At 43.0% G+C, this 144,179-nt stretch overlaps 2 protein-coding genes across 2 annotated transcripts; one reads left to right on the forward strand and one right to left on the reverse strand.

The window, feature by feature from the left end:
* Positions 1 to 4,337: 4,337 nt before the first annotated feature.
* LOC113935727 (protein S100-A10-like) lies at positions 4,338 to 4,765 on the reverse strand. Its single transcript, XM_035725002.1, has one exon. The coding sequence runs from the start codon at positions 4,738 to 4,740 to the stop codon at positions 4,447 to 4,449; it is 294 nt and encodes a 97-aa protein (XP_035580895.1). The 5' UTR covers positions 4,741 to 4,765; the 3' UTR covers positions 4,338 to 4,446.
* Positions 4,766 to 26,672: 21,907 nt separating this feature from the next.
* On the forward strand, positions 26,673 to 104,277 carry ADAMTS18 (ADAM metallopeptidase with thrombospondin type 1 motif 18). Its single transcript, XM_027617410.2, has 22 exons — positions 26,673 to 26,789; positions 27,605 to 27,716; positions 28,538 to 28,810; positions 31,038 to 31,231; positions 31,504 to 31,587; positions 33,388 to 33,547; positions 34,864 to 34,969; positions 37,471 to 37,608; positions 40,254 to 40,407; positions 47,593 to 47,688; positions 51,993 to 52,141; positions 58,265 to 58,437; positions 62,176 to 62,306; positions 63,081 to 63,204; positions 63,945 to 64,189; positions 83,731 to 83,872; positions 86,469 to 86,595; positions 89,674 to 89,878; positions 92,644 to 92,829; positions 94,213 to 94,425; positions 96,569 to 96,716; positions 102,438 to 104,277. The coding sequence occupies exons 1-22, from the start codon at positions 26,673 to 26,675 to the stop codon at positions 102,551 to 102,553; spliced, it is 3,393 nt and encodes a 1,130-aa protein (XP_027473211.1). The 3' UTR covers positions 102,554 to 104,277.
* Positions 104,278 to 144,179: the final 39,902 nt, after the last annotated feature.

A 144,179-nucleotide genomic window follows, 5' to 3' on the forward strand; every position in this document is an offset into this window, starting at 1 on the left:
TCGTTGGGTTTCTCTGTTTTACACTCTCAAAGCACTGTGTCTCTTCCTTGCTGATTACATCTCTCCTTTGGTAATTGCACACTTAATTGTGTGATTGTGTGGTCATTGTTTATCTCTTCCACTAGACCTCAAGAACTGTGAGGTCTGATTTTGCTCGCAATACCGGACCTACAAGTACGCCTCCATCTCTATTTTGAATGGAATGAATGACTCTTTCCCTCCTGCTGAGACATGAAGAGCATTTACACGTTGTTCTGACACTGACACAGCAACAGGCTGTATTCCACTCAGGGGGACCTGGATAACCAGAAACAAGGGGACTCTTGACTTCTAACCATATCGGTCCCTAATACCTCCCAAAGTCCCCTATTTCCCAGCCTTCTCAGTCACACCACAGTGTGAGGTAGTGGGTCGAAAGCACGGACTCTGAGCGTAGACAAGAATCTTAAGTTCAAATCCTGGCTCTGCCATTTGATAGCATTGTGGCAATGGGGAAATCACTTAAACCTTCATTTCTAAATGGGGATAAAATACTCCTTACATCCAGGTATCACTAAATGGATTAAGTGAAGGGACTCAAGGAAAACTTTCTCAATAAATGCTTGCCATGATTATTGACAGTCATGTCACATCTTAGCCCAGCAACTTCGTTTATTAGCACGCCTCTTCATGGCACCAGCACCTTCTTGATGACAAATTAGTGTGCTTTCCTCTTACCATCTCCGTGATCTCAGGCAAGTTACTTAGCCTCTTGGTGCATCAGTTGTGTTCACTATAAAGTTGACGTTATTACCACCTATCTCATAGTCCCGTTGAAAATAAAATGGGGCTAATGCACATAGAGAGGTTTAAGCAGTGCTTGGCACAGGAGAAGCGGTTCACATAGTAGCTTTGTTATAATTTATAAATTTATAGTAATGATGATGCTAAAAATAATAATTATTACTAATGTATCACCATGTGATTGTGGCCCAGTGATTGCTTCACGTGTACTTGCTAAAGATTCTATTTTTGTGACATCCTGGGACATTTCCCATGAAAAAGCCAAATGAAGAGGTAAAGAATTCAGGGCTTGGTCTTGAGCCAGGCATCTCTTAAAACTGCAGAAAGTTAGTTAGAATAATTTTATAAGACTAAGAACTGGAAGCTCAAACCTTGGTTTTTTGGGGGGCCAACAGTGCTAATCCAGCCTGACTTTCTTTGTTTTGTAAAAATGCATTTTCTATTGTTAGTCTTGAGACTGATTATCCATTTTGGTCAAATGCAGGTTCGTATTTCAAGGGGGTAAGAAGGCACATAAACATTCTCTTAAAGATGATTTTTAAAGTTGTTTACATCCTGCTTAAATCTGGGACTTAAAATGTACTCTCCGAGTTTAAAGGCCCAGTAGTAATTCAGCCAGCACTCAAAAGTGGGCTCCATTCTCGCTCCCCATGCTCCAGTGCTCCTGGACACACAACGGGGATCCGAGGGAACCTGGAAGGGCACCCTCTGTGTTAGTCCCTGTGTTTAGAAAGGTGTCCCCAAAATTGTCAGGATAAGGAAAACTGCTGGTGCTTTCCCTCCAGGAAGAGGGCAAGAGTGATCAGACGTGGGGAACTGGGCATCTCTCAGTGGAATAGCCCTTTCTTTGGGTGGGAAGAAAACAGGGGGCCATATTTTGTGCTGTAACAGGAAATTTAGGAAACTGAGTATCTCATTATATAACTGAAGTTCTTCTATGCCTGTGTTTTGTTTTTTTTTTTTTCTTTCAATTATTCTAGAAGGAGGCTGGGCTTGTGAGTTCTCGTGTCTGATGAGGACAATGTGCACAGTGATTAAAGCTCTGGAACAAGACCAGAGCCACTGTTTGATGGCAATTTTCTTGAACGCTCTGTGCCTCAATTTCCATACCTCTAAGGCAGGGTCAGTAATATCATGGACTTCAAAGGACTGAAGAATGAATTCAAGTAAAGCTCTGGATGTGGCATCTGGTACATAGGAAACATGTTTGCTGTTATTATCAAGGGTTATTGGGCCTTGGCTCTGTCTTTATTTGGTTTTTCCCAAAGCAGAAACCGAGACAAGGATTTAGGTGCAGGTGGTTTATTTGGGAGGTGATCCCAGGAAGCAGAAGTGAGAGAAGAGAGAGAATGTGATAAGGAAAAACAACAGTATCGGGGTGCTTTCTAGAAGATTCATCTGGGAGCACAGTGAGCTCAGTTCTGCCAAGATCTCTCAAGAACCATAGGAATACCTTCTGTAACTCCCCCTGAAGAGTGACTTTCATGGAGTCCCATCCTCCATTAGTTGAGAGTTGCCCCGGGGGTCTTCACTCACTCCATCCTCAGTGCTAGAGGCTGAGCGGGCTCTGATGTAGAAGAAGGGCACAGGGCAGGTAGGCAAAGACAGTGCTGACTTGAGGTGGGGTGTGGCCAGCTGGATACAAGTCTGAGCCCACCTTGAACTGCTCATTGCAGTTGGGGCTGAAATTAGAGGGGGTTGTAAGGGAGGACTCCTAGGAGGACCTGAATCAGAGGGTCGGAAGTTCCATTTTAAACTTTATCAGCTTATTGGAGAGATCTGTGGGCATCGCTTCACTCTAACCAGTGCCACCAGCTACTTCTTGCTAATAGAAAGTCTTTTTGCTTATTTTAAAGACAGATGAGCTGGTCACGTGTTCATATGAGCCACTCTCTTCTTCGAGACAGATGCACGTGGGCTTCTAGATTGTAGATGGCGAGGTTATCTGTAATTTCTATAAGTGACAGTATTACTCAGGCTGATTACAGTTATAATTAGTGGTGGTGGTCATTAAGTCATGGTTACACACTGAATAGTGATTATGGTCATGTATTAGGTAAGAAGTGCTTGGTATAACCGAGGCACTACACTTTGGGCCTGACAGCATCATCTCACTTTCAGCCCCAGATGGCTCTAGGAGTGTATGGTACCATCTCCACCATTTCATGGTTGAAGCAGCAGCAGGTCAGAGAGATTAAGCAGCTTCCCAGCATCCGAACACCAGCAAGGGGTAGAGTATCTTACTGAGAATTAGAGGAAACAACAGACATCACTTAGTTTTATCTTCCTTTGGGAAAGAAAACGCATAAAGACTTAAGACCCCTCTGGCTTCCCTGAAGCTCTCATTTCAAGAGCAAAAAGCTTGACTCTCCTGATTTAAGTGGAACAGGAAAGCTGGCTTGGGCTCTGCTGGATTCAGGTGCTAAATGAGGTCCCCAGGACCTGGCCTCTCTCCGTTTCTTGGGTGTCTCCGTTTTCCCAAGTGGCAGCAAGGATGGCCACAAGCAGGTGCTACTCCTCCCCCAGTTTAATGATCTCATACTAAAGCCAGACTCGTTCACATGAGATCCCGCCAAGGGCGCAGGGCTGGCTCTCATCGTTGGGATGGAAATGGCCTTATTGCTAAACCCAAGCAGAGTGGCGGCCCCCAGAGCTTGTGGCAGGTCCAGGTGACACGGGACCCGCATGGAACAAAAATGAGGTAGAAGGTGCTTTCCCAGTGAGAGTGGTGGCTTCTAGCCCAGGAGAGCTGCTGGCCAGGTCAGGATGCTGGGGTCATGGCATCTCTGTTTCCATATACGTACGTAAACAGAGAGGCTCTTTTTATACACTCAGCATCTTCCTGCAGCAATCATCCTATGACTTTTTTCCTCATCAGACCCAAACTTCTAGATAGAGATTTTCAATTCTCCCTCTCTTTGGGTCTCGATCCGTCACTTCTTGGCCCTTTTCCACCTGTTTTCCACCTAGAACAGGAGTTCTGAGCCATGGATGATTTTGTCCCCCAGGGGACGTTTGGCACTGTCTGGAGACATTTTTGGTTGTCCCGGTGTCGAGGAGGAGGGGGATGCTGCTGGCATGGAGCCGGCTGAGGGCACAGGGGCTACTAAAGTCCTACAATGCCCAGGACACACCCCAGCACAGACTTGCCCAGAGTGTCAAAAGTGCAGAGGCTGGGAAACCAAGCTTAGATAAATGCCTTAAAATGGTTGCGACCAAAGTTAGTTCTCACATCCTCCTTGTTCCTGAAACTGGTCCATGGCTCTCCGCCCTTAGATTATCTGACCTTTTAAACATATTGGACAATCTTCATGACGGACCTCCATTTCCTTGGAATATGTGATATGCCGCCCATGGTTTCCTGCTAATCTTTTCACTGCTTCTTCCCTGTTCTTACCATTATTGTTCTTTTTTTTGTTTTGTTTTTTTGGAAGAAGGAATTTGTTTATTTAGGGTAAGAGGGTGCAAGCAATATAAAAATCAAAAGCTTATCTGACTTTTCTTTCTCTGCTTCTCAGATGGGGGTTGGATTTTATTTGTTCATTTTCTGAGGGTCCCGATCTGCTCATGGAATCCTTTATACAGGGGGAAGCTGTGGGACAGATTCCTAGAGACCCTTCGGGAGAACTCTCCTTGGGCGGGCGGGAGTGTTGCTCATGTTGCCTACTTCTTTCCCTTCTGCTTCATGTGTATTACAAAATAGTCATTGCATGCGATGGTGAGCCCAGCAATTAGCAAGAAGAAGCTCTGGAAGCCCACTTTGCCGTCTCGGCACTGGTCCAGGTCCTTCATTATTTTGTCCATGGCCAGAGGGTCTTTTTGATTTTCCGAAAATCCAGGGAACTCCTTTTCCATGAGTACTCTCAGGTCCTCCTTTGTTAAGGAGCCTTTATCCCCAGCAAACTTGTGAAATGTGAACATCATGGTTTCCATGGCATGTTCCATTTGAGATGGCATTTTGGTGAGGTCTGTTGAAACCTTGGCCCGAGGCGCGGCTGGGACGATTGGCTGGCTGGGACGCACGGCCAGTGACCACCATTATTGTTCTTTATACCTGGTGTCCCAAATGCAAATGCTAGCACTGGGCAGGATATGCAAATAAGTAACACAGTCTTGATGCGTGATGCACTTGGAGGGCATGGAAGAGCGTGCAGCAAACCGGGCTGCCCAGCAGCTTCTCTCAGTTCTCTAGACAAGCCACGCATCGTGGATGTGAAATCTTCCCATGTGTAATGTAGGCAACTTACTCAACTCTTTTGTAAGATGCTCCGTGTAGACAAAGCACATCTCTGTATTATCAATATGTGGCCACCTCTACGTTAAATACCAGCATTTCCTGGGGATTTTTTTATTTTGGGGAAAATTGGAAAAATGAGGATCCTGCCCATTTCTCTTTCTCCACCTGGAGAGACATAAATGCACAGTTCCTCCTTTCCACGTGGTTGATTTTTCTTTTTTTCGCTGTCTAAAACAGATTCTGAAACTCTTTCTTTCTTCTTTATTCCACTTGTGGAATTAACAGTATCAGAGTTGGAAGAACAGGAGTGTCTTAAACTGCCATGCAGTTTGGCACCTGTTTAGAGGACAAAGCCGGGATCTCTGCAAACACTAATGTTTTTGGAATTCACCTCATGTGTGACTTTGGTTTACGGAATAAGCCAGTCCCCGTTCTGTACACGCTTTCTTGAAATCCAGATTTCCCCCGTGTGCCGGAATTGAGAACTTCTTTGCAGGTTTTCTCGTGACCAGTTGTCTTACCTTCCACATTTGTTTTTTCATTAAGATTTTTACCTTCGAATATTTCCTGCGGTTTGGTTGAAAATGGTTTTTCGACTTTGTGGTTCTGATAACAACTTCCTTCAAAAATTATACTAATCATATGAAACTGGTATGTAACCCATATGGCGTCTGGAAACAGTTATTTTTAAATGACTTTATGCTGAAGTGTAGTCATATTTTTGTAAAAAGGCTGCGATCTGTTTTTAATTTGCGGCAGTTTGAAACCATATTGATTTTTTTTTTTCTGCTGATATTTCAAATTTCCCTTTGTAGCAAACACAGTAAGTCGATTAACCTCTTGGCTTCCATCACTGTCGAGTGGCAATAGCTTTATTTACCCAGTTGGAATGTCCAGAGATTAAAAATCCCTTGAATTCTCTGTAAGACTTGGGTGGAATATGGTAGAGAGTTAGAGACCATCTTGGTCTAGGGTTCGGGCTTGGAACTCAGGTGGCTGGTAGAAATTCTAGTTTTCCCGTACCAGCTGGGTGGCCTTGGGCAAGTTGCTTAAATTTTCAGGGGCTTGGTTTCCTCATCTACAATATATTAATGGAATTTTTCTTACTCTAGAGTGCTATTAGGGTAGCTAAGCGGCCTGGCGCCCTGCCTGGTTTTATAGTGGGAAGTGCTTCCTGAGTATCAGACAGTACCACTACCAACCCTGGTGCTTGTAGTAACAGTACTGGTAGTGACAGTGGTAGTAATAATAACCGTAATCCTATATCATATTTTTCTAGAATGGGTCTAAAAATGCCGCAGGCTTTTCCAGATCCAGATCTCTCCAGACTCTCATTTGCCATCGTCCATTCCATCCTTTTGTTCTTTTTTTTAACTCCTACTCAATGCCAGGGCCTTTGGTAGGTGCTAGAGATGGAAGGATGGACTTTTTAAAAGGAATATTCCTGCCCTTGTGGAATTTATAGCTTATAACCCTGCTAGAATGGAGATATGTCCATTAACGAATCCTAGAGATACACAATTATGTTGGTAAGTGCTTCAAAAGACAAGCATGTGGTACAGTGAAGACCTGCCTGGTGGAGGGGAATTGAGAAGAGACAGCCCTAAAGAAAACAGTGATTAAGCTGAGAGGTAAGGGAAAAACATCTTAACTAGAAGGAGGGAATGGCTTGTGCACATCTTCTGTAGGAGGAGGAAGCATGGCTCACCTGAGGAGCCAATGAGGCCACGTGGCAGAGCCGCACTAGATGGGCAACTGGCCGAGCCCCTCCTTGGTGAGGCTGCGGAGGAGGCAAGGGCCAGACCCCATAGGCCTTATAGGGCTTTCAGAGAACTTTGGCTTCCCCCATAAACACTCTTTCTCCTCACCTTCTAATCTCATCTCAAATCACATTTACTAACTGATGATTGAGTTGAGAAGAAGACATAAGTATGGTTTCCAGCTTCCCCAAAGATAACTGTCAAAAGCCTTCCTCATGTCTCCTCTGGTGCTCTGGCTCACTCTGTACTTCCTCAGACCTACTTGGACCAGAAGATTGTCATGAAGCTCTACTGATGAGGGAAGATTATTCATATTCTCACTAGCCACAGGTAGATCGATACCAGCATTACCAGCTGTGCCTGCCACATAGTATGTGGTCAACAATTTGATTAAATGATTCACATCACTTTTGTTCAGTTTCCTACACAATGACTAGCCCATATGTGAGAGGGGCTTTTTGTGGTACTGAAGTTTCTATGAACATATGTAGTCAAGGGGGAACATATTTTTTCAGTAGCAGTATGAATTACATTTACATTTCTCAAAGTTGGGGCACCTCTGTCAAATCCACCAGGCCACCTTATCCCTTTGTGAGGCTCTTTGAAAACTCAGAAAGTGAGTTGTCCATTGATTTGAGATGAACCTGAGTCCCCCTTGCCTGCCCTCCACACAAGGAAAACAACAGCTTTTCCTTCTGTTCAGTTTGAAACCAAATACAGTTGTAGTACTTTTTGTTATTGTTTTTGGATATTATAATTCCCATTATTTTTAACCCCAGCAGATGAGAGGTTGTTCATAAAGCTCCTTACAGATATTAAAAGAGAGGTTGAGGGGGAAATTGGATGGCTCAGTCGATAAAGCATCTGACTCTTGATCTTAGCCCAGGTCTTGATCTCAAGGTCTTGAGTTCAAGTCCTGTGTTGGGCTCCATGCTGGGCATGGAGCTTACTTAAAAGACAAGGGATAGGGTGGGGGAGAGGAGATTGATAGAACTTTATTGTTGACTCCTCCTCTCACACTGGCTGTCGAAACTACATTGGGAACACCCAAATCATTGTTACCTGATATTGCCAGGTTCCCACTTGTTTGCAGCAAGCCTCTTCTATACTGATCTAAGACTGAGAAATCCTATAAGGTTGATTTCTACTCTTACCATATATCTCTTCCAAATGCATGTATACAGTGGCATTTAATTCTTGCTTGTAGGCAAATGGAAGATCCTATATGTACAAGTAGCCTGACATCTTTTAGACTTCAAGGGACAACAAAATATAAATGTATAAGATCAGGGACAATTTATTGGCTAAAGTTGATGGAAGGATGGTGGTATGGTGTGTCCAATAGAACTTTCTACACTGTCCAAGATGGTAGCTGCTAGCCACATGTGGTGGACGAGCACTTGAACTGTGTGGCTAGTGTGACTCAGGAGCTGCACTTTTAGTTTTATTTCCTTCTAATGAATTCAATTTAAATATAAGTAGCCACATGTGGCTAGTGGCTATTGTATTGGAATAGTATAAATTTGATGGGTTCAAGAGGTTATCTACAGGAAGTAAGCAAGGCTGAGTGATTCTTTGTCTTTGAGCCAGGCTCGATGTCTACCGAAAGGATCTGAGTAACTTCCTTAACTACCCACTCCCAATAACTAAAGCCTCCTAAGTCTACATTCTGAATTTTTAAATATGTGTTTCCTCCCTCTCTGCCATCGTTGCTGGGTTTCTGTTGCCATTTGGTCTTGCAGAAACCCAGGCAAAGCCTCTGCTGGATTTCTGAGTCTCGATTTCTTGTCTTCCTTTCAATCATCCACATTTCAGCCATACTAACTCTCCTCGGGATTAACATCCTTGATGACTCTCCAATTTTCACAGGATAAAGTTCAAAGTTGCCAGCTTTAATGAACATATGGCTTTTTGGGTTTCCTCTCAAGTTGTGAAATTCTGGCTGTTTCCCTGTCAGCTGTTTGTAAGTTTTACTAATAATGTGATTTTTATTCCTAATTACATACAGGTTACACATTATCTTTTTATATTTAGGGCTTTTGAAAAACTCTGCCTCTTTCCAACCCCCCGCCCCCCGCCCCCGCCACCGCCGGCCCCAGAGCACATACATGCCAGTGCACATAACAGTTCTATGCTTGGCAAGTCAAACAGCTGCCGGCAACTGAGCCTTTCGCCTTTGCTCCCTCACCTGGCTGCCCCTCCCCACCCCCACCCACCTTGCTAGCTCCCTCAGCTGGTTATTCTCCCTCCCCTGCCCGGCTTACCTGGCTGACACAAGCTAGCCTCATTAAAGACTAAGCTTTGATATCCCCTCTTTTAAGAAACCTTTCCAAGAATTTGTTAGGTGCCCCTTCAGGGATCTCCCCGGCTCCATGGGGGGAATAGGGAGCGGGGTGGAAGGAGGCTGTCTTGTGATGTCTCTTTAGCAGGTGGCCTCCTCGGGCAGAACCTGAGTGCCCTGAAGCAGGGGCCGGAATGGTCTCATTCTACATCTCTAGGGCCTAGGTCAGTGCTGAACCCCTTAGAGACAACAAATATTTGTTGAATGAATGAATCTAACAGTCATACATATGCTGTCATGTGGAGAATTTGCCAAACCCTCCCTCAACCCCCCCCCCCAAAAAAGTAACAAAATAAAGCCAAATTCCTCATCATAGGTTGTAATCGTATATACGTTTTGTGGAACTAGATAATGCAAAGTTTGGGATACTCTTGCTTTTATTCATTATTAAATCGTGTCCTAGGTTCTCCCACTACTGACTTCTTTACTTAATTGACTCCTGCCAACTTCATGAGTGGCGGCGGTCTCATCACAAAAGCGTCGCTGGGACATCATTCCTTCAGTCCACAGATAGTCATTCAGAATCTGTCAGGCATCAGACCCTACTCCTGGTGCCCGGAAGCTAGGAATAAAAGATGGGACAAGAACATACAAGGTCCTTTCTCTCGACGACCCCACATGCTAGTGGAAAAAGATAAACAAGCAGTCATTGGAGAAATATGATACTTTCAGGCAGTGAAGCAGCAAATGAAATAGGCCAGCCTGGCACTCACTATGGGTCAGACTCTCTTCTGAGTGGTTTACTTATATTAATGTCTTTAATGCTCACAGCAAGCCTAAAACCTTCATTTATCCTCCAGAAACTGAAGCCCAAATGGTCAGGTAACGCAGCCAAGGTCACAAGTCTTAGAACAAGTAGGGGAGCCAGAATTTGAATGCAAGCATTTGGTTCCAGTCTGTGGCATGACCGGAGTGTTGCCCAGAGTCATGACTTAAGGAGAAGTGTTTTGTTTTTTGTTTTTAAAGATTTTATTTATTTATTTGACAGAGAGAGACACAGTGAGAGAGGGAACACAAGCAGGGCTCCCCATCGAGCAGGGAGCCCAATGTGGGGCTTGATCCCAGGACCCCGGGATCATGACCTGAGCCAAAGGCAGATGCTTAACCTACTGAGCCACCCGGGCGCCCCAAGAGGGGTGTTTTTGATTATATGGTCAGGGAAGAGTTTTCTGAGAAGGTAAATCCAGCCTTACAGAGAGCTTGGGCTTTACCATGTTCCTACGGGAGAAAGTCAGAAACAGGTTTGGCAAGTTTAAAGAACAGGCAGGAAGGCCAGCCTGCTTAGGAAGTCTTAAAGGGTAGGGGTGGGGGTAGGGGTAATGGTGAGAGAGAAAGCCAGAGAGACTACAAGAGCAACCAGGCACTATCTTTCTCACACAAGCTGGGTAGATGGATCCATAGCACCCAAGTGAGGGCCGTAGTCATCAAGTACATCAACTACTAGTTAGAAAACATACAGTTTTACACATAGTCTTGGTCGTTGATGGATAAAAGTAAGATATTGGCTGTCATCTCAGTTCACGTTATCTTGGCTATGGTTGGAGAATCAAACGAAACCCTCTTCTTGTACGAAGTTAAAGAACTCAACATCTTGCTGATTTTCTCAGTATGACCATGGTAAACCACTGATATGCAGGGTGTAACCTCTGATTAAAGGAGAGATGTGACAGCAGAAACAATTCATTTTAAAATGCTTTATGTTGAAAGAATGGGTGGGTATATGGCACGAGCAACTGGGTTACGATGGAGCTTCCTTCGGCTATATGCTCTTGAATAGTGCGTTTTGTGATTGCTTCCACGAACTAGCTGTCCATTTGTATTAGTAATCTGGAAGCCTACACATACTTGGTTTATTGAAATACAACTTATCCTAGGAGAAGGGTGGCCCGAGCCATCTGACATTTTAAACAACTTTGTAAACTTATCTGTGACCCATGACAGACTAATATGTAACTATTGATATCAGATGGAAGTGACCCAGTGTTTGGCAAGAAAGCTACTTCTCATCTTCCTGCCACACTGTGCTTGTAACAGGAAGAGAACTTGCATGACAGTTGGATGAGCCAAGGAAATCTATGAGAGCACAAAGAAAAACTTGGAAACGGCTGCACACATTCAATTAATCCCTCCGTTATATGTTAACGAGTTAACGGCATATGTGTTTGTCTAACATCCTGCCTTATTTATGTCCTTCTGAAGCCCAGTCGGGATGGAGGGTATTAGTTTAATTTAATGCAAAAGGTCATTTGCTATTTTTGCCCTCTGGCTCCCCTCCTCCATCCCCAGCATCTGTTTGGAGTAGTAATCTGGATACTGCAGAAGGCAAGTTTGGTTCACAGAACAGAAATGTTTACCCATGGCAGGCTTCTGTAGTTTGTTTTTCTGCATGAAGGCACCAAGTATTTGCAAACTCCCAGACTTCACAAGGTAAATAAACTATGCTGCTTTTCCAACCTTCCAAGAAAGCTGTGTTTATCTACCTGCCTCATGCAGTGATCGCTCCGTGAGATCTTAGGGACTGTCTGTCACCAAGCAGTGTGCTGGGCCTGATATAATCCCAAGTGCCTGATATAATCCCAAGTGATATTATAAAAAAATAGAATTCTGTGTTATTCTCATTATACAGTTCAGGAAACTGAGGCTAAGGTAGGGAAGGTGCGTGGTGCAAAGTTGCAGAGATTTTAACGGGTGGACTCCAAACTTGAATCTAACCCCAAATTCCAGTTCTTTTCCCCTTTGCTCACTATAGACTCTCCATTCATAACCAGATCTTTTTCCCTAAATAATTACATCTGTGTGTGACACATATGTGGAGTTGGCATTGTGCTGGGTAATCTGGCAGATACAGAACAAGGAAAAATGCCTTGGATAATGAGACATAACTCTTACATAAGCAGTGCACCAAAGATAGGGCTGAATTAAGGCAGAGGTCTCTAAGCCAGACATCCACAGGCACCAGACTAGACGTGTAATGAGGGAGGTGGTTCGGTGGGGAAGGTTGGGGACTGTGAGAGCATATCCTGTATGCTTAGGGGACAGCCACTCCTTAGCTGCTGTCCAGTAGCTGTATAGACAAAATAGAATTTCTGACTTCTCTTGAAAAATTGGGTGAAATGACATTAACATGGAGTTGAAAAGCAAACCTACTGAGTAGGGCTTTCCATCAGCAAGAAGGTGGAGAAGTTTCCAGTGCTTGTCCCCTCGTAGAAGCATCAGTTTGAACAACTAGCCGTGCATGAAAATACCTTTACGACAGTGCAGCTAAATGAATTAAAGGCTTAAGCAAAAGACTGGAAACTGCAAAACTCTGTTAGAAAACAGAAATTCAACTGAGTACATTTTAAAGATCCTGTTGGCTTCGTTCCACGATTCGGGAATTAGGCAGCAACCCATCAAGTGGATAGAAAGGAGCTCCAAGAAGCCTATATAAAGTGAAAGGCTGTTATAGGCAGAAGGGAGCGGGATAAGAAAATTAAATTGGCAAAATGTGGAGTGGTTGTGGCGAGGTCACCGTCCTTTAGGGGAAAGCAAGGGTCTTTCAGGAAGATTATGTCCTTGGTACTGAGTAGGTAATTTCTGATTGACTGGTTTAAGATTCCCTTCCTGAAAGAGGCTGAAACTGTAATTAAGTATTACGTCTGACTTGGGGACATGGAGCTGAGCATAAGTGATACCATTTGGGGGCCTATTGTCTCTTTCTTAACTATTGGAAGAGAATATAGGGGAAATGCTTCTGGACATTGGTCTAGGCAATGAATCTTTGGATATGACCCCAAAAATGCAGACAGCAAAAGCAAAAATCAGCCAGTAGAATTGTGTCAAACTGAAAAGCTTCTGCACAACAAAGGAAACAATAAACAAAGTGTGGAGACAACTTATGGAGTGAAAAAAAAATTGCAAATTGTTTATCTGATGTCCAAAACATGTAAGGAATTCAGGCAACTCAATAGCAAGAGAACAAATATCCAGTTTTAAAAAATGGACCAAGGACCTGAATAGACCCTGCAGATGGCCAACAGGTAGATGAAAAAATATTCAACATCACTAATTATCAAGGAAATGCGAATCAAGACTATAATGAGATATCACCTCACATCTATTAGAATGGACATTATCAAAAAGACAGGATAACTGGTATTGGCAAAGACATGGAGAAAAGGGAACCCTCGTGCATGGTTGGTAGGAATGTATAGTCACTCTGGAAAACAGCATGGAGCTTTCTCAAACAGAAATAGAACTATCATATATATGATCGGGAATTTCCACTTCTGGATATATATCTAAAGGAAATGAAATTAGGATCTCGATGAGATATCGGCGCTCCCATGTTCATTGCAGCATTATTCACTATAGCCAAGATATGGGACCAACCTAAGTGCCCATCGGTGGAGGAGCAGATAAAATGTGGTATACATGCACAATAGAATATTATTCAGCCATAAAAAAGGAAGGAAATCCTGTCATTTGTAACAACATGGATGAACTGGGCGGACATCATGCTAAGGGAAATAAGCCAGGCAGAGGAAGACCAATACTGCATTTGTGTGGAATCAGAGAGTAGAATGGTGATTGCCAGGGACTGAGGGTGGGGGAAATGGAGGGATGTTGGTCAAAGGGTTCAAACTTTCAGTTATTCAAGATGAATAAGTTTCGGAGATCTAATGTATTACCTGGTGACTATAGTTGACAATACTGTGTTATATACTTGAAACTTGCTAGGAGAGTAGATCTTAGAGTTTTAAACGCATATACAAAATAGATGGTAACTTTGTGAGGGATGGATCTGTTAATTAGCTTGATTGTGGCACTCATTTCACAATGTGTGTGTCTGTTAAAATATCACATTGTACAGCTTAAATATATATAACTTTAATTTGTCAATTATACCTCAATAAAGCTGCAAAAAACCCCCCAAAAACCCTACCAAGAGCCAGGCTGGGTCTGTGGACTTCAATTTGTCGTCTCTGTTCTAGAAGATTGGTCTGCAAACCCTGGAAATCTGGACTCTGAAGGTCTGAGTTGGGAGTTACATCCTTAAGCTTAGTATTCAGCCAGGTTGAAGACAGGCTCTAATGCCCATAACTGGGCTCTTTTGTTGCTACATGTGTACCAGGCTCTCAAATAGGTTTGCTGCCTATACAGAGATTGTATTTTGCATCACAGTAAGTTACTTGCATGTCATCCCAGCTGATAAAAACAATAGAATTCCAGATGTGGAAAGGCCCTTAAATGATCAAGTCTAATCTCTTAAGTACATGAGAAAACTGAACACCAAGCAAAAATGATCAGCTTCTGATCAGTTGTGAGGCTTTGGGCAATGCCTTCGTTCTCCCTGGATCCCATGTTCTTTCTCTGTAAAATCAGGGGATAGAGTACACAATTCTTAACATCCCCAAATCCTATGATTATTTTCCTTGGTTTTACCTTAAGGCAGGGGGTGAGGAAGGACACGAGAAGATAAATAACTGGAGAAAATTAGGACCAGCCGTTTCCAACATGGTGTTCATCTCTGGCTCTTCCACACTACCCCTGGGAGAGCTTGGGAAGTCCAACCAGCCACCCCACCCCTCTGTGCAGCTACCCAATGAGTGGATGCCACGTGGCATACTTCATCACATCTCTGACAGCTGGTTACTGGCTTGGCTTCCAGCTCCAGCTGTCTTTGAAACAAATGAATGTTGTCAGTTCCAAGGGAGGCAGGGCAAGGTGGGGTGGAGAGCTTGACATAACCCATCACCGCTACAGAAACAAGTAAAAACATATGTCTTCCTGATGCCGTGCATTGGTGGGCAGCAGCCTCGGGAGCGGAGGAGCATCATTTATTCCACAAAAGCTATTTGCACTGTCTTGCAAATACGGCAGACACTCTTTGTACTGCTCCAGCTGAGTCACTGGGCCCGTGTTGATTGTTCCTTCTAGGAAAATCTCTACTTTCGGCAAACACGTATGAGACATCAGCCACCTACGTTCCCTACTCTCCAAACTCAGACACCAAATAAACTTGGGTGGTGAGAATTTAAATAGTGGGAGGGACCAATAACCTGTTGATTATTGATTTTCAGATAGCAAGTAGTTAAGAGTTTTGCTAGCAATACTTTTATGAAAATATTTATCTGGGTTGATTTGATACTGAGAGTTTAAATTTCAGTACTTGAATACCTATATCTGGAATGCTTAGGCTCTTTGAGATATCAATCTGAAGCAGTGATGGTATAATGAGGTGAGAAACTGGATGTTACCGAATGTGTAATGTCATCATTTTCGAGTCTAAATTTTTGGCATATTTCACCAAAATGGCAAGCATGCTGTATAGTGTGAAATTAGCATATCCTTGGGGCGCCTGGGTGGCTCAGTCAGTTAAGTGTCTGCCTTCTGCTCAGGGTATGATCCTGGGGTCCTGGGATTGAGCTCCGCATCCGGGTCCCTGTTCAGCAGGGAGTCTGCTTTTCCGTCTGCTCCTCCCCACACTCATGCTTGCTCGCTGTCTCTCTCTGAAATAAAAAAATAAAAATCTTTCAAAAATTAGCATATCCTTCACTGTTACGGGAGGCAGGGTCCCTACCACTTGGGTCCAGCCATTTTTCTATCATATAGATGGGTTCTTTGGGCACTCCCTTCAAAGCCCTCAGCCATTTCTCGCTGTACAAGAGCTTGATATCCTCAGAGGTGGTCTGCCTTTGCAGTCCCATGGAATTTTGTGTATTCCCTCATTCCTTCAGCATGATCTGAGTGTCATGCCAATGCCATCTGAGTGTCAAGAGCAGCGATTTTACATTACAAAAAAAAGTTGTCTAGCTTCCTTTGATAAGTGCTGTAGTAATGTGTAAGATGATAAGCCTGCAAGAGAAACACGTAAATCATAATGATGAATTGGCAGAGGAACATAATATATCTGATTCTTAGGTTATGTGTTTGTCTCTCAAAGGAGACACATCCTTAAGTGCAGGCATCAATATCTTGCCTATTTTTAGGTCTCTCTGTGTTCCAAGCATGTTGCCTTATTTCTGGTTCATTAATTCTACAAATATTTACAGAGCACCTTCCATGTGGCAGAGATGAGCAAGAAAACACAAGCCCCAGGCTTTATGGAGGTAATAGAAGCAACAGACTGTAAACACAAAAGCAAACAACTACAGGAGAGACCATCAAGTAATGATAAGGGCTATACAGAAAAATAAAGCTGACCAACATGGAGAATGACAATATTTGCTTTGTTTTACAGGGTGGTTTGAAGAGGTGGCCTTTGGGCAAAATGAAGTGAGGTATGTGGGAACAGAGCATTCTAGATGCAGGAAATAGTAGTCACAAAAGTCTAGGATGGGAGCTTGGCTGTCCTGTTGATGGAACAACAATGGAGCCAGTGTGCTTAGAGTTTAGCAACAAAGGGTTGAAGATGGTTAGAGAGGCTACCTGGGGCTGGATGTGGATGGGACTGGTCTGCAAAGTGGTTTGAAGTCCATATTTCTTGGTTTGGCACACATCTTGTAATAATAGAGTATGAATGTGACCTGTTTTAAGTGATGCTTTAGAAAAATAACTTTGGAGCGAGAGAGGGTAGGGCTTGCCAACAGGGAGACAAGATAGGAGGCCCCAGCTTTATTCTAGGCCTGCGGCAATACATGACCAAACTGGAATGAGAACAGAGGGCAGGACAGGGTTAGGAGCTCAAGAGATCAACTGTGTGTTGAAATTTGTCAACATTGTTAACCACATAATGCCACTTTCTGTAGGACATTGGTGGAGAAAGTGAGGTTGGGAGGTTGGAAGCCTAAGTTTGGATTCTGAAACTAACATTCAAAAACATTAAAAAACTTTGATGGGTATGTGTTTTGACCATTTCCTCTCAGACATTGAGCATGCCCCTCCCTCCAGAGGATGCTGACATGACATGTGAAGAAGGAAGACTGTTTATTAGCAGACACAGCACCAAACCCTGGAATGATCCCATGCGAAATTGGTGGAGAGTCTGGTTTCTATTAAATCCAGACCAGCTAGCTATCTCCACTTGGTCCCTCACAATTAACCAGCAGCCATTATGGCAGTCATGTGTTTTCCAAATGACATCCTTCCTTAAGTTTCCTTTGAAATGATCTGATTCTCAAGAAGAGGCTGGAGCAAAGAGGATCAAGGTTGTCAAATGGCTCCCTCCTTAGTCTTCCCTAGATGAGAAAGTCTTCATGACCAAACTGCTTGTAAGGGTCAGGCAGCTCTGACGTCTGTTCTTGTTGGTTGTCAAGGTCTCTTTTGCTTTCTGAGGAGCTGGGATGATGTGGTTTCTCTTCCTTCTTATTCTGTGTTTATCTCTCCCAAAGATGTGTGGAGTGCCCCTGGCATGCAGGACATGTCATGGTTGGTGCAAAGCAGGGTGTCCCAGCCCTGCCATGAAAGTTACCTGCAATACACTAGACAGATGGAAATCGGGGCATTGCAGAATGAAATCTGAACCAGATTAGTAATGTCCAGTAAGGCCACATTCCAAAGAGCAGTGGAGCCACTCACCTCCAGATCCTCCAAGGAGCTTTCTCAGTGACACTGGTGAACAGCCCCCCCCGCCCCCAACTCCTTTGGTGAGAAAATTGAGAGGGGAAGCCGAAAGGATGACTGATTTTAGTGCCACTTGACCCCAGCCTTCATTTCTGGAAATCTGAGTTTATGGGTATTCCTGCATGTTCTTTGGATCCATCTAAATGCCAGGAAAAGATCATTGCCAAGAGGTTAGGATCTACCTTACGCCAGCTCAGAAGTATTTAGTTCTTAAGAGTCCATTATTTGGGCTGCTACCCTACTCTCCCCAAAAGTCATATCCTCTCTGGAACCTCTCTTTTTTTCAACTTTATTGAGGTATAATAAATAAAATTGTAAGATGCTTAAAGCCTATAACATGATGATTTGATATACATACACAATCCCCCCCCATTGAGTTAGTTAACACATCAGTCAGCTCTCATATATATTAATTTGTTTATTTTTGTGAAAACATTTGAGTTCTACTCTTAGTAGATTTCAGTTAAACAATACAGTGTTTCTGGAACTTGTCCTGAATCCAAATAGCATGTGTGGATAAGAGCAAGCAAATGCTGTGTGGTCAGATAGCCCTGAGATACAGAGAGGTTAATAAAAGTACCCAGCAAATTAAGCTGTGTGAGAGGGGGGATTTTGCAGATAGAATGTCTTGTACAGTGTCTGGTACATAGAAAACAATGAACTCTTCCTCCAGGTAGGGCAATAAAAGATGGGGGAAAGGGGAAGAAGGAGGGAAATTCCCCAACCTCTACTGATCATGATTAACCACTTGGATTAATTAATAAGTGTTGAAACATAGATTATAAGACTGCTTATAAAAATTGTGTGCATTTATGAGCATTTGGACATTTAATTTTTTGAAATTAATACTAAATAAAATACAGACAGTAGGCCATGGTAAGCATATCAACCATTTTGATACTAATACATTGTTTCAAAAAAAAAAAAAAGCTTTTTGGAAGTCTGTGCCCTACTGAGAATGGGCGTAGGCATAAATTAGAACAGAATGGGCTTATACCTCCCAAACCAGTGTTGCACTGGCGACCACTGTACTCTGGTCTCATGAGATTTGGGCTGTTGAAGTCATTAAGTGTTTATTTCAACAGACATATTTTTAATTAGCCAAATAAATAAGTTTCATCAGTATGTTATTGATATCTTTGAAGAGCTGCTAGTATTGCATCGTCTATACCAGTACAGATGGTTATGCTTTAAGTACTCCGAGGAAAGAGTCAATTCATCTCTGTGTCAGTAGCTTAAACCATTGCACATGGTCAAAGCCATGTTAGTTAATGCTGTCTCGGAGCCAAATTTGGTTAGTGTAAGTGAAAGCAAAGGATAATTCATTTTCAGCCTACTGGAGTATTTGAAGAAGTAGCTCAATATCCCAGGCTAGGAAAGAGATAAAAGCCAGGCAATTTTAAGAACTTCTGCAGAAAGATTTTTTAGACCTTTCTTTCTAATCCATCCTTATCAGTATGACTCAGAAAGCTATAGAGACTGACAGTACATGGAGACTCTACCTGCCTAGTGGAGGTCAGGGGTCACTGGGAGAACTGGTCTTTGCCCAGTGATGCTCCTGTGTGTATCTCAGGCAGGGTGCTCGGTGAACATCTGGAGGGATCTGCCATATTCTCCAGAAAGTCAACTTCACTTTTTTTCTCCCAGCAGCAACCTCCCATTTATTCTCACGGCCAATCAGAGTGTCCTTTTCCCCACGCTGCTGGTTGGTTTTTTTTTTTTTTTTTTCAATAGAGGGCAGGTGGATAAGAGATCGGGTCTTCAGGATGGACCAAGGCTGGGCTTCACATTTAACCTGTGAACATGTGGATGAGAAGTTAATGGGTCCAAAAGGGTCATTGAAGAGGAGCAGTCTAGCAATTTCCTCTCTACCTGCCATCTGTCTTTCCCATTCCCATCAAAAGAAACCAACAAACAACTCAAAGTTAAAACCTGGAACCGTTGGGTTAAGCAGCTCTCCAAGGTAGAGAAATCCATGCTTTCTCCTGTATTTAAATATCTTCAGGTACCTTTGCAAGAATGTCATTAATATGTCTCTTTGCCAGTCTAAGCTTTGTGTCGTCCTTTCATTATTTTCTCAATAAACAGAATACTTATGCCACCTCCCAGAATTTCAGGTCCACCTGAAGGGGAAAATTATAATACCAACACACTAGCAGAAAATGACATGACTTCTCTGCTTTGTTCCCTCAAATAATCAAACGGAATAGTGATAATAATAAACATGTATATTTCTCTGTGCCAAGCGCTGTTCTTAACACTTCAGAAGCATTAACTCATCTAGGCCTCTAAAAATCCTCAAAGGGAAGTGATATTATTATTCCCATTTTACAAACCAGGGACTGGAGTATCTGAGCGGTTTGTAAACTTCTTCAGGAGTAAGGGAAAGGATGAAAGGGTCACTTAACCATCACAGAATTGAAAAAACTTTGTGGCTCTTGGCTTCATGGTCCCTTCTCTCTCTCTCTTTTTAAAGATTTTGGGCGCCTGGGTGGCTCAGATGGTTTAGCGTCTGTCTTCGGCTCAGGTCATGATCCCAAGGGTCCTGGGATCGAGTCCCGCATCGGGCTCCCTGCTCCTTGGGAGCCTGCTTCTCCCTCTGCCTCTCTCTCTCTCTCTCTCTCTCTGTCTCTCATGAATAAATAAATAAAATCTTTAAAAAAAATAGAGATTTTATTTATTTGACAGAGAGAGAGAGCACATGCACAAGGAGAGGGAGAAGCAGCGGGAAAGGGAGAAGCAGGCTTCCCACTCAGTAGGGAGCCCGATGGATGCAGGGCTTGATCCCGGGACCCTGGGATCATGACCCCTGGGGTCATGACCTGAGCCAAAGGCAGATCCGTAACTGACTGAGCCATCCAGGTGCCCCAATGGTCCCTTCTCTTGCCAGGCAGTTTGGGGATATTGATAGTATCTGATGAAATTTGCATTGAATGGGCTTTACAGTTTTTTGAAGGAAGATTACTGTGTATATGAATCTGGAAATCCTACATCTTCTCCTAAATCATATTTGTATTATGAGTCTAGTTGATGGTAATATTACTATCAACGAATGAATGGGAAATGCCAGTTTTGTGTTGACATGTACATTTTTGTTTTTTTCTCCCAAAGTGTAAGAGATTTTTTCCCCCTCTGACAGTAATAGGGAATCCTGAATATATATTTCTTTTTTCCAAAAGGCATGTCTACGTGTGAGGGCCTGTGCAAGTTGTCTTTTACCTCCCCCCCCATGTATAGATGCAGATGGGAGAAAATTCTATTTCGGTGTCTTAGAATTATATGCTTTGTAGAGAACTGAGGATGTTATTAGTGTCCGGATGCTCTCGGCATAATGTCAGATTTTGTCTCCTCAGCCTGATCTCCGGTCCAGATAGTTCTACTTGTTCTTATCTTGAACCTAGTAAATCTGTAATCTCAAGCCTCCAATTTCCTTTTGGAAAGTCGCTATGGCTCTATGTTTTATGTTAATATTTACTGAGCAGTTGACAGCTTACACGTTGCCTGATAAATACTCACTTATTTGATCAATAAGAAGCCCCATGGTGGGGATCCTCTTATTTCCATTTCACAGGTAGGGGAAAAAAAAAAACAACCAGGAGTTGAGAGTGCTTAAGCCCAGCTAGCAAGCAGTCGAGCTTCAAGTTTACCTCTAAACTGTTGGGTTGTTCCTAAAGATTTATTTATTTTAGAGAGAGAGCAGAGGGAGGGGCAGAGGGAGAGAGACAAGCAGACTCCACACTGAGCCCAGAGCCCAACACGGGACTCTATCCCACAACCCTGAGATAATGACCTGAGCGAAAATCAAGAGTTGGACACTCAACCTACTGAGCCACCCAGGCGCCCCCTGAACTGTTGTTTTTATGTTGAGCATTTCCTTTACTTTATTGTCTTTGTGCCATTCCATTTTATCTTAATTTTTATCACTTCTTCACGCAATTCTAAAACATCCTCATGCTGATGGTTTTCCTCTGTTAGAGACTTTCCTCAGCCTTTCTTAGTCCCTAGTCCTTCGCTTCTCTGATACTTCCTTTCTCCTCCTCCAGTCCCTGGACCATGGATTCCTGTCTCATACGGACTGCGTACACTTCCTTAAGCTTTTCGCTCACTCTAAACTGAGATTTCTTCTTTGGGGTATCCTCATACACGTTGGGCAACAAATCAGTTAGTTATTCTTTAGTGCTATTGTTTGGACAAAATAGGAGTTTCTTTTTTTTTTAAAAAAGAATGTGACATCTTGCCTAAAGTTGCAATTTTTTTTTGTCTTTATTTTTGGCAATGGGTAAAAGATTAAAAAGTGAAAAATCAATGGATTTTTGGTAAGCACAAATATATATCTTTGCCAGTATTTTCTCCAGCCAGCCTCATGGGGGGTATTTTGTTGTTCTATTAGCCTTTCTTAAAAAGAGGAATAGAAGATTGATACTGCCCCTGGGGGTTCTTTTTTTTTTTTTTTTTTATTGCTTCAAGACCTTTCTTTCTTTTTTTTTTTTAAAGGTTTTATTTATTTGATAGAGAGAGACACAGCGAGAGAGGGAACACAAGCAGAGGGAGTGGGAGAGGGAGAAGCAGGCTTCCCACCAGGCAGGAAGCCCGATGCGGGGCTTGATTCTAGAACCCTGGGATCATGACCTGAGCTGAAGGCAGACGCTTACGACTGAGCCACCCAGGCGCCCCCAAGACCTTTCTTTAAGATATATCATCTCACTTTTAGCAAACATCATTAACCCATTGAATCGGTTTTTGATTATTTAATGGGGATAAGTGTTGAGATACAGGTCGCTCAAGACAAGGACCTTGTCCTTCCTGGAATCTGCAGTCTCCCTTTTTCTGTTAAGTCTAAAGCCTTTAATAGAATTTAAAAATGACCTAAGGGGAGAGTGTTTTAAAGGGGAGTTTCCTGAAGTATGATTTATACCCTCCATGAGTCCTTGATGTATTATTTGACCATTGAAATCTGAAATAGGAAACAACGACTAACAGAGTATATCATCTTATAGTCTCTCCTTTCTAAAAGTATAAAGTGGTAAACAATGATCTGCATAGAATCTTGAGTCTTGGTCTGTATCCATTGCATCTTTAAGTTTAGCAGTTAAATTATGTGACTGGGTTTCTAGGTCTTTGAAACTGGAAAAGGTTGACACTTAATGTGGGAACAGTATTGAGTCCAGAAGCGGGGGCAGCCAGGCCTTTATCTCTGGCTCCCTGTCTCTTCTGAGGGAGAGGAGGCCTCTTGGGTGGGGGGTTGGGGACAGCTCTCAGTGTAACAAACCCACTCCCCAGGGACTTGAGGCCTTTCCTGTCCTTCCCTAGCGTAGGGGAAGCCTCAGCGCATCGTCAGACTCCATCCCCTTACTGGTAGGCCACTGGGTCTCTGTCCCCTCCTGTCCGCCCTCACCAACTACCCCCCCCCCCCCCACCATGAGCCAGGAAAGGGCTCTGGTCTCCTGGAAATGCCATCCTCAGGAAAGCCTCTCACGATCTCCCACTCTCCTCATGCTTGTTTTCTCTCATAGAGCACTTTTTTTTCTTCATACTTTGCCCAAAGGAATATTCCATACCCATTTGTGATCTTATTTAATCCCTGCCTCCCCCATTTAACTGGAGGCCACATGAGACCACCGCTCCATCTTGCTCACCACTGTTGGAGCCAGAACGTTGCGTGTGTTCAGTAACTCAAGATGCTTCACATATTCTCCAAATAAACAGATGGCTCTCTTTGGAGGTGCTGGGTTTGGATTTTTAAACTATAAAATGTATTTATTTGGTCAGACTCCAATGTTTTTTGTCAAACTCAACCCAAAAAAGAATGTTTCTTCCTTAATATCCGGCATTGTAAAATTCTTTTTTCATTTTGAAGAATTGTTCTAGATTTTTGTCCTTGTCACTCTGACCTGAAAAAGAGAGGGCCGTGTGGGGCCAGTGTGTTTGTCCCGGGGGATATAGGATGACAATTCTTTTTTTTTTCCATGCTTTCTCAACACAGCAGCTTTTGCTGTGCCTTTGAGTTGCTTAAGGTGCTCAAGAAAAGACAGGGAAAATAGAGAAAAAGTTTCCCAACCGGTTAGTCCAGTTTAGGCACTTAAGTGGCGTAAGCCTTTGATATTAGTTTAACCAAGTTAGGAAGTTAGTAAGGCAGGAGGGCTTTCATGGATGAATCACTGCTTCCCCCCCCCCCCCCCCTTTTAACTGTTCACTCTGTCTGCTGGGGACTGTTAATGGTGTCTTTTGTCTTCACGCTTGTGGAAGAGGTGGGGGCCCTGGGAGGCCAGGGTTCACATCAGCGGGACCCCATTCTACCTGTGCTTCCAACTGAGATTTCCTCACAGGGTGGTCGTGAGATTCAAATAAAGCACCCCCAGGAGTGCTCCAGGCTTCACAGCTGGACTTAGGAAAGAGTGCCTGGTTTTTTATGTATTTGAACTTGTTGCTTCCCACCTCTGGTCTCCTCCTCTGCTGTGGAGGGACGGGGTGCTGGCTAGCGTGTCCTCAGCAAGTCTGCGGTCAGAGATTCTTTCATTCCCTTATTCCACAAACATTTGTAGACTAATAAACAAATGTTGATTGGCTGATAACGTGTGACACAGAGCAGGGTTGCTGGTGAGGCTCTAGCTGTCACAGGGCATATGGTAGGGGGAGGGTGGCATTTTGTTTGTTTCTGTCACTGTAGATAGACATGAGCAAAGAAACGGTGGTGTCAGAGCATTTGGAAGGAGGGGAGAAACAGGGCCATGAGTGTAGTTTCTTTGAGAGGAAGGTGACAAAGCAGTGAGCAGCAGAAGCCAAGCAAGTCGATGGGAGCAGGAGACCAGAGGTCAAAGAAAAAGTGTGCAAGAGAGTGTGTGGGGGAGGAAAAATCATTTTCCCTCTACCCTACTAGGTTCTTGGCTCAGACCTCCCTGTAATAAAAGACAGATCAACGGGAGAAAACAAAGATGTTTATTAACATGTATACCTCCTGCATACATGGGAGGGACCCAGGAAAACTTAGGTATCTCCCCCAAAAGGCCCAAGACACCACCCTAAATACCATCTCCAGCTAAAGACAGAAGAAGATGTTGAAGAAGCAAGTTATGGGAACTTATCAGGCCAAGTGCAGTTAGCAAGGGTATGGTGGTTAGGCAGATTTAAGTCCACACCTTCTCCATTGAGAAGAGTTTCCAGACCTTTGGTCCTCTTCCTATTCCTGGTACCCAGAGGAAGATACTCTTATGTATGGAGATTTCCTTTATAAACATAAACGTCTCTTAGAGAAGGGTAACTTCCCTAGGTTTTCAGAGCTTCTCCTGTGTGGGCTGATTCTTTCCTTTTTTTTTTTTTTTTTTAAAGATTTTATTTTATTTTATTTTATTTGACAGAGAACGAGCACAAGCAGGGGGAGCGGCAGGCAGAGGGAGAGGGAGAGGGAGAAGCAAGGCTCCCCGCTGAGCAGGGAGCCCGATGTGAGACAGGGCTGGATCCCAGGACCCTGAGATCATGACTTAAGCCAAAGGCAGCAGCTCAATGGACTGAGCCACCCAGGCGCCCCTGTGTGGGCTGATTCTTAAAAATAACCAGCTCAAGATAATCCTTGTGCCAAAGAGGCATTTTTTGGGGTGGCAAATTCTGCTCCCCTGCAAGTAAGAGAACATAGCAGATTCAAGAGGTGAAATGCCCTGTAAGAATGGTGAGGAGGAAGGGAGAGGGGACAGATAAACTGCCCAGCTCCACACTCAGCAGGTTATGCAGGGGCCTGTGGGCCAGGAAAAGGGGTTTGGATTCGAGATCAGTACTGGAGTGCATGGGAAGAGTTGATTACCAAGGACAAGGACTCTGGCCGATGTGAGGACACCATATGAGAGGAGGCTTTGGGAGACTAAACAGAAAGTGTCCAAATGAGGGATGAAAACCTCTACCAGCATGGCCCTGGGCTGGGTGGGGAAGGGCGGGTTGCTCTGAGAGCCAGCCTGAAGAGATGATGGACAGGATTTCTAGACTGTGGGATTTTACTTGTCTGAATTTTTATCTTGCCAATCGATTTCTCTTCTTCCGGAATCTCCCCTGAGAACATGAATGTGAACAGTTCTTTTGACTTGCTGCGTGCGTCTGTTCTGTATGCCAACCCCTGGCACAGGGCTGCTCATTAGGTGCTCAGTGGGAGTTCGCCAAGCCAAGGAAAACATCTGTCTGTGTCCTAGTTCTAGATAATAGGTCAGTGCTTCAAGTCAATGAGACAGTCTTTCCGAAGGCAGCACCCTCCTGAAGGGGGAGGAAAATCAGGACTAAACCACATGTTCTGGGACTTCTTTTAAGAACGAGAAGCTGAATCCTATAACAGCGGGCCCAAATTTGGCCTGGGCACAGAGCCCGTATGCAGCAACCCCTCCAGCCCGCAGGCGGGGTTAAGTGCCGGCGCCTCTGTGTTCCCATAGTAACCTGCGCTCGCCCCGACACCCCCTTAGCATTTGGTAGCATCCTTGAATTTTTAGGTGTCTGGCTCCCCAGCAGAGCACCTGCTCTGTTTGTGTATCTCCTGCATAGTTGGGTGCCTCGCACTTCCCTGGCATTCAGTGACTGTTCATTCAATCAGCCGTCCTCCTTAGCCACCTAGGTTGCTGTAGTTGAGAGTGTATAAAGGGTTTCCTCAATGGTTATTCTGTCTCCCTTTGTAAGGTAGTCAGGGAGGGGAGGAGGGTCCCCATTTTGCTCACGAAGAAGGGAAGCCCTAGAAGACTGGCCCACGAAGCCCTTGGTGCATGGCGATAGTCACCAGAGCAGTTCAGAACTGAAGGTCTGATGCATGAGTCACAAGGACAGAGATCTGGTTTTTGATGGTGCGGGATTCTTCCTGGGAGTGAGGGAGTCTGTGTGTGTGTTTCGGATCCCCACGGGTTTCTGATGTTCGGCAAAGGTTAAGAGTGGCCGGCCTCTATCAGTGCTACTCAGATTTTCACAGACACACACATCACATGGGGATCTAAATAAAATGCAGACTCTGATGCTGTGGATTTGGGGTGAGACCTGCATCTGCATGTCTAACAAGCTCCTGGATGGGCTGAAGCTGCAGGGCCGGCAGACCACACTTGCTATCCCAGGGCCCGGATGTCCAGGACCTTCTGAACCAAATGCAAGAAGAGAAAGGGCGGAGGTGTGGAAGGGAAGACAGGGGTGTGTTGGCGGCTAAAATATCAGGTACAAAGATACACACTTTGTGCCGTAAACTTGGAAAGCGAAATTGTGATTGGATGGGCTTGCCGAGTCCCCTGTTATCGCTGGGGCACAGGGGTTCAAGAGCGCCTGGCTCTGGCAGTTCTGAAACAGACCAGGTCTGGCCACTTGCCGCTGACAGAATCCAAAGGGGACGAGTGGTGGGGAAACAAGAAAGGAATTTATTTCAGTGAGGCCAACACCAGGAAGACAGTGGACTCACATCTCAAAGGCTGTCTCCAAAGTGCTGAAAATACTTCCAGGTTTATGTCAGGAAAATGTGCAGCAAAGGTTAGTGGGTATGTGCAGGTGGGCAGTGAAGGTCACGTCTGTCCTTGTCTTGGGATCAGTCACATGGGGTCTTGCTGGCTCAGGGGAGTCACTCTTGCTTGAGGAGGTAGTTTCAGTTTCACCCATGGATGTGTTGCCCCCTGGGGCTTTTGCCTGAGTTAAGAGATAAGCCGGAAAGAACAATGGAATCAATTAGCGTGTACAGACTGAGGTCAAAGTGGAGGGGATAGAAGTCCCGGTTCATTCTTTCTTCGCCATTTAGCAGATGCTGTCGATAACACATGGAGATGACCATGACCACTCTCCCCACTCCGCCACCTATGCTAGTCCTGTTATTTAGCACCTGTGAAACCAGGATGGGATGTCATAGTTTTTCCTGCCCATGCTATGGGTCCCTTGGCGGCCGGGCCGCTATGAAGCAGCCCCCTCCGTCCTGTGTTTGCCGCTGTGTCCCCCTCGTCATAGATGCAGAGGCTCCAGGACGTCACGTGGCTCTGCCCTCAGGCACAAGAGTCCTTATGCATCAAGATTAGTAGTGCAGAGTCTGGAACTGTAGCTAAGGGCACCGCTTCTGAGGGTAGAGAGCTCTGGGTGCCCCAAACGCTGCCTCTTTGGCATAAGGATTATTTTCAGCTGATTGTTTTTAAGAAACAGCAGACATAAGAAAAGCTCTGAAAACCGAGTAGAAGTTACCATTTTACCTTCACAAGGGAAACCTCCATTTGTGGGGTGACTCCCTCTCTGTGCCAGGAATAGGAGGGTGACCAAATCTCTAGCAACTTGTTGGTGCAGAAAGCCAGGACTTAAATCTGCATATCAATCATAGCTCTTTTTTCTGTGCTTTTCCTGGTAACCTTGCATGACTGCCCGTCCTCCGCCCGCATCACCACCTCAACATCTTCTATCTTTCCCAGGAGACAGTATTTATAAGGTGGTGTCTTGGGCCCTTTGGGGGAGTTTCTCAGTCTTCCTGGGTGACTCCCATGTAGAAGGAAGGTATACATGTTATTAAGCCTCTGTTTTTCTCCTGTTAATCTTTTATTACAATGGGGGTCTGAGTCAAGAACCTAGAAGGGTAAAGGGAAAATTATTTTTTCCTTCCCTACGATGCCGGTGCTAGCTTTCCTACTTACTCTCTTAGCCTCAGTTTTGTCTTCTGTAAAATGGAGGTATTTTACAGTATTGTACTGTTTATGGTACATATGAAACATACAGTATTGTAACTGTTTATGGTACATATGAAATAGATAACGCATGTCAATTACTTAGCACGGTGCTAAGGAAGTAGCACACAGGAAGTAGCGATTAAACAGTTGTTGAAAATCACCACGTAAGAAGGGATTGCCTGGAACCATTAATGTTTTCTGTGTGTTTGGCTCTTTAGTCAGGTCTAATAAGGACACGAAAAAACGAATTCCTCATTTCACCATTACCTCAGCTGCTGGCCCAGGAACATAACTACAGCGCACCTGCCGGACACCATCCTCACGTACTGTACAAAAGGACGGCTGAGGAGAAGGTCCAGCATTGCCATGACTACCCGGGCTCCAGCAGGCATTATCCCGGTCACTCCCCAACTCACAGTCCCCATGCATCTCGGAGTCAAGAAAGAGAGCATCACCACCCAAGGTTGCAAAAGCAGCATTTTTGTGGACGACGCAAGAAATGTATGTAAGGAAACTTTTTCTTACTCTGTTCTTATGTGGGCCCTCGACAGGCTTTCTTGAGTGCAGTCAGGTGTGCTGACTCTGCAGGTTAAAATGGGGCTACCCTAAGCACCCCATGAAATTAGTCTTGGAGATGGACCAATATTCATCCCTGTCAGGCAAAAAGTCGGTGATCAGTTCTCAATTCTTCTAGGTTAAACTAGGAAAGATTTTGATATGCTTTTGTTTATTTTAGTCATGGGTCCCTATATTATCTTGGTTTCTGTGCTCCTGAGAAAGGAACCCCGTCTTCCAATAATGAAGGAAATCAGAGATGAATCCTCAGGGGTGGTTGGAATGTTTGTTCCCTTTGAGCTCTTGAAGGATAACTTCACGGGAAATGAGAATATTGGCACCTATGTGGAGGTGGCAGTGAGATACAGGTTTTTGACCCAGGCACACGGTTTGTGACCCAGGCACAACCTTCTGCCCTTTGTAGACCAGCGGCATCTAATGGAAATGCAATGTCAGCCCCACAAGTAGTTTTAAATGTTCCAGTGGCCACATTTAAAAAAAATAAATAAAGATAGGTGAATTAATTTTCATAATATATTTTATTTAACCCGATAAATTATAAAATATCATCTCAATTGATGCAATCAGTATACCAACTTATAAATCGGGTATTTTATATTAAGTTTTGGCAATCTAGTCATTGTTTGACACTTAGAGCACAATTCCAATGTAGACAACAAATTCTCATCAGAAATACTTAATCTGTATTTGGATTTCATAAAATTTAAGGTTAGAAGAGTAGATTTACATATGCATGCTATTCCAAACTTACTTGTTTTTCAATCACCATATCAAGGTTTGCTTTCTTAATTTAAATGGAAATTAATTAAAATTAAAATTAAAACTTCGGTTTCTCCAGTGGCACCAGACATATTCCAAAGGCTCAGTAGCCACGAATGGCAGGTGAGTGCCAAGTCGGACAGAGCAGCCAGATGGTGGTTCTACCCAAGAAGAAGGGGTACTGGTATCCCTGAGCTGTTGATTGGGAGCAATAATGAAATATCATGTTTCTACCATTTTAATTGGTCTTTGGGGCTTGGGGGTATTAACAGAAATATCCTCTTTAAGGACTATCAGTCTAGCACAGATTTATGATAATAGTGATATTAATAATAGTGATGCTGTCCATAGTGACAATGATATGTATTTGATAGATATATCAAAGCTGATCTTTAGAGCAGCCTTATGATTGGTATTATGGGTATTATGCTCTTTTCACTGATAAAGAAACTGAGACTCAGGGTCACTTATCAAAGCGGCCAACTTGAGGTTTTATATCTAACTCTACATAATTTGATCTTTTAATTTCACTCTGTGGAGAGTTATAATGACTTTACTGTTATGTCTGTACTAGTTTTTGAAGTATTGAGATAACTCTTAGTATTACATTTCCAAATGCCCTGTTCTCTCCCAGCAATCCTTGGACTTGTCCCTCCCCATTAACTGAAGGGATCATGCCTGGCCCAACATCCTGCCACTGCCAGGTGTCTTTCTCAAAGGCCATGGCCAATATCCACTCTGTTAAGGTAGTGCCTGCACCTTACCTCTTGTGAAATATTTAATATCATTTTAAATACCACCCCTGACTTATGCCATTTCCCCAAAAACTAACTCAGTATTGGGTCAAAGAGTCCTTATTGAGCACTTATTTAGTGTGATATTCAAGTTTGTGTTGATGAAACAGGGATGTTAGACATGGACAGTGTTTTGTAGGACATATATTTCTAAATTTTATTTAGAAAATAATATATGAAGTGTTATGAATTCAGATGCAAAGAATGTCTTTGCAGTGTTTAGAATAAAATAAAATAAGCATTTTCTGTTTTTAAAGACTATTCAGACAAAAATAATTTTTGTTGACCTGCTGTACTAACTAGATTTGTAGTGTGTGTGTGTGTGTGTGTGTGTGTGTGTGTGTGTGTGTGTGTGTGTGTGTTCCACTTGTTAGGGTATTTTTGAGTTATTGAGTCTATCCGTCTACCAACCTCTTTGAATGAATCTTTCTCTACCACAAACTAGGAGCAAAGCCCCAGGACAAGCACCGAAGTCATCATTTATCAGTACATCTGTCAAGTGTTGGTTACAGACTCTCTCCCTGCCCTGTTTAGATTTCTTTCGATCTCACTCAGATGTTCTCCACTGATAATCCCCTCCAAATGCTCTTATGTTCATTGTAGATGCCCCTAAGCCTCCCACGGAGGATACCTATCTCAGGTTTGATGAGTATGGGAGTGCAGGGCGACCCAGAAGATCAGCTGGAAAATCACAAAAGGGCCTAAATGTGGAAACCCTTGTGGTAGCAGACAAGAAAATGGTGGAAAAGCACGGCAAGGCAAATGTTACCACGTACATTCTCACGGTCATGAACATGGTAAGGGAGTTTGTTAGGACTCCAATACTCTGGATCTCCAGAACAGCCAAAAATCACAGAATATCCTTGTATGGATCGAATAGCAGCTATAGTCACATAATTTTTTTGGAAAAAAGTTGAGTTTTGAGGAAATTGCTTCATACGTTCATATACATATATTCAATTTTGTAAAATTGAAGCCTGCATACTTATAAATCTGCCTGATTAATACACAGAGTTTTGGAAATTTTTAGGTTTTGTTTATTTTCATTTGATTTCAATTGTTCCAACAGGTTTCTAGCCTATTTAAAGATGGGACCATTGGAAGTGACATAAACATTGTTGTGGTGAGCCTCATTCTTCTGGAACAAGAACCTGTAAGTGCCAAACTTCACTTATTTCTTAATACATTCTGCCATTCAGGGGGCGCTTGGGTTAAGCGTCTGCCTTCAGCTCAGGTCATGATCCCAGGGTCCTGGGATCGAGCCCCGCATCATGCTCCCTCCTTGGCGGGGGCCTGCTTCTCCCTCTCCTACTCCCCCTGCTTGTGTTCCCTCTCTCGCTGTGTCTCTCTCTGCCAAATAAATAAATAAAATCCTTAAAAAAATACGTTCTGCCATTCAGGATCTACTTATTGAATACCTACTGTGTACCGATCCATGAACTAGTCGTTAGAAATTCCAGCTTGAAAATAGGCTGACCCTATCCTCAAAGAAAGTACAACCTAAAGGGTTATATATTCAAATAACTAAAACATCACAAAATAATTATATATATATATATGTATACACATATATATAAAATACATGTATCTATACAATGGCATTGATATGATTAAATATGCATATATAGTAAAATATTACATTATATATAAAAATACAAATATTATGTAGGCTTTACAGGGAAGGGGCATTTGATAGTAGATTTAAGGGTCAGTTGGATTTTGCATGTTGGATATGCTGGGTAATTGCAGGTAGATTTAAAAAGATATTTTGAAAACATACTGAAAATAAGTCATCAGAAAATTCTTGTAGTAAACCTGCTGTCTCCCCAACACCATCTTAGGTACTACCAGGAATAAAATAAGGAATATTTAACTGCCCTTGAATTGATTACCTTGAGGTGCAGGACACAGGCATGGAGTAAATCATAAAACCAGAACATATAATAAAGTGTTGATTGCACGGTACTCACTGCTTGGTAGTGTTTTGATGCTGTTTGAAACTGTTTTTTTCTGAGGTGGAGATTACCAAGTTTTTTAAGTCCCCTGTGGCTTCTCCTCTTCATCCATTACCCCAGTAATTAACGTACAAAGCAAGGAGTCAGAGACAAGACAAAAATTAATCTCATCGTCCAGGTGTGTGCAGCTACAGAGGTTAACCTGTCAAATTGTTCTTGGAATTTTAGGAAGGTAGAAAGGAGGGTGTGTGTCATTGGGAGACACTTTTGTCTTTAACCTACCACTTATACTTTGCCCAAGGATATTGAAGCCAGAGGCATCCTAATTCACGGATAATTAAAGACCTACTCTAAAAACCCTCAACTTGACCCAAGTCAATAGTTTTAAGCAAAGATTTGGTAAATAATTATCTTAAAGCTAGGGCCTATCTTACCCCCTCAGAGTCTTATAATTATTTGTTTCTACATCCGTTCAGTGAGCTTTCTTTTTATTGCTTGATGGATGGGTGGATTTTAATCTGTGACGTGGCAAACCCTTTGCTGGAAAGTTTGACATAGGGGTAAATAAGTTGTGGTCACTACCTTCCTCGTGCTGTATTGAAGAAGGCATTGAACTTTATCACTATTAACTTATAATTAGGTTCTAAAAGCTTTAACAGTTTTATAAAGGTGGTACCAGCATGAGATGAACACAGATATTCCTAACTGATGTCAGGTTATTATTTTTGTTTTTTTAGAAATAGAACTAGTCATAAAGTATACTACTAAAACTCTGTAGTTGCTTTAAATATTGTGAGAATTTACCTGAAATAGTTTGAGGGTTTTTTGTTTTTGTTTTTGTTTTTTTTTATCGGTTGTCTCCAACCTTAGCTCAAGTGTTTTCCTCTACTGACCTTTCTCCCTAGAAACATGTTTCTGTGTTTGCTTGTACAAATGGAATAATTCAACGTTCTCACCTCTGACAGATTCACACTCTGATTTGTGTGGGTTTCCCATAGGGAGGATTATTGATCAACCATCATGCAGACCAGTCTCTGAATAGTTTTTGTCAGTGGCAGTCTGCCCTCATTGGAAAGAATGGCAAGAGGCATGACCACGCCATCCTACTCACGGGATTTGACATTTGTTCCTGGAAGAATGAACCATGTGACACTCTAGGTAAGGTATGAATGGGTGCTTCACTCACACCTGTGAAAACACAGTATGGAAACTGTCTACTGGGTGGGTGGTCCTAATGATCCTTAATAAGACCTAATATTTAAATTGTGGAGTAGTTATCTTCAGTGTACCCTGTGGTGAATGTTGTTCTATTTAACTCAAGTCAGGGTGGAATGGTGAGTTCATCTCCTTTATTCATTCTGTATTTTTCTTTATTAACTCTATTGATGATCATTAAGGTGAATTGTTTAACTAGACGAGTTATGATTTATTCCATAAGCACAACTGGGGCAACTGAAGAAAATTTGACTGATCTCCATGGTGCATCACTGTGCCCTTGGGTAGCATAGAAGTGCATCCTTTAGAAAGTTACTTGACCTTTAAAGGACTCAGCTGTTCTACATTTGCACGAGACCATGAGTAAGGACTAAATCTTCCACATCTATACTGTATTTTCTAGTATATTCCATTGCATACAGTAAGAAATCAACAATTTTTTTTGATGAATTAATGCTCCTCTAGCTCAGTGTTGATGGTGGTGGTGGTGCCAGTGATGATATATGCCTACACATTAAGTTTCTCAGATTGTCTCATGGACCACATAGCAGCAAAGTGGATGCAGGCCATCTGCAAGCGTGTATTTAATACTAACGGGGTACATACTCTTATTCTGCATAGGAGGACCCCAAACTGGGAAGAAAGACATTTAACGCTATAATGTGGTTCAAGATAGAATCAAACACTGGCTGGCAAGATTTTATAGCTGCTCTTAGAAGGAAGTAGTCTTTGAAAACAGAAGCATTTGTCACATTCTAGTGAATAGGAAACAATGCATTTAATCTGTTCACATTGTTCAGACCTTTTCATGTTGTCTGCTTCAGAAAAAGACCAGGATGTATGTTCTCTTAGAAAATATACCTTGAGCTTTAATGCTAATAGTGCTGTTAAGTGGACATTTTGCATTGGTTTAATTGAGATAAGGCATATAAATGTCCTGCAGCTTCCTGTTCTGTATGTAAAATGGAAAATATAACACTCATAGTGACTTTACAGGGTTGGGAGGAGGATCTGTTGATGGCAATATCTTTTAAAAGGCAAGAAAATGTTAAATTCTGCATTTATCTGGGCAGGACAGATAATCCTATACCTTTAGTGCTTCCCTGCAAAAAAATTAAGTACATGAATCAATTAAACTGAAATTAATTATGTTAACCAATGAAACTAAAACTGTGCAGAACATTTTGAATCCATAAGAAATGGTCAGGTATCTGTATGTGTGCCCCTTGGACTAACACTTGAAATTGCTCTCTCAATAGGGTTTGCCCCCATCAGTGGAATGTGCAGTAAGTACCGAAGTTGTACCATCAATGAGGACACGGGGCTTGGCCTGGCCTTCACCATCGCTCATGAGTCAGGGCACAAGTGAGTGAGCCCTGGATTCACCACTTTCTATGAAAACCAGTTGGGTGATTCATTGGCATCCCCCTAATGATAATTGTTGGTCTAGTCAGAATAGATAGGCTAAATCTTGGGTAAAGCTCAGAATCGTACCTGACAATAAGGAGAGCTCCCTCAATAAAGGCAAGTCATCGTGGATGTTGCTTTTTTTAAACAACAATGTTTTAGAGCTGCACAGAAATCCATTGTCGGTATAGATGGACTGCAAGTCATCTAACGGACCCCCTGGTCTTTCAGGAATGTCTTCCATGTTCTGCAGTGAAGATCGTTTTAGTTCATTATACCGAGAAAGTAATTGGATAGACGTGTAAATTCCCAGAATGTAATGGCATGTTAATTGTTCAAAGGCTTTTGGTGCACACGCTGGATATTCTTATAGTTGGTGTCATTGCGTGTACTTAGCATTCTCTTCCCTGGTGTTAGTAAATCTTTCTCTTGTGAGAATAGAGTTCGAAATGAGGAATGAGAAAACCTGAGAGTAATGAGCCGAATTTATAAGGCATGAAATCTGGTGCCAATGCAGTTCTGTAGAGGCTTTTCAAAAATCCCTTGAACAGTAGCATCCACATTGGAATCAGCACGCTGCTTAACAAAATGACTGTTTCAAAGCGAAAGCTCTTTGGATAGATGGGTTTAAGAGTGTTGGCGTGTGTGTCTCGTATTCAGCATTTATGTTGAATGCTCATTTTCAGAGCATCTGATTGATTTCTGACTTAAAAATAGAAGCAAAATCATCTCCACAACTATAATTTATATTTGAATATTTTGGTGCTAGTGTCTCTTATGAGCAGATTATCTTCAGGAAATTGGAATCTTGTGTATGTGCACAGCCACTTTCTTAGCAAGGTATGAATGAACCAATTTTATTGTGAACACTGGTACAAAAATGCGTGTTAGGCACAAGGCGCCTTTATACAGAGCAGGAAAGAAATATGAATGTCGAACAGATGCCTAAATGTGTTTTTGGTTTTTTTTTTAACCTATCACCTCCTGACCGTGAACTTCCTTATCACAGTTTCACAACTGGTGGGAAGAAAAAAAAAATGTGGTACTTGAAATAAAAGAATTTGACTATCCCATCATTTTAATTTAGCTTAGCTGTATTGACCAAAAGTTTCTTGTCCTTAAAATATACAGCAGACATACCATTCTTTGATTTTGTGGCCAAGACATAATAGAACAAAGCCCTTAGCATTTTTTAGAATTTTCTATATTAATTTTACAACACTACAGTTGACTGTTTTTTTCTTAAAAAAAAAAAAAGATTTATTATTTTAGAGAGGAGTGTGCAAACAAGGTGAAGGGGCAGAGGAGAGGGAGAGAGAGACTCTCAAGCAGACTCCACGCTGAGCGCAGAGCCCCACGTGGGGCTTGATCTTATGACCCTGAGATCATGACCTGAGCTGAAACCAAGAGTTGGACGCTCAACTGACTGAGCCACCTAGGCTCCCCTACAGTTGACTCTTAAACAACATTGGTTTGAACTATGTGCGTGCAGGTCCACTTAGATGTAGATTTTTTTTTTTTTTTTTTTTTTGGTAAATACTACTTTAAATGTATTTTCCTGGGACTCCTGAGCCTGACTTGGCTCAGATCATGATCCCGGGGTCCTGAGATTGAGCCTCACGTCGGGCTCCCTTCCTCGGTTAGGAGCCTGCTGCTTCTTCTCTCTCTGTTGCTCCCCCTACTTGTGCTCTCTCTCTCTGTCAAATAAATAAATAAAATCTTTTTAAAAAATCACAGATCTGTACCTCTGAAACAAATAATACAATATATGTTAAAAAGACGAAGAAGAAGATAGCAGGAGGGGAAGAATGAAGGGGGGGACATCGGAGGGGGAGACGAACCATGAGAGACTATGGACTCTGAGAAACAAACTGAGGGTTCTAGAGGGGAGGGGGGTGGGAGGATGGGTTAGCCTGGTGATGGGTATTAAAGAGGGCACGTTCTGCGTGGAGCACTGGGTGTTACGCACAAACAATGAATCATGGAACACTACATCAAAAACTAATGATGTATAGTGATTAACATAACAATAAAATTTTTTTTAAAAATTAAAAAAATGTATTTTCCTTATGATTTTCTTAATAACATTTTTTCTCTAGCTTACTTGATTGTAAGAATATAATAGTACATAATACATGTAACATGCAACACATGTATTAATTACCTTTAAGTTATTGGTAAGGCTTCCAGTCAACAGTAGGCTATTAGTAGTTAAGCTTTGGGAGAGATAAAAATTATACTTGAATTTTCAACCGCAGGTGGGGAGGGTCAGTGGCCTTAACCCGTATGGTGTTCAAAGGTCGATTGTATAGAGTAACTCATTTTTTTCTTTGTTTTTTCTTAGAATTGTGATAACTTTGTCTCTCACTTGGGTTCATTGATTTTCAATTTATCTTCTTCCTTTGATTATCATTTGGAAAACGGCTTCACAGAAAACTTTCTGTTTTCTTCTATTTCAGCTTCGGCATGATTCACGATGGGGAAGGCAATCCCTGCAGGAAGGCTGAAGGCAATATCATGTCTCCCACACTGACAGGAAACAATGGGGTGTTTTCCTGGTCTTCGTGTAGCCGGCAGTATCTCAAGAAATTCCTTAGGTAAGACAAAATAAAACGGGTATTCCCGGGGTGGTGACCTCAAACAGTGCTCAACAGCTTTTTAAAATAAATACTCAGTGGCTTGATAATGGTGATAGTGATAGTGATAGTGATAGTGATGATGGGGATGGTGCTGATGCTGGTGCTGATGATGATGATGGTGCTGGTGGTGAGGATGGTGCTGGTGATGATGGTGGTGCTGGTGATGATGATGATGGTGCTGGTGGTGAGGATGGTGAGGATGGTGCTGGTGATGATGGTGGTGGTGGTGATGATGATGATGATGGTGCCGGTGGTGAGGATGGTGAGGTTGGTCCTGGTGATGATGATGATGAAGATGGTGGTGGTGATGATGGTGGTGGTGGTGGTGGTGATGATGAGGATGGTGCTGGTGATGATGATGATGGTGCTGGCGTTGATGATGGTGCTGGTGATGATGGTGGTGGTGGTGGTGCTGGTGATGATGGTAATGGTAATGATATTGTCATCATTACCGCTATTGAAAAAATACATTGAAGGTCTAATACCCATGCTAAATGCTCTGCGAATGTTGCCTCATTCAGTCTTCATGGCAATCCTATTAGGATCCTTAGTCTCTGGTTGAGGAAACTGAGTCTTAGGAAGGTTAATTGTATTGCTTACTGTACTACAGCTGGTAATGTGTAGACATAAGACTCACACTTAGGTCGGATATGACTCCAAGATCTATGCTTATAACTCTCTCCCCTTTATGACCTCCAGAGGTTGCTAGATATACTTTTTACTGTGTTTAAGTATTTTAATCTGATCAATAAATTTGGTCATAAGAGTATTAAAAATGCTAAAGTGGTGTGCATGTTTTATAATGAATGGAATATTGTCTTGCTTACCTATTTTGTTTAAAATAGCCATGAGATCGTTTTATGGCCAGAAGACATCCAAAGGGGATGATAGCTATATAAAATCTGTTTGATAACTCAAAACTACATGTCATTAGTAAAATCGGAGTTAGGAAGGAAGCACTATGTGATTCATATTAAATGATGAACCCAAAGTTGGAACCCTTTGAAGTTTCCTCTAATTTAATTTTTTTAAATTTTTTTTAAAGATTTTATTTATTTATTTGCGAGAGGGAGAATGAGAGATAGAGAGCACGAGAGGGAAGAGGGTCAGAGGGAGAAGCAGACTCCCCGCTGAGCAGGGAGCCTGATGTGGGACTCGATCCCGGGACTCCAGGACCATGGCCTGAGCCGAAGGCAGTCGCTTAACTGACTGAGCCACCCAGGCGCCCTCCTCTAATTTTATTTAGCAACAATATATATTTGACCGTTGTAATTATAATAGCACTCTAGTTGTTATGATATATCTTATGCTATGTTGACTCATAAGAACACTCAAGTTCTAATCCCATTTCCCTTTGACCAAATGTTAGGGAAACTAACAAAATACCTTTGGGAATTGATAACATTGATACTTTTTTCTTAAACTGTACTATTGCCTACGATTTTCAAATGTTTATAGAATTAGTAATACACACAGGCAAAGCTGATTAAATTTAAGATGTTTAACCAAATAATACCCCAAAGAACAGTAAGAAATTGACAAACCTTTTGCTAATGATAAGTTTTATCAAATAGAAGATTGTCTTATTATAATTTTATTATTTGGGGCTTTGAAATTATTTTTTCTATCTCATGTGAGAATAGAATCAATAAATATTATAAATCAGGGTCAACTTAATACAGATTGAATTTCTGTCATTAATATGATACAGTTAAATGTTTTGGGATGATGACAACAACAGTTGACTTTGAATGCTTATTATGTTGGGTTGAGCATATTGCATTTTCTTGTTGCATCTGTTAAACTCTTAATGTAAGTCATTGTCAGTAATGAGGTATCTTAGAGTTGCTCTTGGTCTCATGGTTGATGCGGATTCCCATCTGTCTGCCTCCAAAATCATACTTAACCACCATGCTCTTTTGCCTCTCATTGATCTCATAGTTTAGCTATTTAATTTAAATGGAGAGAAGGTGCTATTTAACAATATCCACCATCCAGACTGATTTTTTTTTTTTTCTTAACACATCCCAGTTGAGCACACTTTGGGGAATTATTCTGTTTATTGCCCCAATGCGTCCTTTCTCCTAATACTTTCAAAAACCTAATTTATTTTTTGCTTGTAAAGATTATTTAAGGTAAAGTACATCTTTGACCACTGCCCCATTATTTATAAAAGGTGCAGCCTGACTTTCAACTCCATGAAGACCGGTACCAGCTCTGTCTAGTTTATTTTGTACCTGTAGCACTTAGCCTGGTGCTCAGCACACAGTAGGCACCCCAATAAAAATCTGTTGAATATGATTGTTGGGGAGAGTTTTCAAATATATTGACCTTTCCCATCTAGCTGGCCAAACCAAACCACTTGGAGAGCTATGACTTCCAGCGCCAGGTGAAATGTTCCGTAGCTGTGTAAATTCCATCTTCTTAGACAGGACAGGACTCACTCTCTGGAAAAAACAAATACCCATTTTAATGTTCAGTATTACCTATATCTTCCGCCATGCTATGCTTTTCTTCATGTGAGTGCATTCAGAGACGTATTGTTTCACGTGGAAAGATCACAGATAAACATAGGAATTAACAAGGCTGTGTTTTCGTGGCAGCACACCTCAGGCTGGCTGTCTGGTGGATGAGCCCAAGCAAACGGGACAGTATAAATATCCGGACAAACTACCAGGACAGATTTATGATGCTGACACACAGTGCAAGTGGCAGTTTGGAGCAAAAGCCAAGTTATGCAGCCTCGGTTTTGTGAAGGTATGTTTGCTTGTGATCTCAAACTTACATTAAGATTCTGCAATGTGTCTGTGTCCCTAACAGAAATCTAAACATTTGGTTTGCGAAGGCCAAGGGTTAGAGTCTGGGTTATCTCTAAAATGTCAGTTGTTTGGCATGATAATTAAGTGGCGATTTTACTGTCAGTGAATTATCCGGGCTTATCCCCCATAGACCATGCCTGGTTTAAATACCATCCAACTGCATCTGTGGGAGAAAATCCCTCCTGGGTAGATGAGGATTTCATCACAAGTAGCAAATCTGGGTAGAGTCACATTTACCTACTTCTCATCATTCTGATTATTATTCTTGTGTTCATATTCCCTTTCCACGTGATATGTTGAAAAAGCATCACCACCTCAAAATCTATACCTATGCCTTTATGGAATATGAAAACTGTTGGCAGCCAACTTTTTTGAGTGTCCAGTCTGCCCTTCAATATTATGAGAAACCTGATGGGAAAAGCAAAGGTCCAGGATGTAGAAATGGGAGAAACATTGAACCAGTTCGTCCAAAACTCCATCACTGACCATCTCAACATCAATACAAAGTGGAGTCGGTTTTAAGTTGTTCTTCCCTACTATCCAGAGAGAGAAAGGTGGAATTCCTAGGTATCTGGAAACTGGGAAATGACAGCGTTTTATAGCTCCTGTCTTCCTGTTCTTCCCCCTTTCTGGCCCTCCCCCTGTCGTTCCTCCTTCCGCTGCAGCCCCGTTGCGGATAACACTGCCCCTCCCACTGCCCCCAGCACTTGCCATGTGAGCCTCTGTTCCACAGAAGACATTTTTTTTTTAAATATTTTATTTATTTATTTGACAGAGAGAGGCACAGCGAGAGAGGGAACACAGGAGGGGGAGTGGGGGAGGGAGAAACAAGCTCTCCGAGGAGCAGGGAGCCCAGTGCAGAGCTTGACCCCAGGACTCTGGGATCAAGACCTGAGCTGAAGGCAGACGCCCAACGACTGAGCCACTTAGGGACCCCGGGGGGCATCTGGGTGGCTCAGTCCGTTAAGCGCCAGACATTTTTTTTTTTTTTTAGAAGGCATCTTCTTAGAGACTTATTTTACTTCTCCTCAGTCTTCAGAAAGAGCTTTTGAAAGGAGTATTATCATTTTTAACGTGGAGCTCAGAGATTGTATATTCCCTTTGCCCAAAGCCTCAAAACCTTTAAACCTGTCCATCACATTGATGTTAAGCTTTCTTTTCTCCAGTTAATAGGAGTGTTTCCTAAGCCTCAGTCACGAACATCAACATTCAGTCATTGATAATTACCTTCATTCTTTGTGCTGTATCTCTATATTGGTTTTTTTAAGATTATTTATTTATTTGAGAGAGAGAGCACGCCCGAGCGGGGAGGCAGAGGCAGAGGGAGAGGGAGAGGGAGAAGCAGGCTCCCCACTGAGCAGGGAGCCCAATGCAGGACTCGATCCCAGAACCCTGAGATCATGACCTGAGCTGAAGGCAGACGCTTAACCGACTGAGCCACCCAAGTGCCCTGTATCTCTGTATTGTTATTCATGTGTTGCTTTTCTAATAAATCAGCTCACTTAAAAATACATGAGTCCAGTCCTAATAACCACCAAATCACAGGTTTTGATATGGGATCACATATTTTTCTAATGCTCTTTAAATGTATGACTATTAGAAAAGTTTACCCACACACCATTCACAATTTTTTTGGTGTATTCTCCATGGTACATGGACCTTACTTTGGCAAATGCTGGTGTATCATGTATACATTAATAAGTGTACACCTGTTTCTAATTGCCTGTTGATGTGCTTGGCAGAAGTCAGTAGACGTTCGCTTTGCAGACAAAGTTTGCCTAACTCTGTCTCCTCTTCCCTTCATTCCTAAAGGTTTCACTAGCTTACGCAGTCACTAATCAAACATTTATTAAGTGCTTACTCTGTGGCAAATGCACAATTGGTAACAAGTTTGATTTTCTTTAGAAATATAAAGGAAGTTTTAAAAATTACTATGATGCCTTCAGGATCAGACATTCATCAAACGTGTACGGTGCCTGTTCCGTGTCCGACAGTGTGTAGGGCTCAAACAGCCACTCTTCGGTGACAGATATTTTTCTGGAACCATACCATATTTTCGAGAGACAGCACCTCAGTCTGATGGTCTTCCTTGGGGAGTGGAGCAAAGGGAAGTGGGAACTGCAGACTAGAAGACTGGCTAGAATGAGGGAGGCACAGGGATGGGAATCCCTGAGCGGTGGGGAGATTTGCTTAAGGAAGAGGTTTGAGATGACCATGAGGTAAGACAGGGAAGTTGATAGATCCCGAATGCAGAATGTTTCCCCCCACAGCTTAGGGGGCGGAAGATACCTGTTTTTAACCAACCATGGCATTACCGCTGAGAATCACAGATAGTTCTTGCCTGGCCCTACGGGGGAGGGGTTTCCTAAACAAGCAAACCTCCCATTTGCCCTGCTGGTCTGGACAGTGTAGACCTGTCTCTGGCAGCACAGGGAAAGGATGGTGTTTGTTTTCACAGTCTTCACTGTCCTGTCATTGCTTTCCCTTACAAACCTATTCTCCTCCACTGCCTACTTTTTTTGAACTTTATGCCTCCTGGAAAGGCAGTTTTTGCATAATAGTTAGAAGAGCAAAAAAAAAAAAAAAAAAGAAAAGAAAGAATTCTCAAGTGTCTTTGAAACCAGCGATGCAATTGATCATCAGCATCCCTGGAACTTGTTATAAATGCAAATGATCAGGGCTCATCCCACCCTAAAGAATAAGAAGATTTGGGGGTAGGACTTGGCAATGCTTGAACAGGGGCTCTAGGTGATATTTGGATGCATGCTCAGGGTTGGGAATTGTTGAATTAGGCTTCTTCAGTTTTACACGCATGCGTGTACACACACACACACACACACACACACCCCGTCTGACTTTTGGAGTTAGGTAGATCTGGGTTTAAAACCTTAATCCACCACGTCCTAGAACCCTGAGCAAATGGCTGAACCTCCCTCGGCTTTTGTGGCTTCCTCTAGCTGTAAGGTGAGGATATGGACAGTTCTTCCCTGGTAATTGTGAGGGTGCAGCTCCTGGGACGGCGGCACCCCTCAGTGAACACCCAGGCTTTCCTCTCTGCTCTCGCCCTCCTGTCTCCAGCAGCGTGGCCATCCAAGGCTCCTCTCTCCCCGTGGCTTCCTTGCCCAAGGCCCTGAGCTCGGGAAGACTCTGGTCAGTGTTTCCGAAGCCCCTTATTTTACTAAGTTAGCAGCAAGCAGCCCATACTCTGTTACCTCAGCAGCCGGCAGTTACTCTCAGGTAGCAGAAGCTCCGTAGATGTTCATTTACAGATGCACCAAGAGGGCTTGAAGCAGAATAGGAATTACGGGGAAGGCATTTGAATTCTAGTAAATATGTTCACGCCCATCACCTCAGAGAACACTTCCTTCAAAAGAAAAGGCACGTCAGAAATAGTAGGATGGGCATGTATTTCTTCTTTCAAGAATCTGACATTGCAATGCGTAAAGGACGTCAAAAAATACAAAGTTCTAGAAAATAAGTCAAGGACATGCAATGTACAGCATGGTGACTATAGTTAGTACTCTATTGCATCTTTGAAAGTTGCGGGGGGTAGATCTTAATAGTCCTCATCACAAGAAAAAAATTGTAACAGTGTATGGAGACAGATGTTAACTGGATTTATTGTGCTGATCTTTTGTAATATATACAAATATTGAATCATTATGTTGTATACCCAAAATTAATACAGTGTTACCTGTCAGTTCTATCTCGGTTTTAAATACTATTTAAAAAAAAAAAGAACTTGACATTGGGATAAAAGAAGGGGGAATAAGGAGAAACTTCCTAGTATCTAAATCTAAATGTAATCAGTAAATTGTACCTACTTTGCAATCTACTAAATATTCTACATCAGGTTTCAACTCTTACTAACTTCCCCCATGGATTTATGTTCCAACTGTGTTGATGTCCTTGTATTTTCTCATACCGTCCCTTCTTTCATGTCTACAAGCCTTTGTAGACATGCTTCCCACCCTAGAATGCTGCCTGGTCACGCATGTGACAAATACCTAATCATCTTTTACTGTTGTCGGAGATTCAGTGCAAGTGGTACCTCCTCATTTCCCCCAAGGAGATTTAAACATTCCTTTCACCCGGTCTCCATCTGCACCCTCTGTGGACCATCATAAACTTGTGGTACCGTATTATAACTGACCAGGTGTGCCTCTTGCCTCAGTGGATGGCAAATACATAGCGTGTACCTGCCGTGGTGGTAGAGACCCAGGAATCATGTACTGAATTTACATGGTAACTAAAACTAACATTGCTTTAGCACTCCCATTTTCATCAAGTGGAGGATTTTGCCTCTGTTCCCTTCTCATCCCTCCTCAAGGAAGGGAGAGAGAGACAGAGGAGTCAAGGAGGACTCTAGGATTTTTGGCCTGAGCATCCAGAAGTACGGAGGTGTCATAACATGAGCTGGAAGAGGCTGAACAGGTTTGGGGGGACAGATGGGGAATTTTGTTTGGGATGTGTTCGGTGCTTTATAAAATTCAATTTGCAGAAACCATTAACATTTTTAGCACGTTGGGTTTTGCTTGGAGGGGCGTCCTTCAGAATCTTGGGAACACAACAGGACAACATGATCAACAAGTGATAGGACAGAGTAATGCCTGGTATCGAGACTCTCCTTAAAAATCACATGCAGGCAACATGAGACCTTGGAGTCTCTGTGGTTATTTCTTTTTCCCTTAAATTATGACTTCAGTCTAGGGAATTATAGATAAGGAAAAGTTAGTCGAATATGTTGGAAGAAAAAAAGAGGGAAGAGCAAGCAAAAAAGTACAAACTCTCATTTCTGTTTACTTTGCAAGGGAGCTTTCTCAGAAGACTCTCATGGTCGTCAAAGCATGTAGTTGGCTATAATTATGTTTGACTTATGTACTTCACCACAAAAGAAATAACATGTTCATACAGCCTGTCTGATTTCACTCTGGAATCCTGCGTTTTTGTGTTTTGCCTCATTTTCCCAGTCTTCTCCAGCTGCCCCTTCTCCTTCACCCTGTGGCTTGGCATTGGCTATGGAATCCAGGTCTCCTTTGCTTGGGTCTGCCCCAGGGTCATTTTCAGTGGCTGCCACATAGGCGACGGGTGTGGGTTATGGCTGCTCGCTGGCTGTCAGGAGGGAAACAGTTTAATCCTGAAAGCCTTTCTAACTGTGGCTAGGTTTTAATGGTTGCCTCTCCTTTCTCCATCTTGATGTCGACTGTCTTTTTCCACATTAAGTTGTTCCCCTCAGGCCCAGGGTGATACATGGAGGAGAGCACACAGAGATGATGCAGCTGATTCACTTGTTGGCAGGCTGCCTCGTGCTTTCTACTAATGTCAGTGGCAGGTCCATGTCTATGGGAAACACTGAAATATTGTGTCTTAGGAGCTGTTTTGAGATTTGAAAATGGTGATTTTTCAAATGATGGCATGTGTGGTACATGTCTGGGGCCATGGGTGGGTTGTAGTCCCCAGCAGCGTCCTGAACATCCTTCCATTTTGTGGGGGGGACGGACTTTATGGTTTACACGATCGGGCTCCCTGCACATCTCTCTGGTTTCCATGTATTTCCTCTTCCTGGTTCTGTGGAAAACTTTCTTTGTGAAATAACTCCTGAGCATGTTCTTGCCATATTGTGTCACTGTGAAATCTACATCAACCGGAAGGTTTGGGGAATTGGGTGTCCAGTTCGTGGAATTTTCAGGGCCACACCAAGTGACCACAAAAGTCATTTTGTTTCCTCCCTTGCTGTTAATGTTTTCCCCCAAATTGTACGCGTTCACACATCTATCCCAGTAAACAGAATGTGGCAAACAAAATGGAATGATTTTGACATTTCATGATTTTGACATTCTCTTGATGACATAATTCTGAGAGGCAACTGCCGCTGTTTGAGCTGGAAGGAATCTGGTTCGGTCCCCTCACTTTGTAGATGGGTAACTGAGGCCCAGAGAGGTTGAGAGCTTTCCAACTTCCTTTAATGGCAAATCCAGGTCCAGAGAGCAGTGGTCAAGGACTCTGGCTGGAATCAGGCCAGTGTGAGTCCTGCCTTTGCCACTTACCAGCTGTGTGTGACTTGGCGGCTTTGAAAATGTCAATCGCTTGCTCAGTCCCATCATCTAAATTAGTTAGTATGGGGAATTAGTTTAGTGTCCAACACTAAATGGGGTTAGTAACAGTACTAGTTTCCTATGGCTGCTCTAACTTTCCATGAACTTGGTGACTTAATATACAAATTTATTTTTTTACAGTTCTGGAGGTACACATCTGGAATGAGTCTCACTGGGCTAAGATCAAGTGTTGGCAGGGTTGTGTCCCTTCTGGAGGCTCCAGAAGAGAAGCCATTTTCTTGCCTTCTCCAGCTTCTAGAAGCCTCCTACGTTCCTTGGCTCATGGCCCCTTCCCCCATCTTCAAAGCAGCAATATCCCCCTTAGTCCTCCTCACACTGTCCTTTCTCTGGTTCTCTTCTGTCTTCCTCTGCCCTATTTAAGGCCCCTCGTGATTATCTTGGGCCCATCTGGAAAATTAAGATAGTTTCCCCATCTCAAGATCAACTGATGAGCAGCCTTAATTACATCTGCAATTTTAATTCTCCTTTGCTATGTAACTGCACAAAGTTACAGGTGTCAGTGATTTGGATGTGGTCGTTTTGGGGTGGGGGGACAGGATTCTGCCTACCACAGTCTAGTGTGGGAGTTAAACTCTTCCATGGTGTAAGAATTGTCCAAATGCTTGAAAATTACTAAAGAAGAGGAAGGTGATGATGATGATCATTCACACCATTTATCCTTGAGAACCAACTGGAGAGGCAAGAGCTACTTTTATCACTGCTTGCACAGGGGAGAAAACTGCACATCAGAGACTTCTAGAACGTGTCCGTCCACAGGGCGTGGAACCCGGAATTCTGGAGCAAGGATCTGAATCCAGTGTGCTCGATTCCAGTCTTGGCCTCTCCTGCTTCACTGGTGGTGGTGTTGGTGGTGATTATTACAAACCAGGTCTCTTAGTTTCAAGCCCAATGGTCCTGAAATGAACTACTACGACCTCCCCATCAAGATACAATATTGTGTACAAAAGCTTTGGATATTTTCATTTTTACTCTATCAACACCCTCACCAGCTGCTTCTTTCCTTTCAGGACATTTGCAAGTCTCTTTGGTGCCATCGAGTGGGCCACAGGTGTGAGACCAAGTTTATGCCTGCAGCGGAAGGGACCGTTTGTGGCTTGAGTATGGTAAACTGCATACGTGTTAGTTTTTAGTTCTGGAAACACGATAACGCATAGAAACAAACCATCGTACAAACTATTTGTACTGGGACCTCAGAATGGAATGCCTTGGCCGCATACATTTTCTGACTTGTCTTTAAATCCACCAGCATTATGTAGCAGCTATTATAAAAGCTCAATGCTAATATCACCCAGTTGGCTCAATTGTTTATGATGATTTTTTTTCTGACTTTGGTTTCCATTTTTAGATGAAATATTTCAACAAGGTGGAAGGTTTCATTGTATACTGTTTGCCTTTTAAACTTGATTTAGTATAGAGAAGCTACAGGGAGCAGATGTCCCCTTTAGTAGCAAAGGAAGGACTGTCCCCCCCCATACGAGGCTTCTACTTCTCACCTCACAGGACCCATCACTGAGTTTCTGACGTGCTCAGTGGAGTCCCATCACTTAGAGGGACTCCTAGCAAAGGGTAAGCTGGATCACTCACTGTCGGTTGTACCAGAAAGCCGTTAGCCAGCAAGTGTGGTCAGCACTCAGAACCATCTCCAGTATTGGAAGATATCTGTGTTTTGAATGAAGAACATTCATAGTTTCTGGGTTTTTTTCTCCTTTCTTAGTAGCATCTGGAGGGAGAGGTGCACTTGATATAGCAGTAAATGACCCAGATTTGGTGCATTCCTTTGGAAAATCATGATCAAGAGCTATGAAAGAGGGGAGCGTGGAGATGCTCCAGGATCTCTGATCTCTGCTTCTGGCTCTCTCGAGGCAGCATGAGCCGGTAGAGAAGACTTAGTCATTTAAAGTGAATTCAATTGCACAATAACTTACTGACTGCTAGATATCAGAGACAGGAGGCTCTGGGGATACAAGGATGAATAAAATTCAGTTTTATCTCTTCAAGAACTCCCAGTCCAGTGGGGAAACCTGTGCAGAAGCCAATAACACGGACTTTCTTTTTAAACAGACCTCCTTTAAGCCCCGAGTTGCTGTCGATGCCCGGGATTAGGTGTGCACTTATTAGAATGAAATACAGTGAGTGGGTATACCAAGATGGATGCTGGGATGTGATTTTTTTTTAACTCTTTGATTTTAAAGAAAATAAATTTTTTAACTCTTTGATTTTAAAGAAAATAATTTTTTTTTTTTTTTTAAATTGAGGTATTACTTGCAACTTTCCTTCAGAAGTGCCTGTCTTAGGAAATTCCACTAAGGATGCTCATTGAAAATGGGCATGGAATGTTTTAGGTGTGATGAGGCAAAATAGTGAAATAATTGAACATATAAGTACTGCTCAAGTCATTTTTATTTTTTAAAGATTGTATTTATTTATTAGAGAGGGAGCATGAGGGGGGGGAGGGGCAGAGGGAGAGGAACAAGCAGACTCCCTGCTGAGCAGGGAGCCTGACTAGAGACTCTATCCCAGGACCCTGGGATCATGACTTGAGCTGAAGGCAGCCGCTCAACCAACTGAGCCACCAGGCGCCCCGTCATTTTTATTTTTAGAGCATCAAAATTTAGGATTTGAAACTCGAGGATTAGTGGGTATTTTTTCATTATGAATGCAACAGCATTAAATATAAGAGGGATGTACAAGAATAGATTGATATAATAAGCAAGGAAAGTAAGTGCCAAGTGGCATAGGGCTAAAGTTTTTATTACCTACCTACACCAGGGATGTAGTTCCATGGGCATGAAAATGCCTCTGGATTAGCCTTATTTACTGTAACCTGAGACAAATCGGTCCAGAAGTTAGAAAACAGATGTCCTCATGCCACTTCCCAACCTCATTATTTTAAAAGACCAGACTGCAGTTTTAAATACTGGGGGAATGCCCTTGAATGAATGGGGGAAGGCCTCCCCCTCAGCAGAAAGCATTCAGATGAGTTCTGTCCATCATCACTCCAGTTTAATTATTACTGCATCCACACGCAAGGTTCTCGGACTCTTCCTCCTCTAGGGGATGGAACCAGCTCTTCATTAGACTATATACTCCGTGAGGCCAGGACCGTGACTTATGCTTTATATCAAGTGTCCTACAGAGTAGCGACTACTCTGTGTTTTGTTCCTTTGTAACTGGAACCTAGCTGAATTCTTCCCCATATCTTTCTAGTCCCTGGTCATTCAGTGATATTTGGACCATGAATGTTCAGTAAACGTGAAGATGTGAAAAAGCACATACGTATATCTAGTTACATGTGCAAGAAGAGAAAGGCTTATGTTTTCTGTTGGTCATAAAAGGTGTCTGCCCAGTTACAGCCACTCAGTTTGAAATTAGAAGAAAGGCATATCTATACATGTATGGATAGATACAATTTTATATGTAGAATTTTATAAATGTATATTATGCATGTGTGTGTGAATCAGACACACACACACATATATATATAATATGTATATTATGAGCAAGTTCTGCATGACTTAGAATAACTTCACACTTTCCTGAAAGCCTCTGCAATGAGATCCAAAGAGCGTGTGTGTGTGTGTGTGTGTGTGTGTGTGTGCGCGCGCGCGCATTCATTCATGTATTTACTTCTGATTTCTATACTGAATGAAAAAGCCAGAGGAGACAATCTTCTGGCAACCTAAGCCAGTACTAGGATGAATCCTGAAATAAAAGAAAGTTAAATTAATTGAAGGTTTGGAACAGATCTAAAAATCATATTTCTTAAAAAAAAAAAAAGAAATTCGGGTTAAGACCTATGCGGGGGGGAGGGGTGTTGGGCGCGGAGCCTTTGCCTCTGAGGCGAGAAGGATACATATCCTGTTGAGGAGCTTTGGTGAGTTGAAATCGAGCCTCAGCTATAGCCATGTGGCTGCTTTGGGTAGCTCTGTTAGTATTTCTTTGCTGAATTCCTCTCATCCAGAAAATAGTTATTAACTCCTTAGCGCTTTGGGAGGATTATGTTAGAAAGTGCACGGGAAGTCTTCCCACTCCCCCTGCCTGCACCGTTTCTGGCACCTAGGAGCAACTTCATAAATTACAGCCCCTGCTCTTGCTGTTGGCTCTTATCTTGTGTCTGCCACTGAGCTCAGCCAGGACAGTCCCGGGGACTCCTGGTCAGGAAGATTCTGATAGCTGCTCGCAGTGGCCCAGATCCTCTAATGACCAATTGCTTTCCCCCTAAAAGGGCTCAATGGTGTTACAGGAGTTCATGCAAACTCTGAAATGGCAATTAACCCGGGGAAAAGACAAATGAAAAACACAATAAGTAATCCGCACACGGCAAGAATTTGAAGAAAGGAAGCAATATCTTGATCTGGGCAAAGTGCACTCGCCACGCAATAAACAGCCAAGGAGCCAAATGTATCCCAGGGGGAAAGCGAAGATTTGAAAGTCAAACCACCTCCCCCTAATTCTGTAACTGAAGCCCCACTCCTCGGCAGAACCCGGCATGCATGGTCCAAACCCCAGTCCGTTGGATCTCACTGTGGAGGCTTTTAGGAAAGTGTGCAATTACGCTAAGTCATGCAGAACTTGCTCATAATAAAAGCACCACAGGAATAAAACCACTACCAGAGGCTAATGCAAGCCCCAAGGACAGAGATGACCAGCAAAGCCTGGAATGTATTGCAAAAGAAAACAAATGGAGAGGAAAACCGTTCTCGTCCTGGCTCGATCAGAGCACTAGCAAATGAAAGACCCAGAGCTAATTCCTAATAAAAGACACTAGGAGAGCTCAAAGTCATCCGAGGGTCTGGAGCAGGGACCTTTCATACAGACAAAAAGGTCAAAGGATGTTATCTACAAGCACGGTTGGCCTGGACTGAGAACGATTGGGCTTCATAAGAAGTGCTCCGCAGGGATGGTTTGGGATAAACGAAAATGTCTGCGTAATTGTATCTGTTTTTATGGTAAGATCATCAGAATGATAAATTCTGTGTTCATACCTAAAAAAAAAAAAAAAAAACCCGGTTCTCCCTGAGTGAATGATCCACATTGTTCTCGAAGCAGCCTTGTTTCTAGATTTTGGGGGAGGCTCCGTTGTCCTTGTGCTTGCACTGAGTCCCTTGGCTGTTGGGTGGAATCTTATCTCTGAACATTTCACCTCGACAGCTCACAAAGCATACGATCCTTGCCTGCTGGTGACAGATGCCCCCTCCCTAGATGTCAGCCTTCCAAAACGCACACAGTAGATGCAGAGTAACCCGGTGTCAGTAAAGTGCAGCCGGCCAAGGAACCTGTCAAGGTGTCCTGGGTTCTCCCATTTGCCGACGTGCTCGTTTTTCTGTTAATGCGCAGGTGACTGCCTCTCCTTCCTGTCCCTGCGTGGACTCTGACAGGAAACGTGTCACACCTTCTTTTTTTACAGTGGTGTCGGCAAGGCCAGTGTGTGAAGTTTGGGGAGCATGGCCCCCGGCCCGTCCACGGCCAGTGGTCCGCCTGGTCCAAGTGGTCAGAGTGTTCGCGAACCTGTGGTGGCGGAGTCAAGTATCAAGAGAGACACTGCAATAACCCCAAGTAAGGCTCCAAAGAAAGTCCATGTTCATAAAAGGCAAGAATGTACGGTTTGGGTTTTGTTTTGCTTACGTACTGGTTTTTAAGTGCAGTTTCCTTCCCTCCGGTGAATCGCAACCAAGCTGGGGTTTTACTGTTTGCATATACAAGCTACAGGCACTGGGCAGGGGGTGGGGGTGTGACAGTCAGAAACCCAAAAACAACAAAGGAGCTACTCTATGTAAGTGTGACTAGGACGATCAGAGACTCAAGTGATAGCCCGAGCTCATTTCTGAATCTAAATTTGAGCCACACGGTCACACAGTCCAATGCCTGTGTTGTGGAGCAGAGAAGCTTGGCCAGTGGAATATGTGTGTGTGTGTGTGTGTGTGTGTGTGTGTTTCAAACTGATGAACTGGAGAAAGTATGCTAATTTTTGCCTTGCAGGAATGTACATCAACACGTGGTGACAGATCTGCCTGACTTTTCAAGAGAAACCAGAAATCCAAATAAAATGTGTGTGAAATTTCCCGACTGTTAAGATACTGATGACAAATTCCGTTTTCTTTAAACAGAACACAGTGAGGACTCATCGCAGCATCTACAGATGGGAGACTGACCTGTGGTCACCTGTGGGCACGCTCTGGCCCCGGGTGTACCGGGGTTCTGTGTTCTTTGAAAACAAAGGCGGTTTTATGTTCCTTTCCTCTGCTCTTATCCCCGTGTGCAACCTGCGGGAGATGCATACTCCCTGATTGGCACAGGGATGTAGAGAGCCCAGGTTTGAGAGCCAGATGGGACTGCATATCCTGGGTCTGCCGCCTATTAATTATGTGGCTTCGGGAAGTTCGCTTGAACTCTGAGCTTGAATGTATGTGTAAGGTGGAGACAGTAATGCCACCTCTGAAGGTTTGGGGGGATGAGAAGGGGGTCTGTAGAATGCCCCCTACCAGGGATTCTCCAGTGGGCATTCAACAAAAGGATCCGGGGTCTGTGTGGCTTTTATCACCTTCGTCCTAAACTCGACTGGGAGTACCGGCTAGTGGAGGATGGGTCCTCCAAAACAAGGGGAATGGGGAGGGAGGCCTTACTGACGAAACTGGACTTTTGGAGAATGTGGTAGAGAGAGAAGAATGTGAGGGGTCCTTGGAAGTTAGGGATTTCACTTCACAGCACTGAGTGGTGGTATAGCATGAAGGTCAAGAGCGCAGGCTCCTAAGCCCAGAACCCTAGGTTTGCCTCCTGGCCCTGCCTCTCTCCAGCTTTGTAGCCATAGACAACTTTCTCTCCCTGCTCTAGATTCCTCACTGGTAAAAAATGGACTAAGGGGAGTACCTACATCAACTGAGTTAATGTTTGCAAAGCGCTTCTGCAAAGTGCCTGGCATGTTACAAGCATCGCATAAATGTTTGGTAGATTAAGAATTAAAATAAATAAACTGGAGCAGAAGGAAAATTTAAAAGGGGCCTGGTGTTTTATCTGCGTCAGCAGCCTGAGCTGGATCAAGAGGCCAGTTTGTTCCCAACTAGGAGAGGGTCAGAAGACACTTTGACCATGGTTTGCTAGGTGCTCTTTGGGATCTCAGGCTGACAGTATTCTTCAACTTTGACACTGTTGACATTTTGGGCTGGAAAATTTTTGTTAGGGGGTTTGTCCAGGACATGGCAGGCTGTTTACCAGCAGCCCTGACCTCTCCCCACTAGATGCCAGTAGGATGGCGCTCCCTCCCCGACAGCCCCCTGATAACCAAAAATGTCCCAAGACTGTATAGCATGTCCTGTAGTGGGCAAAGCCATCCCCAGGTGAAACTCACTGGTTTATTCCGATCCGGTAACTAGGCGTGATGGTAGACAGGCTTGTGATGCATTTCCAGCTTATATCAGACTATTAAAACCACCCTCCTCACACTTTGAAAGTAGCCCATATCTTGGGTAGGATTCTTAAAATCATTATATTTTCATTTTTTCAGCCCATTTCACAGATCTGGTTTTCATACATCACAGCATTTTACAGCTCAGTATTTTCCCAAGAAATAGATTACCTAATTTAATAGCTCTGCTGGTAACATGCGTGAATGACACCCCTGAGATTTAAACTAAAACTTCTTTCATATCTGTGGGATTGAGAACTCTCATTATAATAGGGTATTGTTCATGGAAAGATCATACTGTAATTTCAGAAATGCCTAATAAGAATCACTAATGTAGTTCCATTTGGTGCCATTTTATCATTTTCAACATGATTAAGGCTCCTTGGGATACTGTTTACTTGAATTATGCCTCACAAATAAAACAAGTACATGAGCAGTTGTCCCAAGGCAATTGAGTTAGTTGTTCTCTGTTCTTATTTCACTTTGTTGTAGTAAAACTGAGGTTCCCCCCCTCATTTTAAATTACTGATTTCTCTTTGCTTCAGTTCAAACATTTGGTGTGTTCACATTATTCCACCTAACCAGTTTCATTTTCTCCTGTGAGAAGCAGTAGGAGCTTTTATTTCACATAATGATGGTTTTCCCAGAACATATTTTGTTTCATAAAAATGAACTATTCCTGGCTGATTTGTGGACTTACCCAGCTTTTCACCTTTAAAAATGTTCGAAGGTTATCTAGTTCTGGAGTCACTGGTACCACACACATATGGCCCTTCTTTTTCCCATGTCTAGGGTAGACATTTTCATTTTTATTTATTTTGAGAGAGAGAGAGAGCATGGGAGTGGGGGGAGGAGCAGGTGGAGAGGGAGAACCTCTCAAGCAGGCTCCATGCTCAGCACAGAGCCCGACGTGGGGCTCCATCTCACGACCCTGATATCATGACCTGAGCCGAAACCAGGAGTCCGACGCTTAACCAACCGAGCCATCCAGGCACCCCTGAGGTGGACATTTTTAATGGAAAGAAGCTCTGTTTTCTACTGAGCCTTACTATGCCTCAGGAACCTCGAAACATTTCTTCAGGCCTTCCCTCCCAATCTACCTAGAACAGATGCATGAGTTGCAACCTGTTGTCTGATCCAGTTATTTGGCGAATGAGTAACCAGGGCAGGCGGAGGGCCCCAGAGCAGCAGTCTTTGCCCGGGTCACCAAGCTGGTAGTGGTAGAGTCAGACCAGGGGCCCGCACCTTTAATCCTCTGACATTCCTTCTGGTTCCATGACTGTTCGCTTATTATAGTCTAAAGGAGCCTAGTGGAATTTCTATAAAGTCTGTTCAAAAAAATTAATCGCAAAAATTTAAGTAGTGAAAATGAAAGATGCAAAGGCATTCTAGAACTTTCCTAAAATGCAAGTCTATTTGAGAAAAAAATAATATGCCACTAGAGTCATAGCTCTAGAATAATAGTTGAATTAAATCTCTGGCCCGTTTTTTAACCAGTAATTTCCAGGCTCAGGTGATTATCAAAATCACCAAGTATGCTTAAAAAAAAAAAAAAAAAACACAACACTGATTTCTGGATCTTCCCCTCATACATTCTTATTGAGAAATCTGGAGGGACCCAGGAGTCAGTCTGGGTCTGTGTGTGTGGCTATCTTTTTTTAACAGAGCTCCCCTACTGGGACATTTGTTTTCTGAATGTTTATATTTTTGTTTTTAATCTTGTTACCCCAAAAGATGTCATGGTAGAATTTTCTGTCAATTTATCCTAAGACTTTTGTTTACAGCTGCAGAAACATGTACCTGTATTTGAGGATTTGATGGAAAAGTACAAATTCTTGCCAGTCATTAAAAGCAGAAAACAGCTTAAAGTTACGATTGATCTGTGTTAACTCTGCCCTAGACTCAGCCCTAAATTCTTTTTTTTTTTGAAGATCATATCTCATTTATTTTGTGACCTTTGTTTTTTATCATTTTATTTTTTCATGATGACAAATGTACTCTTTAATCCCCATTCCCTGTGCCCTCCATCCCCCACCCACCTCCCCCCGGTAACCGTCAGTTTGTTCTCTAGAGTTAAGAGTCTGTTTCTCGGTTTGTCTCTCTCCCTTTTTCCCCTGTGATCGTTTGCTTTATTTCTTTAATTCCACATATGAGTGAGATCATATTTCTCTGTATTTCTCTGACTGACTCATTTCCTTAGCACAACACCCTCTAGCTCCATCCAGGACGTCATTGCAAATGGCAAGATTTCATCCTTTCTGATGGCTGAATAATATTCCATTGTGTACATATACCATCTCTTGATCCATTCACCTACTGATGGCCACATGGACTGCTTCTGTACTTTGTCAGCCCTAAAATCTTTACAAACATCACACTGTTAATCATCACAACTGCCCCCATTTTACAGGTTAGGAGGTTAAACACAGTTGCCTAAAGATAAGCTGGGAAGAGGCAGAGAATATTTAAATCCAGACCGGCCTCATTATAAAAGGCCAGCTCCCTAACCATTGTGCCTGACTGTCTCCCTCTTCCCTGCCGGCCCCCCACAGCCTAACTCAGCTAAATGCAGGCAGCAGGGCTCAGGGAAAGGAGCCCCGGGGAGTCAAAGGTAGGGGGCTTAACTGTGCCCTGTCTCTGGCTGGCTATGGGATCTTCCCTTGGCAAGTTTTATGAGCTTTCTCATCCGTCTTTCACCTCATCTACAAAATGAGGGGGTGCTATGGAAGTTTCGAGGTCTTTTCTGTGTTACGGTTTCTGAGTTGAAAAAGTAACACATGTGGTCCTCTTTCGCTTTATCGAATCTGAGGAGTCTAAAGGAAGGCTATTTGTAAAATTGCAGACAGAACGTCTTCAACTAAGAAAGTTTTAAATATGCCTTGTAAAAATGACCAGGAATAGTAAAGCTATTGTAGGGCCCTTTAAGGTTTTTCTAAGCGCTTTTCAGATAATGATTTAAGAAGTCTTCGGGGATTTAATCCAGCACAATGGCTGCTGAATGTTTAAGTAGTTGCTCCAGAGTGTTTTGAAATAGCAAAAAAATCTCATTCTGGCATCGTGACCCTTCCCGTTTCTGTTGAATCCATCTTAGCATGCAGTTGCACGAGGATTTGATAAAATATGCTGAAGCAAATCCAGGGGTGTTTTATAGCATTCTTGTGCTTCCTAAAGAGACAAGGAATTTTAATCACATAAATTTATTAACCTGGAGGCTTCTTTCATGTTACATGTTTGCATTGAGCTTTTGTGTGAGATGATCCATAGTTGGGTTTTAGCCTTTGGAGAAAAGCACAAAAAAGTGAGCATGAGAAAAAGCAATTGCTTTGTGCCTGTAAGAAGCTGGATAAGCTGTTATTGGTCATTTTCGTTTTGGTTTATGCTCCTTTTTTCTTTATATTGCTTTCTGGTTTTTGCAGTCTACCTACCAAGAGCTTAAAGAGCTGGCCATTAGATCATAATTATTTATGTTCTAATGGGATTCCCTACTCTGGAAATCCATTTCCCATTGTGCTTGGCAGGAGAGGAGTAGGCCACCTACAAAGTTAAAAAGTGATTATGCAGATGAAAACAAGGGAATTTTTGTTCACAGTTTAGGATCAACTAGAGTAAAATATACAACAGTCAGACAACAATCAGAACGTTGGCTCAGTGATTGACAGAGCCAGATGGGAGGACATGGCAAATGGGGCTTTCTGCTCTTTCTCTTCGGTGTCCTGACTTTCTACATAGCAGCAGGTGGATGACATACTGTAGGGAAGCTGGGTGTGTTTAGAAGTGGGAGGAGAGCTGGGGGGTAGGTTGGGTCCACATTTGAAGAGCTTTGTAGCACACAGACACACATCTGTCTACATTAATGAGAACATTTAGGTGCACTTACAGATTTTCCAAAACAGGTAACGTGAGGAGCATCAAGAATATGCTCTCATCATTCTTTAAGGAAATAACCAGAATGTAACACTGGGATCAGGGATGACAAGTCTGTTGTATTGAATATGGCAGTTCCAGTTGCTGAGCAGTGGTAATGCCTCCCCAAGGGCTATATTGGGAAAAGAAAGAAAAGAAAGAGCAAGTCCCTGATTGATGGGTTCTGCCTGCCATGGATACAAGGAGGGACATGGCATGTCGTATACCACGTTATTTCCGTTCTTGTCAGAGATTGCATACACCGCATGCCTTCTGATAATGTTCATCTCGATTGTCCCTCCTGATGTTATTGCTTATGACTAATAACGAGCCCTCTGTTTGCTCACACTAAAGCTCTTTCATTTTATTTTTAGGCCTCAGTATGGTGGCAAGTTCTGTCCAGGTTCTAGCCGTATATATCAGCTGTGCAATATTAACCCTTGTAATGGAAATAGCTTGGATTTCCGAGCCCAGCAGTGTGCAGAATATAACAGCAAACCTTTCCGTGGATGGTTCTACCAGTGGAAGCCCTATACCAAAGTGGAAGGTAATTTGGTCTCTCCAAACCTCCAACAAATATGACTCTTTGTGGACAGCAATGTGAACGAAATCGCTGCCTCCATAAAAGAGTTTCGATGTTGACGTCATCCTCTAGACCTGTCCTGACCCGGTTTTTCATTCACTTCCATAGGTTTTGTTTATTTTTCCATACTTTTTTTTTTTTTCCACAAGACAACCCTTTGTCCCCCACATCTGTAAGCCAAAGGGTTCATGTGTTTGGAATGTACTTATGTTTCGAAACTTACCTTTGACATTTCAGCAATTAAGTCTCCCAGGGACGTTAATTGAAATTGGTATGAACTGTCCAAACCAAAAACCCATGAAACCATATATGCCCCATAGAGACACCATATTCAGCAACTGATATGTTAGATGATATGGGAATATCATGGGATACATGGGAAGGCCTGTTTGCAGGGTATTACACACACACACACACACACACACACACACACACACACACTCATAGCCATGAATTTCAAAATGTTTCCATACTGGGTTCCTAGTACTTACTATTACTTAAAGTTGTGGCTTGTATTTTACCTTTTAAATTGAATTGTTTTTATTTTATCAAAGTATCAAAACATTTATTTTAGTTATAATGTACACATTTAATGCGCTTTCTGTTACCTTCGCAGACTAAGCTGTCACCGTTCTGGTTGTTTGCCTTCTATTATTTCAGTTCCCTTGCTTTATCAAAACTCAGGCATCCTTGCTTGAGAAAGGATAACTGGGAGCCCCAAGGGCACACGGGTAGAATGGGAAGACCTGACGGTAGTGGCAATTCGTGGGAAATAAGACTGAGGGTCGTAGCTGGGCAAAAGCTCAAAAAGAACCCGTGTTGTCAATGACCATAGAGAAGCCAGCGGAGTTAGAGACCGCACACGACGCCTAACAAGGGGGATGACAGTGATAGTGCCGCTCTGCCCAGCCCCCGCCCAGCCGTCGCGGGAGCTCTGTATGGTTCCGGCTCATGACTGGTTGTCCAAAAGCACAGAGAGAGACCGGCATGAAAATTCTGCAATTGCAGTGAGCCATCTATAAGTCTCTACTTGTACGTGTTTCTTTTTTTAAAATAGAAACTCAGCCCTTGTTATTTCCAGTGTTTCAAATTGCACTAAGAGATAGTAGGTGCAGGGTTTATTAATGAGTTTTAAACCATTTTTTAAAAGTCATGCTTCATGGTACGCCTCTTTCTTGCTTTATGGAAAAAAATGTGTGCTTGCAAAATTAGTTTGTCTTTCATTTCCCTTGGACTTCAGTGACAAAGCTGGGAATACATTCATTTAAAAAAAAATTCTCCAGTAAAATAATATAGAAACTTACCAAGAAAAAGAGAAAAGAAACCAGGTACCTGCAAAAATTCAGAGGTAATAACTAGAAAAGGATTTAGATTTATTTGAAATCACTTCAAAGGACAAGATGTGTTCAAAGGCTAAGAACTTCTTAGCCATAGCCCCTTCTCAGGGAGGCCTCCCTCGCCAGCCGGCCCAGAATATCCTTCCTTCTTGTCATGCTCTCAATCCTTAGCCTGCTTTGTTCTTCATAGCTCTTAACCACGCATGAGTTTACATCATATAGTCACTTATTCATTATCTTTCTCCCCGCAAGAATTTATGTTCCGCGGGATGAAGCCTTTGTCCATTTTGAGCATGCTTGGACCTCCAGCATCTGAGAACAGCCCTTGGCACATATTTATAACTTTCAGAACGAATGAGTGAATAAATAAGCATCAACTGTCCATAATGGACCTGTTTCCCCTTTATGAGTGGCCAGCTCTCCGTCGCTCGAGGCATTCTATCAGGAACTGAGCGATTATCTAGGAAGGGCACTGCACAAACATGTTCCTGGGGACAGATAGATAGAACACCTGCAGTTGCTTTCAAGTCCAGCATTTGAAGGTTTCTTTTCTCTTGGTTGAACACTCCTGTCATTCCGTGATTCTTAATGTATGGCCCTTTCCCCCAGACCCTGCTGTCCTTCCTTTCTCACTTCCCCTTCTGTTCCTTGCTTTGTCTTCTTGGAGATTCCTTGGTCTTCCCCACATCATGTCTTTCATTCATACACAGTGTTTACAGAGTGTGTGTTGTGATCACCCTTTAAATAGGTTCTGTGTTGAGTACATGAGGAGACAGTGAAGCAAATAAATTTTTAACTTGTGAAATATATTTTGGTTTCAAAAGTTTTTCACTAATTTAATTGCAGGCTTACTGAGTAAGGAGCATGCTACTTCATTCATTTGCTCAATGGATGTTTACTGAGCATTTCTTGCATGGGCGCCATTCTGCTAGATGCAGGGGGAGATACACTGAGTAGAACAGAGACCCAGCCTGGGGAGCCCCCATCCCAGCATAGGAGACAGAAAAATTAAGACCTTTTGTCTCTCCCTCTTCTCCTTCTGATACGGACTTAGAATCGGGAAACACTGACCATGATTTGAAGGTCTGGTGACATTCATGCAGGTTGGGGAAGAACAAGGGAAGACTATTTGTAAATGGAGACAGTCTTTGTCTTACAGTAGTGAGATTTTTTTCCCCCTTCTGTGTTTCCAACAGACCAGTTAAGAAACTTGCCCTGGAGCCTCTGTGGGTAAAACTGAACTTTTTAGAACTTGTTCATTCCTGGGCATGACTGAGAAAAGAAAGGGTATAGATATGTCTTCCATAGCCTCCGATGCAAAATTTGGGAGGTGTTTAATAAAGCTATTAAAAGAGATTTCTAGGTAAAGGAGAAACTTTTAATCCATTGACACATCTGCATATTTGGATCATGATAAGCTAAGTACTTTCACATTTAAGTTTTGACTGTCTTTTATTAAGAGGTTTTATGAAGCACAGAGATTTGCAAACTGTTTACACGTTTGTTGTACAACTGTTGTCAGGGCTGATGTATGGTGTCGCCCACGCACGGTCTCCCGCGAGAAATGTCATCTGGAGCTACTGGCCAAGAAGAATGCTTTGTATTTGGGAAATTGGCATAACTCCCTTCTGATAACAAGAGCTCTGTAGAAATACAGTGTTTTTTTTTTTTTTTTTTTTTTCTTTTTGCCTGTGATACCAGAAACTTCTCAGGGACTTTATGGTCAATAAAAGTTGCATTTTTTAGCCTTTAGGTTTAGTTTGTTTCCTCTTCCTTTTCCTGACATGATTATTCTCTATATGTTTTATAAACATGAACCATATGCCCCCCCTTTTTCCCCCAAAGTGCCTAAAACTTTTTCTCTTAACTACCCGAATAAATATCTAAAGTAATCCATGTCCTCAATCATAGTCAGCAAACTACGCCCTGTGGGCCAAATCTGACCAGTTTCAGTTTGTTTGTTTGTTTTGTAAATAAAGTTTTATTGGAACACGGAAACGCTCCTTCATTTATATATTGTCAATAGCAGACCGTAAGTCCTGTAAAGCCTAAAATACTTGCTAACCAAGGAGAGGAGCTGTATAACCCACCGATCGTGTGTACCGTGGCTATTACTAAGGATGAGAAAAATGAAATTTTTGTGTTAGAGCAGTTTTATTTGAATTGCAAACGAGATTCCTGTTTTTAAAAGCACATATATATGCATTCATGCATGCACACCCACACCCACATACAAAACTGTGTAACATTTCCCATTTTAGTCATGATAGCTTTCTAAATAAACTTAATTCTTCCTTTTGGCCATCATGTCATTTTCCTGTGATTTCCTCCTGATCACGTCCTGTCTTGATCTCTTTGCTTCTAGAGGCAGATCGATGTAAACTATACTGCAAGGCTGAGAACTTTGAATTTTTTTTCGCCATGTCCAGCAAGGTGAAAGATGGGACTCCTTGCTCCCCAGACAAACACGACGTGTGTATTGATGGGATTTGTGAAGTAAGAAGACATTTCTGCTTTGGGATGTGTGGTCACGCTGGTGTTTCCTCCTATCAAACGTGTACTGTGAGAAGTGGTACAAGAGATTCTGTATCTGGAGAAAACACAGCTTAGGGGAAAAGACCAGTGTTTGCGAATTGGATGTGCAGACTATCTCTAACGTCCCCACTGATGTTCTGCAAGACCCCTCCGACCTTCTTATTAGCTCTTCTTCACCTGTCTCCACAAGTATGCAATGGAGATGATGATGTATCTACTACACGCAGTAGCTGCAAAAATTAAATAGGAATGTAAAGAACAGTAGTAAACTTCCATTGCCTGTTTGCTAAGTATGTTCACTATATGGTCAGAGCCTCACAGGTGTGTGTTGCCATAGTACTCCTATTTCCTGCCAATTAGTCTTCCTTTTAATTCCATTGTGTGGGGGGCTCTGGGGATTGTGGGGGGCTCAGCATTTTTCTGTTTCAGCAGGAGAGCTGGCCCAAGTAAGATCACCTGCTGTTAGTAGCAGCAGTGACTTTTTACTCCAGTTTTTCCAGATGAAGGGTCTCAGCAAGCTTTGGAAGAGTTCTGTAACTGCCCTAGTCCCACATCTGGTAAAGGCAGAGGAGGGATTTGAACCCCCAAATGTGAGACTCTGCCTTTAACCCTAAAGCTGTGCTGTCTTCCAGATATTCTGAAGGTGGAGCCCCATGTATCTCTTGGTTATCCGTAGCCATTGGCTTTTCTGATTTTTCTCACTTTATTGTTATTATTTTTTTACTTTTGTCACAGCCAGTGGGATGCGATCATGAACTTGGCTCTAAAGCAGTTTCGGATGCGTGTGGTGTTTGCAAAGGGGATAATTCGACTTGCAAGTTTTATAAAGGCCTATACCTCAACCAGCATAAAGCCAACGGTAAGCGATCCCTGCCGTTTCATTGCAGTAGCTTTGCTGCTGACAAGTTTCTGTCAAGCTGGCTGTGATCGAGCCGTTTACTGGCTCACCTGACACGCACAGAATGATGGCTTTGACACCTTGCAAGAACAAGGGAGGATGGCTGGTTTCTCAGTGTGAGGAGTTCCGTCAACACATACAGCTCTGAGATGTGTCCATCAAATGCCTTTTTATTTTGCAGTTTGTCCTCTGTCCCGTCCCACAGGCCTTTGTTAAACAAAGATCAGATTTTGGTGAAACTTACAGTTCAGGATGTGAATCGTGATCCACACTCACGATGCCAGATGAATATTGGGAGCAATTATCTAAACGAATCTTGAGTAAAATGAAACCCAGAGCCCTGTTTCCTGAATATCACTATTGAGGTCCATGGCTGTTAAGTTTCTTCCAAGTGGATTAAAGATTTAAAAGCGTTATTGAGTTTTGTGGCCTTGGTTGTTCTGGAAGGGAGAAGAGTGTCCCTCCTGTCCACAACACGTGCTTGGGAAAGGAACACACACTTTCTCTCTGGCGTTCCTTCCCCTGGGAAGATGAAGTGATTGATGAGTTTTTTGCACTTCATAGAGTAGGAATGGATGTCCGTTCATGATTCAACAACCCCACTCTAGAAAAGTGGACATCACTATGTCTCTGAGCATTGCTAGCTCCATTTCTCCAGTGTGCAACATGGAAAACAGCACTGTTCTATTCTTCCCATTTAGAATATTATCCAGTAGTCACCATTCCAGCGGGGGCCCGAAGCATCGAGATCCAGGAGCTGCAGCTCTCCTCCAGTTACCTTGCGGTCAGAAGCCTGGGGCAGAAGTATTACCTCACGGGGGGCTGGAGCATCGACTGGCCTGGGGAGTTCCCCTTTGCTGGGACCGTGTTTGAATACCAGCGCTCCTTCAACCACCCGGAACGGCTGTATGCACCAGGACCCACCAACGAGACACTGGTCTTTGAAGTAAGCCCCTTCTGTTTGTTTAGTGCTCGGTGCCTCTTGCTGTATTTATAGTGAGCTAGCTTGGAGAACTCCTCTCCTTCTAGTTCAGATTTGTTTCCTAATAAGCTAAATTGCAAAGAGCAAAGAGGAAGAGACAGGCTTTCCACTTCGGGGAAGAGGGCAAGAGTCCAGTGGGTCTCTAAGAGAATGCACAGATTTTCACATTTAGTTGCCAGCCTCTCAGCATTGCCCTTGACTGTCCTTGACTGCCTTGAACGCTAAGGAATATAGTAGGAATGTTTTAGATAATTCCACATTGTCTGCGTCGGCCATTTGGATAGACCACTGTAGCTATTCACCACATCGGTCACCCGGCCTGGGGCCAGTAGAATGATAGAGTAGAAAGAACACTTGCTTGAATGCCGAGAGAGTTTTAATCAGACGGGATGTGTGGTCACGCTGGTGTTTCCTCGCAAACGACCTTCCTTGTGTAGGTCGTTGTTTCCTTAGAGGTAAGAGAAGAAAAATTAATGGATGGTAATCAGCCAGTGTATCTGCCGATGACTCTGCAAGACAAGTATCACGCGTTCATTTTCCTTGTCCGCGTCCGTGTCTCTGAGGTTGCTTTCTCTGTTTTGCAAAGCGGGGCCAATCACTGCTTTTAGAAGCAGTCGATTTGCTTCAGGTTGTGTAGAAGCCGCGCTGGCTACCACTTGCTAAGAGCTGAGATTACCAGACAACCAAGGTCGTCTTCCTGAGTTTCAGTTTCTCACCTACAAAATTGGGATAGAAAACCTACCTTGCTGACCTGCGAGAAAAATAAACAATGAAGTGGGGAGACAGGTGAAGAGGCTTGTCTGACGCACACAGGGAAAAAGCAGAACTGAACCAGACAGAGTCTGAATGGTTTCCAACTACAAGTATTTATTTGTTTATTTTTTTAGAGAGAGCGAGCATGCGCGTGAGGAAGGGGGAGGGGCAGAGGGAGAAGGAGAGAGTCTCAAGCAGACTCCATGCCAAGTGCAGAGCCCGATGCAGGGCTCGATCCCATGACCCTGGGATCATGACCTGAGCCGAAATCAAGAGTCAGACGCCTCACCAACTGAGCCACCTGGGCGCTCCTCCATCTGCAAGCATGGTGTCTACACTCAGTCCGGTCATGCTTCTCTTCTCAAATAAAAGAAACAGTAGCTTAATTTAATGATTATTATTTAAGGCACTGCCTTTAAACATTTACTAAGAAAGATGAGTAGAAGACCGTTGGGGGGGGAAATGTCATTTTCGATTCTAAGTCAGATGTTGTATACCTAATATGGTTAAGAGGACAAATTCTTAACTAACGGTGTAACTTGGACAAGTTACCGGGTTAGGTTTCCTAACATCCGTTTCCTTTAATGTTCACATTTGTAAAATGGGCAGACAATACTAGCTAAGTGTTAGGGTTGTTATAAGGATAATTTCAGACAAGTTCAGGGCTTACAAAGCGTTCCTGTCACATAATGGTGTAACCATTCTCATCACTTTGCCTTCTGAACTTTTCACATATATATTTTTTAAAAGTCTTAAATCTTGGAGGGGGTGCCTGGGTGGCTTAGTTGGTTAAGCGTCCAACTCTTGATCTCAGTTCAGGTTTTGATCTCAGGGTCGTGAGTTCAAGCTCTGCATTGGGCTCCATGGTGGGTGTGGAGCCTGCTTAAAATAAATAAATACGTAAATAAACTGGTAAAAATCTAAACCTCGGGCCGTGGCTAGCAAACTCATGACCACCAGCCACATGCAGCCCCCACACCTGTGTAACACTGAAACAAAATGGATAGATGCTTTAGTATCAGGTGATTTCTTATAAAAATAGAGATTTGGGACTTCTCCTAGCAACAGGGAACTTCTGGCCCAGTAGATACTTGAGTTTGCAACCTTGGTTCTAGATGGTGACCATGACTTACATTCATTTAAATTCCTCTTGTCATTTGAGATACCAAGTCCTGTCACCTCAGTCTGTGTGCTGGAAGGTCCCACAGAGTTCTCCCATCACTTACTCAGAAAGAAGCTTTGGTTAGGAAGTAGTCTCCCAACCGTCTTAACTCTTTCATTTCAGAGATGAGAGCAGGAACTCTAAATCAAACTGGACCAAAAGGGCCCCCAGGTGGCTCAGTCCGTTAAGCGTCTGCCTTTGGCGCAGGTCATGATCTCTGGTCCTAGGCTTCCTGCTCAGCCGGGAGCCTACTTCTCCCTCCCCCTCTGCCTCCTCCCCCAGCTCATGCTCTGTCTCTCTCTCTCTCTCTCTCTCAAATAAATAAATAAAATCTTAAAAAAAAAAAAAAAAAAACTGAGGGTGGTTGGGAGCTCAGCAATGGATCCGGTCCCTGAAATTACACTTTCATTAAACCTAACGCACAGAAATGGAATTCTGATGAAGATTTCTGGACATTTTTTCAAAAAAATTTTTTTAAATGTTCTTTTTCTTTTCTATCAAGCATCTGAGCAGGAAACATCTTTTCCTTCTCTTTAGGAAAGTTATATTTTTCCCTCGAGAGGTGTATTTAGCTTGCAAGGTATCAGATTTAGAGCAACAACGCTTCATTACTTTTGCCAAGAGGCCTTTGATCCACCTCTGAGAAAATGTACACAAACCAAGGTCTGGGGCTGCGAAACAGCCTCAGTCAGGAAATGGGGCGACGTACCTCTCACAGCATCTGCCACGGGTGATCAGAACAAAGTGCAAACCATTCCCGGGGAGAAAGACGTGTTTGACTACTCCGTGACAAGCAACCATTTTTTGGTCATTGTTTCTCTAGTCTTGTTCCTAAACACAAAGCTTCTCTAGTAGGTTTTTACAGTTCTGCCTGTAATTTAAGGTTTGCCATTAAACATATATTATCTGCAGGAAAACCACAATAAAGAATAAGACAAGAAATGATGGAATGAACAAAGCAGAATAATAGAGTTCCCTCTTGCTTTGATCTTTGGGACCTGAAATATCCCCTGGCATTGTCTGAGTTGATCAAATTAACCAGATAATTGACACATTGTCACCGAACATTATACCAGCCTGGAGCTGAGAATTTTTATTTATCCTTTGCTTAATTTAAACATAACTCCTTATCTCGTTCATCCATATTAGGTAGCTCGGACTGACCCTAAATCTTTGGAGTGTTCACCAGGTCCTCAATTTTTCCTGATGGAGCTATTTTTGAGAAATGGAAGGAGGACCTCAGCTGGTGATTGAGTTCTCCAAAACTGGCCAGGTCCCTCACCTGTCTCCTTGCAAATGCAGACACCGCCTTGAAAATAGGTCAAAATGCAAGGAGAAATATTGGCTAGCTCTAAATAAAATTATAAAAACGTGAAGTCTTCCCTAGGTTCAACCAGATACGTATTTTTAAAAATAATTTCTTACTATTACATGGATAGAATAAGAACTATGAAAATATCTATTAATACAGGATCGTAGTTTTGCCACAGTGGGTTACAGTCACGTTTGTGGAGCTATTGTTGTACAGAATCTTATTTTATGGACTCATTCTACTTACAGATTTAACGAAAGCTTAAATTAACATCTTAGGAATGTGACCTGTCTGAAAACAATCTAGAGGGAAACTTGTATGATTAATTGGACATGCCTTGCTTGTATTTTTAAAGGAGTTATGGTTTCATTCAAAAGTTGCAGCTATGTTAGGAGCTGAAAAAAAAAAAGAAAGAAAACTCTAGTAACCTAGTATTATGTCTGTTTTATCTTTTAAAAGACTTTGGGTTAATAACTTTAATATTTAAATTATACTTTATTGCTCTCGGGGACATCATCAAATATCTGGTCAGTTTTTATCACATGTTCATACCTTTCCAAACTCAGTAGAAGACAGTGATTTTTTAAAACTTAAAATCACAATAAGCAATAACGTACATTTTCCAAAACGAAACTATCATCAGTATCCAAGTAATCCGCAGCTAGATTCTTTAAAGGAAGTTAAATAAAGTTCACGTGCCTTTCTATACAGCTATGGATTGAACCAAAATGAATACTTTGGGAGCCAAAAATATGTTCGCTCCAATATAAAAATGTTGAATGTGTTTTAACAGCCCTGTGGGATGCTGGAATCAAAATGTGGGAACCTACCAGAATGAAAAATGCTATTCCATCCACAGAAAGTATAAGTCTCTGAAAGGAAGCACTTTCTCTCTTGGCCTCTTAAAATTACTGAATGTTCACTAAGTTCTTGTTATAGTGTAAAATTTAGCAGGAGGGTATGTTTGCCAAAATACATGGGGATGGCATTGGGGTTTGGATAATGTTTCTCTCCTTCATATGTATTAATCAGATCCTCCCAATATCTTAGCTAGCTCCCATCGTCAACCACCATGGTATGTATTGATCTAGGTACCTACCTTCAAAGCAGTTTTCCTCTCTTCCATGTCTGATAAAAAGAAAATTAAGCAAACATTCATTGGGTGCCCATTCTACGCCCAGTCCTGTCTGAGGCATTGGAGATGCACAAATGGTTATGACATAAATGATTTTGCCAAAACACTGTAGTCTGTAAAGAGTGAGTGTTGTATGTGTGGAAGCAACATGGGTTAGAACAGGGAACATCTATATATAAATAGTTGGCTCTCTCCTTCCCTGTGTCACTTTGCATGAGTCACTTCAACTCTCTGGGTCCCAATCTTCTCATTTGAGAAATGAGGCTAAGCTCATGTCTTGCATTATATCCTATGGCAGTGTCCTGAGGTGCCTTTATATCATCCCAAACCCCATAATAGCAGAAAGGAGACTTGCTCATCTTTGTAGGCTCCAAAACTGGCATGATATCTGGGACATTGTAGATGCCGCCGAAATGTTTATTGAATGAATGACATCCATTGCTAAAAAGTATTCATTCACTTAAAGAGTAGAACCTTCTTTCCCAATGGAGAGGTCATACAAGCAGGTGATGAATAAAACAAATGACCAGATGGTGGCTACACTTGGGTGCGGGGGGAGCACAGTATAATGAATAAACTTGTTCAATCATTATGTTGTACACCTGAAACAAATATAACATTGTGTGTCAACTCTACTCAAAGAGTAATAATATTAAGAAAGCAGATGAAAGGAGAGCTTCTGACCAGTCAGGAGTAACAGACCAAGAAGCCAGCCTTCTCCGTCCAGCCGCACCCCACACCCCCAGCTTCCAGCCCCTTCTGTCCCGTACCGCCGTCGTAATCTGAAGTTCTCTGAAGAGGTCTGAACTTCTGCAGTACACATTGTAAAAACCACTGGATTTCATCCTCTCTTAGGACTAGTCTTAAAACTGTACAGTTTCAAGTAGAGTGACTAGCACTTAAAGGATTGAAATTTGATCTCCTAAATTACATTTGAGGAATCAATATGTAGGCAAATGCTTTCCTTTCCCAGAGTGAATGATTTGCACATAAGAAGTTGCTGACCAGTTAGTTCATAGCAGATTTAGCTTAATTTAGGAGAGTAGCAACTTGCCCTCCCAGGGTGGTGGAGTTACCAGATCTTTTCAGTTTTTTTCTGGGTGTAGCCTAGTGCAAGGCAAGGGTTATGCAATCCTGGGAGTAATTGACTGCTGTCAGTTAATCCCAAGAAATAAGCACATGGCCTGACACCAAAAAGAAGTGTCTTCTGCGTCTGGTTCTTTTTACATGTTGAAACCTTCTAGAATGTCTTCATAGGGAAGCTCAGCTTAAACTAAATGGAAAACAGAGCTTCACTTCTATCACTGAGTCACCCAATTTAAAATGCAGTCTCTGTTACAAGCATTTATTCTCCCTGGAACCTTGACTCAACATGTTTCCACATTTGCAACAGGTGGATGTCAATTTAAACAGATTTGGCCCCATTGATTTCCTCGGTGGCCAAGGGAAATTCCTAAGGGTAATCAAGGATTTATCTGATTGTCTTAGGCCTTAAATTGTTAAGGCATTATTTAAGTCCATCAATCAAGTTTTTATTTTGAAGTATATTCATACATATACATGTAAATGACTTGAAGAAAAGGAGCGAATTTTCAGGACCCTGTATTAAATTTCTGCATTCTTCAGGGAAAAACCACTCGTACACACACACACACACACACACACACACACACACACACACACACACACACACACACACCAGCAAAAAAGAAATCAATATTGATTTGGCAATCATATGCTTTCTGAGATCACTACAGAGACAGTTATTATAAATTAGATAACTTCCACATATTTCTTCTATTCAACATATTCCCAACAACGTAAGTCTGGCATAAAGTCTAAAGAATTTCTCATTGAACTAGTGCGTTCATTAGTCATCTGAAGGATTGAAAAGTCAGCTTGTATGTTAAGTCTTTAGGACATTATGTATGGACCGCACCATATTATGTTCACTTTATTGGCTTTCGGAGCACGGGAAAAGCTAAACGTGTTACTTCTATACCCCACGTAGCTAGATTGGTTGTGTGGGGGTGTGTCTGTTATGTAAGGAATTACATTTTGAACAATTTCACAGAAATGTGAAAATTGAACATCAGAGTTGAGATTTACACATGCTTTTGTCGAAAAATAGTCGTTTAATCTGACACAGATATATATATGTCGGGCTTTTTGAGGGTAGCTGAAAACTTAATATTTTTCCATGTTGAGGTTGAGATATAAGAAATGTAATGTCACGGACTTTGTACTTTGTTTAATCACCGTGCAAAAGGCCTGTTTAACATACAGTTTTAAGAGACCTTGGTAATAAGAATTAAAAACACAAAAAACTGGGGCACCTGGGTGGCTCAGTCCGACGGTTAGGCGTCTGACTCTTGGTTTCAGCTCGGGTCATGATCTCAGGGTCTTGGGATCCAGCCCTGAATTGGGCTCTGTGTTCAGCATGGAGCCTGCTTGAGATTCTCTCCTTCTTCCTCTACCCCTCCGCACTGCGCTATCCACACGCACTCACGCCCTCTCTCTCTCTGTCTTCCCCAAACAAATAAATGAATGTTTTAAAACGCACACGCACACAAGATTTATTTTTTCATGATAAGGTGTCCCCTTAGAAATGACACATTTTTTAGAAGTGACTGAAGGTGAGCTTTTTTGCTAGTTGATGCATCTTGTCCCTCTTCCTCTTCTTCCTCCCCCTTCTTCCTCCCCTCCCTTCTGGCTCGCTCTTCCACTTCCTCTCTGTGTCTCCTTCATTTTCTCTTTCTGCATCTCTCTGTGTCTCTGTCTCTGTCTCTGTCTCTGTCTCTTTCTAACACACACACACACACACACACACACACACACATACACACACACACACCCCAACAACCACCGAGTCATACTCTGAATCAAACCACCCCACAGTGGGAGGGAAGGTGAGGAAATTCATCATGAGTGTTTCATTATACAGTCACTTCATCTCTGCGTGGTAAACAGGATTCAGGATGACGTGGTAACACAGGTTGTTTTTCGAAGACTGAAATCTGATCACCTGTGTTTTGATGGCATTCATTCCTTTTTGAAAAAGTCTTAAAAATACAAGCTCTCTTGATTGTTGAGGACTTTTTTCCTCCTCCGTGTGAGGCGGCACTAGGGATGTTTAACCCTTGGGAAGCCCGTTGCTCTTTGTAAGGCCGGTAAGTGAGAAACCGGGGAGGTGCAGGCCAGTTTCAAGGCAGAAAAAGACATCTCGGGAAAATTGCTCTAATAAACAATTTCCTCCACACTGCGGCAGACCAAGCCGGTGGGGCCGCAGGGAGCAGGTAGATGGGCCGGAGTGTTGCCTTGTGCCCCTGCCGTCTGAATTCTGCCCCCCTCAAGGGGCTGGCCTCGGGAAGGATGTGCCTCAAGATCAAATCAGCGTCGGGGAGAGATTAGCCAAGTAGCACGGACTTGAGCGAAGACACAAAACCCAGAAGAGGCAAAGAAGTAAGGAGAATTAATTCGGAACAGATGAGAGAGACCTCAGGCTCCAGAGGATGATTCCGAGGAGCTTTTGTGATGCCACCTCATTTGTCTAGAAGCTGCCATTTGCTATTTGAAGTGTACCTCCCCTCCTCTCCCCACCCCCCACCCCAGTTGATTCATGGCAAATACTTGAGTGACGGGTGGGAGAGCACTATTTATTTCTCTTCATTAAACTCCGAGGAATGAGGGCGGGGCTCAGGGTGTCCACCCCCACCTTTGAAGCTGCCTAATAGATGCATTTCCGGGGAGCCCAGCCCAGTCACAGTTCTGCTGATCCCTGGGTGTGTCCTTCCAGCCTGGAAGCAAACAAGAAGGCCGAGACAATGGGCAGACTTGTGACATCACGGGGGGCTTCCAGAAATCACAGCACCTTACAAAAACATGACTCCACACCACCGAGCTGTCCCTTTCCTGAGTGTTACTCGACATGTGAGGTCCTGTGCACTCAAGTCACAGTTTGTCCAGAAGGGCCAGTCTACAAAGCCTATCCTGTTTCAGTTGTCACAACAGCGGGTTTGGTAAAACCTCTAAATAAACCCGGGGTGGGGGGGGGGAAATAGATTGAGGAGATCAAAAGTCACCTATGCTTAAACCAGACCTTAGCACAGTCAAGAAATACAAGTGCCAGGTCTGAACCCAAAGCGCAAGGTAAAATGCGATGGCACACTGTTGAATCCCAGTGGTAGAATACTTCCCATGGCTCGTACCATCTTTAGTATTTTAAAGTATGGTCCCTGGCATTGTGTTTCAGAGTTGGAGAAAGGGTGTGGTAAGAGATAAGATGTCAAGTTTTGGAGTCAGACAGTATCAGAGACTTGAGTCCCAGTGTTGCTACTTAACTAGCTAGCTAGTGCCCCTGTCATGGGTTTATTCATCTAGAGTACTGGGGGAAGAATAGCACTCAGTCTTCCTCATGATATCGTTATCAACTTTAAATGAGACGATGCATGTACAATCCTTTGGCATGCAATAACTACAACAAGCATTGCTGTTATTTCAAAGCAGTCAAATACGTTATTGAGGACAAGAAACAAGCTTTCTAGCTTACATTAATTAAAAGGCCTGTCCTTAAAGCCTATCTGTAACTCTTTGATTTACTTGGGAGAATTCAGACAACTTTTTTTTTTTTTTTTTTTAAGGCCCGAAATGAGGGTTGTCTGGGTGGCTTAATTTCCGCTGGGGTGGTGACCTCTCGGTCCTGAGATCGAGCCCCACGTGGGGCTCCATGTGCAGCATGGTGTGTGCTTGACCCTCTCCCTCTGTCCTTCCCCTCCAATTCTCTCTCTCTCTCTCAAATAAGTATTTTAAAAAATTAAAAAAATAAAGGCCTTAAATTAAAAAAAATACAAAACTGAAGGCATTTATAGTTTACAATGCATATATAGGCATTATAGTTTATAGAAGGCATTTATAACATTAAAAATTAAAAGGGGGAGCAAAAGAAAGAGAGGCGTTTACCCAAGATGACTCAATGTGTCCTTTGTTTTAACTTTGTGTGCCCTAAGCAGAAACTGAAACCCCCCCTCCTTCGGAGGGCAGTTGGTAGACTCCAGTCCGTCTGTGGTTTTCCAACTTAAGAAGCTGTAAATTTTATAACTCTGCACCCTGCGGTCAAAGCTGTTGAATGTTGTGTCTGAAGTCAGGTGGTTCGTGTGTTAGAGGTAGACATTAAACAGTTCTACTAAGGACCTGGAAGTAGTTATGGAGGTTGCTTGTCAGCTGTAAATTAGAGACCCAGTGCCAGTTGGCTGGAAAATTCTCTGGACTAAGTCCAGTTAAGTGGACTGAATTGCTGGCGGGCTCTCTAAATGTGTGCATTTACCAGCTCGCCGTGCAGGCTGACATGCAGTGTGGGGTGGCTCAGAAACAGAATTGTGATCCTCGTGCCGCGGCTGGCGGGGGGGGGGGGGCGCGGTGGGGCGGGGGGCATTCCCAGGACCCGGAGGGCATCTGCGTTCTCCAATAAAGCCAAGAACAGTTACTGACTGCTTTCGACAAGGTCACTGAAAATGCTTTGAAATAGATGTGAGTGGCAGGAATGATCAGGTTCACATTGCCCCTTGTCCCGGCCGTGTTCCTCAGCGTTCATGGGGGCAGCCGGAGTCTCAGCTGTGTGGTTACCACACATCATGCTCCTGCTCTCCAGGTGCAGGTGGGAGAGTCTGTGATCAAAGGGATGGCCAGGGTCACACTGACGTCCTTAGGTGCAGGCCCACCTGACCAGAGGCTATTGTCTCCGTATAGGAAGGGCGGGTGATATCGGTGTTAGACCACAGGTCATTTAGAATTTGGAAAGTCTAAAATTGCGTCTTAAAACTGGTGCAGGTGACAACCTTAATGTCCGGGCCTGCAACGTCCACAAAGCCTCATGCTCAGAAGGACTCTGTTCAGTCTAATGCTCTGCTGTCACTAACTTGAAATTCTTAATAATGTTTTTAAGATTTTGTTTATTTATTTGAGAGACTGAGTGAGAGAGAGCATGGGCGGGGGGAGCAGCAGAGGGAGAGGGAGAAGCAGACTCCTCGCTGAGCAGGGAGCCCGATCCTGGGCTCAATCCCAGGACCCTGGGATCATGACCTGAGCTGAAGGCAGACGCTCAACTGACTGAGCCACCCAGGCATCCCAATAATTTTTTTTTAAACAGGGGGCCTTGTGTTTTCGTTTTGCATCAGGCCCCACAATTTAGGTAGCCATTCTTTAGGGTAGGATTGATTTTTTTTTTTTTTTAACAAAATCCTATCTTTTTGAGAACAGGGTGAAAGAGTGACCAACAGAGATTCTATTGGCTGAGCAGACAACCTGTTTCCAGAGGATTGACTATTTGCAAGCATCAGAGAGTGAGAGACAAGATGATTGCTGTGTATTCTGTTCTTGGTCACTTTGCTTCTCATTACAGGATAAAGAAAAGGGCAAAGAATACCTTAATTATCATTGAGAAGCAAATACTGTGTTATAATTGGCAAATACTCATCTTTTATATACTTGGCCTTGATGTCTATTTGTTTAAATAATTACTGCCTTTCAGAGGCCTGTATGAGCTGATGTTAGACTCTTAAATCAGCTTTCGGCTGGTTTATACAAATATTGTCTTTCAGCCTACGTGATTGTGCACACAACTCTGCATGTGAATTTATAGCTACGTAGACATTATAGTCAAGCCTTAAGTCATTTCATTTTTTAGAGTTGAGAATCTTTTATTCATTTATGTGCTCACTGAATGCATTAATGTGTTCAGCAAACAAAATATAAATGATATGTCCTATATGCCATATATTATATGAATACATCATATAATCTTGTGAATATTTATAGTAAATTGTGTAAGTTATTCTTCTTGCTTTGGCTGGCTGAGTAAACTTATTACTTTGATAATATGAAATAGATTAGTTGCCTTCTTGGAATCAAATCTGCTTGCTCTGTTTCTACTTTTAGCTCAAGAATTTTACTCTTCAAATTAATACTTATTCTTCTCAATCTCTTCCAAAAAATAGAAAAAGAAGGAAGACTTCTAAATTCATTCTATGAGGCCAGCATTACCTTGGCATCAAAACTAGATAAAGACCTCACTAAAAAAGAGAACTACAGATCAATATCTCTGAGAGGTAAATGCAAAAATCCTCAACAAAATACTAGCAAACTGAATCCAACAAAACATTGTAAAAAATCATTCACCACGATCAAGTGGGATTTATTCCTGGTTTGCAAGAGTGGTTTAATATTTGCAAATCAATCAACATGACACATCACATTAATAAAAGAAAGAATAAGAACCATGGGATCATTTCAATAGACACTGAAAAAGCATTTGACAAAGTACAACATCCATTCATGGTTAAAAGCCCTCAACAAAGCAGGGTTAGAGGGAACATGACTTAACATACTAACGATGATATATGAAAAACCCACAGCCAATATCATCCTAAATGGGGAAAAACTGAGAGCTTTTTCTTTACGATCAGGACAAGAGCAGGATGTCTACTCTCACCACTGTTATTCAACATAGTACTTGGAAGTTCTAGCCACAGTAGTCAGACAACAGAAAGAAAGAAAGAAAAGGCACTCAGATCAGCAAGAAAGAAGTAAAACTTCCATATGATACTATATATAGAAAACCCTAAGGACTCCCCCCAAAAACTGCTAGAACTGAGACATGAATTCAGTCAAGTCACAGGATACAGAATCAACATACAGAAATCTGTTGCATTTCTATACACCAATAATGAAGCAGTAGAAAGAGAAATTAAGGAATCATTTCCATTTATAATTGCACCAAACATCATAAGATTAAGGACTAAGCCTAACCAAAGAGGTAAAAGACCTGTACCCTGAAAACTATAAAATGCTGATGAAAGAAATTGAAGATGACAGAAAGGAGTAGACATGCCATGCTCATGGATTGGAATAACAAATACTGTTTAAATGTCTGTACCACCCAAAACAATCCACACATTTAATGCAAGCCCTGTTAAAATACCAACAGCGTTTTTCACAGAGCTAGAATAAACAATCCTAAAATGTGTATGGAACATATAAAGTGGTATGGAAAGACCCTGAATAGCCAAAGCAATCTTGAAAAAAGCAAAGCTGGAGGCATCACAATTCTGGACTTCAAGTTATATTACAAAACTATAACAAACAAAACTGTATGGTACTGGCACAAAAATAGACACATAGATCAATGGAACGAATAGAAAACCCAGAAATGAAGCCACAACTATATGGTCTATTAATCTTCAACAAAGCAGGGAAGAACATCCAATGCTACAAAGACAGTCTCTTCAGCAAATGGTGTTGGGAAAACTGGATGGCAACATGCAAAAGAATGATTCAAAATGGACTAAAGACCTAAATGTGAGACCTGAAGCCAGTCACAGGCAGGAACTTCTTTGACATTGGCCATAGCAACATCTTTTTTGATATGTCTCCTGAGCCAAGGGCAACAAAAGCAGAAATAAACTTTTGGGACTACATCAAAATAAAAAACTTCTGCACAGTGAAGGAAACAATCAACAAAACTTAGAGGCAGCCTGCTGAATCGGAGATATTTGCAAATGACATCTCTGAAAAAGGGTTAGTATCTAAAATATACTTGAAAAGTCATACAACTCAACCCCCTAAAACCAAATAATCCAATTTAAAAATGGACAGAAAACATGAACACACATTTCTCCAACGAAAACATGTAGATAGCCAATAGACACACGAAAAGATGCTCAACCTCACTGATCGTCAGGGAAATACAAATCAAAACTACAATGAGATACCACCTCACACCAGTCAGAATGGCTAAGATCAACGACACAAGAGACAGCAGGTCTTGGCAAGGATGGTGCGAATGCAAACTGGTGCAGCCACTGTGGAAGACATTACGGAGGTTCCTCAAAAAGTTAAAAATAGAACCACTCTTTACCTAGAGAATACAAAAATATTAATTCAAAGGGATACACAACCCCTGGTATTTATAGCAGCATTATCTACAATAGCCAAATTATGGCAACAGCCTAAGTGTCTATCGATTGATGAATGGATAAGAGACAGGTGGTATATACATACAATGAAATATTGCTCAGCCTTAAGAAAGAATGAAATCTTGCCATTTGCAATGACACGGATGGAGCTAGAAAATCTTGTGCTACGCGAAATGAGTCCATTCGAAAAAGGCAAATACCATATGATCTCACTTATAGGTAGAATTTAAGAAACAAAACAGTCGGGCAAACAGGGTGAAAAAGAGGGGCAAACTAAGAAACAGAGTCTTAACTATAGAGAACGACCTGTGGTAACCAGAAGAGAGACGGGTGGGTGGTAGAGGGTGGCTGAAGTAGGTGATGGGGACGAAAGGGGGCGCTTGTCAGGTTGAGCACCGGGTGACGTATGGACGTGCTAAATCACTGTATTGTACACCTGGAACTAATATTATACTGTATGCTAACTGGAATTTAAATAAAAATCTTTTAAATTAAAAAAAATTTTACCCTTGGGACGCCTGGGTGGCTCAGTCGTTAAGCGTCTGCCTTCAGCTCAGGTCATGATCGCAGGGTCCTGGGATCGAGCCCCGCATCGGGCTCCCTGCTCCGCGGGAAGCCTGCTTCCCCCTCTCCCACTCCCTCTGCTTGTGTCCCCCTCTCTCGCTATGTCTCTCTCTGTCAAATAAATAAGTAAAATCTTTAAAAAAAAAATTTTACCCTTCAGAGGATCCTTACATATTTTTGTTTAAACTGTGAGGGAAAGTAGGTGGGAAACTCAATATACAAGTTTGCCCCTTTGAGGGGAATAGAAATCCTCAAAGAAAACTTAAATTCTGTTGGTTGTTTTGTGGCCTTTTGGCAGAAATTATCGCCAAGATACTTTATGCATTAAATGACAGGTGCAGAGCTTCTTTGGGGAGTCATGTGATCTGCCCTCTCCTTCCCCCCCCCACCCCAAATTTCACAGCAGCATTTGATTTTCCTTTGCAGGTTCTAGGGGATTTTCATCCCTTTAGTAATTGTCAGCAAATGATTATTATAATACTAAATGGGGCGGCCTTATTTCCTCTACTGGAGAATGTGGCTTCTCCTCATCCCTAGAGCGCCGTGAGCATGGAAATCAGAAGAGGTGATGAGCATAGCTTAGACCAGGGAAACAACAGTGGCGACGGACACAGTGGAAGACAAACGGTCTTTGGAGGTACACTGGACGTGAGAGAAGCCCATTTCCTGGTTGGTTAGATGCAGGGTGTGAGAAAAAGGAGATGGGGTGCTTCCAACTTTTTATCTTGGCCTGCACGATTGGAAGGATTGGTTGCCATCACATGAGATTGAGAAGAACATGTTACAGGGAGAATTGTGAGTTCAGTGTTGTATGTTGATACGCCTTTTAAAACTTCCAGTAGAGATGCTCCGTAGGCAGCTGAATGTGTGAATATGGACCTCAGAAGATGGGTTTCATCTCCAGCTCTGCTGCCCTATAGGGCAACCACTATCCACACATGGTTATTTAGGTTTAGAGTCAAATTAAATGTAAAGGTTTATTTAGTCACAGTAATATGCTATGCTCAGTAGCCGCATGTGGCTTGTGGCTACTGTATGCGGCAACGTGGGATTATAGTACACGATCAGGGTTGTAGAATGTTCTCTTGGAAAACATGGTGTGGAGTGATGAATTTGGGAGTGGCCAGCGTGTGGATTGTACTTAAAATCAGAGCACTGGATGAAATCACATGAAGAAGTGTGTGTAAATAAACGAGAGGTCAAGGGGTTGGAGGGCACTTTGATAATGAATAGTTAGGAAATGAGGAGGATTCAGCCAAAGAAATTAGGAATGAAGTTTTGTGGGGCAGGAAAAGAACTGAGAGAATGGGCTTCGGGTGGCAAAGCAAGGGGGAAGTGATCGATTGTATCCAGTAAGACGAGGCCCATCAACCCTTGGATACGGCAGGGTGCCCTTGAAAGAGCGGTTTCGGTGATGTGTTGGCGGGGGGGGGGGGGGGCGCCTGATCCAGAAGGATCACGGGTGAATGAGAAAAGATATGGAGACAGAGAGTAAAGACAACTCTTTCAGAGATTTTTGCTCTAAAACGAATCAGTGAATTGGGGTATGAGCTGGAGGGATGTGTGGAGGTGGATCCCCCATGTGTGGAGATTTTCTTAAGAGGAGATAGATAACAGCGTGCTTGGATGCTGATGGGAAAGATCTAATAGGGACATTTCAGTAGCGCTCAAGATAAGGGGGCAGCACCAGTAGTGGTGTCCTTAGGTGGATGAGACAGGTGGAATCTGGAGCAGAGTGGAGAACCTGGACCAAACAGGAGCTAGGGCCAGGCCTTGTGGGTAAGAGGAGGAGAGCTGGAGCGTGTGAGTAGAGATGCAGAAAGAACTTTCACGGGGGAGATTGTGTAAATTCTCTTCTTATTGGTAGCATTGATAATTCTCTATGGCTAGCTTTACCGGAGCCTGAGGGACACTTGACATATTGATTGGTTTTGTTTAATAGTAATGACACTTTGATGTGCTTAATTTTTTCCCCCTAAACACCTCCTGCTGTTCACAGCAACATTTTAAAATGTTTTACAGAGAAACCACAGGCCACATATGGCTTAAGTTCTAGAGTCTCTCTAAAAGGTGAAAGAACATATTTTCAACGCCCGTTGAAAGTGTGTTAGGTCCCTCTCAAATCACCAGAATGGAAGTCTTTCAAACTCAAAAGGCAAGAAGTAATATTTTCAGTTTTTTGTGCACTTCCACTGGGGATCCGTTTGCCCTGTGGTAGTCGAAGTCAGGATCTAGTTTGAGTGGGAGAGAATGGGGTTGTCTTAGGAAGTGGAGAGAAGTGAGTGGATTTCTTTCTCTATCATGCTTAACACTTGAACTTGTCTCCCTTACACACATGTGTGATACATCATGTGTTATAAAATCATCCTGCCTCCTGAGTGTTATTGCTCACTACAACTCCATGTGCTTCACCCATGTTTTACTGCCACACGTGGGCAGGTGCACTGCATTATTCCCTCCCTGTGAGATCTCGGTACAAAGAGATTCCGCTAAAAGGGATATGGCACAAAGAAAACAGAAACACAAGGTGTCACATATACGAGATACCACTTTAATTGAAGGGGAAATTGAGTTGAAATAGCAATGAGCTTCAAGATTCTTTTCAGAATGTAAAACCTCTCTCAAAATTCTGGTGTGATTGTGAGTAAAACTCTCAATTGTGTACTTAATATCAAGGAGAGTTGTATGACATAGCTATAAAAAGAAGAAAGAGACTAGAAAGGTCTTCAAAAGTAAGACCTCTAGGACCTTGATTTTGAGGTTTTTGTTGGTGACTAAGGAGAATTTGGCATTTGTCCATTTTAATGGTACTATTAAATGGTACCTGTTGTGTTTTGTTTTGGATGGGGGTGAAGGGAACAAAGCCCCATCTGTCAGGATGTTGGTTGTTTCTGGGAGGCACCAAGTATTCATTTTGTTGTACAACAAACGATGTTCACACCATGGAATCTTCAGAGTAAGCCATAATATTCCTGGAGACGCTGAAACTAACAGCAAAGTGGAAACCATTTTGTAGTATCCTGAGCAGTGGTTAGTATAATGAAGGTCCTTGAATAGCTGCCACCCACGCAGCCCTAATTGAAGTGGAATCCCACCAGACAGAGAAAGAGCCGGGGCTTCCTATTTTTAACTGGAAATCTGCTTTGCTTTTGGGGCATGAATGCCTAGTCCTAGTGGTAAAGAATTTTCCACAAGACTCATGGGGCGGGAGAGAAACAGCTATTTATACTCATGTTTGAGATTAAAAGAAGAGGAAAAAAGGAAAAGCAATACTTAAGAAAAGAGAGCATCAGGAAGGGAGACAAATAATGTTTGCCCCAAAGACAAGGTGATAGATTGCAATATTTAGGCACATTTGGCTCGCGGTCCTACATTCTATTGTAAGCTTATTCAAGAGTCACCTGTGTGATCCTGTACAACTTCTTTGTCAGTTTTCTTCCAGGGAGAAAATGAGCAGCTATGTTGAAGAGTTGTTATAGGAATGTTTTGAGATAATGCCTAGAAAATACCCAGCAGAGGGCCTGACATGTGGGACATGCCAGTAAATGATTGCTCTTATGTTAGTGGCCAGACGTTATAGGGTCAGATTTATCCTGAGTTCTTGTCCTTTTTTTTTTTTAGTTTTTATTCAAATTCCAGTTAGTGCACATACAGTGTAATAATTGGTTTCAGGTATACAATATAGGGATTCAGTACTTCCATACATCACCCCATGCTCATCAGGACAAGTGCACCCCTTAATCCCCATCACCTGTTTCACCCCCCCCCAACACCACCACCACCTCCCCTCTGGTAACCCTCCGTTTGTTCTTTAGAGTTAAGACTCTGTTTCTTGGCTTGCCCCTCTCTCTCACTTTTCCCCCTGTGCTCATTTGTTTCTTAAATTCCACATAAGAGTGAGATCGTATGGTATTTGTCTTTCTCTGACTGACTCATTTCACTTAGCATAAGATTTTCTAGCTCTATCCACGTCATTGCAAATGGCAAGATTTCATTACTTTTGATGGCTGCATAATATTCCATTGTGTGTGTGTGTATATATATATATACACCACATCTTCTTTATCCGTTCATCTATTGATGGACACTTGGGCTGTTTCCACGATGTGGCTCTTGTAGATAATGCTGCTATAAACATCGGGGTGCATGTATCCCTTTGAATTTTGTATTCTTGGGGTAAATAATAGTGCAACTGTTGGATCATAGAGCAGCTCTCTTTTTAACTTTTGGAGGAACCTCCATACTGTTTTCCACAGTGGCTGCACCAGCTTGCATTCCCACCAGCAGTGCAGTAGGGTTCCTTCCCCTTTCTCCCCATCCTCGCCAACACCTGTTGTTTCTTGTGTTGTTGATTTTAGCCATTCTGACCGGTTTGAGGTGGTATCTCATTGTAATTTGATTTGTATTTCCTTGATGATCAGTGATGTTGAGCATCTTTTCATGTGTCCTAAGTCCCTTGGAGATTCAATCCATTCCAGTACACACATTAGCAACCCCGACTTCTGGTCCTATCTTTTTGTCATATCTGTTCATCCTGGTCCAAAACTGACAGACACATTCTCTTTGGAAATCCAACTGGAATTCCTTGGATTCTAAAATTGATGATAGGTAACTCCGAGCGGGGTATTCTGTGGTTTTTGGAGCACCTCCCTCGTGCCCAGCTTCTACTGGCACCCAGGAGAAGGATTGTAAATTGTGGCCCAGCATAAATCTTAAAAATACATATTCTTAATCTCAGGAAACAAACTGAGGGTTGCTGGAGTGGTGGGGGGTGGGAGGGATGAGGTGGCTGGGTGATAGACATTGGAGAGGGTATGTGCTATGGTGAGCGCTGTGAATTGTGCAAGACTGCTGAATCACAGACCTGTATCCCTGAAACAAATAATATATGTTAAAAAAAAGAAGATAGTAGGAAGGGGAAAATGAAAGGGGGGGGGAATCGGAGGGGGAGACGAACCATGAGAGACTGTGGATTCTGAGAAACAAACTGAGGGTTCTAGAGGGGAGGGGGGTGGGGGGATGGGTTAGCCCGGTGATGGGTATTAAGGAGGGCACGTACTGCATGGAGCACTGGATGTTATATGCAAACAATGAATCATGAAACACTACATCAAAAACTAATGATGTATGGTGACTAACATAAAATAAATAAAAAAATGAAAAATGAAAAAAAATATATATACGTAGATTCAGTTTCAACCATTATCTGCGAGGCACCACTGTGTTAGTACCATGCTAGGCTTTCAAGTTTAATGGGAAGGTCGAGACCTCATAATATAACCTTACTGCCTTCAATATATTGTAAAAAAATATTTTTTTTGCTTTATTAATGGATATACATAGAGTTGAGGGTAGTGGGCTTATAGCAAAAGTTATCATGTTTCCCTATTTGGCATCCATCTAAATCACAGCTTTGATGATATGGAAATACACATTTTAAAGTATCAAGGGAAAACTTGAAATCAACATAAAACACACTTGGGAACAATGGCGTGAGCCAAGTTTAAGGTCAAAATGTCATACAAATATCTTTAAAATGTTCGGTGAGATTTTTGGAATTCCAGGGTCTGACCTGTCTCTTCCCCTCTGGTCTGTACCTGTGCTGTCCAGGTCCTGATGCAAGGCAAGAATCCGGGAATAGCTTGGAAGTATGCACTTCCCAAGGTCACGAATGGAACTCAGCCAGCCTCAAAAAGGCACAGCCATGCCTGGACCACAGTGCAGTCTCCGTGCTCCGTCTCTTGTGGTGGAGGTAGTTGATTTTCCAATTCTACCTTCCAAGTCTCTTCTTAAAACAGGTTCTTCAATCTCAGACCTCTTTACGTTGTATGATTTAAATAAGCAACAAAAGAACTGTCTTTTATGGGAACCATCCCTGTAAAAAGCAAATATTATTGTCCTCTTTAAGGATTTTCCTATGTAGAAAGGAACCAAGTCTCAGAAAATTCAAGTCATTCATAACCAGGACTCAGAAGTTATCTATCTGAATTTATGGGGCAAAATAGACAAATACCTGGGTGTTTTTTTAAAGATTTTTATTTATTTATTGAGAGAGATAACGATACAGAGCACGAGAGGGGGGAGAGTCAGAGGGAGAAGCAGACTCCCTGCCGAGCAGGGAGCTCGATGTGGGGCCTGATGCGGGACTCGATCCCGGGACTCCAGGATCATGACCCGAGCCGAAGGCAGTCGCTTAAACAACTGAGCCACCCAGGCGCCCTGACAAAATACCTGCTTATTTATATTTTTCTTTTCAGCTTACAGTTTAGTTTCTCCCTATCCTGACTTTTCTGTTGGTAAGAACCTCCCACTGAGGCTTGAGGCAGGGAGGGTCTAAACCAGAGAGAACAGGCGCAAGGCAAACGTAAGATGTCTGTCTGAAATGCGGGTATTGTGTCATTCCATCCCCTCAGGGGCGAGGCCAGCAAAGTCTCTCTCAGGAGGGAAGTGTGGTAAATCTGAGAAATCACCCTCGTAAGGGAGGGAAAAACAACTATCCTCTCAGTGAGTAGAAGGCAAGCATTTTATTGAGATCCAAAAATATCATACATTTGTGTGTAAGTCAGTCTTTGTTACCCTGGCCCCTATGAGAAGAAGAATGAAAATCTATAAATGGATCCATAAAACTGAAGCGCGGAGGTCGGCCACACATTCTCTCATTATCAGAGCATCTGGTAACAGTGGGTTTCCCAACCGTGTCCATCTCCCTAAGCACAGTGGGGCATCTTGAACCAGACACAGAGGGCAGAAATACAGAAAACGAAGAAATTCTTCAGTCTATAAGACTTCTTCAGGTGTTCATGCTAATTAACAAAACACAAGGGAATACTTCTTTGTTAAATATATTAAATACTTGAGAAAAACTAAATACTTGAAAAGCAATACATTTTTATAGAAACAAATAAAGGGGATTCAGAGCACATGTATCATGCTGAGCCCTTAGGAACGCATAGCATTGTTGAGTTATTATACTGTACGCCCGAAACTAATACAACACTGTATGTTAGTTAAACTTAAAGAAAATGTAAAATTACCAAAAAAGTAATACATTTTTTGTAATACACATTTTAAAGGCAATATGCTATGCAGAAGAAAAATAATTTTCCCTAATCCTTTAATCAGCACATGCCAATGTTAATACTTTTGTCTGTGTCATTCTATCACTTTCTTATGCAAATATAAAGACACGTGTATTAGATGTGCTCAGACACGCCCACACATTTTATATTATTTTTTTACTGCACAGAAACCATGCTATTGATACATGTTTACAATATGCTCCTTTTCACTTAAATTACAAGCAGTTTTTCATGTATCCAATGCTTTTTGAGATCATCTGCAATAACTTCCTGGTATTCCAGGGAGAGCACTGTTCTTTGGGAAGGAAAGAGATTCAATCCATTTTCCATTTATGGCGAATGAGTCCAGCCAAAGGGAGGATGCTGGAGAAGTGCATTGTGGGATCCTCCCCTTGCCTTGATTTAGCGGTCCCTTCATGTGACTTCCAGACCATAGTGTGTCCAAGGCATATGAGGAGGAGAGTCGAAATGAATAAATGGAAGTAAACGATTAACTTTAGGGAATCCCAGTGTTTGGTAAGTGCCTCCTCCAGGTACACCTCCTTCACCTAATCATTATCACAGGAGTAACTTTTGATTGTTTCTCAGATTCCATTTTAAGGAAAAGTACCATGTAAATATAAAGAAACAGAATTCACAGAGGCGGCAGCATTCCTATTTGGAGAGGGGACAGACAAAATTATTCACACACACAAAAAATACGTGCTTCTGATGAGAAGTCCGGAGACGAACATTGCAAGCCAGGCATTAAGTGTCACTAAAGCAAAAAACCAAAAGCCCTGAGTCCTAGCTGACAGATATGAATCCCTATTCAGAGAGTTCAGCTTTTTGTTTATATCTGTTTCTTAGGGAAGTAGAAGATGCTTCATGGAAAAGTAGGATATTAGAGTTTCCACACATAATTTACCAAAGGTTTTTCTTTGAAGAACATTTTCCAGTAGATGGATGCAATGTGAGTTCAAGTTTGTGGGCTGTTCCCCTGTATAGCCACCCTGTTTTCAAAAGGTTCTATTTATCACTTCATGGTTCAAGAATCCGTAGTGGTCTTGAAAACTAAGAAGCTACACATTCAAGTTAAGATATGAAAACTATTATCTCGGGGGGAAATGGGATTCAAATTAGTTGCAGATAGGAGGTGTTCTCAACACCGTATTTAGATTCTGTATCTTGGGTAAGACATCAGAACCCTGGTAAGTGAAGCTGCGCTTGGAACTGAAATTGAATTGGTTATCTGTAATTTTCACTTTGTAACTTTTGATGTCTTATTAGGTTACATAAGTGTAAAGGCCATTTGCTTACGAGATCAAAACGCTCAAGTCAGTTCCTCGTTCTGCAATGCAAGAACCAAGCCAGCAACTGAACCCAAAATATGCAATGCTTTCTCCTGCCCTGCTTAGTAAGTCATCTGGAAATGTCTTTCTGGTAATAGGTGTACTTGCATGCTCTTCTTGTTGATATGAGAAAACTAAAACCCACTGCTGGTGCTTCTGCTCACAAGTGACCCAGAGAGAAGGAGAATGCCCAAAAAAAGTAACAGAGAAAAGAAGACAATTGAGGTTAAAATACATAACTGGAAAAACACAGATTTGCTTTAGACATTCATTTGACTCCAGCATTGCAAACCTAACCTTGGGGTTTGAAGGTATCTTTTTTTTTTTATTTTATTTTTTTATTTTTTGATCGTTACATAGAGCCTCCTGTGAACTAAATGAAACAGATATTTAAATAATACAAAATCCCATATTAGTTAGATTTACATGTAGTTGCGTGCTTAACTTTCATATAGTCATCCAAGAATTTAAAAATCATAAGACTATGCAGACCATGAAACCCCAAATGCAAATTACACAGTAGCAAGACACAAAATGAAAAGCAAGAGGTAGAGGCCAAGTGGTAATCCGCTTCTGATGATGGCACTCTATGGGGAGCTCGGCGGGTGTGCTTTGGGGATGGATTTTAGCCACACTATTGTTTGAATGCTAATTTTAAGTAATCTTCCCAGCCGAATGGAGTCTTGTGTGTGATTTATCTTCTGCCAGATGTATTTATAGAGAATCGGCAGAGTTCCTTCTAAAGCAGTGTTGTGTTCCCTAATGATTCAGATCATCTTAATAAGTAGTATTTGCTTTGTGGTGATGCAATTATATTGCACCATCTTTTTAGACACATACATGCCTTTTTTTCCTTGTAATAGTGCAGTTGTCCTCATTGTTTGGGGCTTCAGCTGTTCACCAATCCTGTATGCCCTGTTGTCTGCCTCGTTTGTCTCCAAGAATCTGGAACCAGCTGTGTCCTGAACACAAAGAGTAGAAAGAAATTTGGTGGGCTTCCATGGATTTTCCCATTTTGCTAAGAAATATCTGATTCTAAAAGATATCCAGTGGCTCTAAGATATGATTACCAGACAGTGTTATTGACGCTTGTGGAGTAATGTCTTCTTTAGATGGTGTGGTGTGTGTGTGTGTGTGTGTGTGTGTAATTGTGAGTCCGCTTGAATGGCAAGCTGATGTTTTGTGATTTTAAGCCTCCTTCCCATTGTTGGCTATTTCTGCCAAGCAAAGAAACAGACTCCCTTCATATGTCCATCCAAGAAAAGGGAGAGAGCCTAGCTTGTGCCTGACTTCTAGAACTTCTGTGATGACCCTGTGTGGAAATAATACTGTGCAGTAACCAGTTACTGGCTATTTAAAAACAGAACAGCCCTCACAATGACTGCAGGGTTGGAGGGGTGGAACAGGCAGGATCCGTTGCTCCCTTCCTTTCTTCTCCACCTTATCATTTATATCTTTGTATTTTCTGTTGGAATAATGGGACCTTCAGGGACATATACTGGAAATAAGGCCTTAGGTTATTCGAGTTAGAAGGACAAAGGAGTCCATCCCATCTAACTCCGTTATCTTCCCATGCAACAAGCATGTTGTATGCACCTACTGGATGCCAGCCTTGGGCTGACAGTGTGGATCCAGAGAACTTGTACTTCGTGCCACCAGTGAACTCACAATCAAGGGGAAAAGAGGGGTGTGTAAGGAAGTAATTGAGAGGTGGTGAGATATGTGCTATGAAGAGGGCATGTACAAAAAAGCAGGGGGCCGGAAATGGACAGTGTAGGAGCTGGGCTCTGAGGTGGGGTTGCTAGGGACTGAGGACAGATGGGGAGTAAGCCTGGAGCCCAAGGATGCAGAACCATGCCTGGCATGCCAAAGGGCTACCTGGTGTGCTCTTTCTGTACTTTAACAGATTCAACATACTTGTTGAATGAATTGGTTAGACAAAATGCCATCTTTATAGGAAAATGGTGAAATCAATCATCTCATAAATATGTTTCCTTTACATCTTACAAGACACAAATAATTACACAAATAAGGAATTATTCTATTTTATATTCTTTTTCTTTAAAAGAATATGAATTATGCAGTGTTTTAGAACAACATCATCTAGAACTCATGTGCCACGTTCTCTGGACGAAAGGAAAGGTTTTTAACTTCACACATCAGGCTGGTGGGGGAAACCAGGGGAGAAAATTACAGGACTGGTAAAGGTGGCAGAAATGCAAACGTAAAACAAAAAATGTATTTGGTCTCAGGTCTTATTTCTTGAAATGAGATTTAGACTACTGGTAAACCAGTCTTAGACATTGCTCCTACGACTGAAACGCGTAAGGTCATCTCTGGGGGATCTTTATGCCAGGCCTTCCAATCCTAGGTTATCAGTTGGTCAAACGCAGTCGTTGGAAAGGATTAGTAGGTTCATTCACATGCACACCAAGTCTCAGAACACCTTGAAAAATGTGGTCTGGCAATCCTTCCATAAAGAATGTGAGGTTGTATCTCTAATTCATCCATGAAGTTGAAGAATAACCAGAATAGTTGGGGGAACTGCCTCCTTAGAAATAGTTTCTGTAAGACCACTGCTGAAGGGGCCGTTCCCTCCTGCAGGCATGTGTGATGCGTGTGCACCCCCCTCCTCTCCCATTGATCATTCTTCCCTCAGTCTCATGACCGTACTTTGTATTAACATCTATTATAGCAATCATCCCATAGTATTGTCCTTATTTGTTCACATATCCACCTCATCACTGTGTTGTAGGCTCCTTAATGGAAAGAACATTGCCTCGTCCATTTTTCCAACCCCGATGCCTAGGAGAGTCCATGGCACAAAAGAAGATCCCAGTAGATTTGGCCAAATGAATGAATCGCTCAGGTTTCCAAATGGCACATATTTCTTCCCTTGCAGAGAGCAGGAATGTGTTTTTGCCCAGAACTGTGTGCTGATTAAATGTGACTCCCTCGCACTGGACCCCATTCACATAGGCTTTGAAACCCATAGACAAATAGTTGCTAGGAATCGCCCTTATTGGTTCTAAAATCAATACAAGGCTTTCATCAGGTGCTTAAAGCTTATACAGTAACTGCTTTGGAAGGGATGATGCAAATCCTCAGCCTCACTGGAAGTAATTCTGGTTTTTCACTGCAAGCTGGAAGCCGGGCGAATGGAGTGTGTGCAGCCGGTCGTGTGCGGGGGGCCAGCAGAGCAGGAAGATCCAGTGTGTCCAGAAGAAGCCCTTCCAGAAGGAAGAAGCGGTGTTGCATTCTCTCTGCCCAGTGAGCACACCCACACAGGTGCAAGCCTGCAACAGCCATGCCTGCCCACCGGAATGGAGCCTTGGACCCTGGTCTCAGGTAACTGGGCAAGACTTGGAGTCATGAGCCTTGTTCCTTCTGGACAAAGACGGTGGCAAAAACGGGTGGTGTCCTTGCTCTCCATGAGGCACTCAGCTATTGATGCTTTCCCGGGAATCACACTGAGTTAATGTGACGAGGCATTTTAATTTGTAATTTTTGTGATTTTTATGCAACCTGCAAATTGGAAACCCCTGCATCACAGCTCAGAGTCTTCCTTTGAAGTCTAGAAAGTAGAGTTTGGGGGCCATTGAGGCTAGATTCACGAGCCCAGCTAGGAAGGATTTGAGTGTCAGTGGATTGGCAGACGAAAGGGCTACTGAATTCTCTAAAGCAAATAGAAAACACAAATACAAAAAGTGGCGTAGGAAGGATATTCAACTCTTGCTTCAGGGGAAAGAGCCGTGGTGTTGGAGGGATCCAGAGGGGAGTCGGGTATAAAGTTTCCTAGCATCACAAACTCCCAGTGAAAGGTAGAAAGTTATAAAGTCAGAAGAGGCACACACCTACCCGCCATTCACAGCCCTGAGGTGCTCAGCGGGGGCTGGGTTTGTCAAAGGTCCTCTCAGGTGGTGTCTGGAAGCTTTTCACTGTCCCAACATGGAGGAATGATGCTATGGGCATCTGTTGGGTAGAGAGAAACATCCTACGGTGTCAGGGACGGCTCCCTGAAACAGAGATTTATCTGGTCCAAGACGTGCTGACGGTGAGAATTCTGCTCTGTGGTAGCGCAGCCTCTGCTAAACCACGGAGGTCAAGCCAGTTTCATGGAATCATCAAAAAGAGGCAGGGGTTCCATCACCTGAGCTGTGAAGCCAGGGAGAAGTCCGCGATCACATTTCTGCCATGCTTTCCTTTAGGGGACATTATCCTGGAGCATTGATTTCTGATTAAGGATCGCAGTGTACTGCCACGTCCCCAGTGGAGTTCAGATCAAAGCTTTTTTTTAAATTATAGGACATGAGATTTTTTTTTTTTTTTTAATGTTACAACTCTGGTAGGGGAATAAGGAGCTAGCAGTGGGAAAGGGTATCTTTGACATGCATTGGTATGCTTTAAAATGAAGGAACATAATTTATAGCAGAAGATCAATCTAAATAGGATATGGTGTTATGTCCGGTCTCTTTTTCTGCAAGTAAGGAGGTACACTTTACAAGAGGAAAATTCAAAGGGCTGTTTTAGCCAAATGTGTGTGGTAGGCATGGGGAAAAGATTTGGGGGGCCGAGCAGTTCCAAATGTGACCTCATGAAAAGGAGCTTTGGTTCAGAGTTTGCCCCAAATTTGACATGGAAATATTTTGAGAGAGTATTTTATGTCCTTGGTTTTTTGTTTCGTTGTTTACTAAGACCAAATGTGTCCTTTTGGGAACATCTTCCTGACAAATTTGAAAAGAGTCCCTCAAACTTTGTTACCTCAACCTATTCTTCCCTTAGAGACCATGTCTCTGAAACCCTCTGGGAAGCAATTTTAAAATGACTCATCATTCTTAAATAATAATTTAAAAAACGGGAAAAAACCAGGAAAACATAAAATAAGAATTCTCCTGAAGAAGGGTCAACCATTTGGAAATTTTGAATGTGAATGAATGATGGTATGCTTTAGCGGTACCTCCCCCCACCCGATACCAGACAAACTTGTCCGCCCATCTTCACTACGTAACGTCTGTTTGATCTTGGTCAAGTTCTCTAAGCTCCGAGTCTCAGATGGCCCTTCTGGAGAACTGGACAGTAGCAGTGGTCTCAGAGCGTTGGTAGAAGGTTGTGGATACAAGTCAGCAGGCATGCCTCATCACATGGAAGGCATTACAGAAATGTTCTCTGCTGCTGTGGTTTGCAGATTATGATAATATCATCCCCATCATCCCTCTCCCTTAAGGATGTGAAGAGCCAGAAGTCATGTTGATCCTTGGAGGAGGCTTGGAATTGTGCCCAGATGTTTGCATGTTGACAAAGAGCCAAGGCAAGAGGGGCACCTCTCATAAGGCTCCCGTCTGCTCAGAAACCAAGGCCAGGGAGGGGACGTGTCCCTTGAGGGCAGATCCAGACCGGGAGCCTACAGCTTCCAAGCTACCTGACAAGTTTTTAACTACTCATCTGAAAGCGAGGAGACGCTCCTCTCCCTGCCCCGCCCCCAATCTGTTTCAAGGAGTTCTTGGGAAAGGCAAGAAAGTAAGACTGCAGGAGTGGCCCATCAAGCAGGTTCATTTACAGAATTCACCGAGTACTTCTTTCTTTCTTCCCCTATAGTTAGCACAGAGCCCACCCCCCAGGCAGCAGATGGGTAGGAACAAGAATTGGACACCCTGCACCCATTTTTATCAATGTCACGGTCTCTTGCTATTTTATGTGTGCATCTATTTCTATTATACTTCCTGTCAGACGCACAATAATCCTCCTTAGCCAAGTGCCCAGACCAATTCAGGCTCGTGTCAGAGAGCAAGCCACCGTTACACCCAAAAAGCAGGCCCTGTACCATTCTCCCAGTAATCATGGGTGCTGTGGAGAGAGAACCTCATCTTCGGACCTGGGCAACCAGCAGCCCTTGGGCATTCAGATGTTGAAGGTGAAATGCTAACCTGCATTTAAGGCCTCTGGAGAGAGGAAAGGTTTCTCCTACTGAGTGTAAGGGATTTTACTGGGCATTTGGTTTTAAAGCTTAAATATAGTTTGTCGACTACCTCATTAATAAGTTTTCAGCATTCACCTGAAGAAAATCATTTGAAACTAGCATGCACATGACTTTCCCCCCCCCCCTCCATTTCCAGTGTTCCAAGAGCTGTGGGCGAGGGGTGAGGAAGCGTGAAGTCCTGTGCAAAAGCTCCCCCACGGCAGAGAATGTCCCAGAGACCCTGTGCTCCAGCAGCCCGAGGCCAGAGTCCCAGGAGGGCTGTGTGCTAGGACGATGCCCCAAAAACACCCGGCTGCAGTGGGTTGTGTCTTCCTGGAGTGAGGTAGGAGTTGCGAGTTTGTACTGCTGGCTTGTGTGTTTGAATGCTCAGGTCACCCACCAGCCCCCAGAGGCTCACACCTCCTCTTTGTTCCACACACAGAGCAGGTGCCTACTAATTATCTTTCCTTCCCTCCGAACTCTTCATCAAACCCTGACGAAGCACCCATCGCACTGAGCGGGCCCGTGCCTGGGTGTGAAGGTGCACAACTCCACCCTGTGCGTGCGCATGGCAGCACGGGTAGGGGGTGCAGAGTGTTGCAGTGGGGGTCTGTAATGCCATGAGTAGAGCTCAGGGTCCCCCAGCCCTGCCACCAGGGGGAGTCTTTGTCAGGAGAGACTTTCCGGGGAGTGTGAGTCTGAAGGATGGGCAAGAATTGGGCAAGGGTGGGGTTGGGGGAAGGTTGTTTCAGACGGAAGGAGGGCGAGGGGAAAGAAGGTGAACACAACCAATACAGTGGGGTGAGGGGGTGGTAGAAACCAAAAACCTCATCAGGGCCCCTGTGTTGGGGCCACTTAGCACCTAGAACAATCCACCGTAAAGCAGGCAGCCCCCCAGACAGGCAAGTCTTGCCCACCGGGAGATGCTGTGATTGGAACAAAAGAGGAGTGTTCCAGGGGTGGAGAGAAGCAGAATCTTGTCGAGTTCCTAAGGGGGCCATTGTCACCTTCGGGCATATGTGGGTGGAGGGGAGAGGGACCCGTAAAGATGGCTCCTGGATTTCTGGCTTGGGAAACTCGGGTGCATGCACAGCCAGAGGAAATGTGAGAAAAGGAGCCCAGCCTGAAGTCTGTCCCAGTAACTGATGGGAAGGGTTCTCTGCTCTGGAGGAGATCGCAGTGCTGGGAGGAAGACAGAGGCCGGCCCGCAGAAACAGGTCAATAGTGGGGACGGTGCGGTGCAGGGGAGGCAGGGCTTCTAGCCCAGCAGCCCCTGGGTCTGGCTGTCCGTGTCCTTTTATTCCATCTAAATGATAAGTAACCCACATAGCAATGCGTCCACCTCTCTTCCCAACCATTTTCTTTGAGATGTTATAGCCTAACGGCTAAATGCACAGGTGAATCAGATTTACCTCCATTATTCACTCGGGGTGTGACCTTGAGCTAGCCGCTTACCCCAGCAGAGCCTCACTGCTGGACAGCGCCTCATTTTGCCTCATTTCATGGTGCTGACAAGCTCTGAGATGCTGGGACAGTTAATCGAATTCTCCTTTCGTTTCTTCGCGGTAGCATGAGGGACATGGTTGCCTTGTCTTTAGGATTCTTGAGTACCTGTGGTTCACCTGCAATGATCCCATTCCGAGAATTTCACTTGGATGGTTGCATCTGCTCAGCAGACTTGACTGTGGAGCTCTGCATGCCTAACGCCCCCCTTCTTGGCTCCTAGTGTTCAATGACCTGCGGTTTGGGTGTGAGGAAGAGGGAGATGAAATGCAGCGAGAAACCCTTCCAGGGAAAGCTCATCACTTTCCCAGAGCGAAGGTGCCGCAATATTAAGAAACCAAACCTGGAGTTGGAAGAAACCTGCCAGCGAGGGGCTTGTCCCGCCCGGCCGGGCTTCAGCGTGGCAGCGGGATGGTATCCATCACCATGGCAACAGGTGAGCACCCTCAGATTTCTGTGAGATTCTCAGGACGGGGGCAGCCCACCAGCGCCTGCTGTGGGGGACCCGTCCAAATGGAAAGACCGGAAGCTCAGGTCCGGAAGGCCAAACGACTTGCGATCTTTGGCCAGCTCCACCACCTGTGTGGCCCTGGGCTGCTTCCGTCATCTGTGAGCTTCAGCTTTTACAGCTAGAAAATCAGGATGATAATGTCTCAAAGAGCTGATTTTTTTTTCATGAGCACCTAAGATAATATAAAGCACTTAGACCAGGCTGGTCACATGGTACCAAATATTCACTCTTGCTTCTGCTCTCAAAATCCCCACGAGAGTCTTGTATTTTACCAACATTGCTCATAGTCTTGACTCCTGTGGTTTTTATGTCATGTTGCTGAATGATGTAATAATGCATTTGTTGAAACTGCCTTGTTCGTGAGTACGTTTGTCCCTATTTCGTAGAGGAAGCAGGGAAAGCTCAGAGTTGGTCACTTCAGGTAAGGAACCCCCCACCACCAGCTCTTAAACCCACTAGGTGTTTGAGGCACCCTTTTTCTCAGAAGACTGGGGCAAAATTTTGGTTTCACTGGTTTGGTTCTGATTGGCTGGGTTGGTGTGTGAAGCAAAGTCTGAGAGAGAAGTTGTGTTGTGGTCCTTTCCAACCAGCAGATGTCAGAACTCGCTGCCCACCCCATCATTAAACACAGGGGCTGGGTGGGGGCATGTGCAAGCACAAATGTAGCTCTGTAGATTTGTGTCCACGTCAGTACACGTACATACACACAATGTGGAACGTGTGTATTTATGTGTCTGTATACACCGATGCGTGCCTATGTATTTGTAAGTACACCGACATACACATGTATATATATCATGCGTGTGTGTGCCTGTGTGTATTGGGGAGGATCTGAGAACTAAAGCATGAGGAAAAGCAAAGGAAACTAGTATGATTGTGTATCTCTAATTGGCTACACGCTATTTACATCACTATGGACTTCTTTTTCAAATTTTATCACTGTCTTTTTTTAAGAGGTTTGGAAATTGCTTCATTTTAAGGCTATTTAGGTCAGGTATCAGCAAACAATTGCCAGCAGGCCAAATTTGCGCCCCCCAAGTCCCGCCTATTTTTTTGTAAATAAAGTTTTATTAAAACAGAGCCATGCTCTTTGGTCTACATATCGCCCAGGGCTGCTTCTGTGCTTCAAAAGGCAGACTTGAGTGGTTGCAATAAACATACGTGGCCCACAAACCTGAAAATATTTACTATCTTGCCCTTTACAGAAAAAGTTTGCCAATTCCTGGTTTAGATGATAACAGTCCTACAGCTGTAATACCTGTAGTTCTTGGCATTAAATCCAAAACTCATGTGTTTTCCATCCCCGCATATTTTTTCCTCCCAAATACCAGTCCATATAATGATGCTTGTCCAAGATGAACACTTCACCTATCTGCAATAAGAAAAATAAGATTTATGTAGTGAATTTTTAAAAGCAAAACAAAAAATAATCAATGTAAAGGGATTTTTTCCTGATATTTCATTTATTCTTTTGTTATGAAATATCTTTATGTGTCTGGAAAAAATACAGTTGATAGTCCTTGTTAGTCATCTATTTTTTTTTTTTTTTGATTGAACAGCGAAATCATTGACTTCTAGGAAGCACCACACCCACTGTGCCAACTCAGAATTTGGCCAGGCACCGAGGGTGGGATTCCAAAGCTGTCTCGGAAGTATTATTTCTTCCCTGCCCTAATTCTGAAGCATCCCCCGCCCCCCACAACTGCATCTGCAGAGATTATCTGGAATTCTTTAAATACTGTGATGATTTGTTTGGCGTCCTTATGGCAGCTTCTGTATTTCTGGAAGCTCTCTTCTTTATGAGTTCACTGAAATGGAGACACTCTCTCTGGGGCGAGATAGATAGCATTCACCTAAGACCCCCTTCTAATCCGATCACATGGCTGTTGTGTATTAGACTGTGGACGTGAGCACACATGCCGGGCTCTGGCCAATCCCTGCTTCATCAACAGGGCACCCGGGTCATGGCATGAAGCCTGGAGATCCCTTCTGTATGACATCACTGACCTCCAAAAGGACAACCTCCAGTTGAGTGTTGCTGACTCCTAGCTCTTTCCCTTTTCTGCAGTGCACGGTGACCTGCGGAGGGGGTGTCCAGACCCGCTCAGTCCACTGTGTTCAGCAGGGCCGGCCTTCCTCAGGCTGTCTGCTCCATCAGAAACCTCCAGTGCTGCGAGCCTGTAATACAAACTTCTGTCCTGCTCCTGAAAAGAGAGGTAATGTGCCCCCCACACCAGTTAGTTTTACTAGTCTTCAGAGAATTTTTCAAAAACCTGTTTTTGAATTTTTCAAAATCCTGTTTGGTTGTACAGTTGATTCCTTGCAACAACTCCAGGGGGTGCCATTCACACCACTGTGTGAACCGTGCTCTGCACAGGTGTACAAGGCACAAATCAGGGGTGGTTTCTGCTCAAAATGATCTTCTTGTTTGCACACCTATGCAGGGAACATTTTATTCTATGGTAAGGCTTGTTAGCCATTAATTCTTATTTGAAAGGGGGAAATAGTCATTTTGCAAGTCCATTTTTTAACACTGTTTTAGTTAAATAAGATAATGAAAAAGTAACCACCATGTGCCAGAGATTACACTCATCAGTGGGAATGCAGGCATGAAGGGGAATTGTCCCGGAACTCACATTTTAATTGGGGAGGCAGGTAAGTTGCAGTCAGTCCGTGAATGTACATCGTCCCAGGACCACAACCTTATGTGTTTCCTGAGTTACAGGCCATTCTAACAAAGTGTAGCATGTGCTGATGGGAAAATGGGAAATCGAATTATCTGAGTGAACTACACTGTGTTTCACTAGCCCAACTTACTTCAAAGTAATCTGACCAACACACCAGGAAAAGTCTGCTCCCCCTAATCAGATTTCCTTGTGCTAAAGATTTATGTTCCACCATGTACCTGCTGCATTTTCTTTTCATCCAAGCACGGCTTCTCCAAGACTGTTTCATTTCTTACCCTGTGCTTTCCAATCTGTGGTGAATCAGATTCAGGACTTTGACTCACTGGCTCTCCTTGTCCCTAGCACTTCACGTGTCTAAATTGTTGCCCTTGTTTATCTGCATCTTAGAGCCGTAGCTCCAGGTTCTGGGCAGGGGTTTTCCCTCCTCTTCCCCCTCTCCTTCCTTATCTGAGGCTTGCACGAGATAAGAGAACTAGTAATACAGCCGCTGCTCAGAGCCACATCACTTACAAGGCAAAGCTGGAATTCTCCAAACCTGCAGCCTTTTTTGGCAGAAAGCTTATGGGGGAAGAAATACACATTTTGAGCAAGTGGTCATGTACCTGCAAACTGTCTCCTCCTTTCTTCCCCGTTGGTGACTTCTCCTTCCCCCCTTCAGTCAGATGGCCCCACATGCCAAGAATCAGAAGTACAGTCCCCCTAGGTACTTTGAGACAGGCTTAAGGACAATGGCCGACCATGAAAATTGCTCAGCTGTATCTCCTGGGTAGGAGCGCTAGGTGGGGAGAGCCAAGACACATGTTACATCCAAAATGGGGAGGGGAGGCCCCTTGGTGTTACTATTTTGTTCATCCAGCACCCCGCCTGGCACACCGTAGATGCTCAATACGTGTTAAGTGGAAGACTGTGTGTGAAGTACCTTGAGGTTCTTTACTTCCTTCAAAGCCAGGTCACTACGCACCTGCCGTATATCCCTAGCATTCTTCTAGAGATAAAAGAACAAGGCAATATCCTTTTCTTAAGCTACAAGGCGTCAGTGTCTCAGAGGAGGAGGAAGATATGACAACAGATATGAGTGGTGGAGTGTTACCAGGGTTATAATGGAGGGCAGTTCTCCATGGGTTGCAGGGAGGGGGCCGGTGAAAGACGGTGGTATGAGAAAGGGTTATTAGAAGAAGGATGTCTTTCCGTGCCTCTTGAGTAAGGTCTCGTTTATGAAGAGGAGTAAAGTAAGGCAGATATGAAAGACAAGCCTGCGTATTTCTTCTTGGCCAAAATGGGGCCTACGGTTTTTACAAGTTGGAGGCCTCCTCCCACTTCTCCCGTTCCCATCCCAAATGCAGGGGGAGTGGCCTGCCCAAATTACTGCTGGCTTAGTCTTCCTTCTTAGATCCTTGGCAGGGTGACCACAGGTGGAATTGGAGTGTGTTTTCTAAGACTGGGGTTTCTACAAGCATTAGTGGGCAATAAGCAAACCCCTGGTGCCTTAGGGAGGAGCTCTTGGAATGTTCTGAGACTCCCGTGATTGGCCCATGGCCAGGCTTTTGAGGCACCGTCTTCCCGTCCAAGAGCTGAAAGAAGACAGTTCTGCCCAGATTGGCATCATCCTGTCCTGCAGGACAGCCACGTGGGTGTGCCATCCCTCAGACCCCCACCCATGCTGGAAACCAGTCTAGGGCCCTCACTTGATGCCATCATCACTGTGGGATGCTTTACCTGGGTCTTCATCGGATCTCCACTTTGGGAGAACATCCTATGAGCCAGCATTGTGCGTATTTTATGTGTAAACCTTCCTCAGAATAGAGGGAGGCCTCGGGCAGTGACATCCCTCATCACTGTATTGCGACTGGTTGTTGACATAGTCGCAAAGAAGCCTGGGTTGCAGCCTAGTGGGATTCAGTGGGGGATGAGCAGCACCCAATATGAGTTAAGTTGACTCCTCATGGAATCTCACATCCTCACATGGAGAGGGGGCGGGATGGGCAGTATTGTACAGCGGGAGGAGCAAGCACTCTGACGTCACCAAAAGGATTTGAGTCCACACGCTGCCATTTACTGGTTTGCGGCCATGGGCACGCTTTTGAACTATTTATAAAATGGAGAAATAATGCTTACCTGAAAAGATCATTGAGAGCTAAGTCAGATGCTTCAATTTTTCCACATTTAGTACTTACCGTGAACTAGGAACTGTTCTGGTGTCTGATTGTAGATAGAACAGTGAACAAAATGCACAAAGTTTCCACTTTATATCTGGAAACAAAGAAGCCAATCAAATAACATACAATGTCAGATAATAAAGTAGAAAATAAAACCAAAGCAGGGTATAGAGAATGAGAATGAGGGATGGAGACAGGGGTGGGAAAACTGGTTCAGACAGACTAGTCAGGCAAGGATGATGTGATATTTAAACAGGGACCTACAGATGACCTAAAGGAAGGTGAGCTGTGTGTATGTATCTCGAAGGAGAGTGTTCCTGGCAGGGGCAACAGCACATGCAAAGGCCCTGAGGTGGGAATGTGTGAATCTGATCAAGGAACAGCAAGACACCTGGAGTCAGATGTCTAAAGTGGACAGGGGTTAGGTGATTAGCTGAAGCTGGTCCTGGAGCCGTTTTCAGTCTTTGTAAGGACGTAAGATTTAACTCTGAGTGAGGTGGAAGCTGATGGAGAGCTTGGAGCAGAGGGGCAGTGGGATTGGACTTGTGGGAAGATCCCCGGCAGTTACACAGAGAAGAGTGTAGGGGCCCAGAGCGGCAGGAGGATTTGTCCACTCTTGGTTGGGAGGAGGTTCCCTCAGAGCAGCGGCCATAGCGGGAGAGGCTGGGTGCTGGTATATTCTGAAAGTTGAGCTCATGTATAATATTTGTCATTTGTTTGCACGCAGGATGTGAGGCAAAGAAAGAGGACACCAAGGTCATCCTCAATAGCGCACATAAAATACGTGACTGACGACAGACGCTCAAATCACCAGCTATTAGTAATCATTAGAATAACCATAACCAAACACAGTGCTCATCTTGATGGCACAGTGATACACCTCCCTTCTCCTTCCTGACTTAAAGTTTGCTCATAGCAGAAGCTGCAGAAGCCAGCTGAAATCCCATTCTTAACGCAAAAGGAGTAAGTGTTGATAGAGCAGCACAGTTAGGACCATGGTTTTAGTGATCTGTTTTTATCCTGATGCAGTATTTCCACTGCATCAATAGGACAATCCCTGCAATTTAAATAGAAACTGATTCAGACGTACAATCTGATTGATTAGGCTACGTGCTAATTGGCTGGGATAGAAGACACTGTACAAGTATAAAAAATAATTGAAGATGAAAATATAGATATATAGATACATAGGCAAACAGTTTAGACGGGTGTTCATCTCACGTCTGACTTGTATCTTCTCCTGGGGCCCCACCCCTGCCCCCATGATGGTCCACATCAGTACACCTTCTTCTAGATGCTCGGGGCAAGAAGCTGATCATCATTACTGATTTTTCTTTTCTCTCTCATACCTTTACCAACCTGTTAGAAAGTTCTCTAGACTATATCCAGGAGTTATTGAAAAGAAAAAAGAATGATCTTAGTTCACCTTTCTACCCAAGTTGAGACGTTGTAGGTTTCATATTGGTTGTTTCAGCCATGAGGGTTCCAGGGAAACTTATTTTTTCAACAAATATTTCTTGAGCAGCTACTTTGTGACAGGCATTAAGCCTGAAAACAGTAGGCGAAACCTCTGCTCTCAAGGATTTTCCATTCTAGAGAGGAGCCAGACAGTAGGCAGCACAGAATAGGATGAGTGCTGATAGACCCAAGGTAGAAGAATAAAGCAGGGTGGGGAGTAGGGAGCAGGGAGTGTTTTCTGGGAGGCCACAGAGCACACTGCTTGTATGGGGGAGTGTGGGAAGGCCCTACTCTCAGTGACCTTCGAGCAGAGACTTAAAAGAAGGGATCTGGATGTCTGGGGGAAGCTACAGTATGCCTGGCATGTTAGGGCATCTGCCGGGGTCCCACGTGGGGGAGGGGATGAGAGGAGGAAGATGAGGTCAAACAGAAGTGGGGGAACCAGATCCTAGGGCCTTGTCGGCCTCTGTAAGGACTAACCCTTTCACTCTGGGTGGATGGAGGGGCCAAAGGGAGAGTTTGGGGCTGAGACATGACATGAACTGGCTTATCTGTTCAAAGGATCAGTGGGGGTACTCTGAGATGGGTGGGGCGCTGTATTTTAGGCGGAAGAACCAAGGCAGGGGAAGGAACTGCAGGCAATTCTGAATCACAAAGAGGCAGGATTCAAATCGATAGGAGAGCTGAGAGCCTGGCATGCCGTGTCCAAGGGCACAGAGCAGAGCTACTTAAGGATAATTTTGGAAGGGGGTGGGTGGGGTGCCTGTGGGCCATAGGGGGCGTTGGGCAAGGTGAAGGTAAAGTGACTTTTGAGCCTTGCATAGAGGAAGGGGAAAACACTTCCAACCCTGAATGAGAAGACTTATTCATGTGGAGGGTAGACCATAAATTACTTTTGAAGTTAAAATTCCTTGAGAATCCAGTAAAATGGCTAAGGCCCTGACTCCTGAAATGTGCACTGAGGTTTTTATAAAGAAAATCTTACATACAATTTCACATGCCTTCTCTGTCTAGTGAGGCCCTTCTGGGTGAGAATCCCTGATGTACAATGTTCTGCTTCCAGTCCATAATCCCATCTGTCAACAAAAGAAGTCAGGACTGGTGTTGACTTAAATTCACTCAGTTGCAAATTGGCTAGGAGATTTATTTAAATCGACCTGGAGTATTGCAGCTGGGCATCAAATGCAGGTGTGCTGACTCCCGATATCTTAGGTCTCCTGTTCCCCAAAGTAAGGTTCCGTGGACCAAGCAGCAGCAACAGCACCTTAGCTCTCACTCCAGACCCTCTGAATCAGAAGCAGTGGTTTATCAAGATTCCCCACGGGATTCCTCGCATGCTATGCTAGGGAAGCAAGATGGTGGCTCCCAGGCTATTGGGAGGATCAGACATGAATCTCTGGCTGGATCTGACATTTTCTTTTAACATCCACTTTCCCCCCTCCCTTTAACATTTAGCTAATTTTGATGTCTTAATCCTGCATCCCCAACCCTCCCAACAAAGTCCTAGTGTGTAAGGAGCAGAACAACTCAGAGGCACAAGGCAGGTGCATCCAAGGTCTTTGACCCGGAGGCTCTCACCTTAAGAAAAAGGCTAAGCTTCCTCCTAAGGGGTGAAATATTTTTTCTCTCACTGCAGAGGATCCATCCTGTGTAGATTTCTTCAGCTGGTGTCACCTAGTTCCTCAACATGGTGTCTGCAACCACAAATTTTATGGTCAACAGTGCTGCAAGTCATGCACGAGGAAGAGCTGATCTAGACACCCTCCCCAACACCCGAGGGCCAGGCTGTTCCCTCTTGCCTCTGGAGAGACCAGCGATGATTCACATTGAAAGCTAAACCCTGCAGACCCGCCATGCACTGCAGCAGAATCTGTGGAGCTGGCTCTCGAGGACAGACAGGCTCCCTTATCCACTTCCCCAAAGCACATGGTACTCCGAAGCACTTGAAAATGGGAAGCGAGCACAAAATGGACTTCCAAAAGAAAAGACAAAATAACTTTGATTTGCACTGTTACAACGAAAGAAGTGATGAATCACACTGACAGACATCACATTTTCATTTTGACAAAGTGAGAATCTGGTCAATGTTGGGAGAGACTCCCCCCTTTGAACTTCAAGGGTTCCATGGCAAAGACATCTGTGTCAAAAAGGTCCTTGAAGACTTCGGGTCAAAGACGGAGCCTTGGAGCCATCAAATATGGATGGAACCCATTGCCTGTCTGTTACTTGGAGCTCCCAGTGTGCCTGACACTGTGGACAGCCCAGAGTAGCAGTTCCCCAGGAAGCCAAATGGTGCTCATAACTGTGCTTGCTGCTGGACTAGCAAGCTTCATGTTATGTTTATCTAGTGTGCGTGTGTTGTTTTCATTATTTTGTTTAGAGTATATTCTGCTTCTAGAGAGTCTCCAAGACTAAAATTCACAACTTGAAAAGTATTCCGAGGAATATTCTGAAAACAGGGCAACATGGACTATTTGAGATCTGCATTTAATTGAAACTCAGACTCAAAATAAAAGCCCACAAACTCACATAAAAGGCAAATGTTGATGTCCTACACAGTACATCAACCTTGTAACTTTTGGTGCTAACTGAATAAGTCCACGGGAGCCTCTAGTCTGCTCTTTGGGAGTCAGAACTGGTGAGATGTTCATTTCTGGTAAAAAATCTAGGAGGAGCTAAATAGCAAAATAGCAGTGTTTTGAAAGAGAGTAGACCATCATTTATAAGGCTCCCTACATACTGTCAGAGCTGCTTGGAAAATTAAAGACCACTTGTGGTTTTTTCCCTACCAACTGTCATGTTTAAATTTTCCCTAAGATTTAGTTAACAAGAAAGAAACAGTGGCAATAGAAAAACCCATCTTGCTAATATTAATATATCATAAGCCAAGATCCTTTGATGAATAAGAATATTTTATAATCTTTCAGATGATATTTTCAGTCATCAGAAGCCAGCTGTTGATAGGCACTAATGAGCTTAAAATTGTTCTCAATTGGAAAATACCACACTATTTTGCCAAAACCAAAGTAACTTACAAGACTGAGTCCTTCTGTAATTTTTTGAGATGTGGTTAAAAAGGGCATATTTATGTAATTCTACTCTAGTCCTCAATTTCTTTGATGAATGTAACCCAATTTTACTGCTTTATAAAGTCTCAATTCAAACAGGGATTTGCCAGCTCAGCACAACCAACTAGACAGTGGTTTGTTAAATTTAGAGCATCCTTTGTTCCCATTCTAATTAAAATCATGCATTCTTGAATCTCAGAGAAATAATGATTAGAATAGTCTCTCAATCCACTTGGCTTAGCCTAGAGTAGTGGCCATTTTGTCATCAGAAACACAGCTCCACATCACCTACCCCTTTGCCCTCTGAAAAATTGCAAGTTATTTGTTTCTTTATATAATGATCATTTTATTATTTTATGGAAAAATTAATTTATTAATAGCCTATTATGTGTTCTCACTTGCTTCTGTAAGTGATATTAATTCTGAGGAAAAATGTTGAATAAAACAATGGGTTATAGAGAAAAGTCAAAATATATGTGTAATATTTAATTATTTTATAAGTTTTATAATAAAGTGTTCTGTTTCTTTATCTTTGAAATTTGTTAAGTTCTTGAATAAGGTAGAGGTCAGTTACTTCCAAGATCATTTAACTGTATAAATGTTGATTAGGAATCTCAGTACTTTCTCAATGAAAAGTTGGGAAGATAAAATACTCATTAATTGATTTTTCTGGCTTGTGTCTGAGAAAATTAGAAACCACCAGAAGTCGGGGTGAGATGGAGGACGTATTTAGCATCTTATAGAGATACAGAGTTATTTTTTCCTGCTCTAATGCTTTGTCAACATTTATGGAAATCATCCAAGTTAGATAAACCTACCATAAGCGTCGCTGGCTTTCTCCTTTATTTTTTCCATTTGAATGGCATTCTGGTGACATCCTTTTGCAAAAAGGAAGAGGGGAGGGAGAAAAGGAAGAAAAAACAAATTAAAAAGCAATTGTTTCAGGTTTTCAAAATTTGGAATCCTCAGACCAGTAGAGAATAAAAACAATCTGGGCAAAGTCAGTCCAGTTGACCTGAATATATAATATTTTCCCCTCCACATGTGCTTATATATATGTACATGAATATGTCCTATATGTGTGTGTGTGCGTGTGTGTATATATGTGGATCATTTATGCAAGCAGGTCTTTAAAATATATTTAAGAGGATTTTTATATGAATTGCTATTTGGCAAAAAAAAAAACTGGTTAAGAATGAAAAATAGAATAGATGGCACAAAAAATAGCAGAAGAGAAGGTATCCGTGTGCCTTTTGGTGATAAAATGTTAATGACAGCCATCATATATTTAGTGTTTGGTGTTTAATGGGTGCCAGAGACGGTGCCAAGTTCTTCATGTATGTTACTTCTTTTAATCCTCTCAAGACTCTAGTTAGAAAGATACTATTTTTTTTTTAAGATTTCATTTATTTGACACACAGAGAGAGAGAGAGCGCGCAAGTAGGCAGAGCAGCAGGGAGAGGGAGAAGCAGGCTCTCCACTGAGCAGGGAGCCTGATGCGGAACTGGATCCCATGACCCTGAGATCATGACCTGAGCCGAAGGCAGACGCTTAACCGAGTGAGCCACCCAGGCACCCCAGAAAGATACTATTTTTTTCCCTTTGCAGGTGAGGACTCTGGGATTCTGAGAGATCACATTTTTCATCCAAGGTAGCCGTAAAAGTGAGCTCCATAAATAATATAAATATTTAAATTGTTCATTTTAGTTGAAAATAGTCACTATAATCGGTTTACAGAATTCCTAGCTGGAAAAAAATTCCCCAGCGAGAATAGGGGTGCTGTTCAGAGCTCCTCAGGAATATTCAGTTTTGCATGACTAAGCTTAAGATCAAGATGGAATTTTCTCGTAAGATTTTTATCCTTAGTGCTAAGTTACATTTGTGCATAGAAAAGGAAAATTGTGTCTATTTAATTGTACTTTTCTGGATAGACACTGAGAATCATGGTATAAGTGACTTTGGTTCAAATCGCCGTGTACTGAGAAACCATCAGGAGCAATATCCAGAATATGTTTTTCTGAATGTGTTCAGTTATTTGTTTCTGCCAAGTAATGGCTAATTGCCTTACCCCTGCACACAACTACCGTCCTGGTCGAATATTATGAAGTTATTCGTCCCAGGAATGGTTGTTTACCTAAATTATGTTTTGTGAGGGGCAGAGTTGAGTTCACAATCAGGTCATTTAGCAACAAGAAGTGATTTATATAACTGTTAGTTGTTTTAAGGGATAAAGAGGTTGAAAATTGTTCCTTGCATCCTAACTGGGATGAGAAAGAGGCACTAATGTCTAGGAAAAGGAAACCCTAGAGGCCATGTCTCCCCAAGGCCCCTGTTTCTTTCCACCCCTCTTGCCTTCTTCCTTGCATCGCCTTGGCCTCCCCTTTCAGGTTGTCTCTGCCCCATACAAGTTAGGACATCACCTGATACTACCTTGCATTGCACCGCAATGCCCTTACCACGTGTCAGAAAACACCAGATGAGCATTTGGTGCTCCTTACCCCTCCATCTTACCGCTCATGGACTTTCTAAACCAAGTGCTCAGTACAGAGTGGCACTGTATAAAGTTAACCGTCAGAGCCCTTGAGCGATGGTCTTTGAAGGTTAACCAGGACCAGAGGCTGTTCGTGCTGGAGACAAGGCCCAGACATGTCTCTCCCTCTGACTCCCCTCCTGTCTCTCCTTTTATGTGGCTGGAGCACAGGAAGGACCAGGCAGCCCCCTCTTGTCAGAAGGCCAAGCCAGCTCTTCTGTTCCTCTGCATGCTCCTCCTCTGTTCCTGCAGACTCATTCCATCTATCGTGGGGCTCAGTATCTCCCCTTCCTTGGAAAGAAGGTTCTCTCTACCCTGCTCCATCGCTTTTGAAAGCCAGGTTGGGTCTAGAGTAAGTCTTGGGACAACAGTTTCTAAATAATTAGCTGCATGAACAATCACTTAAGGATATTTTATACATTCCTAGGCCCCACTCCAGAAATGTAATTAATTAATTCTGGGAGTAGGGCTTGGGAACTTAGAGTTTAAAAGGCATTCAAGTTTCTCAGAGGAAAAGCTAGTTTTGGGACCACTGGTCTAGGGCAAATCAAGTACCTCGAGTCTGTCTTCCTTGTGTAGGGGAAGGAGTTCCCTTGGCACCAGGCCCTCTGGTACAGCTCTGCTGGGGTCTGAACCAAACTCAGCCAGTAATAATGGGGGGTTTGCCTGTTCTCATCCTCCATATGGAATGCACCTGGGACACTCTTGGGGCTGTCGCAATAATGCGTCAAGAAGAGGACTCACAGGCAAGGACCAATGCCCTGGGCCATCTCTGTCTCGGTTTCTTACTCCCAACCATGCCAGTAGCCGACAGCAGGGTTTGGTGGGCAGGCAATGGAAATGTTTGAGGGAAATTGGCCATTTCTCTCAGTCAAGCACCCACATGCAAGAATTAGTATACAGTGGTGTTTTTTTTTATTTTATTTTTTATTTATTTATTTTTTTTAAAGAAAGGGCCTTCAATAGAGAAGCCAATGAAATCCCCATCGGAAAGTGTCTTTTGGCAAATTACTCCAGGGCCTTGTGTGTACATTGAGAAACCCACAGTACATGGAAAAAAACCAAAACAAAACAAAAAAACAGTTGTGCTCCTGAGATCCAGAGTCAAGGCAGAATAAAGGCTTCCTTCCGATTTCCTGCCGGGACACTGGGTGCCAGGAGGTGAATTAATCACTTTTATGAATCGGGCCAACTGTCACTTGCTTACAAATCGCCAGAAATGCATTGGTTGACTGGAGAGAATGAAAATTGTAACTTCAAGCTTTTGTACAACAGAAGAAAAAGAAACAAAGGCTTTGAAAAGATAGGGAAGAGCAGCTACAATGATGCTTTTGGCCACACTAAAGTATAAACAAGGTAATTTCATGTTCCCTACAATTGTGCTGTTCTGGAACTCTGATTTTTCTCATTCGGTGGCTCATTTCATTAATTTACAGGGTTTTTTTAAAAATATATATATATTGGCCCCAGATACTTAAAATGAACATGTCTATTTATGTATCTGCATGGTCCTAAACCAATGAAGGCCTAATTGTTATTGTACTCAGCAATTTTTCCCCTTTGTTAAGATGCCCACATTGTCTAGGGCTTTTATTACTTGCAGATAGGTCTGTGGAGGGGGCAAACGTTTCACATTCTCTTAGATGTTAGCATTTGCTTTCATGCTAAAAGTCTCTCTGACACACAGAGTCACAATCAGCCTTTCATGAGCTCTGCCTACACTAACATTTTTTTTTTCTGCATTCTTGCTATCCAAAATACATTCGTTCTTTCGACCAGCATTTACAGAGCACCTGTGAGATCCAAACACTGAAACAGATCTTGTTCCTGACCCCAAGGGACTGGGATTTGAAAATTTGGGATGCCGATCCATGCAATCGAGCAATGGTCCACAGTCATACAGTCCTGAGATTTTTTGTTTTTTAATTCTTCACTGTTACATTCACTCCAGTCAATATTTGATAACGTGTTTTTCGGCTTGTATTATTCTCACATATGATATGATAAGATCACATATGCAAGTGAGGATCATGCAGACTGCAGACTTCTTTTCCCCTTCAAAAATAGTAAAGTCACAAAATTATAGCATTAAGCAGAGAGTGGCCCATTTGCAAATTATTGTATAGAAATTAAGAAATGGGACACCTGGGTGGCTCAGTTCGTTAAGCGTCTGCCTTCGGCTCAGGTCATGATACCGGGATCCTGGGATCGAGTCCCACTTCAGGCTCCCTGTTCAGTGGGGAGTCTGCTTCTCCCTCTACCCCTCCCCCCTGACCGTGATCTCTCTAATAAATAAAATCTTTTTAAAAAAAGAAATTAAGAAATGGAAGAGGATTTTGTTATTTCACTCTCTCTCCCTCACAGATATAGACAGAAATATTTGAGGGCCCTTCCTAAAATTACACAGTGAGTTAATGGTAAGTCTAGGTGTAAGACCAGTTGTAATCATTTTCATGCAGGTATACTTTTCACTGGATTATAAAATAGTTACTGATTTTTTTTTTTTTTTTACTTGATAGGCAAACACTTTTACTGCACTTCAGGACAATTTTAATGAATAGTAAGTTTCAAATAGAAACCTAATAAGAAACATCACTGACTTCATGTGCTATCTATGGTATTAACTTAAATTCCCCTCCCCCAAAAGAAATACGTACTCTGGTACCATAAAAAGTTTAACAAATGTTGTCATATTTCCTCTACATAGAGCAAAGGTGACCTCATGAAAGTACCAATTTAAAAAAAAACATCTGACCCTTTCCCTTTCCAACAGCCTGGTCTCCCAGGGAACCGAGCTATTGCTTTGCTTTGAGCCTGGAATTAAGAACAAGGTTGAAGGCCACAGACTCTGCAAGTATACTAAAAACCACTAGACACTTTAAATGGGAAGATTTTATGGCACATAAATTACATCTCAACAAAGCTGTTTGAATTAAAAAAATATATATGTGCAATGTGAGATCAAGATGGCAGAGTAGAAAGATCCTGAGCTCACCTCCTCTTTCAGACACACCAAAACTCTTAGCTACATACAGTATAAATGTCTCTGAGAACAAAGTGAAGACCAGTAGAACAGTTGATCAATATAAAGACGGGCAGGGAGGGCAGAGACCTGGTCTGGTCAGTACACATGCCCCTGGCACGGCAGCCTACAGCAGGAGGGATATATCCCAACAGCAGCGGCCCTCCCTAAGGAACCAGGGATCCGAGCCCCACATCAGGCTCCCAAGCCCAGGGAACCTATACAGGGAAGACGAGCCCCCACTCCGTCTGCTTTGAAAACCAGCAGGGCAGGGGCGCCTGGGTGGCTCAGTCGGTTAAGCAGCTGCCTTCGGCTCAGGTCATAATCCCAGGGTCCTGGGATAGAGCCCCGCGTCGGGCTCCCTGCTCGGCAGGGAGCCTGCTTCTCCCTTTCCCTCTGCCTGCCTCTCTGCCTACTTGTTCTCTCTCTGTATCTCTCTGCCAAATAGATAGATAAAATCTTTAAAAAAAAAAAAAAACCTGCAGGGCTTATGTGAGGGAGAGCCAGCGGGCACACTGCTCTCAAAGGGCATCTCCCCAGTCTCACTCCCGGTTCCAGGGCAGAGGCAGCAGTTTGAAAAGCACTTGTGTTACACGTGAAGGAGCATCGCTGGCTAATTTTAGGGCATGTGCCAGAGGGACCTGTTGGAATGTTCACCAGGGACAGAAGTGCCGGTAGGCACCGCGTTTTGTTCATTCCCCATCTGTCTAGCTGGGCCCAGTTCTGACAATCTCCATCTGCTGTGCTAGCACCACTTGCCCTGCCCAACTGGCCTGCCCCACATGGCACCACTCCCTGGCAGCTCCCACCACACCCTACCCAGCAGGCAACCTCAGCTAGCCCTGAGCCCCTCCCAAATGGCCCCCCTGCACCGCCCCCCCCAGTGGGCAGCCTCAGCCGGCACTGATGTTCCCCCATCATGCAGCCCCCATCCCAGGCAGCCAACCTTGCTCAGTCAAGTCCAGGCCTCACAGACAGCCACACTGGGGGACAACCCCATACACCAGGGAGTCTGTATCAGTCATGGGCCAACCACAATGGGAGGGTACATGAGCATGCACAGGGGACACACCTGGCTCAAATGTCAAAGGGGGGTACTGGGCTACTGGGCCCCACAGGACACCTTCTACATAAAGCGACTCCTTCCAGACTGGGAGATGGAATTGATCAACCCAATACATAGAAAAACACAGACAGCTAGGCGAAATGAGGAGACAGAGGAATATGTTCCAAATGAAAGAACAAGACAGAACCTCCGGGAAAAAAGCTACATGAAATGTGAGATGAGCAATTTACCAAATCAAGAGTTCAAAGTAATGGTCATAAAGATGCTCACTGAACTTGAGAGAAGAAGAGATGAACACAGTGAGAAATGGAAAAATGGAAAAAAGAACCAATCAGAGCTGAAGAATACTATAACTGACATGAAAAATACATAGAGGGAATGAACAGTAAATTAGATGATGCACAAGAACGGATCAGCGATCTTGAGGACAAGGTAGTGATATCGCTCAATCGGAATAGCAAAAAGAAAGAGAACTTTTTTAAAGGAGTATAGTTTAAGGAGATCTGGAATAACATCAAGCAAGCTAATGTTTGCATTATCGGGGTTCCAAAAGGGGCAGGGAGAAAGGGACACAAAATTTATTTGAAGAAATAATAGCTGCAAACATCTTTTACTTGGCAAAAGAAACAGACACTCAAGTCCAGGAACCACAGAGAGTCCCAAATAAGATGACTCAAAGAGACTCACAACGAGACACATTATAACCGAAGCATCAACAGTTAAAGATAGAGAATCTTCAAAGCAGCAAGAGAAAAACACTAGATACATACAAGGGAACCCCCATAAGACTATCAGCTGATTGTTCAGCCGAAAATTTATGAGCCAGAAGGGAGTACCATAATATATTCCAAGTGCTGAAAGGAAAAAAACTTAAAACCAATAATATTCTACAAGGAAGGTCATCACTCAGATGTGAAGAAGAGATAAGGAATGTCCCAGACAAGCAAATGTTACAGGAGTTCATCACCACCAAACTAGCCTAACAAGAAGTGTTAAAGGCACATCTTTAAACTGAAAATAAATGGCCATAACTAGAAATAATTATGAAAGAAAAAAATCTCACTGGTAAAAGTAAGTATATAGTAAAGGCAGTGGATCAACCACCTATACAGCTAGTATGAAGGGTAAAAGACAAAAGTTGTAAAATCACATAGAACTACAATAAATAGTCAAATGATACACAGAATAATGAGATCTGAAATAGGACAACAAAAACATAAAACAGAGAGGAGTGTGCAAAAATGTAGTGCTTTGAGAATGCATTTGAACTTCAGCAACCAACTTAAAACAGACTATACATGAACCTCATGGTAACCACAAACCAAATACCTTACAATAGGCATACAAAAAATAAAGAGAAAGGAATAAAAACACTAAGGAAAGTGACCAAATCACAAGGGAAGAGAGCAAGACAAGAAGAAAGAAGCAAAGAAGAACTACCAAAACAAACAAACAAAAAAAATCAACAAAATGGCAGTAAGTACTTAATCTGTCAATAATTACTTTCAATGTAAATGGACTCAATGCTCCAACCAAAAGACATAGGGTGCTGAATGGACAATATCTATGTGCTGCCTACAAGAAACTCACTTTGGATCCAAAGACGCATACAAACTGAAAGTGAAAAGATGGAAAAAGATACTCCACACAAATGGAAATGAAAAAAAACTGGGGTAGCAATAGTTATATTAGACAAAACAGACTTTAAAACTAAAACTGTAACAAGAAACAAGGGAATTACATAATGATAAAGGAACCAATCCAATAATAATACTTGTAAATATCAATACACCCAACACGGAGCACCCAAATACATAAAGCAAATATTAGCATAAGTAAAGGGAGAAATTGACAGTAGTACAATAATAGTACAGGCCTTTAACACCCCACTTATCAATGATAAGAAAGTCAATAAGGCCTTGGCCTAAAATGACACATTTGACCAGATGGACTTAATAGATATATACAGAGCATTCCATCAAAAACAGCAGAATACACATTCTTTTCAAGTACATATGGAACATTCTCCAGGACAGATCATATGTTAGGCCACAAAACATGTCTCAATAAATTGAAGAAGATTAAAATCATACCAAGCATCTTTTCCAACCACAATGATATGAAACCAGAAATCAATTATTAGAAGAAAACTGGGAAAAATAAAACAGAAACACATGGAGGCTAAACAGCATGCTACTAAACGCCCAATGGGTTGATAAAAAAATCAAATAGGAAATCACAAAATACCTGAGACAAATAAAAATGGAAATACAACAGTCCATGGAAATACAACAGTTCATAATCTGTGAGGCACAGCAAAAGCAGTTCTAAGAGGGAAGTTTATAGTGATACAGATGTACCTCAGGAAACAAACAAAAAAATCTCAAACAATCTAACTTAAAGGAACTAGAAAAGGAAGAATAAAGCCCAAAGTTAGTAGAAGGGAGGAAATAATAAAGATCCCAATGAAATAAAGACTAAAAAAAAAAAAAATGAAATTAAGAACTGTTTCTTTGAAAAGATAAACAAAACTGATTCACCTTTAGCCAGATTCATCAAGAAAAAAAAAAAAGGCCCAAATAAAATCAGAAATGAAGGAGAAGTTACAACTGGTACAAAGGATCATAAGAGACTACAAAGAACAATGATATGACAACAGAGAGGACAACCTAGAAGAAATGGATAAATTCCTAGAAACACAATTTTCCAAGACTGAATCAGGAAGGAACAAAATCTGAAGAGACCAATTACTAGTAATGAAATTGAATCAGGAATTTAAAAGCTCCCAACAAACAAAAGTCCAAGATCAGATAACTTCACAGGTGAATTCTACCAAACATTTAAAGATAAGTTAATGCCTATCTTTCTCAAACTATTCCAAAGAATTGAAGAGGAAGGAATGCTTCGAAACTCATTCCATGGGGCCAAAAACCAGATAAAGACACCACAAAAAATAATATTAAAGATCAATATTCTTGATGAACATAGATGCAAAAATCCTCAACAAAATTTTAGCAAACCAAATTCAACAACAAAAACAATCATATACCATGATTAAGTGGGATGTATTCCAGGGATGCAAGAATGCTTCAATATCCACAAATCAATCAACATGGTAGACCACATTAACAACAATGACAAAAGGAACAAAAATCATATGATCATCTCAATAGATACAGAAAAAGCATTTAATAAAATTCAACATCTACTTATGATAAGAACTCTCAACAAAGTGGGTATAGAGGTTATATATCTCAACAAAAGGCCACAGCTGACATCATACTCAATGGTAAAAAATTGAAAGCTTTTCCTCTAAGATCAGGAAGAAGACCAGGATGCCCACTCTCACCACTTTTATTCAACATAGTATTGGAAATCCTAGCCCCAGCACTCAGACAAAAGAAAGAAATAAAAAGCATCCAAATTGAAAAAGAAGTAAAACTGTCACTTTCTGCAATTGACATGATACTATTTATAGAAAACCCTAAAGACTCCACCAAAAAACTATTCGAATAAATGAATTCAGAAAATTGAAGAATACAAAATTCATATGCATAAATCTGTTGTATTTCTATACGCTACAGTGAACTATCAGAAAGAGAAATTAAGAAAGCAATCCCATTTACAACTTCATCAAGAAGAAGAAAATACCCAGAAATAAACCCACACTTCCATACTCAATTATTCCTTGGCAATGCAGGCAAGAACATACAATGGGGGAGAAGACCATCTCTTCAACAAATGATATTGGAAAAACTGAACAGCTACATGCAAAAGAATGAAAACGGACCGATATCTTACACCAGACACAAAAATAAACGCAAAATGGATTAAAGACTTAAATGTCAGACCAGAAACCATAAAACTCCTAGAAAAGAACCCTGGCATTAGCAATTTGACATTGGTCTTAGCAGTATGTTTTTGGATCTGTCTCAGGCAAGGGCAACAGAAGCAAAAATAAACAAATGGACCTATGTCAAATTAGAAAGTTTTTGCACAGTACTTTAGGATTTTAATGTTTATTTCGTGTTTCTCAGTTTCAATAAAAATCACTAAATCTCAGTCTTCCTAAAAAAAAGATTTTGCACAGTGGGGGAAACCATCAACAAAACAAAAAGGCAACCCACTGAATAAGAGAAGATATTTGTAAATGATCTAACTGATAAGGGGTTAATTTCCAAAATATATATTTTTTTATTTTTTTAAAGAATTTAATTTATTTATTTGAGAGAGAGAATGAGACAGAGAGAGAGAGCATGAGGGGGGGGAGGGTCAGAGGGAGAAGCAGACTCCCTGCTGAGCAGGGAGCCTGATGCGGGACTCGATCCCAGGACTCCAGGATCATGACCTGAGCTGAAGGCAGTTGCTTAACCAACTGAGCCACCCAGGCGCCCCTCCAAAATATATTTTAAAAAGCTCACACAACTCAATATCAAAAATACAAATACTCTGATTACAAAATGGACAGAGGAGCCAAGTAGACATTTTTCCAAAGAAGGCATCTGGATGGCCAACAGACCCATGAAAAGATGCTCAATATCACTAATCACTGGGAAAATGCAAATTAAAACCACCAAGAGAAATCACATCACACCCGTGAGAATGGCTAATATCAAAAAGACAAGAAAGAACAAGTGTTGGCGAGGATGTGGAGAAGAGAACCCTCATGTACCGCTGGCGGGAATATAGACTGGTGCAGCCTTTATGGAAAACAGTATAGAGGTTCCTCAAAAAATTAAATCTAGAACTATCATATGATCCAACAAGTCCACTTCCAGGTATTTATCCAAAGTAACTGAAAACACTAACAAAAAGATATATGCACCTGTATGTTCATTGCAGCATTATTTGCAATAGCCAAGATAGAGGAGCAATGTGTCAGTAGAAAGCTACATGGATAAAGGGGTATATGTGTGTGTACATATGTACATAATACATAATATATATATTGTCAAATATATACACACACAATGGAATATTACTCAGCTATAAAAAAAAAATGAAATCTTGCCATTTGGGACACCATGGATAGACCTAAGGGGTATTAGGCTAAGCAAAATAAGTCAGACAGAGGAAGCCAAATACCATATGATTTCACTTAAATGCAGAATCTAAAAGCCAAAACAACCAAACCAAACCAAACCGAAACAGACTCACAGATACAGGGAACAATATGGTGGTTGCCAGAGGGGAGGGAGGTTGTGGGACAAGTGAAACAAGGGAAGAGGATTAAAAGTTAACAAAATTTCTGTTACAAAATAAATAAGCCATAGGGATATAATATACACAGCATAGGGGATATAGTTAATAATATTGTAACAAGTTTGTATGGTGACACATAGTAGCTAGATTTACCATGGTGATCACTTCATAATGTATATAAATGTTGAATCACTATGTTGTTACACCTGAAACTAATGTCAACTATACTTCAGTAAAAAAAATCTGCTTAAAATGACTGTCTATGCTCACTCTTATAGTCACAAAGGAGTTTTTCTGTGTAGCATCAATTCTTCCTGCAGTGTATGCACCCCAGTAGGGTATGTTCACTTGGGGCAACATAGAGCCCCAAAGTTTTTATTACAGAAGGGGCAACTCTATTCACCCATTTACTATTTCACTCAACAAATAACCATAGAATGATAATTTTCAACCATTGTCCTTGGTACTGAAGAAGCAATTAGAATGAAAGGTCCACAAAGGCAGGGGAATTTTTTTTTGGTCTTGTTCACTATAATATCACTGCTACCTAGACTTTCTTGAATGGATGATACACAGGGAAACAAGACAGACATACTCTCTGCCTCTTCAAACGTAGAGTCTAGTAAGGGATTCAGAAAATCGAGGAGCATTTTTCAAAACAATTGAAATCTTCTATGAAAGAGAATTTTTGCGAGGCTGGAAAAAAACACTATGAGATTGTTTCTAAAGTTCAAAGTTCTTGTTTGTGGTTATTTAATTTGATGACTGAGATGCAAAAGACAACCTTAATGTTAGCGTAAAAGTTTTCTAAATTGATTCCCTATACTCTTTTGAAATGAGAAACATTCACAGTTTCAATGTTTAAGGTGCAGATAGTGAGCATGTTTTTTGACTCAAATGATGTCATGAATAGATAGGCTTTAAACGTCCATATATGCCCAGTGAGAAGAGTAGTTTGATTTACTATGTTTGTTCAGTTAAGAAACAAAGAACAATAGAACAGTTGAAGCAATGATAATTAAATCCTCCTGCCCCTGACTGGATCACAGGAGGAAATAAACCAGGTTGGAAGTAAACCCTTCATTTTTATTATGATGTCACTGGAGAATAAGGACCTTGTCAGGAGCACACCTGTTTCTGCTGGAAACACTTCTGAAGTTCTGAATTCTAGCTGCAGAAAACAGGAGACTCGGGCCCTTCCACTGGCCCGATACCTTTCTCATTCAACCTGCTCTTCAAGAGTATGGCAGGAGCCATTCCATCTGGCATTTGTAACAACCTCCCTCCCAAGGGAAAAAACTATTTGCTATAAGGTTGGGGCTGGAGAGGGTAGAGGGAAGGAAAAACTAATTTACTACTACTCCCTTCCCTCTACCCCACCCATTAAAAAGAGGCATACCTAGAGGAAGGTATTTTGGACACAGTAGTCTTTAGTATCTGGTGGGTTCTCGGAAAGGGATTTTTTTTTAAACCTGCATTAAGAATCATCTGATGAAATTTAAATGTTTTCTTTCTTTCCGTAAAATTTTCCTAGGACCTACTTGGAAAACCAGTAACAACAATGTAGTACAACACCAGAGTTCCCAAAGATGGGCCATAGGAATGGGAAGAGAATGGAGAAGCGATGGTGACGTCATGATGGCTGATATTAATGCGCATCTGCTATGTGCAAGGGACTTTCCCTGCATGAATCTGAATCCCTGTAGTTGTCTGAATCTTAAAACAACATGTGAAATAAATCATTAACTCTCCTAATTTTGCATATGAACCAAGGCTCACAGACATTTCATACAAGGGAATTAGATTCACAGAAACCCTATTAACAGCCAGGAATTTGCAACCACAGGAACCTCAAGTCCATATCCTGGGTACCCTCAAAGAACCTACCTGGTCAGCAGCAGTGCTGCTTCATCTCGTTAAGCCTGATTTCTTCATCTAGGAACAGGACTTTATAATCACTTATTCAATGAAAGTTAGCTCCACTGCGCTGGAGGCTACACGGTTGAGGAGAAACAAGGTTCTGCCAACACTGGGCTGGTGATCCATGCATGGGGAGCGCCATTAATCAAGTCAGCTCACAGACAAACACAAAGTGACCACCACGATGAAGGTGAAGCAGGAAAGGTATATGATCGTAGCAGAAGCTATATAGTGCTCTGTGCATTCACACTTGGAACCCTTCGTCATTTTCTTGCACTCCAGTCTGTGGTGTGGTTTTACCCCCAAAGCCAGCACCTGCATATCTTTTGCCAAGGCCAGGCGCTCACTGCCGGCCCCCACTTCGCCCGCAAGCACAAAAAACCACAAGTGCCTGGGACAGTATTCCCCCACTCAACCCTGAGCCGACGCTGAACCACGATGCCACTCGTTCATGAGTGATCATGAGAAGCAGGTTCATGTGGGGCTGACATTTCTTGAGGCACTAGACCACCTGACCCTCAGCTACCAGCCTTCTGGCACATGTACATGGCCATTGTCCTCCAAAGACTGAGATCTGGCAGCCTGGCAAAGGCCAGCAGCCAAACTCCTCTTCCCCAAGCGGAAGGAAGCTGGTTCCTGTGTGAATATTAATTCAATCGCAACAGGGTGGGCACTTCTAGCGTCCTTTCCAGTGGCAGTCTTGCTAGCAGAGTTCATAACTGAACTGCAGCCAGCCTCAGGGAGCAGGAAACCACCTTTGGCTGGGGCCAGATCACTTGTTCTGCATCCAAATTTACTCACCCAGGTAGAGGTCTGAATTGGAGGTCAGCCTGTGATTCTCAATGGATTGATTGTTTCCACCCATCTCCCCTCTGCAAGGTCCGGAAGACGTGAAATAGGATTTGGGGGTGAGGGGAGGATTAACATGCTGTTTTACCATATTGTCTATCTGGAAGGCACACTCTGGGTATTGTTTTGCTAGCACAAAGAGTCTTTCAGAGTTACCTTCTAAAGGACTGCTTTATGGAAGATTATGTTTGGGAGTTAGGTGTCTCAGTATCCCCAGGACAAAGTGGCAGGGAGATTTAGCAGTGATGTAGATAATCTTATCAACCCAGATAATTCAGATGTTGGTTTTACTGACTTCAAACGCACTAGGCAAATAATCAGCAGCTCCGTTCAATTCCTTTCCAAAGCGTTTACTGCTACACAGAGAAAAGGGGGCTGATATTTACTAAGCCCCAGTGGTGAGCCTGGTGTTGTCCTGGGTACTTTATGTGTACTCTCTCCTTAATTCCCACATCAAATCCCTCGTTATCATTTCCTCCCTTTAAGGATAAGGAAACTGAGGTTCTGTAAAAGGAAATAATTCCCTTAAGGTCACCTGGTAAAACCTGATGTGACAGGGTTTAGAATATAGGTCTGTTTCAGGTAATCAAATACTTGGGAGTGGAGTCAGAGCTTTGAATCTCTTAAGCTCATGGAGGGGATTCTGGCGCACAACCAGGATAGAGAACCACAGCCCTAGACTGAATGCATTCAACCTAAGTTGCACAGCTAGTCTATGGTGAAGCGGATACCAGAACCCGGTTTTACCTGACTTGCTTTCTACAAGCTCTGCTGTCCCTTAAAAATAATAAATTCAGCCCAGTTCTCAACAGTGATTAATGGAGGCCAATATTCTGGTGACCAAGGATCTTGGCTGCCTGAGGTTCATTACTTAATGAAAAAGATCTTAAGATTTGCTGTCCCTATTCCCAGAATTGATTAGGTAGACATTACTAAGCGCATTACTTACTAAGTGCATTGGAAAGAAGACCACACTGAGAAGCCGAAAACCTGGGCTTTAGACTTTGCCCTACACTAATTCCTTGGATGAACCTGATTTATTCTCATATTCCCTTTGGGCCCAGGACATCACTGGATCTTGTGATTCTCAACCCTAAATGTACATTATAATAACCTGGAGAGACAGTAAACAATTTTATGCCCATGTCTCACCTCCAGAGTTTCTGGTTCCATTGATTTGGGATAGAGCTATAAGGTCCCCCACGTTATTCTTATATTCAGCAGGGCTGGGAACCAGTGATTTAATTACAACAATACTGTAGATGAGTCATTTCAGGGCTCTTCCAAGCCCTTGAATCTTCCATAATTTTTACGATGGTTTCCATTCTCACTGAAAATCTAAAGAATGACTTCAGCCCTATTGTGTAAGTTGCCTGAAAGTACAATTGCTCAAGCAATTTGTCTATCTGCCCTGGGTGGGTTCAACGAGCAAAGATTAAAAACATCTGTGCTGAGTATTGGTTGCCGCAGTGACATGGGACACAATGAGGATGGGGGAAGTGGTCCTCGGGGAGCTTGTTCTTGGAAAATTCAAATCAAAACTTTTTTTTATGGAGTTGCTATGATGCTATATTAGTGGATCTGGTACAATGGGCCACTTGACTTCTCTGGTTCCACAGATGCTTTATTTTCCTTCTCCTCACCCAAGAACATCTGAAAACTCACACTGATAATGGCTTAATTCTTAAAGGAGAACTACTTGTATCTTTTGGATGGTGAAGGTCACAAAGGAATTGGGACAAGGGCGTAAGTGAGCCTTGATCTACGGTGAGGAAAAAAAATAAAGCTTAAATTCAAACCTACATTTGAAAAGGGTATTATTCTCTCTTTCCAACTGCCTTGATTTCCTACTCCTAAAAGGAAGTCAAGTTTTAGTGTTGAATATTGATCTTCAGTACTTAGCAAGTCTGAACCACCGTATCTACTTTCCCTTCTCCAGAGAAAAACCACCTCACTCTGGAAGTTAGGGTTCTGCATTAAAAGCGGAGAATGCTGGAACCCAGAGCAGAGGTGAATGGGGTCTCCTCCAAGTTTTCTCTTTCTTTTATTAAAGAACTCTATCTATGTCTGCCACCAGACGCCTGAGCCTCCTGTAATGTTGTGGAGTTAATAACATCTGCTTTCTCTGTCCCTTTTGACTCATTCAATGAATTCAATCTATATGGTTTTTCTTCCAGAAAGATTTATGGGGATGACATTAGACATTTTGGATTATGAAAGGTATAGAAGAATAAAAACCAAATCTATTCAAGTGATCTAATTTTCTTCTAGTTCCTTCCATGAAAAAAAAAACAGGTGTTAAAATTGAACTTCAATGTTCCCCATTTCCAAAAGGAGAAATGTGGGCAATGTAACATAAGGCTTTTTCCTACTCTAATAGCTATAATTTCCATTTGTTCCTCAGCCTTCTCCTACAGAAAGTTGTTTCCTATGACAAGTGTACTTAGGTTTAGTGTTTAAACAAAAAATAACACGTGTGGTCTTCTACTTTATCCTGGGTGCTATTTTGTTCTTTACTTCATTGGCATTGATCTTGGCCCCTAAAAGTAGGTTAAGGTTGATGAGAAGAGGGAAATGATATTAACTCATTGACCTATTCCTTAAGTAACTGTTATTTGCCAAAATTTAAGTCAATATTAGAAATGCCAGATAAGATATGGCCCTTTCTCTTATATGTCTCTTTGTACAGAGATAAAATAGTACTTTCGATAAAATGCATCTTCTTTATGAGATAACACAGAAGTACATACAGATTGCTGTGGAAAAGCAGAAAATTATTGATTCTGTTTAATGGATTCAGACAACACTCCACAAAAGCAGTGGTATTTCAGAAGATTCTAGAAGGATGGATGGGAGAGGACCAGGTAGAAGAGAGGCAAGGGCAGCAGAGGCAAAAGAAATAGCATGTTCAGAGTTAGGAGTGCAACAGCAAGCTTCCAAGAAAGCTCCCAATGACCTCTGCCTCCTGGTATTCATCCCCCTTCTTGTATGGTCCCCTCTAATACTTAAAAAAAAAGCCAACCTTTTTTTTTTTTTTTTTTTTTGCCAGAATAACTGTGTGTGATTTCGAAGGCTAAGGCCATAAAAACTACTGTGGGTTCTGTACTGTGCCCTCTTGGATTTACACCGTGGAGTGGTCAGTCTCCATGTTGTAATGACGCTCAAGCAGCTCATAGAAAAGCCCTGGAAGAGGAACTGAGGTCTCCTAATGGCAACCAGAACCGTGTGAGAGCCATTTTAGAAGCAGATTCCCTAGCTCAGCCAAGTTTTCAGATAATGGAGACCTGTCTGACATCTTTCCTGCAACCTCATGAGACACCCCAAACCTGAACCACACAGCTAACCACTTCTAAATTCCTGTGAGAAAATAAATCTTTATTGTTGCAAGCCACTATGTTTGGGGATAATTTGTTACACTGCAATAGATTGCTGAGACAGGTGGCATCCAAGTTTATGTCATTCTCTGAGATAAGGGGGAGGGGGATGATAAGGGATGAAGTCCAAAGGGAAAGAGGAAGATCCAACTGGAAAGGTTTTGTAGTCAGAGCAGACCAAAGAGAACTATCAAAGTGGATTGTTGTTGATTTTAGCAAGGAAGTGATGCAACTGGATGAGTTAGAAAATACACGCCTAGACACCAGAGCACGAGCTGAAGGAAGGTGTTGGCAGATATGATATTCAGCATGAATTATAGGGAATTTTTTGCACTGGATTATTTGTGTCTACCTTTATTAAAGAATGATTGTTCAGAGTTGCAAGAGAATTTATGGATTCCTGCCTTCTTCCCTCTTTAAGACGCCATCCACAGCCTACTTGACAGATGACCTTGTTCCCTCTGCTTGAATATCTCCAGGGATAGGGAACTCACCACTAGTTGAGCGAGTCATCAAAAGGTTGATTTGAAAAACTGTATGTATAATTCTAATGGACTACTGGACTGGGTTTTAGACTTGTCAAGAACTGGTGGCCTTAAGACTAGAACTTTTAAGATCAGTACAGATTGGATAGGGTTCAAGATTCTAATGTCACTTGTCTGCGCATTCTCTTGAGATGTGCTCACATAGATCAGTAATAAAGTAATAACTGCAGAGTTACTAACTCTACGTTGGGATCTGAGAAGTAGAGGAATGGAGACTTTACCCTTACCACCCTTTTTAGACATGGCCTTACCAAATTAAGCAACAGAATCATTTGAGAGAAAGCTGAATATCTCTCAGTCTGTCCACTCAACATCTTATTTTGCAGCTATTTTAAGAGAGTGAATTGAAAGAAGAGGCTTTGTATTGATGTGTGGCTTTCTGAATACTCCAGAGAGTTGATGTAGCAACAGATCCGATGCCATCCCACTCTGATGGCTCTCAAGTGGCCACGGATGGAGGTGGTCTGAAGTTTGCAGTCCCAGGATGTCTATGATGGAGATGAGGTAATGGTTAATCAAGACTTGGCTCAGACCGAGCCCTGGTAGAGGAAGCATGAGAAGCAGTCCAGCTTGTATAAATCCCTTGCCTTTCCAGCCCAGGGTTACAACACTTGGCGACCATCAGAGCCCTGTTAAGTGATTTGGATGTCTACACAGTTGCTTAATCAGTAGATTCAATCATCTGGGCTTTTAATAACTTAATCATTCAGTATATCTCTGTAGGTCCTGCCAAAACATAGTTTCCAGAGAGAGAGAGAGAGAGAGAGAGAGAGAGAGAAAACAGAGGGATGGAAGCAAGATTGTGAACAAGAAGGCCACCTTGTCTCTTGTTTTACATAGGAGCTTAACCTTGAATGTCATATTTATGTTGGTATTGTGCTGATGTGGGTCATCCACTGGTATTTGAAACTTTATTTCATGATACATAACAGGAGGCCCCATAAGTTTCAGAAGTGTAATGTAGTGAAAATGGACCTTAAAGTCAGACTGACTCACTTCCAAATCATGACACTGTTGGGACATCTAGATTGAACATGGCAAGGAGTCCAGTTAGCTTAGAATTTCCAGCGGCACCACCTTCATTACTCACCTCAGCTCTGCACGCAGTGGGGACAATGGAGGACAACCATTTCTGCTCAACGTGGGACATCTCTAAAGGGCATCTGGAGCTCCCGGCTAAATTGACCAATGTGTCATCAAATCTGCATCATGGTCCGTAACTCTCACTGCCACAGCCCATGTCCCACCCCCCACCCGTTTCTTTGACAGGTGCCAGGTCCACACTGCAGTCTGAAGGATGTCCCTGATGAATTCAGCCTCCTCCTCTTTTAGCTTCTGACCTCCCGCCCCATCCCCTCCCACAGAACGACCCATTTGGACTACTAAGTCCATCCGAGTGTCACCCCCAAAGGATCTAACAGATCAGTTAGATCTGTTCAAAAACAGAGTTCAAGTTTTTGAACTCTGAGATTCAATTTCTTCAACTTTCACATCCTATTGCTACTGCACACATCATCAGAATTTGCAGAGGTTAAATGAGGTATCATACATACAGTATCCTGGCTTATCCAGTAGACCATCACCGACATTTTGTCCCCCTTCACTCAGCTCATCAGTGGGACCACTGGTGTGTAAAAAGAAGATACATCCTTCACTTTCATGCACCAACCATGATATGCCTGGAATTGCATTAACCACCACGGGGGGCGGGGGCTGGAAACATACAGTTGTGGAAGTAGGACACATCTGTCACAAGTCTGTGAGCATCGTTGATGGTGGGGACTTTGGGTTTCCTAAGGGCTATGACAGACGTCAGAGAGGAGCACAGAGCAGCGACAGCTAGCCTGGAATGTCAAGAGCAACCACCTGGGGAGGAAACACTTGATTCCGGAAGAACACGTATGTATTCACCCAGCAAAAGAGGCAGGTTGTTGCTAGAAGAGGTAGCGACCCTTGCTGAGACGGAGACATGCCAGAGAGCATGGCAGAGTGTGACAACGATAAGATGTTGTACAGATGTGACAGAGCAAACCGTGGAAGGGGGCAGAGGTGCCCCAGCAGAGTCAGTCCGTGAAGGGCTCTGGGCAGGGATTCTCTGCCCTGCTGTACAGAAAAGGAAGCCAAGTGGGGCCCACAGGTGTTAAAAGCCTGGCCCAAGGTCACAGTTATAAAGTCACCAAGACCCCCAGAGATGGAGCCCAGGTGTTTGGTGCTCCTCTACCTGGACGTACAGGAAGGCCTCCCCTCCCAGGGAGTTACTGAGGTGATCGGGACCAGCCTGGAGCAGGTCTTAGCACATTGCCAACGGAGCAAGGAGACGGGTGCCGCTAACCACCTCAGAACCCATACTTGAGGCTTTCTCTGTGGACTGGATCTCTGTGCTCAATAGTTCAGGGAATTTGAGCTCCTTGAAAGCATGACTTTGGGGAAACAGAAGCCAATGTACACATTCACGGCATTCTGTTCCCCCGAATCAATTACGTTTAAGTGATGCTAAGGATCTGACAGAGCCACAAAAGAAAGAACAGTCTTTAACCTCAACACTGAAGCTGATCCCCATGCCTTAATCGAAGCCATTGTGTCTGGCCCTGCTTGCAAGCCCAGGTCTGGTTCTCATTGCTTTTGTGGATTTAAGTAAAATCCTTCATGTAACTGAAATTAGGGTTTGTGTTGATGATATTTCTTTTGTTATAATGTAAAAAAAAAAAGAAAGAAAACCACCCACATCCCTACAATCCAGGCCACTGGTCCAGTGGATACACTACACGCTGTCCCGATAGACAGAAAGAGCGTCTTCCTAAGGAACGAGGGTGACATCAGCGTGGGCATCAGCACAGGGGGGTGTGAAGTGCAACTCCTTCTGAAAGAACAAGATGGGCTTGAGTTGTTCTCCTCCCTGGCGTTACTTGTTGGTGAGAGAGGCTAATGGAAAACATGCAGGATCAGGTGGTTACTAGAGGAGCTTCAGGGACAGCCTATGGGGCTACAGGGTCCAAAGCAGCCTTCGTATGCCATTGATCTAAAAGAAACCACATCCCAGAGTCCTCATCTGCAAAGGGAAAAAAGTAGTATCTTTCTGGGGTGCATGGGTGGCTCAGTCATTAAACGTCTGCCTTCGGCTCAGGTCATGATCCCAGGGTCCTGGGATCGAGCCCCGCATCGGGCTCCCTGCTCAGTGGGGAGCCTGCTTCTCCCTCTCCCACTGCCCCTGCTTGTGTTCCCTCTCTCGCTGTGTCTCTCTCTGTCAAACGAATAAAAAATTAAAAATTAAAAAAATCTTAAAAAAATAAAAGAAACCACATCTCATGCTGGGAGAGACTACAGAGACCAGGCTAGCTCAAGTCCCTCACTTTCTAGGTGGGAAAATGCAGGATTTGATTGGACAGGTGACTTGCTCCAAATCAAGGTCAAGTTCATGGCACAGGCTGAATTAGAATCCAAACTTTCTGGTTTCCAGACCATTGCTCTCATTTGGCTCTGCTCCTCAGAAGACAATGAAAGGCTTCTGGTTCCAAGTTTTTCTTTCCATTTGGGTGAGAAAAATGGGACACAATTCCGAAAGAAAAGGCTACCCAGGGAACAGTGGAAAAATCTAAAAACCAGTTTTGGCAGCAATAAGGATGTTGCGAAATGCATTTTTAGATTATGCATATTCTTGTTTTCTTTGTGCATACACTGATGGGTGTGTATTTTACCCATGTGGCTCTGTGTAAATACAGACCTGTCAGTTGCCTGTGCCACATGGTTTGGGATTGACAGGTGTGACCCCCATTAACAGGAAAACATCTCCACTTCTACCTAATGTCGAAACTATAGAAAAGCACATGGAACTCGTAGAGGACGTTGGTAGAGAGACAAGATTGCCAAAGTTGAGAATGCTCTTAGCAGATCAGCTAGTCCAGAATGTCCCAAAAAATAATCCACGGGAGGGTGATTTGTTGTGATGGAGGGGAAAAGTTCTGTGGTCAAATGGCTTTAGGAAACTTGAATCCAAATCGAACAGGCTTCTTTACCACAGGGCTCCCTTACACAGGGTCCTCACTATGGTTATGTGCACTGAGGCATTCTAGAAGAGGAATGAAAGATAGAAACTTCCGCAGACTTATACATCCACTGAAGCCCTTTTCACTCTAAGGACAATTTCATGAGATGGATGTTCCTTGGAAAATAACCTTTAAGTGTTGACCTTTTCCCATATCCTAATTTTACAGATGAGTAAAAAAGAGTCTCAGTGAAAAAGTGACTTTCCTTAGGTCACACTAGTCATCGGTGCGCAGAATCAGGACTCGAAACTAGACCTTCAGACAATAGCCAAAGGACCAAATCCCTTTCTTGTTGCTCTATCCCCAATGTGTTTCCAAGAGAATTATCAGCAAGTGGTAAGACAATGACTAATAAAAATAGCAAAGTATTTTGCTTGCATTATGTCATATGATCTTGATTAAAAGCCTAAGGAATAGATACTTTTATTACCGGTTTTACAGATAAGGACATGGAAACTTAATATATCAGCTAGTGGACCTTGGGCAAGTAGTAGCACATGGAAGATGAATGAATGATTGAATGAATGATACAGGATAAGACACTACTCTGGATTTAAAAGACTCCCAGATACTTCCCCAAAAAGCAGCAGCCATAGGAATGAAAGGAGGAATAATAGAGGAGTATAGTTTCCCTAGGACCATGGAAGAGATCCTGCTCTCGTATTAGAGCTGAAGGCCGCACCCAGAAGCAACAGGTCTGTAACTCAGGCCCATGACCGATGGTTTATGCACAGACTAGAGAGGTCATACAGGTCCAGCAACGTAGTATCATCCCGAGCATCTCTGATGACAGCCTGAGGCATCCCGTCTTGGCCAGAGGGAAAACATTAGCCCCACCTGCCCACACTTCTGCTGTCTCTTCAAAGTTGCTCAAGTCTTTTGTATCATCGCAGAAATCCCAGGTCTTGGGATTTCAGATTGTTTTCCATCTCTGCCCTTAATCCTGTGTTCCTGTCTTACAATGGAAAACCTTAAAACTTTAAGTTGGACCTGGCATTGTGCCCTAGCTCAGGACCTTACATGCTATTTGACCCTGGGCAAATCACCTGAGAGATAACAGTCCCTCATCATCATCATCATCATCATCACGGTGCTTATAATTGGCTTTACCCACCATCATCAACTTTAAGCTTCACAACAAGCCACTGGGGCAACTGTTACTACCGCTCACATTTTATCAATAAGGAAACGTGGCCCAGAGAAGCTAAACTAGTTCTCCAATTTATGACCTTTGGCAGGTGGCAGAGCTGGAGTTTGAACACAGGTGGTCCGACCCCAGCGACAAGTGCTGAGTAACCACTGGATAAACAACTTCGAGGGGGATATACTGCATAAGAGTGAACAAATTCCCCTCTGTGGTCCCAAGCTTACGAGGTAGGTAGTTTCCTGCCCATCATAAAGAGGAGACTTGAGCCTCAGCGAGATTTAAAAGTCTGCTAAATGTCACATAGCAAGTAAGTGGAGCTAAGCGCCGTACTTTCTAAAACCCAACTTCTCCTGACTGTGTTTGGACACAATTTCCTCACATGCAAATTGAGGTAATGATAACACCTCCTCCTCAATGACCACAGAAAAGACCATGGTACCTGAGAGACCTCGTAATCTCTATGCTCAGGGGCCATCACCCATCCTCACCTGCGTCTATGCAAGCGAACGAGGAATCACCTCTCTGGAAGGCTGCCATTTGCTGACTCTGTGTTCATGTGTTGGCTGGACGTTGGATTCACTCACCTAATTTTTTAGAGCCTTGTAAAACGTATGAGGTAATTCATCTTTGTTAGTAAAAAAGATTTAGTGATGAATTCACCCTACGGCATAATTAGCCCCAGGCCTGTCTGTCCCGGAGGGAATCCTTCCTATCTTAGCAAAACACGGGCAACCTGAGGTTCAGGGGTATGTCATTTTACAGAATCGAGCTAATCAAACACAAAACGCATTGAATCCACGGGTCTTTATTCCTGCCACCTCTAGGAGACTCCACTTCTCCCCAAAGCAAAACAAAGGAGTTTGCCAGCATTAAGGTTGGCCAAACGACGTAAATTCCAACTGATACCTATTAAGAATGGCTGGATGCTTGGGTTGTATTTCTCCAGATGCTCCTTGGGTTTCAAGGAACAAAGGGGTATGCTTAGGAAGCGGAAGACACGTGTCATACTTGATATTGCTTCAAGAATGTGCCTCCACTGGATTTTCAAAAGACCTTCCGCACATAAAGGCTCAGTGGTTGCCAGACTGCCTCAACATGACAGAAGGATTTGCTCAAAGCAGAGGGTTTAGATTTTAATTTGAAATCAGGCTTTGTTCCTACCCACAGGGTCACCAAACGTGAGGAAACACTTGCTATCCTTCCCCAGGGGCTTTGGTCATCTGGCTATCATATGATCTTTGGTGATCTAAGTCACCTCTCGCCTGGCTTTGCCAACAAGTTGATGGCTGTTCATTTCTTCCTCTCACAGACCATTCAGCAATAAAATGTCTTCTCCTTACCAACTGAAGATAAATCCACAGGAGGAAAAAAAAATCCTGTGGCAATCCAAGATGGGTGTTGGCTTAAATGGTTTCTCCCCTCAGGTGAAGTCCACGTGCTTTCCTAATGGTCCTCAGAGTCACTGGTGGCAGCCTCCACAATGAAGCCAGGTGGGCTTTCTGCAGCCAGCTAAGAAAACAGCATGTGTCTTCTACTCCCGCTGCGGTAACATGACCAAAACCAGGAAGCAGGACTCTCGGAGATGACCCAACCAGGGGACACAGCAAGTGCCAATAACTAGGGCTTTGACCAAATCCATGGGAATGAAGTAATTCTGAGGCTACTTTATGCAGCAGCTGTGAAAAGACACTTCAGTTATAGAAAAACAAAACTCACTGTCTAAATCTCTTGAGGGAAATGTTCTCTTGCTGAACTCCTACACTAATCCTTCATCATCTTTGGCTTCTCCAGAGAGGATCGATATTGACTGATCACTTCCCAGGCCACCCAGTGCATTGTGGGACACTGCCAGATGTGATGATGTTCTTCTCCTGCTGTGTCTTTCCCCGCAATTGCTCCCCTGATCAACTGATGCCAAACCCAGTGAACTCCTCCAAACAGTCCATTCAGGCTCTCCAACCTCTCTCCCTTCTGTACTCTGTCCTCCTCTGCTCTCCTTAATCAAATCTTATTTGTCCTTAAGCTCAAGATTCAGCTCTCTGGAGTCACCTTTAGTTGACCCCACTTCGGGATTTCTCAGCATGATTGCTGTAGACAGAAGTCCCATCAAAAATAGGAACCATTTCTTCATTCTTTAGCTTCAAACTTGCTTTGACTACTAGAACCCGGGAGAAGTGATACTATGTGAGTTCTACCACCCAGACCTCAAGATGCCTTGAAATGTCTTCCTTTGCCCTCTTGAAATGCTGTCCTGAGACCACCATATAAAGAAGCCTGTCTTTCCTGCTGGAGAAAGTGAAACCATGTGGAGAAGAACCGAAGTGCCCCCAGAGAATGCTAGCACCAACTGCCAGAAATCTGAGACCATCTGGACCCTCCTCCCAGTTGAGCTAACGGACAGCAGCAGGCCCCATGAGTGAGTCTAGACAAGCCAGGAGGAAGACCACCTGCCTGAGCCCAGCCCAAACTGCAAAGTCATCAGCATATAAACAGTCATGGTTGTAAGACACAACATTTTGAGGTGATTGTTAGGCAGCAATAGATAAGGGATGATACAGCAAGACACTTTTCATACGGTTTGGGGAAAGTCTTATATGCATAGGGAACTGTAGGCACCTCTGTGTCTGGGAAAACGGAGTATTTCCATGGGAAAATTTTCTTTCTCCCACATTCATTACCCAACTGACTCCTATATTCAAGTCTCAAGTTAGCCTTCCTCTGGGACTTGTTCTCCGACTGCCCTGAGAAGGAGTGAAGGTGCTTCTCTGATGGGCTCCCGAGCTCCACGTTCTTCCACGATAGTGCATCTCATCCCCCATGGTTGCCACACCTGTGTTCCGCATCAGACCGAAGGCTCAGCAAGGCAAGGACACAGAAGGCCTGTCACCACTGTGCTCCCAGCTCTGGTTTCCACTTCCATACATGGGAAGGATTCGTGCTTGTGTAGCTCATCAGTGCAGCAAGTATTTACTGATGCCCTCAGCCGGCCACACCCAGGCCACCGTGGGCCAGTGATATGCGACCATGTTTTCCCTTAAAGGAGACACCCTCTGCCTCTGTGTCTGCTTTCTGTTCCCAGGCCTGCATCTGATCGCCAAGGGCTCCCAAAACATATCCCCTGCGTATATGCATATTTGCATACAGGTGCTCTGCTCTCCTTAAATCGTCTCTCCTCCAGCCTAGGGTAGAAGAACCAGCTGAGGGCCCTGGGGATGTCTGGCTTGGAGTACTTCTTACCTGCCCCTCCAGTCTCTCTCCTCCTGACCGTTGTCCTCTTGCCAAAATGTTGCAATGAGAACTCGGCATCACCAGGAGTGGGCTGACCAAGGCAGAGTAGAGGAAAATTATCACATTCATTGTTGAGAACTTTATTCTGTTCTTAATGCCACTTCATGCTCATACAGCTTGACTGGATAGACCCACGGTCCAGATTATGATGGCCTTGCTGCCTGTGGTAGTGTGTGCTAAAAAGGCATCCGGGTCATGTTCATTCTCGTTGCACCTTGACCTGAGAATACGCTGTTGATTTTATTTATGAACATTCTAGAGAACCAGCACGGGCATTTTCATTTAGCCTTGTTTTCCAATTGATATGGTTCCTGGGCCTTTCAGGTGCGATTGTGATTACAGAAAATTGTGTATTCTGCAATGCTCCTGCAAATCCACACGGAGCCAGAATTCCACGTTACATTCCATTTAACTTAGAAGTTGCCTTTGGTAGAAAAGTTTCTATGCAGCACTTGGCAAAAGTTTTGTTTAATTCACCTGTATCCTATTTGGAAAATGAAAAACAATTACAAATGGCACCAAATTCCTTTCAGAGGATTGAATATTTCTTGTTGTCCCCATGTTATAGAAGCAGTTAGAGGCTGTACAAAGGAGAGAGTGTTTGGAAGCAGACAAATTCGGGATGAAATCTCTTTCCTACCACTAGGTAGTTTATGACATTGTAGATGACTAAGAAGGGACATTAAAGTGTACAGGGGGATGAAGATACTGCTCTCGCAAAATTAAGCTCTATATATTATGCTATACATATTAATATATATAAAAGTATATAAAATATATATATTAATATACACATATTAATATATATTGATACTATATATATATAAAATTTCATTTGATAGATACATCTGTGATCACCATGCTGGACACAGAGAAGCACACAACTAGTCTTAGTTGTTTATTTTCTGTTCTTTCCTACTGGAAACAATCTCTGTCCATGGGTAACCTGGTTGACCTTGGAGTCTAGTAAATCACACCCCTGAAACGTGCATTTCACGTAGAACACTTCTTGTGATTGCCAAAATGTACAAGAGTAGGTAAACAAGAAATGGCACCTTGAGATTTGGTAGCTCATTGGGCCTGTCTCAGCTTGGGGATCGTATGTGTGCGTGTTGAGTGTGCGTGGACTGTCATACCTACATAGACAGCCATGGGACCCTCTTTGTGAATAGGCATAAGTGGGTGAGAGAGTGTGTGTGTGTGTGTGTGTGTGTGTGTGTGTGTGTGTGTGTGTGTAAACATGGAAACAAGGAGATCCTCTGAACCAGCCTGCTCTCCAGCCAGCAGTGGGAGCCTGGTGCCCTCTTGCGTTTACCTTAAATATATAACCCAAGGTGTTGGAGCTGGTGGCCGATGGTTGGCGCATCTCTGGGAAGATGCTGCCATCTGCTGGTTAGACCCACATTTAGCAAGTGTCAGATTGTTCTCTCTTCTAGGCAGGAAGCTAGGCCTTCCTCACCTGAACCCCCAGACTCAGCTTTTGGAGGGCAAGAAAACACAAATGACAACCAGCTGGCTGCCAGCAAAGCTCCTGATTTCTTCCAAAAATACTCTGGGCCCATCTTCCCCTACACAAATCTCTGCTGTTGCACTTTGCAAACTGGCCTGTGCCCAGGGTTTCTTTCCGGGCTTTGAAGGTTCTCTACAAGAGGAATGATTCTGCAGCATCGACGTTATAGGACGATCTTGTTGTTGGGGGTGAGAATTAAACAAGTTTATCAGAAAGTAAGTTTTACAAGCTGTTCATACCCTGAAACAGATAATCCAAAGTACTGGTAAATAGCCTGTAACTTAGCAGGTATTTTTCACATACTAACTCCTTTCTAACCCCCATCCCAAGATACCACACCCCAACCAGGCCTCTTATGGTAGTGTCCCAACCACTGCACACAACTGTGACTGCACACTCGTCAGCTGCTGCCTGACCTGTTTGATTACCTCTGCTGACAGAGCTCTCACTACCCAATGTGGTTGCTGACTCTACCAGTGGACAGCAGTATTTGTTAGCAAATCCTTGTTTGTCTTGCTGGTTCTTTATTCCAGAGAAAATGTTCAGATGTACAAAGAGGATTTCAGTATCCAGCTCTCTGTTCATCAGAAAAAAATATTTTAAGATTTATTTATTTCAGAGAGAGAGGGAACATGAGCAGGGGAAGGGGCAGAGGGAGAGGGGAAGCAGACTCTCTACTGAGCGCGGAGCCCAACACGGGGCTTGATCTCCAGACTGGAGAACATGACCAGAGCCAAAACCAAGAGTCCGATGCTTAACCAACTGAGCCACCCAGGTACCCCAGAAAAATTTTTTCTTAGATTCTTCAGTCTCAGCTCTCATGATACAGATTTCAAAATCTTTCTCATACTTCCCCACTGGATGTGCTTCATTTTGTTAATTCCATCTCAAACTGAGTTTACCCAAATTTTATGAAATGCTGTGAGCAAGGCTCAAACCGCAGAACCATTATCTCCTTTCTCTGAACACTGGAGTTGTATCAATGTGTCTAAAGATGCAAAAACATGGTTTGAATGGATGATAAATACTCTTGCCCAATGTCATCCAGATTTCTTTAACAGGAACCTCTGCGAAATTTTCTATATACTGACCCTAGTCCTTCAGCAACACAGAAATCATTCACATTTACACCAGGGCAGGGTTTCAAGTGCTCCCCTATACTCATCCCCCCTCCCTCGGATTGGGACAGTTTAAGGCTGTGGTTTCTGTTTCCTATCCTTGAAATCTAAGAAGTATTTACTGCCTTTGATGCGTGTCCTCATCGGTCAGAACTGTGTGGAACCCACTCATTTCATTTTAAATATTTCTTTAAATAAACTCATTCATTTTTTACTTACATTTATTTAAAAGAACCTTTCTGTTATCATAGGAAAATCTAGCACAAGCTGTCTTGAAAAGGAAAATGCAAAAATAGAGGTAAAGCTAAACAAATACATTAAGTTCAAGAAAAATATAGTTGCTGACCAAAGGTGTTACTGAAAGGAGAGGGTAGCATTAGAAGTTTCGGGGATGAATTTTAAATCAAAATAAAACTTTTTTTTAAAACACATTTGGCCATTTTGAACATTTTGGAAAGGAGAATAACATCTCCAGCATATGGTTCCATGTTATCAGACGACCCACCTGGACCACAGGAATCCTGAGTAATGTGAGTCCCACACTTTGGTGAAACACTGCCCTGAGCCACTGATAAAGAATATTACATTCCGGCAGATAGATTTAGCTTTCAAAGCGGGATTCGGGGTGAATACATAGATGTGCTTATCATTCCCATGAATGCAGAGACTGCATATTATAAGGCAGTGACCCCCTTCATAAAGGAAGGAAATTGACATCCTATCTCATCTTTACAATAACTATGGACACCAGTATCTTCATTTCTATTTCCAGGCGAGGCCATTGGAGATTAAAGAGGAAAATCATTTGCGCGGGGGTCCCATGTTTAGTTTGTGAGGATCTCAAGCTTGAGCCTGACATGTTCTGCCTTCAAAGGCTAGAGGTGTGTGTGTGTGTGTGTGTGTGTGTTTAGTCTACTTCAAGAAAAGACATGAAAAAGTGCAAGAATCAGGTAGCTTTTCCTTGTGACAGTTCGTGGTTCTCAAATTCAGTGGGCAAGTCATCTATGAACACAGATATGGATCTCCTCCTCTTTCTACGTGGGAGGGAAATGAGGTCAAGAAAGATGAAGGGGCATACAAAGCAGCACTGACAAATATGAATTAAAATAAGAGGCTTAATGCTCCCTGTTGAAACTAAGGGAAGAAATTTCGCCTGCCTGCCTTTTGTTAGAGCATCTATTTTAGAAAACTTGTCAGCTCTTTCTTTCTTTGAAATTTATATAAATCTTTCTAAAAAAGCTAAATAAGCCTCACTTTGTGACCCATGAGGGTCTTTCTCAAGGACCTGGAAACCATCTTTTTAAAGTAATCTCTACACCCAACGTGGGGCTCGAACTCATGACCCCAAGATCAACTGTTGCATGCTCTACCAGCGGGGGCAGCCATCTCTGTAAGATAGCACCCCATCTCCCAATTTCTGTGGGTAGGCAGGAGCCTGACTTCCACGGGTGCCTTGCTCCAAAACTACCTCCTGCCATTTGGTTGTCCTTTGGATAAAGCCAATTAGCTAACACAGATGGTCTCCCCAATTACCAAATGAATTCAGGATGACCTATGCGTGACAGATGATGCTGTCAAGTCCGCTATTTGGGAGATATTGTTTATCACTGGGCTGTATCTGCTTGGTTATCCAAAAGGGGGTGATTTATTCTTTAGCACATTCTTATTTAATGCTTATTCAATAATGAAACTGTCTTTTTTTCTACTTTGGGGGAGAAGTTTTCTGGGTTGGCAGATTTTATTTTAGTTATATTTTCCCAGTAAGGTCGCACAGTGAACCAGGGCAGAGTCAGAAAAGGAACCACCTGATTTCCGGTGCTCTTTCTATTGGCCCCACTGCCATTTATGAGTGAAGGGGAGCAGAATACGGCACCCCAAATCTTGCCTCTGTAGCATAGTGATTAGTTTGAGCAGGGTTCTCTTTAAGAAAAGGCAGACACTGAAGAGGCTCAGGCAAAAGAGTAGAATGTATGCTTCTGTAACTTACCCTTTGTAATGTAAATGTAACATTTACATTTATAAGGGAAATCTCTGTGTAAGGGTGCCTCCTCCCTACCAGGAAGAGGTGGAGAACGCTACCTCTCAAGAAACTATTGTCAAGGTGGAAGGCAAGGATTTAAAGTTAACGGAACAGCCTTGCTCTGGTGTGCTGTGCTCCCAGTAACTTCCCCTAACTGACCTCTCCCTTCCCAACTCCTTTTTTTTTTTTTTTGCTAGAGATGTTATTTAAGGTGGTGGCCTAGGCTATCTGAAGAAGTTACTCCATTTTTTTTTTTTCCTGGGTATCTCCCATGCACACAGGAGGTAGACATGATATTAAACTTCTGTTTTTCTCCTGTTAATCTCTCTTCTGATTACAAGGAGTTCTCAGGCTGGAACCTAGAAGGGTCAAGGGAAAATTATTTTTCCTTTCCTATGTGAACACAGGGTTTTATGTTTGTTATTGTGTACCATGTAAATCTTTTCTCCCCACGATCAGTTTATAAGCTCCTCTAGAGCAGAACCTGTGACTAATACATTTTCTGTTATTTTTCTCAAAGACTAACAAAGTGCCAGGGATGTGGTACTGTCAATAAATGCGAGCTGAATCACTGAACTTGGAAAAATGAAGTTAAATGGATTCTAACCTTTATTCACTATGAGACTGTTAACAAGATGGCAGGCCCCAAATGGAGTTGCTTATGCTATGCCCCACATCATCAAACTGAGACTTAATTTACATTTTGGTTCTCCCAGACATGGAATCTTAAACCAGTCAATCAGGAATCACTTAATTAGCACTCATTGGGCCATCTTCCTGATGGACCCTTGCTCTGCTATTCCCTCCAGGAAAGTGACCTTACAATAACCAACCAGCTTTTTTGCCTAGTTAACTTCCTTGTTCCTGCTCCCTTCTGTCTATAAGAGCCTTTGATTTCGTACAGCTCCTTGGAACTCCTTTCCATCTGCTAGACTGGATGCTGCCCAATTCATGAATTGTTGAATAAAAGCCAATAAGAGATTTAAAATTTATTCAGAAAATTGTTTTTTTAACAATCTGGTGGCAGTGATGGGATCCAAAGGAGACTTCTGATGGCTTCAGTGACAATGGAAATGCAGGTGTTGGTACCCTTGAGCCTTTTGAGTTCTCGGTCTTCCTTGCTGTTTCCAAGGGCCTTGGGTAAGTTCTTCTTGGTTCTGAGCTCTGCCATCTTTGTGTTGAGCTCCAAATCTAGTTGGCTTTCTAGTCCAGGTTAACAGGTCAACCTAGTTTGGCAGGAGGTTCTAATGGAGCTCCAGCCCTCAGCCCTTGCTCAGTCCACAGCCCCTAGTCCAGGGCTTAGTGGGTCAACTGGAGCTAGCAGATGTTTCTCCCTGAAGCCCAAGTCCATTGCCCTTGATTCATTCCAAGCCCCCCTGTGTTGGGGTCTGCTGGTTCAAACCATAGTTCCATTTTAGGAAATGCTGGTCCTGTGCACCTAAGGCCTTCTCTTGGCCAATCCATGGTACCATCTCTTTGCTGACTATGGGTGTCCACGGTTCTATTTTCTTGGTTACTATTGGTCTCTGTTAATGTGCACATGACATAAGGGAACAAGAAATTATTAATGGGAATCTCAGAATCCAAAGCCACCAAATTGGTGGGCACAGGTCGAGCACTTGCAAGCTGCTAGAGCATTTGCCATCTAATTGTGAGAAGCCTATACAAGGACAAATTGGTCACAGAATGAGTTAGATGGACACCAAGTTATCCATCCATCTCAAAATTTGCATGCAAGGAGGTACACTGTAAAACACCACACAACCTCTAAGCCAGGGGCTCATCCCTCTATTAATCTGACTCCAAAAACCTAATGCTTAGAGAAATGCAATCCTCAAGTTTCAAAGAGTTGAGTGCTCCACCTTCCGGCATACGTATTTCTGTGGCTAAGAACTCAGGTCTCAGATATCTACAAAAATGGCAAATCTCACCAAGACCATGTAGAAATACAATGGCCACTCGGACAAACATTTCCACTAGACAAGTTCATTCATCTAAGGAGTACACTTGAAAGCAAGGGCAACTGAAATCAAACCAACAGAATGGGATACCTAACTGGCATGCAGAAGCCTCCAAAAGTCTTCAGGATTCCAAAATAGCTTTATTGAAAGATTAAGTGCAAAAGTCTAATGAAAAATTAAAGACACAAAAGGTACCTGAAACAAAAGACCATAAGACTAACAGAACTCCTGCTACTCCCTCTCTCATCCTTTCCTCATGTACTCAGTCTACTCATCCTCCATATGAACTACCTTTCCATTCTGAAGAAACTACAAGACTATTAAAAAAAAAAAAAGAAAGTCCACCAAGTTAGCAGCCTTACAGATGACCCTCTATTTACCCTAGAAGGAGGGTCCCCCCATTGGTCCAATATTTACCTCTAAGGGTTGATGGAACTCAAAGGGATTCTCCTATAAACGGTTATTGGTTATTCCCTTCAGTAGCCAAGGGGAAACTAAAATTAATGGAAAACCTTGCCAAATTCTGCTAAATACTGGAACTACACTTGACTTTAAAGCCCACTTGATCTGGAGCCTTATATAAGGGATTGTCAGAAAATTGGCAGAAGCTGGCAAAAGGTGAGAATTCCTGCAAGTCAACTCTTCTGGATCTGTCTGGAATGCCCAGTTGAGAGAGGAAGGTAAAATTTCACATTGTCCCTTCCTTCCTAAGTCCAGACTCATTGGTTATTGATCCCTTTCCTCCCAGGGACAGCTACTGCCTTCCTCTAGGTCCCATTTTGTGTCCCAAGAACATGGCTTGGCAACCGTCAGGTTGGGGGGCCCCCAGAAATGGCTGGACAGAAATCAAGGTCATGCTCCATTTGTGGGTGGACCCCCACCATGTGCCAGCTTTTGGGGGAACTGTCTTTTGAGGGCCTACCTCTGGGTGTAACTCTGGAACTTGGGAAGTAGTATCTTTTGCATTCTCTTTGGGGAAGTCTCTTGGGTCCATGGGGTTGTTTGATACTCCCAGGAATAGTTACTATCTGTCCCAACTGAAGCCTGACAAAACATTTGAAAGGATTTAAGTAGCTCTATAGTTCGAAATTGGCCAAACTGGAAGCTGATATGCAGAGGCGGATAGGAATTTTTTTTTTTTGAGGCCTTTTCCCCAACCTAAACGTACCCAGAAAGAAAAACACTCCAAAGACAAAGCGATAAATCTAGAACATAGGACTCTTTTGACTTTCATCTTGAGGATCTTCTTTCTGATATAAAGAAGCAAACTCAATACAGCTAAATGGATAAGTCAGGCCTTTTGAAATCATTCAGATTACAACCCAATTATTTGAGAAATTTTTAAGATTTTATTTATTTATTTGACAGAGGGAGACAAAGCAAGAGAGGGAACACAAGCAGGGGGAGTGGGAGAGGGAGAAGCAGGCTTCCCGCAGGGCGGGGAGCCTGACGCGGGGCTCGATCCCCGGGCCCCGGGATCATGAGCGGAGCCCAAGGCAGACGCTTAACGAATGAGCCACCCCGGCGCCCCCAAAGCTACCGTGTTTTGAATGAGAGTAAATGTATGATCACCACAGATGAACCCCGCCTAATAACGCAGAATTCCTCCTTCTCTGATTTCATAAAACACTTATGAATAAATAGATATGTAGGAAACGTGTATTAAATTCCACTTGATTTTAACTTCCCCGTGTCCTCCGTGGTGCGACAGGAGGACTGACAGACTCCGAGTGCAAGAGGTCACACAGCAGCCCCACCTCGTTCAAGTGCGGGCAGCAGTCCGTCCCTCGACGCAGAGCGCCCCGGGGTGTCCTGGTTGTGCTCTTGGGAAGAATCCCGTTATAACCTCCACGCTGCTGCAAATGCAGCCCTCGTCCGGAGGGCACGGGGAGGGAGGGGAAGCCGGACCGAGCCCATCAGGTGAACTAGCGAGTGAAGGGTTCTCTAGGCTCAGGGACATCAGACAGGTGTCCTCTCTATTCCACAGTTCTCCCCTCTTCGAGGTCCTCAGTGTTCGTGCACACATGGAAATATACACACTATACCTTAGGGAAATGGTGTAGTCTTAGCTAGTGGGAAAGGTTACTAAGCTTTAAAACACACAGTTTTTCTTTAAGTAGTTGGTATTTTTGCTTTGGGTGATGGGAGCGATACAAATAGAGAATGGGGTCAGGTGAAGGGTTTTTGCTGAGACTGATAAACATCGAGAGGAGCACAGCTCCCATTCCAGCCGCCCATTCCCTGGAAGCACATAGAGCGAACTGTCCGATTATCCTGGAGGCAGAAATGTGAGGCAATACAAGCGGAGGAAGAGAAAGGTTACAACATGGTTCTGGTCTATAAAATTGTCACACAGTCACGAGAGCTGGTGACTCTGGAGCACCCACCACCACGTGGGAGATACTCGGTCACAAAGAGCTCTCTTTCACACAGACTTTAGGGATCACGTAGTCCAACCATCATTTGAGTCTCACGTGCTCCCCCACCGTCCTCTGACGGGTCCTTCAGCCTAAACCAAACACGAGGCATCATGAGAAGAGAAAAGCAGCAGTTTCTAAGCCTGGCTCCTAAAAAGGATCTCCCCCAACAGCGGGGCCGCGAGCTTGTGCTCTCAGACACGCCTGCTCTCTGACGAAGGGCTGTTCTTCACATCCCCACCGATGGCATCGTTATTAATTGTCATATGGACATGATATTTAAATCTCAAACATCAATGGATCCCACTCGGGTTGAACCGACAAGGGAGCTCCTCAGAGAGTCTGAAATCAGGAAAGAAAGGAAAACCAGTGGTTCTTCTTTGCATAGCGCTTTATGTTCACAAACCATTTTCTCAAGCATTTGACTCATCCAGGAAACCTCCTGAGAACAGTGCAGCCTGGGGAGGTACATTTCTTCACGGCCACGTTGGAACTCGAACACCATGTTCACCACCTGAACACTGGGCACTTCCCGCTGCAAAATTCTGCTTCTCGTGGCACAGACACTGCAATGTTTAATGACCCTAAAATAGACTTTTCCCTGTGTAATTTCCCAAAGACAAAATATAAGACGATACTGTATTCAAGTTCAGAAACAAATTGAGCAACTTAGTGATTGATTTAGATTTTTTCAAGCCTGACTTCCAAATGCTTGTGTGGGAGATGGTGTGATGTGAAGAACCCAGAGGAAAATGGGATTCTTGGTACCTTTAGTATAACGAATCTTCATACCCACCCCCATGGGCTCCCAGGGCAGGGGGCTGAATTAGTCAAACAACCTCTCTAGTCACTTCTTGGCTTGGTTGCTTTGCTTATGTATTTGTTTGCTGCTATTGTTACCTGCTCAATATACAGCCACTAAAAAGAGGATTCTATTAACACTGTTACACTGTTTTCTTTCTAGAAAAATCCTGCCTGAAAAAAAGAAGTGATACATGTTCAGGTGGATTTAGTGCCTTGAAAATCTCAATCTCATGGTGCTGGAGTGCCCCGAAGAATTGCATTTACCTCAAATGGGTGTGGTTTTCACGAGGTTATTTGTGCTAGGTTTTGGTGTGAACGGGCCAAATATGAGGCATATTCATTGCATCTTTAAGGATAGTAAACTTCTAAAGATACATGTAAATATTTTTAAATGTTTGGTGAGATTTGTAGTCCAGAAGGATTTAGGACTGAGTAGATAATACAGTCTCTTCATGATTGATATTTTCAATGGGCAAATAGCTCCTAGATACGAAGAACATAGACTCTCTCTCTATACATACATACACACACACACACACACAGCAGGTAACCCAAATTCTAAAAAAACTCTGTTATTATACAGTCAGGAAGTAGTAATTTCATTATTTACATTTTATCCCATACCCTACATTATATTTTTAAGAAATATTGTAACTAAAGGATGCATGTGTCACAGGAAACCAAAGGTTGTATGCTTCTCGTGATACATCCAGCTCTATTTAAAGGGAATTCGAGATAATTTTCATCTGTTTAGTCTCTGTAGAGTATTTTAAAATATTTTAAAATTCATGGGAATAATCACTCAGAAGAATTACATCTTTGCCAATGAAAAACACATTGAGAGGTTTTAGAGCCTCTGCAAATTGCCACTCAAGCTTATTATTTATGAACTCTTTGCTCTTTAAAAAATTGAGTACAAAGCAATTAACTATAATTTCACACCTTCGGGAAGACTAAGAACACAGTCTGATATTATTGTAAATACCCAGGGGTATTCTCCCACTTAAATTTATAGTCCCGTTGTGTGGAAATTTTCCTCTTTTTCCAAAGAAAGTTAGAAAGTGAATCTTTTAGTTTGTTCACTGAAAATAGTAGGTAATGCATACTAATCTGTTGCTAAGAAAGTAAGTTTAACAGACCCCATTGTAAAGATAATTGCAAGGCCAATATTTAAGAACACAATACACACAGGCAGACCATGTTAACTGAGGCAGCGTGCTCCCTGGTTTGTTCACTGAGTACGGTGACCAGAAGTTTGCAAATGCATGCCTTGATAACACCGTGTGTTCAGGTTAAGGGCATGGCACTTACTGTGGGTCAGGTCCTTAATCCCCCCACCATGGCTGTGCTACACTCCTATTACTACAAACCACCCGTGCACTTGAACTGGGGGGGATCAGGGTCACACAGGTGGGCAGGCATGGGTTGGAACGCAGGTAGCCTGACCAGAACGTGAGCACTCCCTCGCTCTGCCCAAATAGGAGTACCCAGCAGGTGCCAGGAAAGCCACACGACATCCTCGGCATCACACCAAAATACCACAACTCAACACGGCTTCTACTGAAAGAAAGTAATGGGATATTCCTTTTTGAGAACAATAAAAATAACAAAACAACTCACTTGGTTTTCATACTTTAGAGCTACTCAAAGAAGGAATTAGAATTCAACAGCTATCCCTCGTGCTTTAGACCCATACATTTCCCTCTCGTTCTTCCTATTCCTGCTGCCTGGGTTAGGCCCCCGCCGCCACTGCCTCCTCGGCTTCATCCTTCCAACCTCAATCTCCTGCTCCATTCAGTTTTTCAGAGTGGTTCTGCTCATGACCAGTCTACTGCTCAAGGAAATTCTAAATGGCTGCTCCTGACCATAGGATAATACATACAGCCCAGATTTTCTGGGTCTGGCTCCCAACTGAGCTCTCAATACTCCCCTTCCTTCTCCCATCAAGAAGTAACCACCAGGGAGGATTGAGCAAGGTGGCGGAGGAGTGGGAGACCTGGATTTCCTCTGGTCTCAGGAATTCAGCTGGGTAGGGATCAAACCATTCTGAACACCTACGAACTCAACAGGAGATCGAAGAAAAGAATAGCAGCAACGCTCTGAACAGAAAAGCGACCACTTACTGGAAGGTAGGACGTGCAGAGAAGTGAATCCGAGGCGATATCCGGGAGGATAGACAGCGGGGGAGGGGGCCTCCGTCTGCCGCTTCCGGCAAGTGATAGAGCCGCGGAGCACAAAATCGGAAATTTTAGAAGTCGGCTCCGCTGAGGGACGTCGCTCCAGTGGCTAAGGTTGGGGGGGGGTGGAACCCTCGCGGGACAGTGTGGTCTCAGGACCCTTGGGGTCACAGAAAGACCGGGGGTGCCTGAGTGCGGCAGAGCTCCCGGGGATCGGAGCGGGGAAGCCGGCTGCAGAGACGGAGCCGAGGCGCGGGCTCTCAGCTCGGGGTTGCCATAAACTGTGATCCGCGGCCCAGTCGGGCCACTGCTCCTCCAGCAGGGACCCAACAAGCGGCAGATCCGGGGAGACTCCCCTTCCTTCCCTGGGAGGAGCGGCGCGGGAGCGCACCGCAGGGATCTGCTGGGTTTGGAGACTCCACACGGCATCGGGTTCCAGAGATAGAAACGCTCCGTCACAGGCCGGGTGAGTGCGGAGTGCGGCCGGAGACCGGGGAGACAGGAGTGACTGACTGCTTTCCTCTGGGGGCGCACTGAGGAGCGGGGCCCCAAGTTTTCTGCTCCTCTGGGGCAGATTGGGAGACTGCCATTTTCACTGTCGTCCTCCAAAGCTGTACCAAGAACTTGCAGGGAACAAAACGTCCCGAGAGCAAACCCGAGCAGATTCCTTAGCCTGGACGGCAAGGGCGGGGCAATCCCGCCTCCGGCAAAGACATGGGGGAACCACGGCAACAGGCCCCTCCCCCAGAAGATCAGCACGAACAGCCAGCCAAGACCAAGTTTACCGATCAATGAGAACGGCAGAACTCCAGCACTAAGGGAATACTGCACATAGAATTCATGGCTTTTTATCCATGATTCATTGGTCTTTGAAAGTTAATTTTTTTTAACTGTCTTTTTTTTTTTAATTTTTCTTTTTCCTTTTTCAACCATCTTATCAATCCCTTTTTTAAAAATTTTTTTTTTCATTTTTAGAGTCATATTCTATCCCTTCATAGTAGTTACCCTTATTTTTGGCATATATATATATATATATAAGTTGTTCTCACTTTAAAATTGTGAGATACAGTTTCTTCTAACATATCAAAATATAACCTAAATCTCTAGTGCATGGCTTTGTTCTAGTCTCCTGCCTGATCACATTCTCTCCCCTTTTTTTTCTTTCTTTTTTTTTAATCCTCTTTCTTTTTTCAAACACCTTCTTATCAATTGCTTTAAAATTTTTTATAATTTCATCTTTACAGTCATATTCCATCCCTTCATTGTATCAACCCTTATTTTGTACATATTTAAGTCTGTCTTTCTTTAAAATTTTAG

This window comes from Zalophus californianus, chromosome 17, assembly GCF_009762305.2.
Source record: "Zalophus californianus isolate mZalCal1 chromosome 17, mZalCal1.pri.v2, whole genome shotgun sequence".
In the NCBI taxonomy this organism is placed as follows: domain Eukaryota; kingdom Metazoa; phylum Chordata; class Mammalia; order Carnivora; family Otariidae; genus Zalophus; species Zalophus californianus.

Bases quoted from the DNA above. Each gene is read 5' to 3' on its own strand.
- LOC113935727 (XM_035725002.1), bottom strand. From the start codon at position 4,740: ATGCCATCTCAAATGGAACATGCCATGGAAACCATGATGTTCACATTT.
- ADAMTS18 (XM_027617410.2), top strand. From the start codon at position 26,673: ATGTCTAACAAGCTCCTGGATGGGCTGAAGCTGCAGGGCCGGCAGACC. The intron at 31,588-33,387 runs GTAAGTGCCAAA...GGTTTCCCATAG, and splicing joins TTCTTCTGGAACAAGAACCT to GGAGGATTATTGATCAACCA. The intron at 96,717-102,437 runs GTAATGTGCCCC...CTCTCACTGCAG, and splicing joins TCCTGCTCCTGAAAAGAGAG to AGGATCCATCCTGTGTAGAT.